Source organism: Bos indicus x Bos taurus, chromosome 26, assembly GCF_003369695.1.
Source record: "Bos indicus x Bos taurus breed Angus x Brahman F1 hybrid chromosome 26, Bos_hybrid_MaternalHap_v2.0, whole genome shotgun sequence".
NCBI classification, from domain to species: domain Eukaryota; kingdom Metazoa; phylum Chordata; class Mammalia; order Artiodactyla; family Bovidae; genus Bos; species Bos indicus x Bos taurus.
Window position 1 is genome coordinate 167,989 of NC_040101.1, and position 137,597 is coordinate 305,585.

Consider the following 137,597-nt stretch of genomic DNA (forward strand, 5'->3'; position numbering starts at 1 on the left):
ACTCACCGGGGAGCAGAGAGAGGGAGACCCCCCCCCCAGCCCTCAGTATAGAAGAAAGCACAGCACTCCCACCACCCGCCAGGCCTCATCCACCGCGCCCACCCATCCCCAAAGCCCCTCACGCCCACCCCTTCTCCTCTGGACATTCGCGGGCACAGCGTGTGCCTTTTTAACACCAACCAGCGCCCCTCCCGCAAGCCGACCTCACTGCGCTTCAGAGCCCAGCTCCCTGCTTCATGCGCTCCAGCATCACCACCCAGATCCCAGCCCACCCAGCATGCCCCTCTGTCCAGCTTTCTGTCACCTCCTGCTGGACCCTGGATCAACCTGCCCAGTGACCTTTCCTCCCATCAGCCCCCAGGGCACCGCACAGGGCCACCCTCATCCCCTCCCCAGCCCCAAGACACACTCACACACGTCCGCACACAGCTGCCCAGCCTTCTCTCACATGCATCCCTGCCTGTACTCTGCATTCACTCTCTGCGGTGCCTACACGCAGACCGCACAGCACACTCTCACCCCAGCCTCTCTGTGCTGTCTCCCGCAGGACACCTGCCCACAGCTCCTGCCGTGACTTAGCCTCTTGGCTTCTGGACACAGCAGCCCCCACCCCACCCCCACCCTGATGTGGCATCTCTCCGGGGCTGGCTCTCCTCCATGGCCCAGCACCAGACCATGCTTACCATCATGGCCGGGAGCCCCCAGCTTCCCTACACCCACCCACCACCGCCTGCCCCGACGGAAGGAGACTGGGCAGCTCCTTGCAGAACCCATCAGCGTCCCCTGTCTGTCTGGGTCACTGGGGCCAGACACCAGCCATGCCCCTCACTCCGTCTGGACTCTGGCCAGCCTTGCAGCCTGGACTCCGAGTGGCAGGGCGGGGGGCTCTGGGCTTACCCCAAGTGGAACCTGCTCAGTCCGCGCAGGGACCAGAGTCTCTGGGTGTCTGCACTTTGGAGCCCACGTGTCTTCTGCCCTAGGATGTGCCCCCACTGGGGCTGAGCAAGAACCCAGCAGACAGCTGATCACAACAGGGGACCCTCACACCCCAGGGCCTCAGCATCCATGGAGCAAAGCCTACAGAAGGTTCCATGGACGGAGAAAGGAAACTCTTACCAGTGGGGGCGGCCCTGGCCCTGAGGAGGAGGACGCCGAGTCCCAAGGCCCAGAGAGCCACCCTCATGGCCCCGCAGCTGCGAGCCTCAGTCAGCTCCCGCGGCTCAGCCTGCGCAAAGGCGGGGATCTCAATCCAGGGCAACACACAGAAGCAGAGCCGTCAGCGGCCCCTCAGGACCAATGCCACCGTGCGGGCCTTTCCAGAGCATATCAGTGGCTCCGTCTCTCCATCTGTGGGCAGAACAGCCAATGGCCTGGCGGCCCTGAGCTTCACCAGACCGAGCGGGGGGCCCGGCCCTTGGGTTTCCTCATCTGCTGATAGCGCTGACAGGGCAGCTGCACTCAGACCCCACAGACAGGCAGGTGGTCCAATGGGCTCACAGCCAGAGCAGCAGCCAAGCCCTGCCCTCCACCCAGGCTTCAGCTCCCCATCGTGGGTGGTGAGACAGTGACCCCGATGTCATGGGGACTAGCAGGGACACAGCAGGAGCCCCAAAGCACAGAAGAACAAAACAGGGCATGACGGCTTTGCAAGGGCTCTGAGACCTAAACTGTCACTGGAACTGAGGCCACAAAAGAAGTCTGGAACCCACACATTGAGTCTAAACAGAACGGCCGCCTGCTGAAATAGAAGACTTAAACAGAAGCAGAGTGTCTGACATCACAACCAGCGTGCCTGGGGTACAACTGAAAACCACTCGCCATGAGAAGAACCAGGGGAACCACAGCTGATGGTAAAAGACAATCAGCTGCCAATCCGCGTCAAAATTATCTGATGAGGACTTTCGGTCACCATAAATGTGCTTCTATTATAAATTGCAAATTCTTTTTAAATAAATGAAAAAAACTCCAGCAAAGAAATAGAAGTTACAAAAATGAAACTGGAACACTCACACTTTGCAGTCAGAATGGTCAAACGCTGCAACCACTTTGGGCAACCACCTGGCAGTTCTTCCGAATGTTAACACAGAGGTTCCCTGGGGCTTCTCAGTGGCTCAGACGGTAAAGAGTCTGCCGGCAACGTGGGAGACCTGGGTACGATCCCTGGGTTGGGAAGATCACCTGGAGGAGGGCATGATAACCCACTCCAGTATTGTTGCCTGGAGAACCCCATGGACAGAGGAGCCTGGTGGGCTGCAGTCCGTGGGGTCGCAAGGAGTTGGACGTGACTGAGCGGCCAAGCACAGCACACAGTCTTCCCTATGACCCAGAAATCCTGTGAATCAAAGAGAAGTGAAGTTATGTCCAAGATAGGCAGCAGGCTATATGGTGCAAATCGGGGAATTACAGACATTACTTTACAAAGTAGTAATCATTTAAATAGAGTATAATCTGTAAAAATACTGAAACTCTGCTGTACAACTGAAGGCTCAGAAGATAAAGAATCTGCCTGCAATGCAGGAGACCTGGGTTCGATCCCTGGGTTGGGAATATCCCCTGGACAAGGAAATGGCTACCCACGCCAGTACTCTTGCCTGGAGAATTCCATGACAGAGGAGCCTGGCAGGCTACAGTCTGTGGGGTCACAAAGAGTCAGACATCATTGAGTGACTAACAGATACACCTGAAACTCATATAAAACTGCAAATCAGCTATCCTGGAATATTTCAAAGATATGTTCACATTAAAGACTGTGCATAAATGTTCATAGTAGCATTATTCGCAATAGAAAAAATAGAAACAACCTAACGCACTCCAGTCAACGAGCAGATAAACTGCCACATGTCTACACCACGAAACATTCAGCTCAGTTCAGTTGCTCACTCATGTCCGACACTTTGTGACCCCATGGACTGCAGCACGCCAGGCTTCCCTGTCCATCACCAACTCCCAGAGCTTGCTCAAACTCAAGTCCATCGAGTCAGTGATGCCATCCAACCCTCTCATCCTCTGTCGTCCCCTTCTCCACCTGCCTTCAATCTTGCCCAGCAGCAGGGTCTTAACCAATGAGTCAGCTCTTCACATCAGGTGAGCAAGGATTAGAGTTTCAGCTTCAGTATCAGTGCTTCCAAAGACTGATTTCCTTTATCTCCTTGCAGTCCAAGGGACTCTCAAAAGTCTTCTCCCATACCACAGTTCAAAAGCATCAATTCTTCAGCTCAGCTTTCTTTATGGTACAATTCTCACATCCAAACATGACTACTGTAAAAACCATAGCTTTGACTAGATGGACCTTTATCAGCAAAGTAATGTTTCTGCTTTTTAATACGCTAATTTTGTCATAGCTTTTCTTCCAAGGAGCAAGCGTCTTTTAATTTCATGGCTACAGTCACCATCTGCAGTGATTTTGGAGCCCAAGAAAATTAAGTCTCTCACAGTTTCCATTGTGTCTCCATCTATCTTCCATAAGTGATGGGACCAGATGCCATGATCTTAGCTTTTTGAAGGTTGAGTTTTAAGCCAGCTTTTAAACTCTCCTCTTTCACTTTCATCAAGAGGCTCTTTAGTTCTTTTTCATTTTCAGCCATAAGGGTGGTGTCATCTGCATGTCTAAGGTAATTGATATTTATCCCGGCAATATTGATTCCACCTTGTGCTTCATCCAGCCTGGCATTTCCCATCATGTACTCTGCATATAAGTTAAATAAGCAGGGTGACAATATACAGCCTTGATGCACTCCTTTCCTGATTTGGAACAAATCTGTGGTTCCATGTCCAGTTCTAACTGTTGCTTCTTGTCCTGCATACAAATTTCTCAGGAGGCAGGTAAGGTGGTCTGGTATTCCCATCTCTTGAAGAATTTTCCACAGTTGTGATCCACACAGTCAAAAGCTTTGGCATAGTCAATAAAGCAGAAGTAGATGTTTTCCTGGAACTCTCTTGCATTTTCTATGATTCAATGGATGTTGGCAATTTGATCCCTGGTTCCTCTGCCTTTTCTAAAACCAGCTTGAATATCTGGAAGTTTACGGTGTATGTACTGCTGAAGCCTGGCTTGGAGAATTTTGAGCATTACTTTTCTAGCATGTGAGATGAGTACAGTTGTGTTGTAGTTTGAACATTCTTTGTCATTGCCTTTCTTTGGGATTGGAATGAACACTGACCTTTTCCAGTCCTGTGGCCACTGCTGAGTTTTCCAGATTTGCTGGAATATTAACTGCAGTACTTTCACAGCATCATCTTTTAGGATTTGAAATAGCTCAACTGGAATTCCATCATCTCCACTAGCTTTGTTTGAGTGGGCTTCCTAAGGCCCATTTGACTTCACATTCCAGGATATCTGGCTCTAGGTGAGTGATCACACTATCTTGGTTATCTGGGTCATGAAAATCTTTATATACTTCCGTGTATTCTTGCCATCTCTTCTTAATATCTTCTGCTTCTGTTAAGTCCATACCATTTCTGTTCTTTATTGCGTCCATCTTTGCATGAAGTGTTCCCTTGGTATCTATAATTTTCTGGAAGAGATCTCTAGTCTTTCCCATTCTATTGTTTTCCTCTATCTCTTTGCATTGATCACTGAGGAAGGCTTTCTTATAGCTCCTTGCTATTCTTTGGAACTCTGCATTCAAATGAGTGTATCTTTCCTTTTCTCCTTTGCCTTTAGCTTCTCTTCTTTTCTCAGTTATTTGTAATGGCCTTCTTTTTCTTGAGGATGGTCTTGATCACTGCCTCCTGTACAATATCATGAACCTCCATCCATAGTTCATCAGGCACTCTGTCTGTCAGATCTAATCCCTTGAATCTGTTTGTCACTTCCACTATATAATCATAAGGGATTTGATTTAGGTCATACCTGAATGGTCTAGTGGTTTTCCCCACTTTCTTCAATTTAAGTCTGACTTTGGCAATAAGGAGTTCATGATCTGAGCCACAGTCAGCTCCCGGTCTTGTTTTTGCTGACTGTATAGAGCTTCTCCATCTTTGGCTGCAAAGAATATAATCAATCTGATTTTGGTATTGACCCTCTGGTGATGTCCATGTGTAGAGTCTTCTCTTGTGTTGTTGGAAGAGGGTGTTTGCTAGGACCAGTGCGTTCTCTGGCAAAACTCTTGTTAGCCTTTGCCCTGCTTCATTTTGTACCCCAAGGCCAAACTTGCCTATTACTCCAGGCATCTCTTGACTTCCTACTTTTGCATTCCAGTCCTCTATAATGAAAAGGACATCTTTTGGGGGTGTTAGTTCTAGAAGGTCCTCATAGAACCATTTAACTTCAGCTTCTTCAGCATTACTGGTTGGGGCATAGACTTGGATTACTGTGATATTGAATGGCTTGCCTTGGAAATGAACAGAGATCATTCTGTTGTTTTTGAGATTGCACCCAAATACTGCATTCCAGACTCTTTTGTTGACTATGAGAGCTATTCCATTTCTTCTAAAGGATTCTTACCCACAGTAGTAGATAAAATGGTCATCTGAGTTAAATTCGTCCATTCCAGCCCATTTTAGCTCACTGATTCCTAAAACATCGACGTTCACTCTTGTTATCTCCTGTTTGACCACTTCCAATTTGCCTTGATTCATGGACCTAACATTCCAGGTTCCTATGCAATATTGTTCTTTAGAGCATCAAACTTTGCTTCCATCACCCGTCACATCCACAACTGGGTGTTGTTTTTGCTTTGGCTCCATCCCTTCATTCTTTCTGGAGTTATTTCTCCATTCTTCTCCAACAGCATATTGGGCACCTACCAACCTGGGGAGTTCATCTGTCATGTCCTATCTTTTTGCCTTTCATACTGTTCATGGGGTTCTCAAGGCAAGAATATTGAAGTGGTTTGCCATTGCCTTCTCCAGTGGACCACGTTTTGTCAGAACTCTCCACCATGACCCGTCTTGGGTGGCCCTACACGGCATGGCTCATAGTTTCATTGAGTCAGACAAGGCTGTGGTCCATGTGATCAGTTTGATTAGTTTTCTGTGATTGTGGTTTTCATTCTGTCTGCCCTCTGAGGGATAAGGATAGGAGGCTTATGGAAGCTTCCTGATGGGAGGGCCTGACTGTGGGGGAAACTGGGTCTTATTCTAATGGAACAAGATATTCCCATGAAATATGCGTCAGCCACTAAAAGGCACGAGGTGCTGACAAATACCACAGTGCGGTGAGCCTTGAAAGCATCGTGCTGAGTGAAGGCGTCAGCCACAAAAGCCTGCATGCACGGCTTCATTTGTACGAAGTGTCCAAACAGGCAGGTCCCTAACACGGAAAACGGGTTGGTGGTTGCCAGGGGCTAGAAGAAGGAGGAGATGGAAAATGACCGCTGAGGGGGACAGGACCTCCTCCGGGGCAATCATGGGATTACTCTGAAGTTAGCCAGTGCTGACTGTGGAATGCATCCACTGAAAACCACTGGACGACACACTTTTAAAGGATGCATTTGTGCTGTGTGCGTTGTATCTCAATAAAGCTCTTAGGTTTTTTAAAGAACCAAATGGAAATTATAGAACTGAAAATACAATAAGTGAATTTTTTTTTTAAACTGTTTTAGTGACTCAATAGTAGAATGGACAGGACAAATGATGGCATCATGAACCTGAAGAAAAAAATAGCGTTTTCTCTGTGTAAACAACAGAAAAAATAGGAAAAAGTTAACAGAGCCTCAGAGACCTCTGGGACAATAACTAAAGATCTAACATTGCTATCATTGGAGATCTGGGGAGGAGAGAAAAGAATGTCAAACTGAAAAAGAATTTGAAGATATAATGGCTGAAAACTTCCCAAATTTCATAGAAGATGTAAAGTTACAGATTCAAGACACTGAGTAAACCTCAAGGAGAGTAAACTCAAAGAAATTCACATGAAAACCCATAATAATTAAACATTTGAAAACCAAGGACAAAGAAAAAAAAATCCTAAAAGGATTGCAGAACTACCCTTAAATAATGGCTAAATAAAAGCCTCCAAACAGAAAGAAAATGATAGTAGTAAGATGGGCCTTTCTGGAAGCAAAGAACAATGAAATAGGTAAAAGTAGAAATGAACATAATAGACTTTCACTTTGTGAGTTTCTTTAATCACATTTTATGACTGAAGCAAAAGTTGTAACATCTGAAGTGGCGCTCAGTGTATACAGAAGCCCATATAGACAGCATGACATTTTACCACTTCAAGTGAAACACAGAATCTTTACTTACGTTTAGGTTCCCTTACCCTCCCAGTGTACCCTCCCTGGGCTTCCCTTGTGGCTCAGCTGGTAAAGAATCCTCCTGAAATTCGGGAGACCTGGATTCGATCCCTGAAGGGAAAGGCTACCCACTCCAGTATTCTGGCCTGGAGAATTCCATGGACAGTCCATGGGGTCACAAAGAGTCGGACACCACTGAGCGACTTTCACTTTCACCCTCCCAATTTAAAAATACAGTTTCCTAAGTATTTGATCTGAATGTATGTGCTTCCCCTGTAAGTGGTGATAAGTTACTTATGTGTATAATAGCTAGAGCAACTAATAAGAAAATTATACAAACCTCGGGGGATCGGTCAAGATGGTGAAGTGAGAGGAGGGGGAGCTCAGCTGCTCCCAGGGACACACCAAAAATACATCTCCGTAACTTCCAGCAGTTACCACTGGAAGCTGGATGGAAACTGGCAGAAGGGCTCCTGTACAACCAGAGCTGTAAGAAAGATGCATGTTATTCATGCCTTTTTTCTGATCGCAGCTGTATGAAACCAGAAATCAATTACAGGAACAAAAAGAAGAAGAAAAACATGTGGAGACTAAACAACATGCTACTAAAATAAAAACCAAACAAAAATGGGTCAACGAAGAAGCCAAAAAGGAAATCAGAAAACACCCAGAGACAGATGAAAATAGAAGCTCAACTCTGCAGCAAAGGCAGTTCCGAGAACTGCTTCTAGTAACGCAGCAGCACAGGCTTTCCTCAGGAAAGAAGGAAAGTCTCAAAGAAGCTAACCTGCCCCCCGGAAGAATTAGAACAAATGAGCCCCAGAGTCCTCAGAAGGACAGCAATCAAGAAGACAGGCGTGACAAAGGAGAAAAGGCCTGTGGAACCAGCTGTCTTCTGAGAAAAACAAAACTGACAGCCCTGTAGCCAGACTCACCAAGAAAGAAAATGAGAGGAGCCGAAGAAACAAATGAAAAATGAAAGGAGAAATAACCACCATGCTGCTGCTGCTGCTAAGTCGCTTCAGTCGTGTCCGACTCTGTGCGACCCCACAGACGGCAGCCCGCCAGGCTCCCTGTCCCTGGGATTCTCCACCATGCACAGTGACACAAAAACTCAGAACAGAACCCCACAAACAGTTACATGCCAATAAAGTGGACAGACTAGAAGAAAGGGACAGATTTCCAGAGACATATAACCTGCAAGACAGAGTCAAGAAAACGAAATTTGGGACTTCCCTTGCAGGCCAGTGGTTAGGCCTCCACACTTCCACTTCAGGGGCATGGGGTCAATCCCTGGTCAGGGAGCTAAGATCCCGCAATCTGGGTTGCATGGCCAAAAAACCCCCACAGAAAACAGATAATTTAAAGAGACTGATCATTAGTAGTGAAATTGAATTTGTGATTTTAAGAAGAACCCAGAAAATAAAAGTCCAGGACTGGATGGCTTCACAGGGGAATTCAATAAAACATATAAAAAAGAAGTAATACCTATCCTTCTCAAATTATTCCAAAAATGTAAGAGGCTGAGACTCTCCCAAATTCACGTTACAAGTCTACCATTACCCTGATACAAAAAAATAGACACAGACACTACAAAAAAATACAATTACAGGTCAATATCCTTGATGAACATAGATGCAAAAATGTTCAACAAAATATTGGCAATGGAATCCAACAACATGTAAAAGGGATCATGTACCATGACCAAGTTGGATTTATTCTGCAGGGACACAAGAATGGTTCAATGTTCTCAAATCAATCAACGTGGCACACATTAACAAAAGGAAAGATACAAATCACACGACCATCTCAATAGACACAGAAATGCAAGTCAAACCAGGAGCTATCACTTCACACCTGTCAGAATGGCTATCAAAAACTCTACAAGTAACAAATGTTGGAGCAGAGGTGGAGAAAAGGGAACCCTCATACACTGTTGATAGGAATGTAAATTGGGGCAGCCTCTATGGAAATAGTACAGAGGCTTCTCAGAAAAGTAAAAAGTGAACCACCATAGGGTCCAGCAGTCCCACTCTTGGGCATATATCCAGAAAAAATTAAAATGCTAATTTGAAGAGATACATGCAGTCCAATGTTAATACAACAGCCAAGGTATGGGGGCGACGCAGTGCCATCGACAGAGTGACGGGAAGGGGGTGCGGCTCAGGCACACGGTGGCGTGTTACGCAACCACTAAAAAGAATGAATCGCCATTTACAGAGGACAGACCGAGGCTTCCCAGGTGGCTCAGTGGGAAACAGTCCACCTGCCAATGCAGGAGACGTGGGTTCAGTCCCTGGGTTGGGAAGGTCCCCTGAAGAAGGAAATGTCAACCTGCTCTAGTATTCTGGCCTGGAAAATCCCATGGACAGCAGAGGCTGGTGGGCTACAGTCCACGGGGTTGCAAAGAGTCAGTCAACTGAGCATGCACACACAGATAGACCTAGAGGACATTATGCTTAGTGAAACAAGCCAGAGAAAGATGAACACTGCATGATAACCACTTACATGTGAAACCCAAAAGATAATACACATAAAGGTGTATACAAGCCAGAGACAGACTCACAAATGTAAGGGAAAAAGAAAAACAATGGTTACCAAAGGAGACAGGGAAGGGAGAGGGGGAAATTGGGGTTACAGAATTAAGAGATTCAAAATACTACGTAGACATAAAATAGACAAGCAACAAGTATAGCTGTATAGCACAGGGAATCATTATCTCATAATATCTTTTAATTTAGTGTAATCTGTGGAAGTACGGAATCACTGTACACCTGAAGCTAATAAAGAATTGATCAAAAACAACAATAAAAAAAAAAGGAAGGAAGAAAGTACGCCAAAGGTACACGGGGGCAAACTGAAAGAGCTCCCAGAGGCCAAATACAGAACAATGTGAGCAACTGCATGAATAAAGCAACGTCAGATTACAGCCCAAAGTTGCTGTTGTTCAGTTACTAAGGCCCGTCCAACTCTGCAGCCCCATGCACACCAGGCCTCCCTGTCCTTCACCATCTCCCAGAGTTCACTCAAACTCATGTCCATTGAGTCAGCGATGCCATCCAACCATCTCATCCTCTGTCGTCCCCTTCTGCTCCTGCCTTCAATCTTTCCCAGCATCAGGGTTCTTTCCGATGAGTCGGCTCCTCGCATCACGGGGCCAAAGTACTGGAGTTTCAGCTTCAGTCTCAGCTTCAGTCCTTCCAATGAACGTTCAGGGTGGATCTCCTTGAGGACTGACTGGCTGGATCTCCTTGCAGTCCAAGGGACTCTCAAGAGTCTTGTTCAACACCAGAGTTTGAAAGATCAATTCTTTGGAGCTCAGCCTGCTTTATGGTCCAACTCTTGTAACTACTGGCAAAACCATAGCTTGGACTTTACTCAGCAAAGTGACGTCTCTGTTTTTTAGTATGTCTAGATTTGTCATAGCTCTCCTTCCAAGGAGCAAGCATCTTTTAATTTCATGTCTGCAGTCATCATCAGCAATGATTTGGGAGCCCAAAAAAAGAAAATCTGTCACTGTTTCCATTTTTTCCCCATCTATTTACCATGAAGTGTTGGGACCAGATGCCATGATCTTAGTTTTTGAACATTGAGTTTTAAGCCAGCTTTTTCACTCTCCTCTTTCACCTTCAAGAGGCTCTTTAGTTCCTTGTCACTTTCTGCCATTTGAGTCATACCTTCTGCATATCTGAGGTTGTTGATATTTCTCCTGGCAATCTTGATTTCCAACCTGTGCTTCATCCAGCCCAGCATTTTATATGATGCTCTCTGCATGTCAGTTAAAGAAACAGGGTGGCAATATACAGCCTTGTCACACTCCTTTCGCAATTGTGAACTACTCACTTGTTCCACTTCCAGCTCAAACTGTTGCTTCTTGACCTGCATACAGGCTCCTCAAGAGACATGTAAGGTCGTCTGGTAGTCACATCTCTTTAAGAATTTTCCAGTTAGTTTTGATCCATACAGTCAAAAGCTTTAATGTAGTCAATGAAGCTGAAGTAGATGTTTTTCTGGAATTCCCTTGCTTTCTCTATGATCCAATGAATGTTTGACTCACACCATATGCAAAAATTAACACAAAATATATTATAAACTTCAATGTAAAAATCTAACATTATCAGGAAAACATAGGAGAAAATCTTTCTGGCCTGAGATTATGCCAATATTTCTTAGATATGACCCCAAAATATAAAATATAAAATAACCATAGATAAATGGACTACATCAAAATTAAAAAGCTTTCTTTGAAATAGGACAAAAAGACAAAAAGACAAACTACAGATAAGGAGGAAGTATCTGAAAATTACACATCTAATAAAGGACTTCTATTCAAAAGACAGTAAGTTCTCATACTCCAGGATAGGAAAACCACCCAATGATATAATCAGCAAACTATTTGAACTTCACCAAAGAATAAACATAGATGTCCAGTGACTCCCTGGGGAATTGCAAATTAAAAGGGCAAAACAACCTTACAGGCCTGGCAGGATGACTGAGGAGCTGTGGGGCAGCTGGAGCTCAGTCCACAACCACCCTGGGAAGGTGGGGCATTTCACAGTGAGTTATACACACCCCAACACATGATCCTGCCATCTAACTCCTAGATGGTTACCCAGGAGAAATTAAAACCTGTGTGTGTGAAAGTCTTACAGGGGAATGTTCATAACTGCATTATTCACAATAGATAAAATCTCAAGCAACCAAAATGATTGCAACAGGCATACACGGCAAATCCATGTGTGTTAGCCACTCGGTCGTGTCCGACTCTTTGCGACCCCATGGACTTTAGCCCACCAGACTCCTCCGTCCATGGGATTCTCCAGGCAAGAACACTGGAGTGGGTTGCCATTTCTGTCTCCAGGGGATCTTCCCAACCCAGGGATCCAACCCAGGTCTCCTGCATTGGCAGGCAGATTCTTTACCATCTGAGCCACCAGGGGAGCCCCATAAATAAGGTAAGTCTTTGCAAATGAGAAGTTGGAGGGAATTTTCTTAATCTGATGAAAACTGTCAGCAGAACACAGCTCGCAGCCAGTGCCCTACTTTCTGAGACAGAAACAGGCTACTCCCACTTCTCTGTCTGACTTTGCTCTGGGGTCTTGACCAGTGTGGTGAGTTTCGGGAAGAAAACTTGTAAGGGTTGGAAATGAGTGCAAAGTTGTCATTCTCACAGACAAGGTCCTGGGGATAGAAAAACCCAAAAGCTATAGATAGGTTAGTAGAATTCAGAAGAAGGTTAGCAAGATAACTGGATAACTTGTGTTGACTAAAAAAGATGCAGAATGTGAGAGTCGCAAGTTAGCTTTATTGGGGGCAAAAGGAGAACTGCAGCCTGGGGACAGCACCTCAGACAGCGCCGAGACCACTCCAGAGAGGCGGTGGGAAGTCAGTATACGAGATCTTGGTGAAGGGGGGAGTTCGAGGCCATCAGGTGCTTATTTACAAAAGTTTCTCTGCTAGTCACGAGGAGTTGATGTCACCATTAAGGAATTAGTGATTTTCTAGATACAAAGAGATGGAAGGATTGGGATCATGAAATCAGTTCCTGAAAATATCTAACTCTCTAAAGACCTATCCCACCAGATTCCCTGGAACACAGCGCCCCACTTTCCATCCGGAACCCCCCTCAGCGGGTGTTGACGTCCTGCAGCTGCAGCAGCACAGGGCTCCATCTCCCCAGAGGCGGGTGGCAAACGGCCTTCTTGTTTTTCTTCAGTTGCTGGCAAACGCTCTCAGCAAGTGCCAATTTGCAGTTGATACTTGTCAATAAACAAGTCACTTGTTTTTCTACATGTAAGAATAAACAGAAAAATAATTATTTTAAATAGTGATGCTTTATAAAAGCAACGAAAGTATTAGCTATTTAGGAATAACTCTACTGAATGAAAAGCTGCCTTAAAACTCAACATTCAAAAAACTAAGATCAAGGCATCTGGTCCCATAACTTCATGGCAAATAGATGGGGAAACAATGGAAACACCAACAGACTTTATTTTCTTGGGCTCCAAAATCACTGCAGTGACTGCAGCCATGAAATTAAGACGCTTGCTCCTTGGCAAACCTAGACAGCATATTAAAAGGCAGAGACATCAACTTTGCAGACAAAGGAAGGGGCTGAACTTGGCAAAACGATTCTAAATTTTACATGGGCCTCCCCGGTGGCCCTAGTGGTAAAGAACCCTCCTGCTGATTCTGGGGACCTAAGAGATGAGGTTCGATCCCTGGGTCAGGAAGATCCCCTGGAGAAGGGAATGGTTACTCACTCCAGTATTCCTACCTGGAGAAGCCCATGGACAGAGGGGCCTGGCGGCCTACATACAGTCCATGGGCTCACATAGAGTCGGACACGACTGAAGCGACTTAGCAGCAGGCACAAACAAGTAGAAACAGCCATCCCAGGCAATGCAAGCAGCTCCCAGCGGCCCTCTTTGGGTGAGTGGCCCGTGTGATTGGGGGTCTCCCACGTGAGTTGGCTAGGCAGCGTGGGGCAGAAGAGTAGAGCAGGGGCAGAGAGCGGGGTGCAGGACTGGGTTCCCTCCTCCTACAGACACAGCCAGTCACAGGCCCCCCCTGCCCAGCTGGCACTAGCGGGGTATGGAAGGGAGTATCTGATGACCAAGGGCAGAGGTGGGAGAGACCTGGGCTGGGAGCTTCCACACTGAGGCTGGTGGAGAAAGCACGTGGAGACCCAGGAGGGAAGCCGGGGAGGGTTCTTGGGGTGTGGGTGGGGTGCAGAGCTCAGCACAGTTGGGGGAAGCCAGCCCCACTTGCGGGCAGGAGGCCTCGGAAGTCCTGGGTACAGATAAGGTCTCCGTGCAGAGGCAGGAAGTCCAGCCCCTACCCTGTGGCTTGTTTTCTGAGAAGGTGGGGGTGTGGAGTTTAGGTGGCTCCTGGGGAGGCAGTTCCTGTGACAGAGACAGAGAAGGGGGCTCCACACGGGTGGGTGAGGCTGTGTATGGGCGGGGGGGTGCTGTGGGAGTGACCCAAGAAACAGGCAGGACAAGAGGTCTTGGACAGGGGGTGACGTGAAGCCGGGGTGTCGGTGAGAGGGTCTGACTCGGCATGGGGCACAGGGCCCTGGGAAGTGGAGGTTAGGGAACCCTCGACCATGAGCCAAGAGGCTGTCCACAGATGCCTGGGTTCCCAAGAAGAGAAGCTCCAACCACACGCCAAGGTCTTCAACAGACCGAATGACATCCCAGGCACTCCGCAGCCTGAGATACTGCAAGATACCGCGTGCTCACCAGGGCTCCGGGAGACACCCGACCTTGACTCAGGGAGGCGCGGTGGTGCCAGGTCCCGGAGGCTTGAGAGCAAGCCCTGAACATGCGGGAGTGGGGAGCTGCTCACAAGACCAGAGCCATACCCCCACGGAGGTTCCAGGGGCCTCCATGCAAGCAGAGCCACCGGGTCAGCAGACAGGTGCCCACAGGGTCAGCAGACGGGGGCCCACAGGGTCAGCAGACGGGGCCCACAGGGTCAGCAGATGGGAGCCCACAGGGTCAGCAGACAGGGGCCCACAGGGTCAGCAGACGGGGCCCACAGGGTCAGCAGACGGGGCCCACAGGGTCAGCAGACAGGGGCCCACAGGGTCAGCAGACGGGGCCCACAGGGTCAGCAGACGGGGCCCACAGGGTCAGCAGACGGGGGCCCATCGGGCAGGGCAGCCCAGCCCAGAGCCCACAGCTGCTCCTCTGCGGCCCGCCCAGCAGGAAAAGAGGTGTCAGACTAAAAGGCACGCCACCCACACCCACACCCACACCCACACCATCAGGGCTGGCCACACTCTGTCACTTAAATTACCCCCTGAATAGGTCAGTTTTAACATCTTCAGAACGAGGCGCGGTAAGGCCCTGGCCCACAGCAAGGGAAAACCGGCCTCACAGGCTGACACCCCCTCCCCGATATGCCCACCCCAGGCTTCGCTCCTGGGCGCTGCCCACCTCTGAGGGTTGGCCAGCTGTCCCTGCCGCCTGCGGGCCCTCCTCTGATCCAGCAGACACCGACGTGCTGGGGTGCCAATGCCCACTCGTGGGTCCCAGCACCTCCCCTCACCTCCCCCAGGCAGACGGTCCCAGCTCCAGCTCCTCTTCCTGCCTCACAGAGGAGTCTCCGTGCACCTCGTGTGACCCCTGCAGTGGGCCCCGGCGGGGCAGGTGACCGTGAGACTAGCAGGGGGCCCCAGCTCCAGCCCCTCTGGGGGGCATCATGGAGCTCGCCCAGGACAGCAGGTCTGGGCCCTTCCTGCAGCCCCAGGTCTGGCCAGTGCTGGGCAGGGGCTCCCGTCTGAGGTCCCCCTGCTGCACCAAGCAGCTGCTGGGTGAAGACAGTGTCCACTGGTCCACACACCCTACGCCCGTCACACCAGCTCTGGCCCCAGGAGGAGAGCGGGAAAGACAGGTTTCCTTCTGAGCTCTGCTTCCAGCTGCCGCGGCTGACAGAGTGGATCACAGGGGCGGAGGGCCCCTGGGCGGAGGCCTGGCCTCGCCGGGGGAGCCACGGCCGTGCGGTGTCGGGCGCTGGCCCCTGGGAGGAGGGCGGGGGGGCCCAGCCCTGTCCCCCCCACCTCCTCCTCCTCGTCTCGTGTGAGAAGGCAGGCAGTGGGGACCGAGCTCAGCCTCCCATTTAAGACTCGGCTACCCTGCAGAAACACTTGTGCCCAGGGAGGGGGCGGTGTGGGCTCCCGGGCACCTTCCCTTGGCCACTCTCCCCATGCAGAGAGGACCGGGGTCCCTGAGCTCCCCAAAAGGCCCAGCTCCTGCTCCTGTGATGCGGGGACCCTGAGGAGGCACCTGTTTCTGCCTTGGGCATCACCTGCCATTTCTGACTGGAGGGGTCTCTTTACTGCGAAGGGGCTCTCTGCCGCCAGGCTCACCCTTCCGCCTCCTCAGAGCTCTGTCCTGGTAGGGATGCACCCGGATGGTGGTGGGGAACCGGACCGCCCTGGGGTTGCGGGGGAATGTCTGCGGACCGGGCACCCAGAGCTGGGTCCAGCTGAGAGCAGGCCCAGCCTGTGGGAGCCCTGGCCGCCCCCACGCAACCTGACCTGACCTCACAGCCCCCCTGAACCCCCCTGAGCACCCAGGACCAGGCAGGGAGCCTCGCTGGCCGGGTCCCCGCCCCAGAGATCTTCAGTCCCCCCGACAGGTGAGCGGGGCCCTGGCAGGGCTGGAGCGAGCCCGGCTCCACCCCGGGGCCCTGCCATCTCGGAGCAGTCTCGGCATGGCCGCACACAGCAGCACACACCTGTGCCCACAGCGACCTGGGCTGCTGGCAGCCCGGCTGTGCCCCAACCGCGCTGGAGTGAAGTGGGGCGTGTCTGTGGCTTGGGGACACCCGTGTGTCACAGCCGCGTCTGGGCAGGCAGCGTGGGGCAGAGGACGTCTGTCTGTGTCCTTGTCTGCCTGGAAGCGTGGGGTCCGCGTGAACAGTGCTCTGCTGGGGTCTGCGGGCTGGGTGTGCAGGGAGTGGGCACCTGCGAGGGAATCTGAGTCTGGGGGCCTGTGGGCTCAGCGACCGTGTCAGGTGTGGGGAGAGCTCGTGTTCACGGTGAACCCCGTGCAGGAGAGCGACTGAGCAGTGTCTGTGCGGCGTGCTGTGCGCCTCTGTGACGTGTCGTATGTGTGACGTGCTGTGTCTGTGTGATCTGCTGTGTGTCTGTGTGATGTGTTGTGTGTCTCTGTGATGTGTGTGTGACGTGTTGTGCGTCTCTGTGACGTGTCATGTGTGTGACATGCTGTGTCTGTGTGATCTGCTGTGTGTCTGTGTGACATGTTGTGCGTCTCTGTGATGTGTCATGTGTGATGTGTTGTGTGTCTGTGTGACGTGTCGTGTCTGTGTGACGTGTTGTGCGTCTCTGTGATGTGTCCTGTGTGTGACGTGCTGTGTCTGTGTGATCTGCTGTGTGTCTGTGTGACGTGTTGTGCGTCTCTGTGATGTGTCATGTGTGTGACATGCTGTGTCTGTGTGACGTGTCGTGTCTGTGTGACGTGTTGTGCGTCTCTGTGATGTGTCGTGTGTGTGATGTGTTGTGTGTCCATGTGACGTGTCGTGTGTCTGTGTGATGTGTCGTGTGTGTGATGTGTCATGTGTGTGATGTGCTGTGTGTCTGTGTGACGTGTCGTGTCTGTGTGACGTGTTGTGCATCTCTGTGATGTGTCGTGTGTGTGATGTGCTGTGTCTGTGTGACGTGTCGTGTGTCTGTGTGACGTGTCGGGTGTGTGATGTGTTGTGTGTGTGATGTGTTGTGTGTCCGTGTGACGTGTCGTGCGTCTGTGTGACGTGTTGTGCGTCTCTGTGATGTGTCGTGTGTGTGATGTGCTGTGTGTCCGTGTGACGTGTTGTGCGTCTCTGTGACGTGTCGTGTGTCTCTGTGACGTGTCGTGTGTGTGACGTGCTGTGTGTCTGTGTGATGTGTCGTGCGTCTGTGTGACGTGTTGTGCATCTCTGGATGTGTCGTGTGTGTGATGTGCTGTGTGTCTGTGTGACATGTCGTGTGTCTGTGTGATGTGTCGGGTGGCGAGCACCAGGGCTCCCCCTCCCACGCCCCCGGGAAGCAGCCTCTTGCTCCATCTTTCAGAGAAACGGGGGCTGGGTGAAGACAGACTTTGTTTCAAGCCCCGCAGCCAGTCAGAGGCCGATCTGAGCAGACGTGGCTGTCAGACCACCGGGGGCCACGGCGGGGAGGGGGACCCGGGGCAGTCTGCCCAGGCCCGGTCACACAGGCCCAGCACCGCCCCCGCGGTCTAGCCAGGCGCCCTCTCTGCCTGCAGTCACTGCCACCCCCGTGGGCCTCAAGGTGCCCCAGGGTCGGTCGTGAGTGCGGGTCCTCAGAGCTTATCCCCATGAGCGGGGGCCATGCCACGACCCTGCAGGGCAGCTGAGTGGCCGGAGGTGAGGGGACGGCAGGTGAATGGAGGAGGGCAAGGTCTGACCCCGAGCCGACAGTCCTGGAGCCACACCCGGGGGCCCGGGGCTCCACTGCCCCTGAAGTCTGTGCAGGATGAAAACTGGGCGCTCCTGCCGCCTGGAGCACCCAGATACGGGGCAGAGATGAGAGGCTGGGGCTTCTGTTCCCCAGACACGCTCTCCACAGGTGACCAGCCTGCAACCAACAGGGTGTGAGTCCAGCGCCAAGCTTGGGCCCGCTTGGGTCCACGTTCTGAGGCTCTTTCAGTGGACACAAAGCTAAACCCAGCCACATCGCCAATGAGCTGGGTGGTCTGTATGGGTTTTGGAGGCCTGGAAGCTCACAGGGACACCCAGAGGGCCCAGGACAGAGGAACAGGCTAACATGGGGTGGGGGGTTTGGGGTAGGGCAGCAGGAGAAAAGAGACCCTGCTGCCCAGTGAGGTGGGGTCGGGGCTAACTCCGGCCTGAGGATCCAGCCCCTCCAAGCCTGTGAGAACGATTTCCTGTAACAGGGAGGAAGCCACCGCCAGCCCTGGCAGCCCCTTGACTGTCCCCCTGGGGTGGAGGGGCGGAGACCCACACAGAATGGTCCCGTCCCAGAGCACACCGGCAGGGCCAGGCTCAGACAGAAGTGAAGTCAGGCGGCTGAGGGCTGGACCCTGAAGGCCACGGAGGGAACTCAGGCCGGGGTCACAGCTCACGCGTCCAGAGCTACGAGGGGACCCAGGGTGGGGGGATTGGTCCCTGGGTGCTGCTAACCCTCGGGGCCTGCTTCTCCTCGGGCACATGTGCCCCGCTCCTGAGGCCTGCCAAGCATTGCGCTTACACCGTGGGTGAGCTTGGTGGGGCTGTGACCGCAGACACAGGGTGCCCTCACGCGGGGAGACAGAGAGCCTGGCTCCAGGCCTGGCCCCTCCCAACTGCCCCACTCACTTGCCCACTGTCCCTGACTGCAGGCCCTGGACCGTGGCCCCCCACCCATCTCCCCAAAACCGGCCGCAGGTCCCCAGGTCGGCCTCTGAGGTGTCCTGTAGGCAACCCACTCCTCCTCCCCACAATAACCGTGTCTGTCTGCCTGTGGCCAGGCAGGCTGGCAGCCCCAGAGCAGACATCTGCCCAGTGCCCACCAAGTGCCTGGCAGGAAACTCACGCTGCCGTGGACCAGGCGTGGCCAGCAGCGGGGATGTGGACAGTCAGGACCCCTCCTCACGGGAAGCTGGGCACCACATAGGAGGCGCCATGCCTAATCCGCCACCTCTGCCTCAGGCAGGGCCATGCAGGCCCCGTCTGCGGGGGCCAACCGCTCGGAGGTGACCGAGTTCATCCTGGTGGGCTTCCCGGGCTCGCTGGGGCTCCACGCGTGCCTGCTGGCGCTGTTCCTGCTGGCCTACCTGCTGACCGTCACCGAGAACCTGCTCATCATCGCCGTGGTCCGCGCCAGCCCCGCGCTGCACAAGCCCATGTACGTCTTCCTCAGCAACCTGTCCTTCCTGGAGGTGTGGTACGTCTCCGTCACGGTGCCCAAGATGCTGGTCAGCCTGGTGGTCCCCGGGTCCCGCCGCATCTCCTTTGCGGGCTGCATGGCTCAGCTGTACTTCTTCCTGGCGCTGGCCTGCACCGAGTGCGCCCTCCTGGGCGTCATGGCCTACGACCGTTACGTGGCCATCTGCAGCCCCCTGCGCTACCCGGCCATCATGAGTCCCGGCCTGTGCAGCCTCCTGGCCGCCGGCTCCTGGCTCTCGGGCTTCACCATCTCTGTGGGGAAGGTCTTCTTCATCGCGCGGCTGGGCTACTGCGGCCCCAACGTCATGAACCACTTCTTCTGCGACGTGTCACCCCTGCTGAACCTGGCGTGCTCCGACGTGGCCCTGGCCGAGCTGATGGACTTCCTCCTGGCACTGCTCATCCTGCTTGGGCCCCTGCTGCTCACCGTCTCCTCCTACACGGCCATCATCGGCGCCGTGCTGCGTGTCCCTTCCGCCGCCGGCCGGCACAAGGCCTTCTCCACCTGCGCCGCACACCTGGCCGTCGTGGTCATCTTCTACTCCGCCTCCCTCTTCACCTACGCCCGGCCTCGTGCCATCTACTCCTCTGACCCCCACAAGGTGGTGTCCGTGGTCTACACGGTGCTCATGCCCCTGCTCAACCCCATCATCTACTGTTTGCGGAACCGGGAGGTCAAGGAGGCCCTGCACAAGGTGGTGCAGCGGGCAGCCCAGGCCCGGGGCGCCACCTCCTAGGGCACGCTCCCCACACGCCCCGGGACCCCCTCAGACAGACAGGCCCGCCTGCTGCGCCGGGAGGCAGTGCTGGGCGGCCCACGGCTCTGAGAGGGAGGCGCTCTGCAGCATCTACAGGGAGAGATGAGGGGAACAGCGCGCCAGCACTGCGGGGGGGGGCCACGTCCATGCTTTGCCCCTTTAGCCAGCACTGTGGGTAGAGCCCACCAAGGGGCCTCGGCCTGGGAGAGCTGGCGCTGACCACCCCATCGCTGCGCCAGGTCCAGGCTCCGAAAGTCCGGCCGCTCAGCTATCGTGGCAGCCACTGTGATGGAACAGATGTCCCCTGAGAGGTGCCTAACGTCAGAAATTATGGGTACGGCCCTCTTTCAAAATGGGCGTACTTTCAAATCAAATGCCTGTGAAGCGATCACTTAAAAGGCAGAGTGAAAACGCTGGGCCACTGATCTGTCGTCTCACTAATAAAGCTGGGCCACTGATCTGTCGTCTCACTAATAAAGCGAGCATCGCACGCCGGCCTGTTGCCGGGCGCTACGAGGTGCTGCTGAGGCGGGGGTCAGGGAGTCACGCCTGGCTGACACAGTGGAGCAGCAGGTACGGTCAGTCAGGGCCACACAGCAGGGCCCCCAAGGTGCCAGGGCCCCAGGCCCCACCCTGAGCCAGCCAGCGGGGCGTGGAGGCTCCGGGGGAGGAGGCAGGGTCAGGCCCTGCAGGACGGAGGCGGAGGCGGGAGGCGGGGCCGGGGGAGGGCAGGCCCCAGGCCAGGCTGAGCTCACATCTGGAAACGCCCCCAGGAAGTGCACGGCCTGGATCTGGGGTCCAGACGGAAGGCGCAGAATAAAGCCTCAGTGTCACCAGGATACAGCGGGAACCGAACTCAGGACCGTGCCCAAGGGCAGGATGCAGACCCGGGAGGGGAGAGGCCAGACACCACCCTCACCCTCGGAGAAAGCCTGAAGGATGCAGGCGGCTACCTGGACGAGAGGACCAGGCGAGACAGGCGTTTCCACTGGATTTATCGCAGCGGGTCGGACGCCAGCTGGGGACAGCAGGGTCTGGGGCTCGGGGAAGGGGCACAGAGGGACGGCAGACCCACTCAGCACAGGAGGAGCGTGGGGACAGGCGGGCGGCCAAGGCTGGGAAGGAGGGCGCCTCCCAGTCAGCGGCCTCAGCCCTCAGCCGGCCCTTTTTTTTTTTTTAATTTATTTATTTATTTTAGTTGGAGGCTAATCACTTTACAACACTGTTGTGGCTCTTGCCATACACTGACATGAATCAGTGGGGGTGCACATGCGTCCCCACCACGAACCCCCCACCTCCCTCCCATCCCATCCCTCAGGGTCGTCCCAGTGCACCAGCCCTGAGCACCCTGCCTCATGCATCGAACCTGGGCTGGCGATCTGTGTCACACATGGTGATACACGTTTCAATGCTATCTCTCAAATCATCCCACCCCCGCCTTCTCCCACAGAGTCCAAAAGTCTGTTCTTTACATCTGTGTCTCTTTTGCTGTCTCACATATAGGGTCATTACCATCTTTCTAAATTCCATATATATGCGTTAATATACTGTATTGGTGTTTTTCTTTCCGACTTACTTTACTCTGTATTATAGGTTCCAGTTTCATCCACCTCATTAGAACTGATTCAAATGCATCCTTTTTAATAGCTGAGCAATATTCCATTGTGTATATGTAGCACAGCTTTCTTATCCATTCATCTGCCAGTGGACATCCAGGTTGCTTCCATGTCCTGGCTATTATAAACAGTGCTCAGCTGCCTCTTCTTTAGGCCACGACACTGCACAGTTCTGAGCCCCAAGACCCTGGTGGGGCGCTCCCTCCCAGACTCTGCAGAGCTGTGGGAGCACCTCCCAGGCCTCCTTGTGTGGGCCCCTCGGCTCCGGGCCACACGCTGGGCCCTGGCCGCTGCGCAGGACCTTTCTCATCCACTCCCAGAGGAGGGTCCTCTAGGCCCACCGCCGCCCTCAATGCCCTCACTCCATGCGGCGTAGCTGCTGGCCCCTCCTCCTCCAGAGACAGAGCCAGCCCCCCCGCCCCTCGGCCCAGCCCCGGCACCCTCTTCTGCTCCTTCCACATCACCAGCCTGCGGGCTCTGCGACCACCCTCCTGCACCTCCTCCCACGGAGACCCCTGCAGGCCCGTCCCGGCCCCCGCCCCTCCCCACCATCCTCCTCAAAGCCCCATTACCCATCGGACAAAGTCCTAAAGCTGTACCAGGACCCTGAGATCCAGCACTCACCCACCTCCCAGCCTGGTCCCCTGGGGCACCCCGCCTCTCCCCCAACTTCTTTCTTACAGACCAGCAGGACTTGCACACAGAGGCCCCTCAAACCGCCCCAGCTCACAGGGGTGTCCACACGTGTGGAAGGGCAAAGGAAGGCACCCTGAGGGCTCCACTGTGGGTGGGGCGGGCGGACCTTGGGCAGCAGGTGGGGGTGGGCGGGGACAAGGCGGGGAACTGGCTGAGCCCGCGCTGCCCCACCCTCCGCCTCGGCTGACGCCCGTTCCTATTTCCTCGGACTCTGGAAACTTGTGTATTCCCAGTGGCTACGCCTTTCTTTCTGCACCATAAAGACGCGGCCGCTGCAGCAAAGGAGGCCTGTGTGCCTGGCTCTCCCACTTGCTTGTCAGAGCAGCGGCCAGAAACCAGGGGGACTGCCCAGTGCACCCCGCTCCACCCATCAGCGGTGGGGAGGCTAGCTGCCTCGGGCCAGCGCTCCGCCACGATGCCCCCAGCTCAGGTCAAGACCACACCCCTCCCCGGCCCAGCTGACCGCGCCCCCTCCCCACCCCACCCTCAGGTCTCCTGTGTCCTTTCTTCCTCCCACGACCCCCAGTGGAGACCAGCCTTCAGGCAAAGTGGACTGGGCACCACGTGCTCTCAGCTTTAATTCCCCCCAGACAGTGGTAGAGGGACCCTCTCCACCAAGGGGACAACAGCAGCATTTCAGAAATGGGACAGAGTGTGCTGGCTAGGAGGAGCAGGGACCAGAGAGAAGCCTCCCTGGGGAAGCAGGGAGCAATGTGTCCACCAGCTCCAGGCTCACATCTTGTTGTTCAGCCGCTCAGTCGTGTCCAACTCTTTGTGGCCCCACGGACTGCAGCACGCCAGGCTTCCCTGTCCTTAACCATCTCCCAGAGCTTGCTCAAACTCATGTCCATTGAGTCAGTGATGCCATCCAGCCATCTCATCCTCTGTCGTCCCCTTCTTTTCCCGCCTTCAATCTTTCCCAGCATCAGGGTCTTTTCCAATGAGTCGGTTCTTCGCATCAGGTGACCAAAGAATTGGAGGTCAGCTTCAGCATCAGATCTCCCAATGAATAGTCACGACTAACTTCCTTTAGGATGGACTGGTTGGATCTCTTTGCAGGCCAAGGGACTCTCAAGAGTCCTCCAACACTGGAGTTCAAAAGCATCAATTTTTCAGAGCTCAGCCTTTTTTATGGTCCAACTCTCACATCCATACATGACCACTGGAAAACACATACTTTGACCAAACAGACCTTTGTCTGCAAAATTATAGACTTTCTCTGCCTTTTAATACACTATCTAGGTTTGTCATAGCTTTTGTCCAAGGAGCAAGCGCCTTTTAATTTCATGGCTACAATCGCCATCCAGTGACTTTGGAGCCTAAGAAAATAAAGTCTATCACCATTTGCATTGTTTTCCCATCTATTTGCCATTAAGTGATGGGACCAGATGCCATGATGTTAGTTTTTGAATATTGAGCTTTAAGCAAACTTTTTCACTCTCCTCTTTCACCTTCATCAAGACATTCTTTAGTTCCTCTTTGCTTTCTGCCACAAGGGTGGTGTCATCTGCATATCTGAGGTTATTGATGTTTCTCCCAGCAATATTGATTCCAGCTGTGCTTCATCCAGCCCAGGCATTTCGAATGATATTCTCTGCATATGTTAATAAACAGGGTGATAATATATAGCCTTGACATACTCCTTCCCCAATTTGGAACAAGTCTGTTCTTCCATGTCCTGTTCTGACTGTTGCTTCTTGACCTACATACAGATTTCTCAGCAGGCAGGTAAGGTGGTCTGGTATTCCCATCTCTTTAAGAATTTTCCACAGTTTGTTACGATCCACACAGCTGAAGGCCTTAATGTAGCTCACTAGGGGCTGAAAATGGGGGGTTAGGGAAGGCAGCAAAGCCCAGTGTGACCCTTCAGAGCTCCAGAGACAGAGGCCCAGGGAAGACACATCCGGACATCTGAGGGAAAGAGGCCCCAGCTCTGGCCCTGGTCCTCCAGACGGGAGCTTGGGCAGAACTTCTCTGAGGAACTATCCTACACATGCCCAGAACCAAGGACACTCATGTGGGGTGTGCCAGCCCAGAGACGCTTCCTGAGCATGGATCGAGGACTCGGCCGGGAGATCTGATGTCTAAACAAGAGGACCAGAGACTCAGAGGTGGACCAATCAGGCTGGACAATCAAGCACTTCAAATCAGTGCTTTCCTGGAGGACAACCAGATACGGGGAGTGAACCACGTTTTAATCTCAAAAGCACCAAAGAGACAAGGCTCAGTGAGGAACTGCCAGGCTGGGGGTCGCGGACCACTGGTGTCTGGCGGGGGAGCCCTGGACTCAGCCCCCAGGCAACTGAGGCCCCACAGGCCCCACTGACACGGTGACCCTGCAAACCCACGACCTGCCTGGGAAGCGGCAGCACGCAGGGTATGAGGGTGATGCAGACGAGACCCAGCTCCCTGGGGCCCCGGACAATCAGAACACGAAGTGCAGACTCTGACCTTGGCAGGATCGTAGACAACCAGCACCACCACGTGTCTGGAAGAAGTAAAAACCAACAAAAGTCCCTCCTGGAGGAAGATAACGTCAGAGTGAGCACCAAGCATTCCTTCAAATTTTGCTTCAACTGTAATCATCAGCACAAAATCAAAGACGATCAGGCGCACGAAGAGGCGAGAGACCACAGGCAACAGCCAGTGCCAGACCGAGGGGGCCTGAAACCAGCTGGCTTATGAGACCAGGCAGGCGCGGCAGGAGACGGAGCAGCCGTGGGCGTGACCCGACGGACACGAGAGGGTGCTTCACGGACACAGACGGGGGCGTGCTCTTCCAGGGCACGAGGAACGCAGCCCCGCACTCCCCACCGCACTGAGCACGACAGAAGTAAAACGAAACTAACAAAAGAGTGAGACGTCTGGGAAGTCTCCAGCTATTTGGAAACAGCACATTTCTAAATAACCCGTTAGTTACACAAGAAATCAGAAGAGTAATAAGAAAATGTTTTTAAATCAATATAAAAACACAACATATCAAAAATTGTGGGATTCCCCTAAAGCAATACTTAAGAGAGAAATTCATAGCCTCAAACACCTACGTTAGGAAAGAAGGCCGGCCTTAAATCAATGAGATGAGCTTCCATATGAAGAAACCAGAAATATAATAATAAACTAAGCACAAAATAAACAGAATAAAGGAAATGATAAAGATCAGAACAGAAATCAGTGAAATAAAACATGGGAGGGAAGGGAGAGAGAAAGAAAGTCAATGAAACCAAAAGCTGCTTCTTTGAGGGCATCGATAAAACTGATATATCTCTACTCAAGCTGATCAGGAAAAATAAGACACGAATTAAAAATATCAAGATTGAGAGTGGTGACATCACTACATAGTCTTCAAAGTGTAAGAAAACATTATAAACAACTTTGTGCCAATAAATTTAACAGCTTAGATTAAATAAATAGCTTGAAAAACACAAAGTACCAATGCACTAAGAAGAAACAGGGAACCTAAGTAGCCCATTATCAGTTAAATTTGCAAATAAAAACTTCTCCATACCCCCAAAAAACTTCAGGAGAGATGGCTTCACTGGTGAATTCCCCAAAGCATTTAAAGAAAAAAAATGCACAAAATTCTCCAGAAAATTGAAGAGAAGGGAATACTTCCCAGCTCATTCTATAAGGCCAATGTTACCTTGATTCAGAGGCAAAAGAGATATTACCCAAAAAAAACAAAAGCTACGGGACATATTTCTCCTGAATATACACACAGCCTTTCTAAACAAACTTAACCCATAGAATCCAACCATGTACACAAGGCATAATACATCAGGCCCAAGTGTGGTTGGTCTTAACATTTGAAAATCAATTAATGTGACTGATTACAGATCTTAAAATAACAACAGACTTTAAAACATCAACAATATAACGACAGATTTTAAAAGACAAACCATATAATCATCTCAACAGATGCAGAAAGACGTGACAAAATTCATTCCTGAAAACCTTCATCCCTGGAAAAAACTCTCAGCAAACTACTGATGGCTTATGATGAACGTGATCAGTGCTGCCAGATTCGTGGTTCCGAAGGAGAAGATTTAACTCCGGGACCAAAGCCAGTCTCAGTCACTCAGAACTTTGTGTCAACTTTATTTAAAGTGGAAGTGACAGAAAGCGCTTCTGACACAGACCTCAGAAGAGGGCAGGAGAGTACCTGCCTCACCTAGTGTAAGCGGGGTTTTGTATACTTCTCAACCAGCCGCTGAGAATAGATAGAAATACCTCAAGGCTGGAGCATTTTGCCCAGACCGCTTCCCATAACATACATCCCGGGATGACATCAGCACAAGAAGGAAGGTTAACCCAGAGCTCAAGGCTGTGGGCGTTTTACCGAGGCCTTCTTCCATAACATTCATCCAAAGTTCAAAAAGAGACATGTCCTTGAACGAGAGATACTGGTGCCTGCAAGGCCTACATGTCTAAGGCAAAAGAATGAAATAGAAAGAATGTTTAGGGCCTCCTTAAAGGGGCCTTAGGCTTGGACTCCTTATCAACCTGCCTAAGTTAGCTCTCTCACCACCAACACAAGAACCTCTCCAGTCTGACAAGGCACATCTGCAGAGCACCTGCCCCAGCACCAAGAACAAGACGGGCGTCTGCGCTCACTGCCCCAGTCCACACTACTGGAGGGTCTCGCCAACCCAGCACTGTAGGAGAGAAATACAAGGAGTCCAGGCAGAAAAGGAACAAGCTGTTCACAGCTGACACATCCAGCAGAAGGGACAAGGTAATGGAATCCATAAAAAAGTGAGTAATAAGGTTGCAGATACAAGATCAATATTCAAAATCAACTCTATTTCTATATACTAGTAACAAGCAATAGGAAACTGAAATACTTTTCAAATATTTCAAAATAGGTAAGTGTGAATCTTACCAAAGATGAGAGCCATGCACTGAAAACCACAAAATGATATGGAGAAGATTAAAAACCCATAGTGATGGAGATGTAAACCACATTGTCTCTCTGAAAGACTCAATATTGTTAAGACAACAACCCCCTCAAACTCTTCTGTGGATTCAGTGTTATGTCAGCCAAAATGTAAGCAGGCTTCTCTAGACACTACCAAGCTGATTCTAAAATTTAAAGCAAAGGCCCTAGGATAGTCAAAATAACTTTGCAAAAGAGCAACAAAGTTGGAAAAATACAGCCAGATTTCAGATCTTATTATAAGGTCACAGAGAGCAAGACAGTGTGGTGTCAGCATCGAGACAGAATAGCAGGTCGTGGAACCGAGCAGAAAGAGGGTGCGTGTGTGCGACCCCTGGCTGTACCCGCCAGGCTCCTCTGTGCACGGGGTTCTCCAGGCAAGAATCCTGGAGCAGGGTGCCATTTCCTACTCCCGAGGATCTTCCTGACCCAGGCAGCAAGCCCACTACATTGGCAGGTGGATTCTTTACCACTGCCCTACCTGGGGAGCCTGTCTGTTACAGGAGAGAGAGGCTAGAAACAGACAAATGATTTTTGGCAAAGACGCAAAGGAGAAAGAAGAGTCTTTACAATAAATATTGCTGGATTCCTCAAAATGGGCTTTAATGACTCACACAATATAAAAATAAACTGAAATAGATCATAGACTTAAATATAAAACCTGAAACTTCTAGAAAAATAACTTGAAGAAAAATCTTGTTTACTCTGGGTTAAGCAAAAATTTCTTTGCTAAAAAGTAAAACCAAAATCCATTTTTTAAAAAATGTATCATTGGATTTCATCAAAATTAAAATCTGCTGTTCAAGAGGCACAGTTAAAAGCCAGCCTGACAGAGAAAATGGTTTACAACCTCAGACCCTTTACCTCAGCAACTTGTATCTGAAGCCCAAGAATAACACAAAGACCTCAGCCGTTAACGGGCAAACGGTCTGATCAGACTCCTTAGGAAGAGCAGACAGGCAGACCAGAAGGCGCCGGGAAGACGGCGGCCCCCGCTCTTGGCGGAACTCGTCTCTGCTCGACCGTGGGGCTGAGGCCCATCTCCCTCCCGGCTGCTCCAGGAGGCCCCCACACGAGCCCCTCAGACGGCAGCAGGTTGGCCCAGAAAGCGTCCGTCGCTCTGCGTGGCTGAGGCTGGGACAGCCCCCGTCGCTGCTCTCAGGGCCTCCCGTCGTCCTCCCAACGTCAGCAAAGATGAGCTGGAGAGGAGCCAGGCGCTGGGCAGCCCGCAGCTCCTCCGCCCAGACGGCGCTGGCCGACGGCGCACCCTACCCCTCCACTCTGACCTTGTAAAATGTGCTTTTAAAAGGACCTTTATTCAAATTACAGAAGAAGGGACTGTAAGGTGAATTCTAACAAAAGTAAACCTTGTTTACTGATAATAATGAAACCAGTGTTATCAGGAAGAAATTCCATGTCAGTGCAAGGTACAATGTTTTGCTTTAAAACACTGTCTTTAGAGAGAGTTTCTTGTAATACTGGCAACTGAGCCCAGCTTTTACTTGTGACCGTGCAGCAACTCCTGAGAAATGCCCGCACTGCGCGCTTCAGGCGGACAGGGGCTGTGTCTCCCACTCCCGTGTCAGCACCTAGCACGGCGTGCCTAGGACAGAGCCAGGTGCACTCGCCCAGGACCTGGCCGGGGACCTGGCCCTGGGTGCGCGGGGCGCGGGGAGGTTCCTGCCCTCCCTCAGGAAGCGCGCGGTTTGGGAGCAGGGGCCAGCCCAGGCCACATCACCACCTCGTTCTCCCCTTCTTTTTTTTTTTTTGAACAACAACAAGATGCCTTTTTATATAAATTTGGATATTAACTGATCTGTATAAGTTCTCCCCTCGTTCTCCCCTTCTTGAAAAGGCAGGTGCAGTGTTGCTGACCATGAGCACGGTGTGTACGCGGGGCTCCAGCATCACTCACTTGCACAACAGAACTTTACAGCCGTTGACACAGATGCCTCTTCGCTCCCCAGCTCCTGGCACCTCCACTCTGCTCTGCTGCTGTGAGTTAGCCTCCTGCTGACGCCTCACGTGAGCGCAACCAGGCACCATCTGTCCTCTGCGTCCAGCTTATTTCACTGAGCACGATGTCCTCCAGGTTCATCCGTGTTGTCACATACAGCAGGATTTAGTTCTTTTTTAAGGATGAATAATAGTCTATTGAATGCACAGCAAAGAAAACCATCAAGTAAATGGAAAGACAACCTACAGGAATATTCTGCTAAATGACATCCACTGGGGAAAAAGTATTGCATTTCCTCAAAAAATTAAAAATAAAACTACCATGTGATCCAGAAACTCCACTCCTGAGCACATATCCAAAACAAAACCAGATACACGCACCCCATGTCCACACCAGCACTCTTCACAGTAGCCGAGACACGGAGACAACCCAGAGGCCCACTGACGAGACTGGGTAAGGACGACGTGGCTCGTGCACACAGTGGATACTGCTGGCCACAAAGACGAAGAACGCCATTTGCAGCAACACGGATGGCCCCGGGGACCATCACACTAAGTGAGGCAAGTCACACAGAGACAGACGGTGTCACATGATGTAACCTACATGTGGAGTCTAAAACACGATACAAAGAATGTATTTAGAAAACAGAAACAGCCCCACAGACACGGAGGGGAAGCAGGGCTGAGAGATAAGTGAAGTTTGGGGTAACGTACACCCCTTCTATAAATGAAACAAACAAGGTGGGCCTGCTGTGTGGCAGGGAACCACGTCTGATGTCTCGTGATGACCTGTGATGGGAAGCACCTGAGGAAGAGCGCGCGTGTGCGCACACACACACACGCACACACGCGCGCGCACACACACACGCACGTATAACTGAGCCCCTTTATTGTCCACCTGAAGTGTGAATCAACTATACTTGAATTAAAAATTAACTAATTTTTAAAAAGGAAAAAACAACACGTGTCTACCCGTTGCGCTGCCCCTTCCCGCCAGGCTGCCTCCGCGTGGCGGGACCGCGTCCTCTCATTCCCGAGCGAGGAAGCGGTGGACAGAGGCTCAGACTGGGCTCGGTGCTGTGCTCGTGATGCAGCCGCGAGCCTCTCCTGCAGAGGCTCTACCCCTGCTTCATCCTGCAAGACGTCAGCACGCCAAGCGCACTCTGCTGCGGGGCGGCCTGGTCACGCCCACATCGGGACTGAGCGCAGGGTCACGGGGCGTGTGGGAGGCGGAGCAAGACCCCGCCCCAGCTCCTGGCAACGGCGGTGTTGCCTCAGGTGGTCCCGCGAGCAGTGACTGCGTAAGCCATCACCTGCTCACGGCAACACTATGGCCGCACAGACGCATCTGTTTTGAAGCGAGCTTGTTAGCCAAGCACATGCATTTCAGATGGAGAGGCTGGGGCGCATATTGAGGACATGGCTGGTCCACGGTCTCCAAGGCGACCCTCAGACCAGGTCAATGCTGAACATCAGCAGGACCACCCCAGTTCCATCCTTTGGGCCACTGGAATGAACAGAAAGCTGCATTCTGCTCTCCTGAACCCAAGATCAAGGGAGGTCTGACTTATATCCTAATGGCAAACAAGCAAGAAGACAGACCCACTTCCTTAGTCATCAGTTCAGTTCAGTTCAGTTGCTTAGTCGTGTCCGACTTTTTGCGACACCATGAATCGCAGCACGCCAGGCCTCCCTGTCAATCACCAACTCCCGGAGTTCACTCAGACTCATGTCCATCGAGTCAGTGATGCCATCCAGCCATCTCATCCTCTTTCGTCCCCTTCTCCTCTTGCCCCCAGTCCCTCCCAGCATCAAACTCTTTTCCAATGAGTCAACTCTTCCCATGAGGTGGCCAAAGGACTGGAGTTTCAGCTTTATCATCATTCCTTCCAAAGAAATCCCAGGGCTGATCTCCTTCAGAATGGACTGGTTGGATCTCCTTCAAGTCCAAGGGACTCTCAAGAGTCTTCTCCAACACCACAGTTCAAAAGCATCGATTCTTCAGCGCTCAGCCTTCTTCACAGTCCAACTCTCATATCCCATACATGACCACAGGAAAAACCATAGCCTTGACTAGAGGAACCTTTGTTGGCAAAGTAATGTCTCTGCTTTTGAATATGCTATCTAGGTTGGTCATAACTCCTTCCAAGGAGTAAGCACCTTTTAATTTCAGGGCTGCAATCACCATCTGCAGTGATTTTGGAGCCCCCAAAAATAAAGTTTGACACTGTTTCCACCGTTTTCCCATCTATTTGCCATGAAGTGATGGGACCAGATGCCATGATCTTAGTTTTCTGAATGTTGAGCTTTAAGCCAACTTTTTCACTCTCCTCTTTCACTTTGATCAAGAGGCTTTTGAGTTCCTCTTCACTTTCTGCCATAAGGGTGGTGTCACCTGCATATCTGAAGTTATTGATTTTCTCCCGGCAATCTTGATTCCAGCTTGTGCTTCTTCCAGCCCAGCGTTTCTCATAATGTACTCAGCGTATAAGTTAAATAAGCACAGTATGATACACACACTCCACGATGGTCAAAATGAAGACAGACGGTACTACGTGTCAGCGAGGATGCGGGACACGACTGCAGCCCTGAAGGGACTGGAAAGTGCAGCACTCGCCGGGGAAGACAGTGATCTGTAAAGGCAGACACACACTGACCTGGGACCCAGCAGCTTCAGTCCTGCATATACACCCAACAGAACTGCACGAGTGTTCTCCCCAAAGACATTATTATCAAAGCAACATACTTTATAATAACCTAAAGACAGAGACAACCTCAACGACGGAGCAGGTGAACTGTGGTCTGTGCGGTGGAGGACAACCAGCAGTGAGGACTAGCGAACAACAGCCACACACACGTGACATCAAGCGAAAACGGCACAAAAGACCACATTCTGTGTGATCCCACTTATATAAAAATGAAAAAAAAAAAGGCAAAATGAATCTGCTAGGTGGTTGAGATTGTGGCTGCCCTTGGGGACCCCCAGGGGAAGGAGGCGCTGGGATCGGGGGCTCCAGCCCCATCAGGTTCTCGGTCCGGTGTATGCAGGCGGAAGAAGGGTGACCTGCACACACTGAGGCCGGCTGGTCTTCCTCCCGGGTGTGCCCCGGGGCCGCCAGCAGACCCGCCAGAAGGACTCCACAGGGAGACTCCACGGGGACCGGGAGAGCAGGCGGCCGCCAAGGCCTGGACACTCTCCACGCCCCAGCCCTGTGGCCTGGGAAGTGGGAGGAGGAGACGGTCTAGGTCTCACTCACCTTCCCCTCCCACGGCCCTGCCTCCCAGCAGACACCCCCCGCTCTCAGGAGGGGCATTGCCTGCCTGGGAGAAATTGCTTGTTTAAAATTAATTGTCTCCTCCGAGCTGAACCCCAGAAGGATGCGATGTCATTGTTAATTGGGAAGGTCCTCACCGTCCTCAGCGTGACATCCTGGCATGTCGCTCGGGCCTAATGAGCCAGAACACCCCTCACCTGCTGACCTTGGGCCTTCACCTGCCTTCTTTTTAATTATGCCCCAGGGCAGGCAGCCCCTCAGCGCGCAGCTCCAAAAACTTCTCCCATTATTCTAGACCAGAATGCTCATCAACTGTGAGTTGATTGGGCACCAAGGGGATTCTGAAGGATTCCCCAGCTGCCTGAGGAACACAAACTTTTCTCAGAAACAGAACTCAGCAGACATTCCCTCGGGTGCAGCAGGTCAGGGAAGAGGCAACTGATGAGCAGCCGCCCCAGACTCCACTGTACAGGCTGCTGAGATGGGCGGGGACAGCCTGCCCTCAGCTCTTGGCCCTTGAGCAGGACACCTGCTGCCCAGAGAAGCCTGTGGGGCCAGACACCCTGGACACACGTCTGTCTGCAGGAAGATGGGAAACAAGGCCTGAAAACCCAACACAGGCAAAAACCCAGACACCGTCAGGGCCTGCTGCCAGCAAGGAGCTGGCACCTCCTGGCCCAGCAGGTGTCCCCCAGCAGGTGTCTCCTGGCTCAGCAGACGTGTCCTGGCCAGTACCTACCTGGGAGAAAGCTGCAGCTGAGCTCAAGTGTGTGCGCTTGAAGCTGCTCATTCCAAGTCCCTCTGAGGGTGGGCACAGGAATTCCATGTCTGTAGGTTTTTCCTAGGCCCTGGGGGAATTACTGCAATTGTCCAGAACTCTCACACATCTCTCTCAGCCTGGTGCAGGGACTCCCACTCTCCTTCTCACAAGCCCCAGCCCCAGCACCTCACCAAACCACTCTGTCTCAGCCATGTGAGCCCCACCGCCTCAGCCAGGCTGAGCAGAGGCAGAGCTGTTGCAGGGAGCACCTCCCCTCTCAGCCCTGTCCAACCCCTCCCTGGGACCACTCCTCCCAAGCTGCTATTGCCTCACAGTCCCAACCTCTTAGCATCAGGGGCCCAGGCCACTCATCCAAGGTCTCTCTCCTCCGTACCCTTCTGTGGGGTCTCAGTCAGTCCTGTGGTTTTCTCTGTGACGTTCTCCAATGCCCATGAAGACCAGAACCGTGTCCAGCTGCTCCATCACCATCTCCACTTGGATTATTCGGACATCTGCTGACCTCATGGACCTGATGTGTCCATGTGTGTGCTCAGTCGTGTCTGACTCTTGTGACCCCATAGACTGCAGCCCACCAGGCTCCTCTGTCCACGGGATTCTCTAGGCAAGAATACTGGAGTGGATAGCCATTTCCTTCTCCAGGGGATCTTCCTGACCCAGGAATCAAACCTGGGTCTCCTGCATTGCAGGCAGATTCTTTAGCGACTGAGCTATGAGGGCATGGAACTCCTGAAATGCCCCAAACTTGCTCTATCCCCAGCTGTCTCCTCCTCTATAAATGGAGTCCATCCCTCTAGCTGCTCAGAATCCACATCACCCTTGGCTCTTGGTTCTGTCTCATATCCCACCGTCAGCCAGCAGCAGTCCCGGCGGGTCTACTTTCGGAGCATTCGGCGCCCTGCGGCTTCTCCCCCGTCACTGTTATCCTGCCCCATCATCATTGCTGCTTATTTGAATTTTCACCACGGCTGCCGCCATTCAAGTGTCTTCTCAGTGTAGCTGCCAGAGGGAGCCTTACCAGCACAGATAGATCGCATCACCCCTCCACTCACTTTGGAAGCCACCAAAGTCTCCCAGCCCAGTCAGAGCACAGCTAAGGCCTCATCACAGCCTGCAAGATCCCACATAACCTGAGTCCCCTCTGACTTCATCTCCTCCTGCTGGACCCCTGAGTCACCTCGTTTCAGACAGAGACTTCACAGCTACTGCTGTTCCTCACACATTCTGGAAATACTCCTGCCCTGTGTGGAGGGGAAAGGGGAGAGGGTAAGGCATGGGAAATAAATAGAAAGAAGAGGAGGAGGGAATGAATGCCTGGGTGGACGGATGGACAGATGGATGAACAGTGGATGGTGGATGGATGGATGGACGGTAGATGGATGGACAGATAGATTAGAGGATGGATGGAGGGATGGATAAATGGTAGATGGACAAAGAGACAGATTAGTGGATGGATGGATGGATGGTAGATGGATGGACAGATACATTAGTGGAAGGATGGATGGATGGATGGATGGGTGAATGGTGGATGGGTGGACACACAGAACAGTGGATGCATGGATGGATGGACGATAAAGAGTGGACAGGTGGACGGATGGATGGACGGGTGGATGACTGGGCCCGTGGGGGGTGGACGACAGTGCTGAGTGTGGGACATGGATGAATGCCACTGACTCCTGCCCTCAAGAGACTCACAGTCTGGGGAAATTGACACTTGCCAGGAAGACCCTGTGTGTTGCTTCCCATCCCATAGGTGACCTAGGATAGAGTCAGGAGTCACCCAACACAGCTTAGGGGATGGAGGGCCCTATTCACAGTCTCAGAGACACCCTCAGACCAGATGGTCCAAACAGAAACCAAGGCCAGACACAGCCACGTCCACAAAAGCCACAGAGCCCAAGTGAAGACCTGGGGCACCGACCTGCACTCAGGGGAGAGTGTCAGGCAGGCGTGTCCAGCTCTCTGTGACCCCATGGACTGTAGCCTGCCAGGCCCCTCTGTCCACGGAATTCTCCAGACAGGAATACTGGAGTGGGTTGCTATTCCCTTCTGCAGGGGATCTTTCCAACCCAGGGATCAAACCCTGGTCTCCTGAATTGCAGGCAGATTCTTTACTGTTTAAGAAACCAGGGAAGCCCATTTTAGGACGAAGGTGTGCCTCAAAGGCCAGTGGAGTCCTTCAGTCACAGGCTATCCACTGGGGAGGCAGTGGGCAGGTCATGAGCATGACTGACCCTGTGGCTCTGCAGGGGCTTCAGTTGCCCCAAGAATGGATGTGGGGCCCCTGGGAGCACAGGGTGGAGGAGGAAAGCCAAGAACTGAGGTTTAAGAATGTGCAAGAAAAAAAAAAGAGAAAATGTGCAAGAAAAAAAAATGTGCAAGAGATCTGAATGACACCCCACCAAAGATGTTATGTAGAAGGCAAATAAGCATGTGAAAAGATGCTTATTAAGGACTATCGATTAAAGCAACCAGGAGATACCACTAAACACTCAGCAGAATGTCTAAAATCCAAAACATTGCCAATGTGGTGTGACCACCACCCCACATGCAGGCAGGAGGGGCTGGAGAGGGAGGCAGTTCCCAGAGAGGCCAGCCCAGGGCCCCGCTCCCTGGTCCCCAGACCACACTCCCCAGGGAGGGGAATCTCTAAAGTGTCTCCCACTTCCAGACTTTGTGACAGCAAAGGCGTGGCTCTCAGCATGCCTTTAGGCTTTCAAATACCACCTAATTCCCAAGCCTGAGAAGGCGCCTAGGACGGCGCCTCCAGGACGCGCAGTCCTCCCCAGGGACTCACGGCCCTCGGGACAAAAGCAGCCAAGGGCTTCGCCTGGCCCCTCCCCTCCTCTGCCCAGGAACGGCCTCAGGGCCTGGGAGCATCTGGAGGCTGGCTCAGATCGGGCCTTCATAGGCAAGGACTTCTGCCTTCCCCCAGGCGGGAAGATAGAGGCAGCAGTCCACGTCCTGACCTGCACCAGGAGGGCCGGAGCCCACGGCCCTGAGCACAGAAATCCTCCACGACTGGCTGAGAATGAGGGCCAAAGGGCAGGGACGGGGCAGAGGGCGGGGCTGTGGGCTGGAGACGAGGAGGGCGGGAGCAGAACGGATCTCGCAGGGAAGGGTGCCAATCTAACTTGGGGTGTTCCGAACTTATCCCATCAGCTTAACAAACATGGGAACCGATTACATTACAGTTCAGTCGCTCAGTCGTGTCCGACTCTTTGCAACCCCATGAATCGCGGCACACTTTAATTCATTATTTGTAAAATAACTTCACAAAGCACAAAGACTACAGAAGCATCATTACCCACAGATGACAGACAAATGTGTCCTTCTGCTCTGGCCTCCGGGGAAGGGGCCTCCAGGAACCCTGACTTCTCTTCTGCAGTGAGAGAGGGTCTTCAGCTGGGCAGACGCCACCCACTCCTGCAGGGACCCTCCTGCTGTGGGCCTGGGTCACAGCAAGGAGAAGCCATCGGAGCCCTCCCCCCCACCGCCTGCACTTCCTTCTAGGGGGAGACCAGATGGTGAACAAGTAAAGAGGGGCAGGGGCACCGATCGGCACCCTCAGGTGAGGTGGGTGGCCAGGAGCAGTTTTAAGTGGGTGGAGGGTCTTCAATGAGCTCCAGAGGTCATGCTCCAGCGGAGGCTGAGGGGTCAGAAGACCCACCAGAAAGCCCAGGCCCGATGCGCTCCAGCTGCGGGGGCTCCAGCACCCCCAGAGGCCCCCGAGCACACCAGCAGCACCAGGCAGGCCTGGGGTGCCCTGCACAGTGGCCCTGGGCCCATGCCCATCCCTGAGAGACAGCTGTGCAGCCCTTGGCCCTGGGCAGCTCAGGGCTGGGGCTCCCTCACTCTCCACCCAGCTGGCAGGAATCCAGCCCTCTCAGGGGCCCTGAGGCTGGACGACCAGGGTGGACACTGGTGGAGGGCACCAGTGCATCATGCGTGTGTGTGTGTGAGTGTGTGTGTAAGTGTGTGTGTGTGAGAGAGTGTGTGTGTGTCTGTGTGTGAGTTTGAGTTTGTGAGAGTGTGTGTGTGTGAGTGTGTGTTGTCACTTCAGTTGTGTCCAACTCTGTGACCCCATGGGCTGCAGCCCACCAGGCTCCTCTGCCCATAGGATTTCCCAGGCATGAATACTGGAGTGGGTTGCCATTTTCTTCTGCAGGGGATCTTCCCAACCCAGGGATCTAACCCGCATCTCTTACGTCTCCCGCATTGCCAGCCAGGTCCTTTACCGCTAGAGCCACCTGGGGAGCCCAGTCCATCACGCTGCCTGAATGAAAAGAAACAATAGCCTCCCTGTCAGGCCCTATTTTCAGCACTGGAGACACACCAACTCCTTTAGTACTCAAAGGGCTCCGTGGGATCACACTCTCACAATCCCCACATAGTGATGAAGACACAGAGGTTCAGAGTGGCCACATGACCTGCATAAGTCACGCTGACAGACAGTTGCATCCAGACTCCCAGCTTCAGAGTCAGCTTTAATTCCACGCATGCTCCCAGGATACATCCTGATGAGCTGCCAGGCCAGACCAGGCCCCTCACTGAGCCTCTGGGCCCCGGAGGATCTTGTGCAGCTTATCCACTCAGAGGCCTCACCAAGCCCCCTCCGTCTGAGGCCCGCGGTTTCCACCACCTGGCCCCCAGGAGGGTGTGAGACCTGGTGGTGCGCTCTGAGGCTCCCCAAAGTGAGGCACACCCGCACACTGACCCAAACAGCCCCCACAGGCTGCCAGGCTTCCGCAGAGATTTGCACCCTGTTTCTCTGGGTTCTCCCCTTCCTGGACAACCTTCCCAGCCTCCACTGAGGGACAGCTCACCGGCTGCAGGCATTAGCAGCAGAGAGAAATCCAAAGTGCGAGACGGCCCGCTCCTTCCTGACAAGGGCCGTCAGCCCCAAGGCCCAGACCAAGCAGGGGCTCAAGCCCCAGAGGAGCTCCTGAGGCCGGGGTGGGCGCTGCCTCCCTGGCATGCCCAAGGGCCCTACACACGGTGAGATCAGGGTGCCATTTCCAGGATAGAGAGGCCCCAGGGCCTCATGTCCGCCACACCCCCTTCCGCAGAGCCTCCTTGACATCCTCGTTCCTCAAGGCGTAGATGAAGGGGTTCAGCACCGGGGTGACGGTGGTGCTGAGCACGGCGACAGCCTTGGTCAGGTCCAGCGAGCTCTCCACCAAGGTCCTCACGTGCAGGAAGACAGTTGGGCCATACCAGATGAGGACCACCGCGAGGTGGGAGGAGCAGGCGGAGAAGGCCCGGGGCCGGCCCTGCAGCGAGGGCGTCCTGACGACGGTGACCACGATGTGGGCGTAGGAGACCAGCGTGATGACGCCCAGCGTGATGACATGACAGACCAGCGTGATGACGCCCAGCGTGGTGACGTCGTAGACCAGCGTGATGACGCGAAAGCCCAGGATGACGCAGAAGGCAGCACGATCCAGGGCGGGATGTCCCAGAAGTGGTTGAGGACCCGTGAGCCACAGAAGAAAAGGCGGCTGATGAGGGCCGTGGGCACGATGATGGCCGAGAAGCCGCAGAGCCAGGAGCCCAGGGCCAGGTGGCCAGAGAACCCGGGCGTCATGAAGCTGCCGTAGCGCAGCGGCAGGCAGACGGCTAGGTAGCAGTCGTAGGCCATGGCGGCCAGCAGGAAGTCCTCGGTGCAGCCCAGAGAGAAGACGAAGTGCATCTGCACAGCGCAGCCTGAGAAGGAGATGGCTCCGCTGCGTGAGGTAAAGACGGCCAGCGTCTTGGGCATGCAGGCCGTGGTGAACCAGATCTCCAGGAAGGAGAGGTTGCAGAGGAAAAAGTACATGGGCGTCTGCAGGCGCCGGTGTGCCCCGACCAGCGAGAGGATGGCCAGGTTCCCGGCCACCGTGAGCACGTACGTGAGCAGGAAGAGCTCCACGTGGAGGCCCCGGGCCCCGGGAAGCCCAGCAAGATGAACGGGCCCCCAGCGGACAGGTTCTGGCTGCGGCCCCAGGCCATGACACCCATCAGGACACAGGCCCCGTGAGGCCAGCAAGAGGGACCGGCAGCCAGAAGCCCTCCGGGGGGCTTTGGAGAAGAGGCCCCCTCCCCGCTCTCTGGCTCTACTCACGTTGCCCTCTAACCCCAGGGCCCCAGACCGGCCTGGGACAGTGGACGGGAAGCACCCGCTGCAGCGGAGCGGCCCAGAGCGCTGCGTGGACTCGGGTCCGGCCGTTTGTCACCTGCTGGCCGAGGAGGATCTTGGTCTAGATCCCTTCCTTGGGGCTGTCCTTATTCTAGACTCCTCGTGGGGGTGGGGGGCATTTCCTTATTCTAGAGCTTTTCACAAATGAAATTACGTATGGCCCAATTTGGGACGTTTTTATCCAACAAAGCGGATTGATTCCTAGTAAAGCATTCCTATCGCGATGTGCCATGAAACCGCCCCGTCCCCGAGGATGACCACCTCAGAGGCACCCCGGGGGAGCTGCTCTACCCACCAGAGGGGGAAAGCCAGGAGGCAGATGGCTGCCACCAGCGCTGCTCTGGCCGCAGCCGAGGTCGCTGGGTGGGGCAGGAGACCCACTGGAGAAGCTCTCAGTCCCTCGGTGCCGCCCACCGCTTCTCGGAACCCTTCGTGGGCTTCGACCGCACCGACAAGAACCCAGAGTCCAGAACCGGCGGCCTCCGCACGGCAGGCAGGGCGGGGCAGGTTGCGGTCCACGCGTCCACGTGCTGGACCCCTGGGCACGGGGCTCCCGAGGTGGTGCCCACCGTCCTTGCCCCTGCGCGTCACACACTTGCCCCGCACACACGTGGGCACCGCGTACTCTCAGAAGCCTGGTCCTGGACCAGCTTTCTGCTCCTGGAGCACTGGAGTTCCTGGAGCACTAGTCTCGTTCCTGATGGACTTGGGGTCCCTTGGTGTTTCACAGTGACTGCCCTGCTCACACCAGAGTCTGGGCATAGATCAGGAACCGGTCTAGGAGTCCTGCCCAAGTCCCCTTTTAATAACCTTTAAATAACCCCTTGGAGTTGAGCAGGGAAAGGGCGTCCACCCCAGCCACCTTATAAATAGCAGGTTCTGGCTCCCTGCTCTCTGTCTACTGTCACTGGTGACCTGGGCAGGAAGGCGCTCACTGCCTCTGTTCTGGGATCTGAGAGCAAGAAACCCTGTGCCACAGCCCTGACACGCTTGGCTGTGACCCGCTCCCAGCCCCACAGTGAAGCCAGGGCAGCTGACCTTAATCAGAGCCCAGCAAGATGGCCCACATTCCAGACACATCCAGAGATATGCCCTAGAGCCCTGTGGTGGTGTCCAGACAAAAGCAAACCTCAGAGGCTCTGCATCTGTGTGGACGAGGCCGGCACACCCACCAGGTCCCAGGAGGGGACCCCTTGGGCCATGTCCTGGCAAGACAGTGACCCCATCCCAGACGCCAACTCCTGGGGGCCAGAGCGCTCCTTGCGGCTGTCTGCTGGACCCCTGGGTGGGCACAGACCCCTGTGGGCTGCAGCGGGGCCTGTACCCCCTGCACTGCTCACAAGCCCAGGCCCCGCAACCCGCAGGGAGCACAGAACTGCACAGAATTGGCAAGCCTGCCCTGCCTGGAGCTCTAAGAATCCTCCAGCCTGAATTTCTGAATGTCCCATGACTTGTGGGTGGCTACTGCTGTGCCCTGGAGGTGAAGACACAGGGCTGCTCTCCCGTGTGTGCACATGCGCACATGCGTGTGTGTGTGTGCCTGGGAGTGTGCGTGCACACAGTGAGGACACCCAGAGCCTTCAGAGTCCGCCTCGTTTCAAGGGTCTCCTGAAGCTGAGAAGGTGGGACTAAGTGCGAGTCTCACTCTGAGTGCACCACGGGGGAGGGGGACTAAATGGGGGCCGCACTATGAGCCCACCATGGGGAAGGGGGGCGTCTCCCTGCAGATCAGCTCATGGGGACATGGCATGATGAGGGGTCACTCACCTGGGGTCTGAGCAGGCTCCAGGACACATCCCCCTGAAGCCACCTGGAGACCAGAAGGCTGAGCATGGGCCCCCGAGAACTTTCCAGGTGGGGCCATGCCCGTGGGGGCTGCCTCTTGCTGGCTGAAGACCCCCTGCTGGCTGAGCCACCTGCCTCTGCTGCCCACCTCCTCTGTAGATGTGGCCAGAGGAATGGGGTCACAGGCTACTCTGGGCCCCCAGGGAGCAGCCAAACCATTCATGCTGCCCCAGTAGGTTCACGGCAGTGGCCAGAAGGAGATCTCAGGTGCTAGGGAAGGTGCCCTGGCCTGCCACCCACACTGGACGCTCACACCCCTGACTCTGGTCACTCAGGGTGGCCAGCACTGGCTCAGCCTTGGGGGAAGGAAGCAGAGGCGCCCCTGCCATCGTGCTGCTCCTCAGGCTGCCGGACTCGACTCATCGCAGCCGCAGGCACCTGCCGCCCCAGCTCTTCCAGGGCAGCATCTCCCCTGCACCCCGCTGGGCATCAGCAGGGCCGCTGGTACTCTGGCACACGGCCCAGGAAGCAGAGGCACCCGGGTGAGAAGGGTGTCCTCCTGCCACCACCAGCAGGGAGAGCCAAGCCCAGAGGCAGCCCTCTAGCTCTCAGATGCTTCTGCCCTCCCTCTGGCCTCCCTGGGGCTCAGGCCTGCAAGGACCCTCTTGCCAATTACTCAGGAGCAAGATCCTGGCCCCGGGCGCTGGGGCGGCCTGGGAGTGGTCCGCGGGGCTCTGGGAGGGCCTGGGGGTGGTCCCCGGTGGCACCCAGCGTCCTGAGGGGCCTCCTGCCCTTGGGGTCCTCCTGGGAGCCGCTTCCTGCCTGGAGCCCCACCGTGTCTGCTGCAGGGCCAGCACCCTGAGGGGCACAGTAGACCCTGGTGCTCTTGGCAGATGCTCGGTATCTCAGTTTCCTCTCTGGAAATGGGTGAGGACACCCCACAGTTTGATAGGCAACCCACAGGCAGCCCCACCTCCACCACTGCCCAAGCCTTCCAGGAAGAGCCGCTCCAACAAGACCCCAGCTGGAGACTGCTTCATGCTCCCCAAGGCAGGGACCCCAGCCCAGCGAGGACAGGAGGAAGCTGTGGCTGGAAGGAGGAGCCGCCGGGGACCAGGCGGGAGAGCCCACCCTGGGGCTCTGCGAGCACGTGCGGGGTGCACCTGGGGTGTGTGGGGTCGGCCACAGGCAGGCTGTGTGCTGTTAGTCACCAGGGGCCTGAGCCCCAGAGGCGGGGACACCGCTTCCAGGGGCAGTGTGCTCCCACCCCCAGTATGCCCCCCTGCCGTCGGCACCTGGCAGGTGGGCAGCAGCCAGAGGGGCTCTGATGGGACCACTGACCTCAGCCACCCATGCTCAGCCTCAAGTGTCATCCGCCCTGGGGACTCCAGCAGCACCGTGTCTGTCACACAGATGTCTGTCTGTCCCTAATTGGAAGCTCATTAAAAGCTGGCAGCAGGCTCCCCGGGTGGGAGCGTGGCCTCGTCAACTGGCACCATGCAGGGCTGCCACCTTGTCTAACAGAACAAGAGGGCCACTTTCTGTTTGCTTCAATAAACCAAACTTTCCCCAAGCCTACCCAACTCGAGGAGTTTGGAAGGTGCAGAAGAAAGGCTTCTCAAAGCACAGGTGAGTGTGAAGATGAGGTGTGTCACGCGTGCCCACCCTTGTGTTCTTGTTTTCCCCCGTCCACTTTCAGGGCTCATGTTAGAGAAACACTGCTGAATTCTCATTCTTTCTTTTTTTTTTTTTTTAAATTGAGGTATATGGTTGACAAACAAAGCAGCCGTACATGTGTGACGGACACATCTTGATGAGTCTGGAGATGACCGTCCACCTGTGAAACATTCCCCATTGCCTCTAAAAGTCCCCGCACTGTTTGTGTGACGAAACATTCGACATAAGATGCACCTCCTGCGTCACAACTTACACCACACACGGCCCACGTTTCGCGAGCTCACTGCCCTCTCTTCCCTCAACTACTCCAGGTCCGAAGATCGGACTTCCCATTCCTCTTATTGTAACTAAAGCCCTTGGAAACACACGTCGACCAGAAGTATTTGCCTATATTTCTGCATAACTTCCTTATGATGAAGAAGTGTACTTCAAATCCATAATCTGCACTGACAAGGCCACTCAAGAGGTGACAAGGCCCAGCAGGGTTATCTCCAGAAAGGCCGCCCCTGACTCTGGGCTGGGTGCCCCCAGGTCCTCTGCAGGTCTGGCCCCCACTGTGGTCTGGTGAGCAGCGCCGCCTTCTCCATGATGGGGCCCTGGTGTGTCCCAGCGGCCCCTGCACTGGGAGTGAATGTGAGGCGGTGCGGAAGAAGCTGAGGGCCCGTGAGCGTGTCTCATCCTAGTGGCCTGTAATAATGCAGCATGTCCTGCAGCAGCGTGTTTAGAAGAAGAAAAGTGAGAGTGCTGACTGAGGGTTAGAATGGGGCTTGTCCTGACCGCGTTCCGCTGCGTCGCTGACGTGACGGCAATCGGACGCCACGCGGGCACCGGGAGACACACGGCCTCTCACGGTGTCAGAGCCCGGTCTGGGGTCTGGACCTCTCACCCAGTGAGGGTAGAGGGGGTGGCCATGGTTAGTAAGGAGCCGAGAGAGGAGGAGTTTGTGCAGACACTCTGCTTTTGTGGGGGGAGGGGTCTGCCAGTCTGGTTGGAACCCTGGAGTGGGGGGCAGGGAGAGCCTTGGAGCAGGGAGCTGGGGGGAGGAGTGGCCTCAAGTTCACCAGGGAAGGGAGGTGGCAGCTCTTCTGGGCTGATGTACCCCCGGGGGGCACCAGAACCCCCAAGAAGACACCCCAGGACATCCTGGGGACGCATCAGGGTCCATAGAGGAGCCTGGGAAGACCAGGAAGGGGCCCAAGGGCCCCAACCCACTGCCAGACCCAAAAGCAGCACAAAGCTGGCTCCCAGGTGCCCCCGCAACATGTCCCCACCCCTCACTGCACCCTGAACTGAGGAAGAAGAAATCAGGTCATGCGTGAGGTTCCTGTGGCTGCTGCAAAAAACTGCCACTGAGCGTGGTCTAGAGGCGGAGCAGCGGCAAAGAGACCGCCTGCCCGTGCGGGAGGTGCAGGAGACGTGCGCTCCATCCCCGGGTCCGGAAGAGCCCTGCAGGAGGGCATGGCGACCCATGCCAGTATTCTTGCCTGGAGAGTCCCATGGACAGAGGAGCCTGGAGGGCTACAGTCCATGGGGTCGCAAAGAGTCAGACACGCTGAAGTGACTTAGCACACGTATACCCGCAAGTGGACGAGAACAACACAAATTTGTTTTCTTACGCTCTACACCTTAGACGTTCCAGGCAGGTCTCTCTGGGCTAAATTCCAGGGACCAGAATATCTGGTTCCTTCTGGAGGCTCTGGGGGAGAGTGCTTTCCTCACCTCTTCCCTGAAGGCCGCTGCATTCCTGGGCTTGTGGCCCCTCCTCCTTTCCAAAGCCAGTCCGTCAGCATCTCACTGACACTCTCCTATGGTCGTGTCTCCCCCAGCCCCCTTCCACCTTTAAGGGCCCTGTGATGACACAGAGCCCACTCGGGCCGTCCAGGGACTCCCGGCTCCAGCTGCCCTCGTCCGAGTGCCGCAGCACTCTCACAGGTTCCGGGAGGACGATGTGGACGCTGTCGGGGAGGGGGTGCGCTTCTGTGCTGACCACAGAACGCCCACCTGCCCCACACCCCCCGTGGCTGTCCTGTCCAGACAGTCTGCCTCCCAGGACAGTCTGCTCTGCAGCCCAAAGTGACAGGAGGCCGCCCCTTACCTGACAGTCGTCTGCAAAGTCAGCGATTTGGAAACGTCTCCGTCTGAATGCATTTTAAGGAACAGTTGGAGACAAAGGACAGCCATGTTTTACTTGTGACAGGCAGTTGTAATGAAAATCTTTATCTTTCAGCAGTCATCCAAAAAATAATTCTGCATCATAATTGCTATTACGTGTTTCCACATTACTGTATGATCATTGGTTTTATTTTTCAAAGTGATACATAAATTTATGCTTTTTAGGGAATTTTAACTGCAAAGAAGTATATGCAAAAAAAAAAAAAAGAAGTATATACAGAGTCTAAGTCCCACTGTACCCCCAGACGTCACTGCTTAAGATAGTCTCGTGAGGAACTCGCCTGACATTCTTCATGGATGTTTTGTTTTATCACGATGTGCTCACACCGCCTAGGACATGCTTCCAGGCCCTGCTCGTGACTTGCCTCTGTCTGCATCCCTGCCCAGGCAAGCGCCCTCCACCTGGATCCCATCATCGGGTGTGGGGGCTGCTTCCAATTTGTCTGATTGCAAACGTGAAGTCCTGTGTGTGTCTCCTTGTAAAGTCATGTAAGACATGGACTCCCGGGTCAAAAATAATGATGCCACCACCTGCCCTTTTAAAGATTCTGCAGCACAGCATTTCTTTCCAATGCTGACATCCTGGTAAAGCTGATGGATAAACCACATTTCAGTCAAGCCCCTGTTCTGTCAGACTCATTCTCCTTCTCTAAGAGGAGTCACTGCTGAGTGCGCAGTGTGAGAGCAAAGCGCGACTCAGCGGGAGGGGCAACAGGGGCGGGGGAGGTGGCAGTCGCCTGTGACAGGTGTGCCCACCCCTGGAGGTGCTGGAAAGTAGATAAAACTGGAAAGTGGCTGTTAAAAAGATGCCAGAAATAATGTCACTCACCAGACACATGAACTTTAGATAGAACTTCCTCCATGGAAATGGAAAGTCCCTGAATGTGCCCTGAAGAGGCAAAATGTGAAAACACACAATAGAAGTTTTAAACTCAAAGGTGCTGAAACCATATGTAACTTGTGATAATATTGCTTTTAGCTGTGTCTTTTAGGTTATTAATCATTGGGAATATTGATCACTAGAGTAACTGGTATGAATCTAGTGTGGGCAGATATCATCCACGTGAGTATGTTTATGTATGTGCTTCAGCTTTAGTTTAGTTTGGGGGAAATTCATTTTAAGTGAAGTAATCTATGGTGCATTGGGGCAGACCTGCACGTGTGTGAGACGGTCCATCCGTAACCGTGTCTGGTCCAACCCACCCCGACTGCAGATGGTGTGCGTGTGTCGTGACTGCCCCCACACGGCGCTTGAGTCACAGGTGTGAGTGTCTGTGTGTGGCAGTGCGTGTGCACATCTCACAGCATCAGTCGTCGGGATCTGCCCTCTCCCTGGCCACTCAGGGCCCCGCCAGGAAAACCCTCTCAGCAGGCAGAGTGACGCTGTCCGTGGTGCTGGCCACTCTGCTAACCAGCGCTGACCGAGCACCTCCCAGCCACCTTCGAGGCCCCATGGCCCCCTCAGGGCCCAGGACAACCAGGCTTCCATCTCGCCTCAGGGTACACCTGGGCTCCTGTGGGTTGGCTCACACCTGGGAACCCACATATGGTTGTCCCACACCCAGATTCCTCCTCAGTTTCTGAGCCTGGTTCTGACAGAACCAAACTCTGGTCCAGCCCCATCTTACTCTGCTGATCTTCTGCCTGAAAACCTCAAAAAATATGAACCTCATTCTGTGACCTCCAGCTGCCTAAAGCCAGACGTCTCCCTCAAGATGCTGTGTGGCTTAGCAAGCAATGGCCAGAGGTGAGGAGGCTGGGTTTCTTCCAGACTGGGTGGTCCTGGGCCTCCCCTCCCTGAGCCCAGCCTCTCCCCTGGGACTTCCAGGTAGGGATGGGGAGGAAGGGACAGAGGGAGAAGGACAGGAGGGAGGCCCATTGCCTTTATGGACAGCAGTGTATTAAAGACAAAATCTGGGGTCAGGCAGGCTCCAGCTGTGGAGAAGATGGAGCCTGGAAACTGCAAGTTTTACAAAGAAGTGAAAGACTCGAAACAGAAACTGACTAGACTCAGCACAAAAGATGTGCCCGGGCATAGAGGGTGTCCACGCCTTAACTACTTGGGCATGGAGGGCATCACACCTCAGCTACCTGGGCATGGAGGGCGTCCGCGCCTCAGCTACCTGGGCATGGAGGGCGTCCGCGCCTCAGCTACCTGGGCATGGAGGGCGTCCGCGCCTTAACTACTCATTCACAAGTATGATTCAAACACAGAACCTGAGAAACACAGTCAGGCATTCAGAGAATGTTACGCAGAACAGAGGCAGCTGCGCAGATAACAGAGAACAGAAAGCACTCTTCAAATACTAGAAAACTGATGTGGGATGAGTGCCTACCTCCAACCATGCTCAACGATAAAGTCCAGATACAAAATTTTGTGAAAGATGGAAATCTTTGAAAATGAAAACACAGCATGCCAGTTTATGGGACGTACGGAAGCAGTGTGACTAAAGGGAAGTACACAGGAGTGAACACCTACATTTTTAACAGAAGAAAAATCTCAAACCAATAAAATTAAAACACTAAGGAACCAGAAAAAGAAGAGCAAACCTAACTCAAAGTCAGTGGAAAGGAGAAAATAAGGAACCTCAAGGTGGTAAGTGAAACAGAGAGCAGAGAACAACAGAGAGAATCGATAAAACCAGAAGTCAGTTCTCAAAATCAGCAAAGTCAACAAACCTTTAAACCTTTCCCTAAGGGGACAGCAGATGCCGCCAACTCAATAAGAAATGGGTGTGGCGACATCACTGCTGACTCCACAGAGCAAACAGGAAGCAGGGGGCACTGTGAGCAGTGCTGTGCCAGGGGGCAGAGGACCTAGAAGACAGGGGCAGGTTCCTGGACACACAGATGCCAACCCCGACTCAAAAAGAAATACAAAAGTTGAACAGACCTACATTAGGTACAGAAATTGAATCGGTAACTCCTCCTCCCAACAGAGGAAAGCCCAGGACTAGGTAGATGGCTTCACCAAGTCTGCCAGACGGCTACCGAGGAATCAACACCAGCCCTTCTCAAAATTCTCCAAAAAACAGAAAGGGGGGACACTTCCTAATGTGTTCTGGGAGGCCAGCATGACCATGATAAGACGGTCAGACAAAAACACCACAAGAAAACTCCACACCAATACCTACAAATACAGATGCAAAATCCTCAACTCAATACAAGAAAACCAAATCCAATGGCATATTAAAAGGTTACGCACTGTGACCAGCGGGATTTGACCTTGCATCCCAGGAATGCAAGGATGATTCAATATAAAAATCAATATTTATACCACATTAATAGAATGAAGGGGTGAGGACACATAATCAACTCAATGCAGGAAAATATTTGACAAGATTCAACATCTTTTCATGATAAAAATACTCAGAAAACTAGTGATGGAAAAGACCTTCATCAACATGATAAAGGACACTTACACCCACAGCTGACATCAGCAGGAGACGCTGCGAGGGCCAAGGGGGTGAGACAGCAGCGCTCCCCCCAGAGCAACGGGGCAAGTAAACAGAGAGAGGCGCCCGACCCGGAAGGAGGAGCTGACAGTACCCTTGTCTCCAGACAGCCAGACTCGTTATCAGAAAATCCCAGAGTCTATACCCCAACACTTACCACGATTAATAAAGAAATTCAGCAAAGTTTCAGAGTGAAAAATCAACGTGCAGAATCGGCTGTGTTCCTGAAACAGCAATGACCAATTCAAAGTGGAAATTAGGAAAACAATTCCATTTGTAACAGCATCCAAAAGAATAAAATATCTAGAAATAAATTTAACCAGGGAGGGAAAGGCTCACTGAAGACTGCAAAACACTGTGGGAAAACTAACGGAAACCTGAATAAATGGAAAAAACAGCCTATGTTCACGGGTTAAGTGACTTAATATTGTTAACATAGCAACACTGCATCAGGTGAGCTATAGACTCAGTGAAACACCTATCAAAATCTTAACAGCCTTTCTTTCAAAATTGGAAAAACTGATTCTAAATTAATATGGAATAGCAAGGGGCCCCAAAAGCCAAGACAACCTTGAAAAAGAACAAAATTATATGACTCACTTTCTGATTTCAAAACTTACAAAGCTATTACCCAAAACTCTGGGATTCACATAAGACAGACTATAGACCAACAGAATAGGCTTGATAGTTGAGAAGTAGACCCACACATCTATGGTCAATTGGTTTTTGACAAGGGTACCAAGACCACTCAATGAGGAAAGAGTAGCCTCTCAACAAATCTCCATCTGCAGGAGAATGCAGTCCAACTCCCACCTCTCACAAGATACAAAAATGAACTCAAAATGGATCAAGAATGAAAATAGGAGAGTTAAAACTATAAAACCCTCAAAAGAAAACATACAAGTAAATCTTTAGGACCTTGGATTTGGCAAAGGATTCTTAGATAAAACACGAAAAGCAAGAACAACAAAAGAAAAGACAGATGAACTGGAATTCACAAAGATCAAGAGCTTTGTGCACCAAAGAACACTATCAAGAAAGCAAAACATACAAAACGGGATAAACATTGCAAATCATATGTCTAATAGGGGCCTTGTATGTAAACTACATAAAAAACTCTTACAACTCAAAAACTAAAAGACAAACAATCCAATCCAAAATGAGCCAGGACTTGAATAGACATTTCTCCAAAGAAGATGTACAGAGCGCCAATGTGGAAAGATGCTTCGTGTCATCAGTCACCAAGGAAATGCACATAAAAACCACAATGAGGTACCACTTCACACCCACTAGGGTAGCTATATATTTTTAAAAAACAGAAAATACCAAGTGTTGGTGAGAACGTAGAGAAATTGGAAGGCCTGTACCTCTCTGATAAGAACATAAAATGGCGCAGCCTCTATGGACAATAATTCGGCGTTTCTCAAAAAGTTAAACATAGAATTCTCACGTGACCCAGCCATCCCACTCGTGGATATATGTCCAAGAGAGCTGAAGACTGGTACTCAAGCAAGTGTTTGTCCACAGGCGTCCACAGCAGCCTGTTTACAACAGCCGGAAGGTACAAATAACCCTAAGAGGTGGACCGAGAAGGAGAAGGCGGCACACACTTACAACAGCATATGATCCAGCCACAAAAAGGAGTGAAGCACTGATTTGGGCCACAGTGTGGATGACCCTGAGAACATCAGGCTAGACGAAAGAAGCCAGACTCAAAACGCTACCTATCATATTTCAAGCAACAGATAATCAGAATAGTATCAGAGTATAAACCAAAATATGAAACAAATGCCCGTGAGTCTATACTGATATAAATGAATGATTGGATAAAGAAAGAAAAGGGTAGAAAAGACAAATTTTCCATGCAGAAGAACTGCAAGTCATTTACCTCTGTATCTGTCTCAAGGAGGGAGAGTATGACCCTTAAATGTGGGCTGATGTGACGGCCTCCTTCCAGAGAGGACACTGTGCATGCAGGAGGGCGCCGTGGCAGGAAAGGACTCGCGGCCTGAGCCCCGTGCTCAGGGTCAACAGCAGTGACGGCCCTGCTGATGCTGTGGGTCTAGACACAACATGATGAGAAGGGCACTTTATCTCCACAGTCTTCCTCCCAAAGACCCATAACCTCGGTTTAATCATGGGAACAACATGAGACAAGCCCCAGTTTGCGGACATCCTATCAAATAGATTACCAAACTCCTCAAAATTGTCAAAAAAAAAAAAAGTATGCGAAGCCCACAGCCAAGCGGAACTAAGGGAACATGACAACCGAATGCGATGCCATCCTGGACGGGAGCCGGGCACGGAAAGAAAGACATGGGCGCAAACTCAGGAGAGCCGAGTAAGGTGCGCACTGTAGGTGACAATAATGTGTCACATTGGTTCGTAAATTGTAACAAACACACCCCCACACTAATGTAAGACCTCAGCGTCAGGAGAAGCTCTGCGTGGGATGTATGGGAACTGTCTTACTATCTTTGCAACTTTTCTATAAATCTAAACTGTTCTAAAATAATTTTGAAAAACCAAGGACTTCTGTTCATCAAAAGTCATCTTAAAGAAACGAGAAAAGACATAAACTGGGAAAAATATGTTTGCAAAACATCATAAAAATGATAACATACTGATGAAAGGAATCAAAGATGAACCAAGAAATGAAGAGATAGACCACATTCATGGATTGGAAGACTCGATATTGTAAAGATGTTAATTCTCCCCAAACTGATCTAGATTATGGTCAACTCCAATAAAAATCACAACAGAACACTGCATAAAATCAACCAGCTGAATCTAAAATTTACGGAAAGGCTAAGGAACTGAAAGAGGAAAAATTATTTTGAAAAGCAAGAGTAGTCCGAGCATCCACACCAGCTGGTTTCAAACCTACAAAGCTGTCGCAATTGAGGCAGTGCAGAATCAGAGAGACGACAAACCCAGAGACAAACGGAGCGGAGCAGAACCCAGAAACAGACCCGTGAACCCAGGTCCCTCACCAACACAGGCCCATGTTCTCGAGTGTAACAGGAATCTCACACTCACAGGGTTCAGATTCATGCCAAGTGTGCTCTCGTTAAAGTAAATCAATAACAAAAATACGTCCAGAAAATCTCCAAACATTTGAAAATATTAAAACACTCTTCCAGATAACCATGTTCTACCCGTATACTGGAACACACATCCTCAAAACATGCTGACAGAAGCCAGACAGAGAGGGGGTACTGGATGGTTCCGTTCTGTCACAGTCTAGAAAATAAGTAATCCACGAAGAAAAGACTCAGAGCAGCGTTGCCTCGAAGTGGGGGGTGAAGGGTTGACTGGGAAGGAGCGTGCAGGGTGCTTCTAAGCTGAAGGAAGTTTGTATCTTGATGAGGTGCAGGTTCACACATCTGTGCATTCATCAAAATTCACCAAACTTAGCATCTAAGATCTGTGCACTTCACTGTGTAAATTAAACCTCAATAAAGAAATTTAGAAAAGAGTGTATAAAGAACTCCTGCAAATCAATAAGTAAAATGTGGAGAGAAATGGGCAAAAGACACACACTCACAGGCATCTCACAGAAGCAGAAACCCTCATTGACACTAACCATGCCAAGTGCAGCAGAGAGAGGCAATTCATAGTGCAACACCATTTTTACCCTCTACATTGGCAGAGATTAGGAAATCCACCACACCATCTGTCGGAAAGGATGTGGTTCAATTGTAGGAGTGTAAGTCACACAGCCACTCTGAGGAGAGAACTTGGCATTTTCTTGTCACGTTGCATGTGAAGTTCACCCCCAGCGCTCCCGCTCGTCCGTGTAGCTCCAAGAGAAATCCTGGTGCGTGGCGCTCAGGGGCTGTGCCCAAAGGTCGAGGTCACCAACTGTGACGCAGGCGGACATGGCAGAACGTTACTGCTCAGGTGTCAGAACGAATGCAGAACAGCTACCAAGAAGAGAAAGGCTCTTCGTACAAAAAAGCAAGACCCAGAAGACAGCAGGCAGCATGAGACCCTTTGTCATAGGGTTTGCACACAAGCAAAACTAAGCGATATCTATAATTAAAATGCTTCAGGCAGCAGGGGAACCCCACGAGTGGTCCCTGGAGAGTGGGGGGAAGCTGGGGCCACTTAGTAGCCACTTCCTAGGTCTCGAGTTGAGAATAGGTTTACAAGAGTTCCATTATTTTACAACTAAATGAATAGATAAATGCCAAGTGTGGGAAGGAAATAAAATGAATGCTACTGGGTAGCATCCACTCCCCTTTGAACCTCAGGAAAGGGCCTTGAGGCTGAGAGTCTCAGGATGGGCCTCACCAGGGCCAGGGCACCTGGAAGGCAGGCAGCAGGCCAGATTGTTTGTCCCGAGGGGAAGGCGGGAAGCCCCCACCCTTTACTTCATATTCCCTTCTTACATTCCCCCTGGGGACCCTGCAGATTGCTCTGAGAGTCCCACAGGGGTGAGAAATCTCAATTAAAGTCCTCCAGGAAGCCAGGGGGGTGGCAAGGCCACTAATGAGCACCATAAAAGCCACCTGGCCACAAGGCAAGCGGGGGAGACTCGGCATGCTTCTCCAGGCCCTGGCTGGAGACCTGCAGAGACGTGGAGGTGCACCTTCAGCAAGGAGAGGGGAAGGGAGGCTGGTCTCAAAGCAAAGGGCTTGGGGGTGCTAGAGGGGCAGGCTTTCCGAGTTCCCCTGACACACACCACCAAACCGCTCGGCCCAGAGAGGAGGCCTCCTGGAGCCCCAGCTCTGATGCCCTGGGTCCAGACTGGCACCAACCCAGGTTCTGCAGACCCTTTGCAGGCTCAGCCTCTTCTGCCACGTCGCTGATGGTCTCATATCCCCAGAGACTGGGGCACCCTCCATTCTCTCTGCTCCCCCCTGCGCCCCCAGGGCCTTCCTACAGCCCCTCCCCACAGGGCTGAGCACCACTGCTGTCAGTGGGGGTCCCCGAGCCCCTTCGAGGTGAGACAGGAGCACCACGGTTCAGCCTCTGTGCAGGACAGGTAAACATAGGAGGAAGAGGCTGAGCGTCGCCCAAGAATTCCACTTGCCCCGGGAATCCCCTCCACCTCCCACGGGGCTCCCTGGTCCTGCCGGTGAGGGGAGGGGCTGAGGAGGTGTGGAAGCCCCGGAGGCCGGGCCTGCTGGCCGGGAACCAGCTCTGCCCCAGCCTGCCGCCTCCCTGCTGCCTATCCATCCTTCAGACACCCAGCTCCTGGGTGTCCTGGCCTAAAAGTCCCAAACCACCCGGCCCCTGAAAGGCTCTGAGTGGACCGCTTCCACCGTCTCCCAAAGGCCACTTTCAAGCTCAGAAAACACAGGATACAGACCTCAGGCCAGCTCAAGACAGGTCCACGTGGGGAAACCAAATGTGGGGATGAACCCTCCCCCCACCCCCAGCCCCAGGCCCACAAATCTGAGGCCCAGATTTTGCTCAGACCTGGAGATCCCACTGGCCTTCTGATGGAAGTGGTGTCCTTCCTGAGGATGAGCAGCCCTGGCCAGAGAACAGTGAGGAGAAGCGGTGCTCTGGGGCCCACATGGAGAAGGCCAGGGAGCGTGGGGACACACAGCTAGGACAGCACTCCAAGCACACAGAGCGGGCCTCCTCCCTGCAGTGTGCACACGCGGGCCTGTGTGTGTGCATGTACATGGGTGTGTGTGTGAACCTGAATGTGTGCGTGTGCATGCGCCTGGGGGTGTGTGCAGGAGTGCACCTGGGTGTGTGCATGTGTGCGTTGTGCCTGGGTGTGTGTGCACCGGCATGCACTTAGGTGTGTGTGTGTGCACGTGGGCATGCACACTCCCACATGTGGCTGTGTGCACAGTGCTGGGACAGGCAGCAGTGCACACCTGAGAGCTTCCACGTGAGAGTGGACGTGAGAGGTATGCTTGTGCTCACTTGTGTGCAGGTGGGGCCCCCCTGCCAGGGGTTTGCTCAGGGTGAAGTGTGTGTTGGGTTAAGGATGGGGGGTGGTCAGTGCTGCAGCAACTTTGAGAAGGGGTTATGGTGCCCCCACCCAGCTCCCAGGACCCAGTCCCCTGCCCAGCACACATCACACCTGCCTCTCTCCACTGTTCCAAGGCGCTCAGAAGTGACCTCCCTGCCAAGAAGGCTATGAGCAATTCCACGGAGACGTCAGTGACAGAGTTCATCCTGCTGGGCTTCCCAGAGCTGTGCCACGTGCGGGGGCTGCTGTTCGGGTCATTCCTCACCATCTACATGGTGACCATCCTGGAGAACCTGGTCGTTATGGTGACCATCAGAGCCAGCCGTCGACTGCACACACCCATGTACTTCTTCCTGGCCAATCTGTCAGTGCTGGAGACCCTCTACACCTCAGTCACCATCCCCAAGCTGCTGGCTGGCCTCTCGGCCTCAGCAAGGACGATCTCCTTCTCAGGCTGCCTCACCCAACTCTTCCTCTTCCTCTCCCTTGGCTCCTCCGAGTGCTTCCTCCTGGCCACCATGGCCTGTGACCGGTACCTGGCCATCTGTCACCCCCTGCACTACCCAGCCATCATGGACTCGAGGCTCTGCCTGCACCTGGCCCTCGGCGCCTGGCTGGGTGGCTTCCTAGCCTCCTGCATGTCCACGGCTCTCATCTCCCGCCTCAGGTTCTGCGGCCCCAACGTCCTCAACCACTTTTTCTGTGACATCTCACCCCTGCTGCAGCTCTCCTGCTCTGACACCGCCACCATCGAGGTGCTGGACTTCGTGGCAGCCCTCGCTGTGCTCGCCACCTCCCTGCTGGCGACTGTGATCTCCTACACCCACATCGTGGCCACGGTGCTGAGGACCCCAGGAGCAGCTGGCCGCCAGAAGGCCTTCTCCACCTGCGCTTCCCACCTGATGCTGGTGGCCCTCTTCTGCACCACCACCATCTTCATGTACGCCCGGCCTCACGCCATCAGCTCCTTTGACCTCAACAAACTGGTGTCTGTGGTCTACTCCATTGTGACCCCACTGCTCAACCCCATCATCTACTGCCTCCAGAACCATGACATCCACGAGGCCCTGGCCAAACTCCACTGGGCTCCCGGCCCCTCCTAGCACCAGCGGCAGGAGGAGGAACTTCAAACCCTCCCACCCTGTCATCTGCTCACCGCCACCAGCCCACGCACCAGGTGGGCCACAGCTCTCTCCCACCAGCACAGCCAGCGAGCTCCTCTCCTCCTCCCTCATCCTGAGACACAGTAGCAGCAGCCAAACTTCAAAGGTGCCAGCTGCCACTTTCAGGGAACTTCAGCACCAGAGCAGGGGACAGCTCCTCAGCCCGGGATGAGCCGGGCTCGGCTCTCTGATGTACTTTAGTTTTAGAATTTCTATCTGGTTCTTCTCACAGTCTCCCTTTTCTCTATCAAATTCCCAGTCTTGTTTCTTTCCTGTGCACATGTACAAGCTCCTGCGTTCTGTCCCTGACAACCTGCTTTCTGTACTGGTCTGTCTTCTGTCTAGATTGCTTTGTCACCATGGTGTCTGCAAGTTCTTAATATCTGACATGGTGAATCCCTCTTCTTTGAACTGCTTTTTCAAAATTTGTTTAAATTTGACTTTTATCTTTTTGTATGAGCCCCTGAGTTCCTTAGTTTGCTTGGGCTGCCATAACAGAGTACCACAGGGACGTCTCTGGCAGTACAGTGGTTAGGTTCTGTGCTTCAGTCCTTGGCTGGGGATCTAAGATCCCACAAGCTATAAGGCACAGGGAAAAAACAGTACCACGGACAGGCTGGCTTATACACCAGAAATTCATTTTCTCACAATTCTGGAGCCTGGAATCTGAGATAAGGTATCAGCAGCACTGGTTTCGGAGAAGGCAATGGCACCCCACTCCAGTACTCTTGCCTGGAAAATCCCATGGACGGAGGAGCCTGGTAGGCTGCAGTCCGTGGGGTTGCAAAGAGTCGGACACAACTGAGCGAATCCACTTTCACTTTCATGGACTGGAGAAGGAAATGGCAACCCGCTCCAGTGTTCTTGCCTGGAGAATCCCAGGGACGGGGGAGCCTGGTGGGCTGCCGTCCATGGGGTCGCAGAGTCGGACACGACTGAAGCGACTTAGCAGCAGCAGCGTTGGTTTCCTCTGAGGCCCGTACCCATGGCTTGTAACCAGCCACCCTCATGTGGTCATCCCTGGGTGCGTGTCTGTGACCCAATCTCCTCTTATCCCCTCTTATAAGGACACTAGTCATATTGGGTCAGGACCACGCTGATGACTTCAACTTTTTTAACCTCTGTAAAGACCCATCTCCAAATATAATCACATTCTTAGGTGCTGGGGACAGGATTTCAAAATATGAATGGTGAGGCCACAATTCAGTCAACAGTAGGTTCCTTTAAGAACTCTGCTGAGATTCTTACTGGAATCACACACTCACCTAGGGCTGAGTCTGAAGGAGGCCCAGGCGGGCACCCAGCTGCGCTGCCTCTGTTTCTCCCATTTATGCGGGTCTTCCTTTATGTTCCTTAATGGTCTGTTTATTTTTGCCATAAAGATCCTTTGCATTCTGGGAGGTTTTTTATAGAGTCCATTGTTACTGTGAATGGCATTTTATCTTCTACTATTTCTTGTTTTGGTAGAGACTTTCTACCATAAGTTTTATCTGCCATAAGACACTCATGCAGCTGCAGTCACAAAATATGCAGGTAGCAATCTCTTGCACCAACGGGGACAAGCAGTCAGGCTGTGGGCAGTGCACGGCAAGCAGAGCAGCCCCACTGAGCACCTTGGACCCAGAACGCCCCTCCCCACCTTCCACCCACCCTCTGGCCTATGTGTCCAGCCTACAGTCCTCAGAGGGCGGCAGCAGCTCCCAGCACCGAGGCCGCAGTCCTCAGCGGAGGAAGGGGAGGGGAGATGTGCGGGCTCTGCGGCCCCTCCTTGGGGAACAGAGCCCTGCCCAGCACCCTCAGAGCACACTCTGCTTCCCCCGCTCTGCAGAGGCGAGGGCTCCCCAGTTCCGGGCGTTGGGGGTGAGTGGTCGACCACAGAGTCCACAGCTTCTCCAGGGCACGGCTGTCTCCTGGGCTCAGGCCTGTGATCAACAGAAGTGGTGAAAGTAGGAAGCGTTCCTTGCTCATAATTTTTGACAAAACATATTTAAAGGCTCTCCACTAAATATGATATCTGCTGAGGGTTTATCTGAAACATAGCTTTAATCAAGTTTAAAAAGTCATTTCTATGACTAGCTTTCTTGGCATTTTCCCCCACAAATGAATGTTGATGGAAATCAAATCACATAACAATATGTAAGTGTATCAGATCAACATGGTGGACATCTTAAATTTACAAAATGTTATGTGTCAGTTCAGTTCAGTTCAGCCACTCAGTCATGTCCAACTCTTTGCGACCCCATGAATTGCAGCACGCCAGGCCTCCCTGTCCATCACCAACTGCCCGAGTCTACCCAAACTGATGTCCATTGAGTCAGTGATGACATCCAACCATCTCATCCTCTGTCGTCCCCTTCTCCTCCTGCCCTCAATCTTTCCCAGCATCAGGGTCTTTTCAAATGGGTTAGTTCTTCGCATAAGGTGGCCAAAGTATTGGAGCTTCAGCTTCAACATCAGTCCTTCCAATGAACACCCAGGACTGGTCTCTTTTTGGATGGACTGCTTGGATCTCCTTGCAGTCCAAGGGACTCTCAAGAGTCTTCTCCAACACCACAGTTCAAAAGCATCAATTCTTCAGCACTCAGCTTTCTTTATAGTCTAACACTCACATCCATACATGACTACTGGAAAAACCATAGCCTTGACTAGACGGACCTTTGTTGGCAAAGTAATGTCTCTGCTTTTTAATATGCTGTCTAAGTTGATCATAACTTTCCTTCCAAGGAGTAAGCGTCTTTTAATTTCATGGCTGCAGTCACCATCTGCAGTGATTTTGGAGCCCCCCAAAATAAAGTCTGCCACTGTTTCCACTGTTCCCCCATCTATTTCCCATGAAGTGATGGGACCAGATGCCATGGTCTTCATGGTTTTCTGAATGTTGAGCTTTAAGCCAACGTTTCCCCTCTCCCCTCTCACTCTCACCAGGAGGCTCTTTAAGCCGTTTCCCCTCTCCCCTCTCACTCTCACCAGGAGGCTCTTTAGGCCGTTTCCCCTCTCCCCTCTCACTCTCACCAGGAGGCTCTTTAGGCCGTTTCCCCTCCCCTCTCACTCTCACCAGGAGGCTCTTTAAGCCGTTTCCCCTCCCCTCTCACTCTCACCAGGAGGCTCTTTAGTTCCTCTTCAATTTTTTACGTGTCAAATATATTTCAATTAAAAAAAAACTTAAAAAAAAGACATTTAAAAATTAAGAAATGGCTCGTTTTTGCTCAGGCCTGTGGACTGTGGCACATCTTCATCCTGCCGGGAAGCTCCATGGCCACCAATGAGACCAGTAGATGCAAAGAACTGACTCATTGGAAAAGACCATGATGCTGGGAAAGACTGACGGCAGGAGGAGAAGGGGGCGACAGAGGATGAGATGGCTGGATAGCACCACTGACTCAGTGGACATGGGTTTGAACGAGTTCTGGTGATGGTGAAGGCCAGGGAGGCCTGGAGTGCTGCGGCCCGTGGCGGGGCAGTCAGACACGACCAAGCAACTGAGCAGCAAACATGAAGGGAAGAAGGAGGACCAGGGTCGTGTGTTGGGAGTGAAGGCACAACAGGAATACATTTTCATAATCAAAAAAACTGAAAAACAAACAAAAAAAGAAATGAAATGTGCCGTCTTCTTTTTCTGAGAAAATCATGAGTGTTTTTCTCCCTTTGTGCAGCAATGAGTGAAGTGTGTCCACAGACTTGAAACCACCTGGACCTGAGAGTGACGACCTGCTTTTAATGTACTGTTGGGCTCAATGGCTAATATTTGTTTTTATGTTTTGGTTTTCTGGGCATGAGGCATGTGGGATCCCAGGTCCCCAACTAAGGGTCGAAACTTCACCCCTGCATTGAAATGCAACGTCTTCCCACTAGGGAAGTCCCAGTGGCTAGTATTTCATTTGAATTTTTCATGTTAATATTTAAACATAAAATAGTCTAAATTGTTTCCTATGCTTCCCTCACATTTCAACAGATAAGGCTTAGCTCCTCATGAAAGGGATCATTAGCCTCCCTCCATGGCTCCTCTCGCGGAGTGCCCTTGACCCTCTGCCTCTGAAGGGGGACTCCATCAGACTCAGAGTCCAAAACCACGCCCTTTCTCTTATATCTGCCGTCTTGTTTCTGTTCACCTAAAAAAATGTCCTTCACTTTGTAATTCAGTTCTGTTGGCTTTTTGCCACCTTGTTTTCAGAAGTTCTTACTTAGTCTGGACCTCTGTCCTAGCCTCCTGTTCTTATACAAACACAGTATCTCCCCCAGTCTTTCTGAGCCTATGGATTATTTTTGCTTTTTTAGGTTTTTCTCTAATTCCTCAAACTTCTTGAGCCTTTTTCCCCTTTTCTTTGCTGTGGTCTTTATTGTGCTGCAGACTTTCCTCAAACGTCTGATAAATGCTGGCTGCTATTGACACTTTAACAGGAAGCCTGTCTGGGAGCTGTCAGGCAGGACCCTTGAGAACAAGGGAGCAGGGATGTCCCTGGGCTGGGGGCCCTCTGAGCGCAGGTGACAGGGAAGGTGCCCGGTGTCAGCTGTGGCACTGCCCGACCGGGAGGCCGAGGGGGCACGCCCCTCACTGCCCCTGGCCCGCCCGCCCGCTCCGGCTCTGGGCTCTGCAGTGGAGCCACATGCGAGACTGTTCCCGACTCTCGGTGCCCCAGGAGAGGGCCCAGGCCCGGCCCTGCCCTGGGAAGCAGGTCCGTGCGGCCAGGAAGGCGTGCCACATCCCCTCCCAGGGCCAGGGAGGGGGCAGTCACAGTCAGACCCCATGGGCAAAAATAAGAGAAGGTGGGCTCCCAGGGGACACACTGGAGCAGGGGAACGGTGCTGAGAGGCCACAGTGGTGACCTCCCTGCAGGCCCCACGTGGCATCCTGATCTCCTCAGAGAAGTGCCCTTGTTTCCTGGAGGTGAGCAACTCACTGGGGCTGTTCTGTGCGTGGGACCAGGGAGTCCACCAGAGGATGCAAGCCTTGGACGAGCCCCGCCTCTCCCATCGCGCATAGCCACAGCAGCCCGAGGCCCCTGGCCCAGGACAGCGTGGGACGACGCGGCGGCGCTGAGCCTTCAGGGACCACAGGATCGAACAGACTCGGAGAGAGACGGTGTCACAGAGGCCTCTGCGGCACCGTGCACTCCTGACACCGTGAGAGCCGGTGTCCCCAGGGGGAGCGGCTCAGGCGAGGCCTAGAGTCTGGGGTTGGGAGGGGGCCGGGAGGAGACTCGAGGACAGACAAACCTTGGAAAGCAAGACAGAGCCAGGCCCAGGGGTCCAATCCAGCGGGGACCTGGAGGCCCGCTAGCTGGAGCAGTCGGGTCACAGATGGTGGGGCCGCCTGCCTGGCCCTGGAGGAACCTGAGCGGCAGCCCTGGAGGTGGGAAGAGGGGTCCCGGCTCCCCTTTCCCAGGCCTGGAAGGGGGCCTGCTAGGGCTGGTGCTGCTCTGGGTCTGGGACGCCCTGGAGAGCCATCCTCTCCTCTCTGGGCCCTGCGGTCAGGCGCCCGTGTGGACACACCCCCAGGAAATGGAGGGAAAGAGGAACTGGAGAGGATGTGAGGGAGATAGGGCTTGGGGTCAGGCCGGAGGGTGGGGGGGTGAGGGGACGGAGTGTGCGAAGTTGGGGTGAGGACGGATGCGGTGGAGCGGGGGGTGCGAGGTGCTGAAGACCGTGGGGCTGACTGGTATCGGGGGACCAGTCAGGGTTGGGGTGCGCAAGGGATGGAGGACCGGGCGGCGAGTGGGGGGGTGCTGGGCAGAGGGGGGCTGCGCCTGCGAAGGCCCGCCCCTGTCCCCTCCCTCCCGTCCCGGGGATGAGCCTCCGCGTCTGCCCGCCCCACGCCAAGGGCGGAGGCCGCACGCACATCCCCGCTCCGCTCGGCGGCGCCGGCCAGGTCTCCGCCACAGCCCCCCTTCCGCTCGGGCCGCGGTCCTCGGAGCCGCCGCGGTTCTGCCCGAGGCCCGCGGCTGGTAAGACCGGGCGGTGGGGGGGCGCGTCTGGGGCCGGGAGGCGGGTGGAGCCGCCGCCCAGGGGTCGCCTCTGGTCCCCGGCCCAGCTGCGAGCCAGGCGGTAGCGGGAGGGGCGGAGCGCGAGGCGGAGCGCGCGGGAGGGGGCGCCAGGCTGGACCCTGCCCGGGGTGGGGCTGCGGCCCCGGAGCCCGGGGAGGGGCCTGGGAAAGCGACCGAGGCTCCCTGCTGGCCCCTCTTCCAGACCCTCACCCGCTTCCTTTGGGCCCTCGGACCTGGAGACGCAGCCTCACCCCACGGTGGCCGGTGGGCCTGCAAGCCCTGGAGCGGCCCACACATGGAGCCCCCTCCGCAGGCCTGAGCGCCCTCAACCGCAGGGGGCTCGCAAGCCCCTTCCTCTGCCCGCACTCCACGCTCCACACAGAATAACCCCACTGCAGAACCCTCACCCCCACCAGCCCCTTCCCGGCTACTGAACAAGACCCCCCATCCCCGCCCAAGGCCCCAGGCCCTAATCCTCAGGCAGGCCTGCCCCCAGCCCGCCCCAGCCCACTCCCCACTCCTCCAGCAGGCGAGGCCCCGCGTACCACCCAATGCCCAGCCCGCCCCTGACCGCTGAGCTCCCTGTGCCCGGGCCCCGAGCACCTCCCTACCTCCCCAAGTCCTCTGTTCCCAGCTCCTGAGTGCCCCGTCCTCACAGAAGCTGAGATCTCCTTCTCCGTCCTGCAGGTTCTGCTCCAGGAACATGAATTGGGCGGCCGCCGTGTGCTGGGCTCTGCTGCTAGCGGCCACCTTCCTCTGCGACGGCAGTGCAGCCAAGGGTGGCCGCGGTGGGGCCCGTGGCAGCGCCCGTGGCGGGCGCGGCGCCGCGAGGGTGCGTGTGAGGCCAGCGCCCCGCTACGCCGGCTCCTCAATGCGCGTGGCCGCGGGGGCGGCGGCGGGGGCCGCGGCGGGGGCAGCCGCAGGCCTGGCTGCGGGCTCGAGCTGGAGGAGGGCCGCGGGGCCGGCGGAGCTTGGCCCGGAGGATGCAGAGGACGGAGCGCCCGGCAGCAACGGAACGGGGAGAGGCGTCTACAGCTACTGGGCGTGGACCTCAGGCACGGGGCCCACAGGCCACAGGCACCTCTGCCCACTGCTGGGCGGGGCCCTGGGCGCCCTGCGGCTGCTGCGGCCCTAGGCTGGGCCGGGCGCATCAGGGCCAGAGCCGCCCCCAGCCTGTGCCCTCCTCCCAGGCCCCGCGGCCCCGATCGCCCCTCCCCTCCCCTGCCCACAGCCAGGAGCCTAGAGCAGTGTGGGCAGCTCTGGCCCCTCGGCCTGAAGCTGTGACACCTCCCGTCGGAGCCCCTCCCCATCTCACATCCTCCCAGGGGGCCAGCGGCCCAGCAGCCCCAGGATACCCTGCCTCCTGCTGGGGTTAGTCCCCCCAAGCCAGAACGGCAGGGGTCCTGCGGTTCCCGCACCGGTCCACGCTGGCCGGGCGCCTACCACTCCACAGGTTGTTCAGGCCACCCCAGCTCCTCTGAGCCCACCCTGGACACTTGAGTGCTGAGGACGGTGCTGACCACCTGGCAGGGAGGCGGGCCCTCAGGCTGGGCTGGTTCTGCCACAGCCCAGAGGACATGGTGCCCCCCGCCCCCCACAGAGGCAGCCCCAGGGACTGAAGGACTCGAGGAAAAGCGCTGGTCACCCATCCAGCAAGAAGGGGGGTGCGTCTGTGGATCTGTGAGCCCAGCATGGCCCCATGCTCTCTGGACACTCCCAGAACACCCTCACCCAGGGCCTGCCCGGAGCCTTGCCCTGCCTGTGGACCCAGGGCCACAGCCCTCTCTGGGCAGATGCTGTGAGGCCCACTGCTGGGGGAACCAGGGGACACAGCCCAGAGCAGCCCCCAAAGACTCAAGGTTTGCCCCTGGCTCCCGACGCCCAGAGTGAGGCAGCCCTGCCTCTCAGGTGCTTTTCCCTCCAGCTGCCGACCTGCCCCACCGGCGTGAGCCAGCCTGGGCCCAGGCTCGCCGGCGCGCCCTCTGGCTGGAGGAGCCCCAGGACCCTGCAGGACAGCTGCGGCCCGGCTCCTGGTCGGCCGGACTCTGCCTCCAGAACCCGCCCTTGCCTGCCCCGCGCCGCAAGGCCTGTGGACTTAGCTGACAGATTCGTGTCCAGACCAGCATCTCCAGGAGCCCTGCCGACTCTGCATTCCCAGCTGGCCCTCGGCTCTGGTTGCAGTCAGGGTCTCAAATTATCCACGGGGCCTGGACCAAGCATTTCTGTCCAAAGGCCCAGGCGCCAAACTGCAGGCCACAGCTCCCTGGAGCCTCCTGTGTCCACACTGCCAGATGCCCTCCATCCTCCCAGACTGAGCTCCGGGCTCCACAAGACCAGCGGGAGGTGGCCAAGCCCAAGCCAGGGCCTCAGAAGTAACATCTGAAAGTCTTAAACAGGAGGTCCCATCAGGGCAGCTCCTTGGCGACTCAGCCCTCCCTGATGGGCCTGGCCGAGCTGTGCTCAGCCTCAGACGCCCACGAGGACACGGACCATGGCTGGTCCAGACCCTCGCGCGCCTCTGCGGCGTGCAGCGCCAGCACACCGCTCGTGCGGGCAACACCGCTCCTGTCAGGTGACTCCACTCAACAACCCGGCTTCAGGAGACCTTGGCGTCTGCAGCCACACATCCCTGAACGCTTCCCACCCCACGGGGCAGGGTTCCGGTAGGAAGCAGGCGGCGCTCAGGGTGGGCAGCCTCAGGCGAACTGGTGAGTGTGCTGGGCGGGGGGGCGCAGCAGGACCTAGAGGGCCGCCTACAGGAAGAGGGGCCCTGGCGGAGTGCCCGGGAAGGTCGCAACACCACTGGCCACAGAAGAGCCGGAGCTGTAACCAAATGCAGCGCCCAGGCCCAGCACCCTTCCCTCCCCGCCCGCTTCCAGAATGTGCAGGCTGTGGTGGTGACCTTCCTGCCCCTCAGGTGTGAGCCCAGCAACGCTGGGCGCCGTCTCATTAGCTGGAAGGTGCTCGCAGGCGGCAGGAAGGCCTGGGGTCTCCACTGACCGCCCTGGCTTGTGCACAAGCCGGGCTGTGAGCAGAGCGGCCCTGGGCACCAAGGGGACGGGGCCGCTGGATTCTGCCGCGGCTCCTCGGGACCTCCTGTGTGTGTGTGTGTGTGCACGCTTCAGTGGTGAAATAAACTCTGCTGCCAACCAGACCGCTCCTTATTGCAGGACCAGGACACTCAGGAACCTGACACACGAGCCCTGGGTGCTGAGCGTTCGTGTTGTTTTTCTTGGCAAGGGGCCCGCGGGGCTGCACAGTGAGAGGGCCAACCCCGGAGCCTCTTGTGTCCACACTGCCAGCTTTCTTGGGTACGGCGCCCAGATGCCCTCATCCTCCCAGACTGAGCTCCGGGCTCCGCAAGACCAGAGCGAGGTGGCCGAGCCCGAGCCAGGGCCGCAGAGGCAACGTGGCCGTTTGAAAGTCTTAAACAGGAGGTCCCAGCGGGGCAGCTCCTTGGCGGCTCAGTTCTCCCTGATGGGCCCAGCCGAGCTGTGCTCAGAGATAGGCCTTTTAATTTAAAATTTTAAAATTACAGATGATGGTTTCAACTCCTGAGAAAATGCCAGCTTCTCCTTAGGAAAGGAGCTGAGAGACACTGAACACCAGAGAGTGTCCCCCCACCCCGGGCCTGGCACACGGGATGCCCACCGCCCTGACGCTCACACCCAGGCCTGTCCGCTGGGACCAGGGGCCAGCTGTGGGGCAGGACGACTCGGCCTCCTTCCTGGAACAGAGACCCAGTGCGGTGAGCAGCGTGGGGACTCTGGGAATCCAACCCCAGCTGCAGAGCTGAGGGCAGGGGCCAGGCCCTCCCGCCAGACCAGCTCACGACTCCTCTGCAGAGCGGCCCTGCAGGAGGTCTCGGTCCAGCATCACGGGGCCCAGCAGCCCGCTGCGGAAGGCCCGCAGGAAGTCTCGGGCGGCTGCAGGGTAGTCGGGCTGGATGACGTTCACGTTCCCTGGGAAGGCAGGAGGCTCAGGTGAGGAGGGAGCCGCACGCGGGGCCCAGTCCAACCCCCTCAGGCCCACGCAGGTGGGCGTCTGCACAGCACATTCGGGAAAAACACCCGAATTCACAAGAGTGAGGGCATCATGGCCTGGAGCTTCCAGAGGAGGTGTGGCCCACCCTGCAGGCCCGGCCCCTCCCCTGCAGCCAAGGCAGACACCCCTCCCCCGACTGCCCTGGGCCCAACCCCCGCCCAGCCCCGGGGCTGCCCATCTCACCCGTGCCCGTCAGCACCTTCACCTTCTGGGTCTTCCTCAGCTTCACGGCCACCCGCTTCAGCACGCTGGCGATGTCGTCACAGGCCTCACCCAGGCCGTAGTGCTGCACGTACCTGTGGGAGGGCGGCAGTCACCGGCTCTCCAGTGACCCCTTCGTGGGTGCCAGTGACCTCCTTGCAGAGCTGAGGACCTCACCGACACCCACCTTCCACGTGGCCACAGGCAGCTGCCCCGAGACCCAGCCCCACACCGGGACCCTGGGTACAGCTGCCAGGACAGCTGACCGTTCGAGGGGGTCTCCCTGCAGACCCTAAGCAAAAGGACCGGAGTGTTCCCGATGACAGTCCCAGGGCAGGAATACCAAGACACCTGCCACCCGAAGGTCAGGGGCAAGAGCTGCCAGGCACACGCAGCGGGAAAACAGACCCGTCGGGGGAGAAAACCGGTCAGCTGGAACCGCCCCAGACACTGGAATCCACAGAGACCCTGAATCAGTTATTAGAACTGCATTCCCTGTGATTACAAAGCAAAGAACCCACACAGAAGACAATAAAAAGAAATAATCCGAATCTAACATCTGGAAGAAAACACTATGAAACACACGCTGAGGGAATTAGAGCAGCTCGAACTCTGCAGGGGAGAGGGCGAGGGAGCTGGGGACCCAGCGGCGCTGAGCCAGCGCTCCTGGAGCCAGAGCGGGGGATGGAGCCCTGCACCCACCGTCAGAGCCTGGTGACAGCCCTGCGTGGACGAGGACAGTGGCCGGGGTCACCCACACGTGCGTGACGCAGGCTGCACAGTCTGGGGGTGAGAGCCAAGGGCTGGGGACAAGCACAAGAAACAAGGGAACCGTGCCGGCGCGCAGTGTCATAAACTGCCCGAACGCTTGACGAGGAGAAACCGTCACAGCAGCCAGAGCGCCGTACGTACGGAACAGAGGAACAGAGGGCAGACTCTCATCAGAAACCGCTCCTCTGCGGACAGTCCGTCCACCGAGAACTCTGCCCACGGGGCAAACTCCCTTCAAAACGGAAGGTGAAATGAACACATCCTCCAACAGCAGCTGCACGGCCACTGGCGTCACAGGGAATCCTGGGCAGGGAGACGGCCCCACAGGGTGGGGCCCAGAGCAGACGGGGCGAGTCTTCACTTTACATCCATGTTTCAAGAAAGCGCAGCAGCATGTCTGCCGCAGAGAGCAACACGTGTCACAACACTGCCCAGAGGCGAGCTCCGCAGACGGGAGAGGCCCGGGCCTCACGGCACTCAGGCCACTGCGATGCCTTGCGAACCCCAGAGCCACCTCCGCCCAGGTTCTAGGTAACAAGCTGACAAAAGGGAATCGTGAAAAGCGTCTGAGGGACTTCCCTGGGGGTCCAGGGGCTGAGACGCCGCGCTCCCAGTGCAGGGGGCCGGGGTCAGTCCCTGAGCAGGGACCAGATCCCACAAGAGTCCGCGTGCTGTGACTAAAGATCCTGCAAGCTGCAACTGAGACGCGGTGCAGCCAAGCGAGCTAAAGAGAAGGCATCTGACTGATCTAGAAGGTCAAAGAGAGAGAAAAGAAAAGGTGCACAGAACAGCTGTGACAAAGGCAAGATTGAAGATGTAACCCTAACGTCAGTGACCAGTCAGACATGAGTGGCCTAAACACCTAAACTAAAAGCAGAAACGGCCAGATGGGTGAAAAGCAAGGGCCAACTACATGCAGCAACAAACATTTTAAATGTAAAGACACGCCAGCTCAAAGTAAAGAGACAGGGGACAGGGACACACGAGGGAGATTTCAGAGCAGAGACTATCCTGTCCAGGATACAGGAGGTCACGTCCTCAAGTCACCAGAACACCACGACCTCCCCACGACACGGAGGCTGGAGACGTGAGCAGGACCGGCGGTGAGGGGCGAGCCCACCTCCTGCCCACAGCAGTAACAGGAAGACAGTCAGCAACGCGGAAACAAGGGAGGAACGCGGACCGGACAGCAACCACCAGAACAAAAACCAGAGGTCAGAAAGTGGGGACCAGAAGCTGGTTCTGTGGGGAAAACCAAATGCCTGACCTGACGTCCTCAGGGTCCTCAGGGACATCTCTGGGGGCCTGCAGGACACAGGCACTCTCACCATCCTCACTGGTGAGGGCAAACCGACTGGACCTCTGCACAGCGACCGCCTGCACTGCCCAGTGTGAGAACACGGATGAACCCAGGGATGAACGCCCGGCCAGGCGGGCACTGCCAGCAGGGAGGCTGCACACAGGGCTCCCCCTGTGAGGCTCCAGAAGGTGCAGGAAGCAGGTGGGCAGGGAGGGGGCCACATGGCAGCACAAGAAACGGGGTTTCCTGGACGTGTAACGGCGTCACATGACTTTGCCAACAAAGGTCCATCTAGTCAAGGCTGTGGTTTTTCCAATGGTCATGTATGGATGTGAGCTGGACTATAAAGAAAGCTGAGCACCAAAGAACTGATGCTTTTGAACTGTGATGTTGGAGAAGACTCTTGAGAGTCCCTTGGACTGCAAGGAGATCCAACCAGTCCATCCTAAAGGAGATCAGTCCTGAATGTTCATTGCAAGGACTGACACTGAAGCTGAAGCTCCAGTACTTTGTCCACCTGATTCGAAGAACTGGCTCATTTGAAAAGACCCTGATTCTGGGAAAGATTGAAGGTGGGAGGAGAAGGGGACGACAGAGGATGAGATGGCTGGATGGCATCACTGACTCGATGGACGTGAGTCTGGGTGGACTCCGGCAGTGGGTGATGGACAGGGAGGCCTGGCGTGCTGCGGTTCATGGGGTCGAGAAGAGTCGGACACGACTGAGCGACTGAACTGAACGGCTTCACGGGTGCACCCACATGTCACAACCTGTCAGACTGTACATTGATGACCACAGACTGTCCACGGCACCTCACGGTGCTGGTTTCAGTTATGCTTAGTGAGGCCGGGGGAGAGGGCCTGCCCCCTGCACTCACCCCGAGAGCTGGTGCCTGTTGAGGGTGTAGAGAAGGAAGTCAGCCAGGGTCTCCTCGCCCACGAGGTGGTCCAGCACGGTTCCTGGGAACAGGCGCGGAGGGGAAGGGCTTCAGCTCGCGCCCTGCCCTCCCCACCCCCGCAGTCGAGGGGGAGGAGGGCGCCCCCTCCAGGGTGGGCCAGGATGCCCGACGGGCTGAGGGTGCCAGGGGTGTCAGCTGTGAGCAGCCAGGCCAAGCACAGGCCACCCAGCCTGGGAGCCTGGGGGCCTGGGAGCCTGCTGTGGGTGGTGGGGGTCGGGCTCACCGCACAGGGCCAGTTTCAGGCCCGTCTCCACGCTTGGAATCCGAGGAGCCAGCACCCCAGGGGTGTCGAGCAGAAACATCAGCGGCCGCTCACACACCTGGGGGCAGAGCGTGGTCAGCTGGCCTTCTGCCTGAGGCTAGAGAAGACCCTGGAACCTGCCCCCCAGAGTCACTGCCACCAAGCTCTCAGCATCCCCACAGGATGCCACTGCTGGGTGACGTGGAGAAGGAATAAGGGCAGGAACCCAGCAGCCACCTTGCCCCAGGAGGACAGGCTCTGCCCTGACCCTGCATGCCCCTGGGATGGAAGACACCTGAGCCCTGGCCCAGGTATGGTATGAGGACAAGGCCCCACCTGAATCCTGGACATCACAGCTCTGGTGATCCCAGGCTCGCCGCCCACCCTGGTGGCTTTTCCTGCAGGATGAAAGGGAGACGTCAGTCTGTCAAGCGCCCAGGCAGATACGCTGGATGAGCAGCGATGCACATGGGAGCCTAGCGGGGCCCAGCGAGGGCTCTGCAGGGAGAGGACCGCCTCCCAGGCGCCACGACCCGCTGAGGCACAGCCGTGACAGCTGGCCAGGGCTGCCTGTTGGCATCGCCTTCCTCCCTGCAAGGCCGGCACCGCCCCAGGACCGCCCACAATGGCCCACCCGTGGGGCGGCTCCTGACACTGGCCGTAGGGTCCCAGCTCAGGGCGTGTCCCAGGCAGACCCTCCCCCTGTGCTGGAGCAACACTCGCATCCATCAGCGCACGGACAGGTAAACAAAACGTGCTTCGCCCACACAAAGGAGTGTTATCAGCCTCAGAAGGAGGGAGATCATGGCGCACGCAGCAGCGCGGGTGGACCCTGGGGACTCGGGCTCCGTGAAGCGGGCCCCGCGCAGCGCAGACCCTGTGAGCCAGGATGAGGCGCCCGAGGACCCAATTCACACGACAGAACGCACACCAGAGGCTCCAGGGCTCCGGAGGGCAGGCCCACTTGCGTCTGGAGGCTGACAGTGTGAGGCTTGCACAGCACTTAATGTACTAACACCAATGATGTCTTTAAAGCCACAATTACAGGAAAGTAAGCAACAGCTGACTGTAACAGTGCTCCAGCTGGCAGCAGAAACAGCCTGAGGTGACGGTCCGGCACAGGTCTGTCTCAGGGAGGTTCCCAAAGGACACACTCATGCAGAACACGAGTCAACACGGACTTGGCGTCAAACGCCAGCAGGCATGAGACACAGGCCCGGAGAGCCCTCTCCGGGTCCCGGCCTGACGTCTCACCCACGTTTCCCACACGCCCTGAGCAAGCGGGACAAAGAGACAGAGTAACGGAAGCACAAAATCGCCCACGTATAGAAACTGCACATATTAAACATTTAAAGACAGAAAGCGGATGAAGTATAAAATGTATTAGGGAATGACTGTCTCACCAGCTGACTGCACACCAAGCTGTCAGCTGGGCCTCCTGGTGCCAACAGCCCCCTCAGTGAGCTGGGGTCTCAGGCTCTGGAGGGTCGTCCCAGCACGAGAACCAGTGCCTGCCCCCCCAACTGCAGAAGTACCTTTCCTGAGGTGCTGCCTCCGCAGGGAGTTGATAAGCGAGGACTTGCCCACGTTGGGGACCCCGATCACCATGATGCAGTACTCCACGTGCTGGAAGCGCAAGGGCAGGGGGTGGGCACCACCCAGCCCCGCACCCCCATACCCCCGGGGCACCAGCGTGCCCACCTGGGGCCGCCCCACCCCACCTGCCAAGACCCGAGGGGGGTCCCCAGGCTGGGCTCAGCAGTGGGCCCGGGTTTCCCAGCAGAAGGGGCAGGCCCTCGGCCGGTCCTGGCCCACCAACCTCTCCTCGGTGATAGCGGTAGCTGCTCCCAACCAGCTCCGTGACCGTTGGGATGACCTGCAACCAACAACCACCAGGCACCTTCCGGGGGGAGCCCGGCTGCCCTCGGCCCCTGGAGGCGGCACTCCCACCGGCATCCCACCACCGGCCAGCGTGGTTCCACACACGTCAGACGCAGTCTGTGCTCTGCGAAGGGGTGGGGGTGGCCGGGGCCCTGCCCTGTCCTTCCGCAGGAAAGAGGAGAGCCCGAGGGGGACAGCGGGCACTGCCACGCCTTCCAAAGACGCATGACAGCCGCAGAATTCTCCAACTTGACCAGGAAAACAGGCACAGACCGTCCATGGCCTCCACTTGGGACTAAAGGCATCTCTCGGCCCGACCCTGCTGTTCCCACCCCCAGTCTGCCCGACCCAGGAGGTGACTGTGCCCCAAACCCAACAACATTCTGCTTCCTGCAGAAGCACAGTAATCTGTGGTGTTTCTTTAACATTTTAAGCAGAAGCCTCAGAGCACAAAACAGAAGAGACCCACCTGCTTGACATTTTCATCCTTCACACAGTTGGTAAAAACAACATGTTTTATGCCTTCTCTTTCTAAGTGTTGGATAATTTTCTAAAAGAGACAAGACGTTTCCAACTCAAACACCAAAGGAAGACATGGGCGGCGTCATAAGCTAGAGTCTGAGGATCTGCTCAAGGGCTGGGGACTCGAAAGGAGGCTGGGCCACCGGGGCAGGTGGCCTGAGGGCACGTCAGGGGAGGGCAGGCCAGCCCCGGGGCGCCCCTGCCACGGGCTCTGTGGGAGGACACAGGACGGGGCCACACCAGGTCATCCGAAACCACCTGCAGCCCCGGAGACACTTGGCGCTGGTCTCCACTCAGTCACATCATCGCTCCCCGCCTCCCAACCAGCTTCCACAAAACAAGCCCCACTTACACTAAGGTTTGAACCCAGCTACAGAATACGTGGAACACTTTAAAAGCCCCAAAGTAAACTGACACTAACATGAACTTACTGGCCTAAATGTGAAGCGAAATCACCGTATGACTCTTATTTTTACAACCAGTACTGCACTGTTTGAGAACCCCTTGGACTGCAAGGAGATCCAACCTGGCCATCCTAAAGGAGATCAGTCCTGAATATTCACTGGAAGGACTGATGCTGAAGCTGAAGCTCCAACACTTTGTCCACCTGATTCGAAGCCCTGACTCATTGGAAAAGACCCTGATGCTGGGGAAGATTGAAGGTAGGAGGAGAAGGGGACAGCAGAGGATGAGATGGTTGGATGGCATCACCAACTCAATGGGCATGAGTTTGAGTAAGCTCCGGGAGTTGGTGATGGGCAGGGAGGCCTGGCGTGCGGCAGTCCATGGGGTCGCAGAGTCAGATACGATTGAGCGACTGAATTGAACTGAACTGAACTACATTGTTTGATCAGCTACTGATTTACTTAAAGGAATAAAAAAGCCATTCATTGATTCAGTTAGTTTTGCTGATTTATTGTTTGCTATGATGATGCAGATGAAGGTCAGGCCCACAAAGACTTCGTGAAGTCACACTGCAGGCTGCGTACAAATCTGCATGGGACTCCCCCTCCCAACCTGCATAGGCAGACACGGGGGTGGAGTTTAAAGAACTCAGTGTACCACAGCCAACTAAGAAACCAGAACGCGTTCCTGCTGCTGCAAAAGGAAAAGCTACACACACACAAAAGCTGGCTCGATTTCAAGATTCTGACACCTACTCTCTCTGTTTCTCTTACTCAGGGACAATAGGAGACATCACCCCTGGACACTGTGTCCCCATCCAGCAGGGCTCGGGGACAGCCCCAGTTGCTTTGGGTCTCACACCTTCCAGATCACTCAGGGGGCAGCAGGCAGCCCAGAGCTCAGACCAGAGGTCTGGGAGGACACAGGAAGCCAACGCTGCTGCACCAAGAGGCCTCTGGGTCGGAGAGCAGGGTGATGGCCACTCGCCCCAGGAGGCAACTGAAACGCGAGTGAGTGAAAGTTAAACAAGAGACAGGCATCCGTACCACAGCTGCAGCCACATGCCGCGTGCTCACAGCCTCGAGGGCCCTGCAGCCACTCTGTGGGAGCACGGCTCCTCCCCTCGCCCATGGCTGGACCCCCGCTGAAGGATACAAACTCTTTGGTCACCTGAATGACAGGTTAGTCTAAGGCTAGTTTGCTAAAGCACGCAGGCCTGGGCAGACCAGACCAGAGATCCGGTCAGACTTGAGCCGTACCTGCTGCTCCTTCAGATCTGCCAGGTCCATTTTGTTGAGGATGAGCAAGTGAGGCTTAAGCCCAAGGGTTTCCTGAAACAGAGGGTTTCGGCCCGACAGTGGGATGTGGCAAAATTAAGGCAAGATTCCATCAATTTGACCACCAATTGACATACTTTCCCTTGTCTTGTTACGCAGACTGGACCGCCTACAACAGGACACCCTCGGAAGGAAAGGACAGTGCAGAAGCCTGTCTGGAAGCAGGCGCGCTCCAGCCAGCCCATCCACGAGACCGAGCCGACCCCAAGTCCTGCACTCACCGCCTGAGGGCCACCGAGCCTCTGCAGGCCCCCGGCGCCTCCTGCGGACAAGAGGCAGGGCAGCGCCCTCTCGTGGTTCCTCAAACAGGAATGATGGCGGCAAAAACAAACAGAGCTCAACGGAAGGTTTTGTGACTAGACCACTGTTTAGCTGCCAAAAGATCTGGTCACTCAGGACAAGTGCCTCCCACGAGTCCTGATCAATGTATCTCATGCCACCGCCGCCACCCCTGGGCGTCTGCATGGAGACCTCCAGCGAGCCCACCTCCTCAACGCCAGGGGCAGCCCCTTCCTATCTCCGCCAGGGGCCCCCGGCGCTCACTGTGACACCAGCACATCAGGAGGGGAGGTCTGTGTCTGCATGTTGGGGGTGCTCAGCCCTTCCCTGGTGCCTGTCCCCAGGAGTCCCGAAGCCTCAGCATGCCCAGGTTCCAGGCCCCCAGTTAAGCCGCTGTGTCCCCACCACACCACACAGGGACAACAAAAACAACAACTTACTTTCTCCATAAGCAGCGCTCTGCCCTCAGAGGTTAACCAAGCCTGAGCTCCCTCAAGGGCCGTCCTGGAGAAGTCAGGACACCCAGCGAGCAGAGGAGGGCGGGGCGGAGGCGGCCCCCCTCAGCACACGGGCAGCAACGGCAGGCTTCCTCGTCCAGAAATCAGACATGCAACCGCCACCACACCCTTCTGACTGGCATGAGATATTGTACGAACTGAAACATTTAACCTACGGTAGAGAAACTGGAGAGTTTTCTCAGAAATTCCAAGTACAGATGGTGATGACTTTCAAACCAACACCTGTGTCTTCTAGAGAGCCTCTAAACACAGCTCAGGTAAATACAGCAAAAACAGGGTGTGCAAAGCACGCTCATTACTGAGGGAGATCGTTCCCTCTTCTGGTGCATCCTTTAGTACAGGAAGGAAGCCTGGTTGGCAGCTACTTTCTAATGGAGGTGTCATATCCCACCTGGAGCCTGCTACTGCTGCAGTGAGTTGGAAGGCACGGGTGTGCCAGGCGGAAACCTGAGACGAACGAGCTACCCTGTGTCAGAGGGAGCTTCTGGGCCCCGCACCAGGGATCCTGACTCACTGGCCTGGAAAGTGGCCTGCTGCTGCTGCTGCTAAGTCGCTTCAGTTGTGTCCAACTGTGCGACCCCATAGATGGCAGCCCACCAGGCTCCGATGTCCCTGGGATTTTCCAGGCAAGAGTACTGGAGTGGGGTGCCACTGCCTTCTCCAGGAAAGTGGCCTAGATATTAGTATTTTCAAGAGCCTCCCGGGGGAATTCTAATATGTAGCAAGGATTGAGAACCACTGCTTTAAATGTCAGTAATTTGGGGTCGCAAAGAGTCGGACACGACGGAGTGACTGAACTGAACTAGGACAGGTGACCCTGTTGGCCACTGAGGTGCCGACTGGACCAGAGCAGGGACCAGAGAAGGCAGATGGGAACAAGGTAACAGTCAGGAACACTTCTCCAGTCGTGTGCACTGCCTGACTCTGGAAGGTCTCCCCTGCACTACAGCTCCGCACCCAATCCCAGTGGGGTTGGGGGAGGGCTCCCCTCACCAAGAAGTTCTCACCACCAGCTGGGGTCCTTCTGTTCAGCACAACTCTGACTCCATGAACCTGGAGATGGCATCAGACCCCATGGTCTGGGCTCAGGAATGCCACCGCCCCTCACGTCAAAGAGCAACTGCAGTTGAGGTCTGACAGAAAACAGCAAGATTCTGTAAAGCAATTATCCTTCAATAAAAAATAAATTAATTAAAAAAAAATAGCAACTCCAAGTCCAGGTTGTCACCTGTCACTTCTGACCAACAGGCCTGAATCAGGGGTTCCCAAGACCCTTCCCTGGGTTCTAGCAAAACCAGTCTGGACAGTGGCTCAAGAAATTGAGAGAAACATTTTATTTATTGGATTAGACTTATGATCTGGCTTCCCTAGGGGCTCAGAGGTAAAAAAAAAAAAAAAAAATCGGCCTGCAATGTAGGAGATGTGTGCAGGACACACAGGTTCAGTCTCTAGGTGGGGAAGATCCCTTGGAGAAGGAAATGGCAGCCACTCCAGTGTTCTTGCCTGGAAAATCCCATGGACAGAAGCCTGGCGGGCTACCGTCCATGAGGTCACAAAGAGTCGGACACAACTTAATGACTAAACAACAAAAAGGACACAACTCTGGAGCAGCCAGGTGGAAGACATGTCCAGGGCGAAGGCTGGGAAAAGACGTGGAGCCTCCCCCTCTGCGGGTGCCTCTGCCTGCATCTCCACCCTCTCAGCAACCAGGAAGCTCTCCCCACCCCACCCCCCAATAGTCTGGGGTTTTCTAGCAGCTTCATTACACAGGCGGACAGAGTGAAACGCTGGCCTTTGGTGAGTGAACTCAACCTCCAGGGCCTAAGGCGGGGGTGGCAGGGGTAGGACTGAAAGCTCTAACCCTCCCATAGCAAGGCTGGCGCCCCCAGCAAGCAGCTCCCCCGTAAGGGACCAAGGTCTTTTCCAAAACCACCTCATTAACAAGAGACACCTTATCACACCCCTCACGATGGAAACTCCAAGACTTTCAGGAGCTCTGTGCCAGAACCAGGACAAAGACCAAATAGGTACTGCTTATTCTAAGCGACCACTTCACCACCACTGAAGGATATCCGGGCGTCATGGACCTCGATGATGCAGTCCACCAGCCTCAGGCTGCTCTGCATCTTCTTCAGCCCTGGAAAACAGGAGAGGGACGCCTCAGGGGAGGACGGGTTCCGAGCTTTTAATAAAGTAATACTGAAGCACAGTTAGTTGCTTTACGGCGTTGTGTTCAGTTTCTCGGGTACATTAAAGTGAAACGGCTATACAGAAACACTGCTCCTCAGCGTCCCCTCACTCAGCCAAGCCCAGTCTTTCGGGCACACCCACAAACATTCCTTGTGGCTGGATCCCTTGCGGTTCAGACAGTAAAGAGTCTGCCCGCAATGCGGGAGACCCAGGTTCGATCCCTGGGTCGGGAAGATCCCCTGGAGAAGGGAATGGCAACCCCCTCCATTCTCATCTGGAGAATTTCATGGACAGAGGAGCCTGGCGGGCTCCAGTGCATAGAGTTTCAAAGAGTCGGACAGGACTGAGCGACTTCATTTTCTTTCTTTTCAAACATCTCGCCTCCACCGCCTGCTTCTCGCCCGCGGTCGCCCCGTCCCACTGATGGAGGGGCGGCGCGGGCCGAGGGCCGCCACCCTCACACCGGGCGGCGCTGGGTCTGCAGGCGCTCTCGGAGCCAAACTCTGAGAAAAGTAAGAACCTCAGAGGGTGCAGGCGAGAGACCGCCAGCTCGATCTACGCCTCAAGGTGCTCAGGTAATTAAACAGCCGACTTCAACCTGGAAAGTGCTTTCCTAGCCCTGCCTCATTCCGTCCCCAAATAACGTCCAGGAAATTGTGTCCTTTTCCAAGCAGGTGGGCACACGGGCTTCGAGCCGAGGAACAGGGCCTGCCGGGGTCAGCTCACGAGCCCGCCCCGCGGTGGACCCGCGAGGAGCCGGGGAAGCAGCGCGCCCCGCCGCGCCTCACCCTTGGCCATGTGGCCCGGAAACCAGCGCGCCACGTCGCGACCTTCCAGAGGGAAGCTCTCCCGCCAGGCCGCCCGCACGGCGGCGCAGAGACTCCGCGGAGACAGCCTCATGGGTCCGCGTCCCAGGCTCCGCGCAGCACTACGGACCGCTCCACCCACGGACCTGTCCGCCGGGCCCGTGCGACCCCGCACAAAGGTTCCGGGGCTCCAGCGGCCGGCGCGGCCCGCGCATGCGCACGACGCTGCCTCGGCCCGCAGGAGGCGCTTAGCGGCCAGTGCTGGGGCTGGGCCGGGGACCGGGGGTGGGGACGGGGCTGGGGACCAGGGACGGAGCAGGGGACGCGGCTGGGGGCCGGGCTGGGTCCCTCGGGCGGGCTTCAGGGAGGGCTACGAGCCAGGGCCGCACCCGCGCAGTTCCGGGAGTTCTCAGGGGTCCAGTCTTCATTAAATTAAAAAATCCTGGTTCTTCCTTAACCATATTCTGAGTGACAAAATTTAGTAGTCCGCTGTCAATTTGGTCCTTTTTACAAACTTGGTTATATTTTTTCAGATATTTTAAATTTAACTGACAAGTATAAGATCCTCTTTTTCAAGTACTCTGGGTTTAATGTACAAACTCTTTGCAAACGCTGCAGTTCTGCTAAATTAAATCCTGAATGCAATAAGCCTGAAATTCTTTATTGCAGCAATACTCAGTGTAAGTACAGTCGGATTTTAACTTTTTTTCTTTCTTTCTTTTTTCCGCTGTGCCGCAGGGCTTGCAGGAGCTATTTCGTAACCAGGGATTGAACCCAGACCATGGCGGTGAAAACCCAGAATCTTAACCACTAGGCCACAGGGAAGTCCCCAGATTTTAACTTTAAATCAGAAGCCTGGGCTACTGCTCACTGCACTTTGTTGTAAGAGTATGAAGCTAATGGAATTTTTTAAACAAGCTCCTAAAACTCCAAATATGCTCAGATTCTCAGCTCAAAGATACCACTACTGTCATCTTGATGGCCCTAAGCCTAATACTCGGGGCGAGCTGTTCCTAGGGCTGAGACAGGCCCTCCCATGGCTGAGTGAGACCACCTGGGCCCCCTGCACAAGCTCCCAGATCTTCCTCACTGAGCTGCCCTCTGCACCCAGACAGCCTCAGTCCTGCACACGGACTCAAAAAACCTGAGACAACAACAGAGAGCTGTGTGCCTGACAGACACTGCCCTTCCACAGCCCTAGGACCAAAGAACCAAAATAAAATCCTGCCAAATCCCAGATTTCTCTTCAGCTGTCTTACTGGCAGGTGCCCCAAGCAAAGCAACTCCAGGGACACAAGGGAGCGGATACACAGACAGACCTTTGTGGGCAGAGATCCCCGGAGGGCGATTTGACCTAAGATGAGAAGGTGATGAGAAGGTGCTGGGCTGAGGGCATGGCCAGCACCACGGCTGACAGTCTGGCCACTTGGAGCTGGAAAGGAGCCGGTGGCAATTCTTTAGGCATGCACACACTCCTCCAGGGCCCACACGCGAAGCAGGACACACCATGCAGCCCGAGGTCCGAGGAGGATCAGGAGCCACTGACCTCGAGGTGGGCACCAGGCCAGGGGGCCCCATGCCTGCTGTGTGGAGTCCCAGCCTCTGCAGCTCCCTGCTTCCCTCTGCAGGCCAGCCTTCAGCTGTACTGCCTCCGGGGACAGTCCTGGAAAGATGCCCACACTCTGCCGTGGCAGCTGTGAGACTGGCCATTGCCAACCCCACCTGAGGCCTCTGACCTTTCCTTGGCTGTGAGATGGGGGCCATGCAGCCGCTTCCCTGGGACACTTCAAGGAGGCAGTGAAATGAGATGGGGACAGCTGAGCACAGCACCAGGCCCCCCAAGGGCTCCCCACATTTATGCCAACACTTCCCAGGGCACCCTGTTCCTCTGTACCCTTCAGGCCTCACTGTTCACTTCCTCCAGAAAACCCTGAGCCCGCAGATCAGAACAGGGTGCCCCGTGCCCTGTGAACTCCCGTCTCCCACCTGCTGACCCTCACCCGGCCCACAGGGCAGCCAGTACCTGGTGAAGGGCCCGTGGACTCACACCAGGGGCGCCTACCAGCTCTGCTGCCACTGCGGTGAGAACTCCGGGGCCCGGGAACACACCCAGGGTCCCGGGTATCCGAGGGAGGTAGGCCGCGTGCTGGGGGCACAGAGCCCTGCAGTGACCAGGGCTGGGGCAAGACGAGAACAGAGCGGCCCAGGCTGCAGCTCGGAGGCATAAGTATGACTCGACACAGACTGTTTTACACACTTTATGTGCCATCAATGGCGGCGGCAGCAGCATCCCATGTCTCCGTCCTCCAGGAAGACTGCACTGAGCTCAAGCTCAGCCCTGACCGGAATCCAGCAACCTGAGACATGAGGGAGCTGACCCCCGGTGACAACATCCCAAGCCCGCCTGAACCTCATCCATCACAGGACAGGACAGGGCCAGCCTCCTCAACCCTAGCACTGGGAGCGCAGAGCCAGGCTCAAAGCCTGGGCTCGGGCCACTGGGCCTGGGGGTCCCACAGCGTCATGAGCCGGTCAGCCTCCCTCCAGCCAGACAGCAGAGCCCCGTGTGTGGTGGAATAAAACGTCCGGTGTGTGGCTTCCCCTGCGAACAGTACCTGGAGCTGGAAAGAAGGGGGTGGTCAGCTGGGTGCCAGGCCTCGGCCACCAGCCCCACACCTGTTGCCTGGGCTGCAGAAGTGATGGCAAATGTGGTGCTTTGCTGCTGCCTTAACCCAGCACCCTGATGCAGTTGGGCAACAAGGACCGGCACCCAGCCACTGCCACGGGAAGGAGCAGCAACAGTGAGGACCCCTCAGAGCCAGCACACCCGGAACCGAGCACAATCACAGGGTGGAAGACCCGTCAGGCAGCTCTGGAGAAAATCTGAACATCGCCCAAAACACAGAGCAAAACACCAGAGAGGGAAATTAGCAGGGAAAAGATAAGAAAATTCTAGGGCCAGCTCAGAAGTACACCATCGAACTAGAAATCCGGAAAAAGGGGAAGAAAAAAAACCATGATGAGATAGTTCAGGAGAATCCCAGATGACTGAATACACGCCGGAGGGCAGTGCAGCTAGGCTCTGAGGCCCTGAGTGCGGGACCTCTTCTCCTTCCAGCTTCACTGGAGCGAGGCAGCTGCCCTCACAGAAGACCCTCACGAGCGCCCCAGGCAACCACAGGGCAGCGTGACCATGCCAAGGCCACCACACTGTGAGGAAGCCCAAGCCGCTCAGAGAGGCCTCAGGCAGGCGCTCCGGCCAACGTGCCAGCTGTGCTCAAGGCAGACGTGTGAGAGAAGCAGCCTCGCATGACCCAGCCCGGCCCTGAGTCACCCCCAGCTGAGGCCCTGGACATCATGGGCAGAAACAGCTGTCCCATGGTGCCCACCCTCAGAATTCAGCAGCCCAAGGAGGTGGCTGCTTCCACCACGAAAAAGAAGGCGCCTCGAAGCTCAGGTGTGGACAGTGCCCACAGCAAACAAGGTGTGTGCAGACAGCCCTCTTAACAAACTACTTCATCAGGGGCCTGGGAGGGCGGGGAGAGGCCTGAGGGCTGGGCGCACAGAGGCAGAAGAAAGCTAAAACTTTATGTGCTGTGGTCAGAATCCCATCAGCAATTCCTGAAAGAGAAGCATCAAGAAGCAACGTTAGCAAAACGCACTTAGAAGGAATTCCCTGGTGGCAGAGTGGTTAACACTGTGCTTCCAGTGCAGGGGGCCCGGGTTCCATTCCTGGTCTGGGAACTAAGATCCCACGTGCTGTGAGGCATGGGAGGGAGTCAGTTCAGTCGCTCAGTCGTGTCTGACTCTGCGACCCCATGAACCACAGCAGCCAGGCCTCCCTGTCCATCACCAACTCCTGGAGTTACTTGTGATGCCCTCCAACCATCTCATCCTCTGTCGCCCCCTTCTCCTCCTGCCCTCAATCCTTCCCAGCATCAGGGTCTTTTCCAGTGAGTCAGCTCTCCGCGTGAGGTGGCCATGGGAGGGAGAGGCACATAGACAACTGAAGGGGGAATGCTGGATGACGTGTGAACTCTGAGGGTGGTAACAGTGCTGCAGTTACGCGTTTTAAGACATGACCTCGATCTTTTGCAGATGCACACTGAAACCTGCAAGTGAAACGTCACCTGTGGGGCGTGCTCACCAGCAGGTGAGTCAGGAGGGCAGGGAGACGCCAGGAGCAGACAGGAACCCAACGGCTCTGCCAACCTTTATAGGCCTCAAAGTTTTCCACATTCAGTGCTTTGTAAAAAGTGCAAGTGTCAGTCACTCAGTCGTGTCTGACTCTTTGTGACCCCACGGACTGTAATCCACCAGGCTCCTCTGTCCATGGGATTCTCCAGGCAAGAATACTGGAGTGCGTAGCTATTTCCTTCTCCAGGGGATCTTCCTGACCCAGGGACTGAGCCCGTGTCTCCTGCATTGCAGGCAGATTCTCTACCACTGAGCCACCAGGGAAGCCCCTCTGTAAACAGTAGTAGAACCATAATGAGAAAGAACCTGAGAAAGAACGCATACATACGCATACATGGCTGAATCGCCTCGCTGGACACTCGAAACTAACACAGCACTGTAAATCAACTAAACGTCGATTCCAGAAAGCACTTTTAACAAGGCGGCAGCTTAATGTGTTATTTGGCAATCAGAACCAGCCTGAAGTGCAGCTTGGGAAGGGTCAGCGGTGTGCCCCCCCACCAGAAGGCTATATTTTGTTTTTATTCTATTTTGTTAGCCATCACTATAGAATGCTCTGACACTTCAGGCTACAGGTATGTATAATTCTGATTAAAATAACACATTTCAAAAAGAAAGTGGACTCTGAGTCACAGGGTCCCAGCCCGTTGACTGCAGCGGCAGCCCCAGCCTTCGCGGGGCCTATCCTGTCCCCAGGCCCTCCGTGGGACTCCGGTGCCCTCGCCCGGCGGCTTCCTCCTACCTGTGCCCCCTTGCCGTCTGAAGGGAGGGGCTGGGCCAGCCAGTCCATGTCGTCCCCAGAGCTGCCCACGGCCACGTAGCTGTATGAGCCCCGGGTGTACGGGGCGCTGTGCCAGCAGGACCTCAGCATACTCCTGGGTGCGGGGAGCTGGGGGTTCCCTGGGCCAAGAGACGCACACGTTAGCCAGCAGCCCGCCCACCCATCCACAAGGAGCCTCCCACCGTAAAGACCGAGCAGTTAAAAGCGAGACCACTGCTGGGCAGCCAAGCCCAGGGGGTGTGAGCGCAGGGCTCCCCTCCGGAGGTCCCTGAAGCAGCGTCCCGACACACACTGCTGCCTTTCCTGAGCCTCGGCGTCCCGTCTGTAAAGCTCTGATTGCGGACATTCATATCCATCTTGGTGGCAGATTTTTAGGAAAGAGAAGTGGGAAGTGCTTGCAAAGCCATTTCAGTCCCCCAGAGAGGAGAACTCTTCGTGCCAGCTGACATGGGCAGGACTGTCCCGAGACTCAGGGCCGAACCCAGTTCCTCTCTGGGGGAGGTTTGGTTCCTGTCACAGACCAGCCGCTCGGGTGGGAGGCAGCAGCGTGGCCCCTGCGGTCAGTACCTGTCACCCTGCGGAGCACCTGCGTCAGAGACCTGAGCACGTCCTCATCCGACAGTGTCTCCATGAACTCGGACTCGAGCCCCGCGATAAAGCCACAGAGCACGTGGCTGGCCCTGCTGGAGAGAAGCAGAGCTGGACCAGGCCCGCCACACCCGGACCGGCTCTGCTGTGGCCAGTGGCTGCACCAGTGTGGGCTCAAAGCCCCGGGGTCCCTCGACACGGGGTCTGCAAGGTCAGAGCTCTCAGGGCACCAAGATGGTTCCTGCTGACTCCACTGTCAAAGGCTGGTGGGGACAGCTGTCCCTAGCACAGTCGGGGACTCTGTATCAAGTCCTGACCCTTCTACTCCTCTTTATAAAACCCTGCACGGAAAAAAAAAAAAAAAAAAAACCCACATGATGGGCCAGAGGGGACCAGGTGACCATGTGGACCCTGGCTTGGCTGCTGGGGTGAGTACCCCTGGGTCCTCGGCAAACACGTCTCAGAAGTGAGCAAAGTGTGTCTCTTACGAGGAAAGCAACTGCAAGTATTTACTGCACATTGCAGGTCCCGAGAGATGCTGACGAGCTGCACGCACTGGGCCTCTGTCTGCTCCTGCAGGGAGTGGGCTCGGGGGGTCTGTCTCACCACTTTAGGGTGCCCCTTGTGTCCCCCCTCGTGTAAACCCTCCAGAAACGCCTCGAGGAGAATCAACACAGTGCCGGACCCCCCAGACAGCTCACACCCAGGCCTCCTCGGAGAAACCTGGAAAGAACACATACTGGAAGGGAGGCAGGACCCAGAAGCCAATCAGCTTCTTGAACCAGGCATCCTGCAGCTCGGGGGCGGTATCCTCCAGGGGCGACATGTCCTCCCACACCACCTGGATGTGCTGGCAGTCTGGCTCCCAGAAGGGCTCCTCAAACTCCAAGAAGATTTTATTGTTCGTCCCAAAGCCTATTTTCCTGATCGCTTCCACCTTTTCAGTGGGCAGTGGTGGCTCAAAGAAGGTGTCCAGATGCTTCTTTAAAAAACCTGAAATTCAAAATTGGACGCCTTACTCCATGTCAGTCTCTTAATGGGAATCGACAGCCACAGGAATGGCCCTGAGCCCGTCAGAGGGTCGGAGAAAGGTCAGAGGGTCAGAGAAAGGCGTCTGGGAGCCACGCAGGCTCCCTGCAGGCCGGAGCCCCGACAGCCAGCATTCAGTGGAGGGACAGGCAGGCCCCGAGAACGCCTGCCACGTGGGATCAGGTGGCCCAGCCCCGGACCGCTCTGCGGGACAGGCCCGAGCCTGCTGCCTCTCGGGCTGCCCAGGGTTGGTTTGCAGGAACAATGAAACACACAGGCTTCACCCAGAAGCCACAGGAAAAGTGATCAGTGTTTAGCCCGAAGTCACACCACAAGGAGAGGAAACATTCACAGCACAAGCCAACCTCGCCAGTTCACGGGAGAAAGACCAACAGTCTGACAGGAAACAAGGCTTGGCCGTGAACACTGCAGAGGGGACCGTCTCCCCACAGCCACCCGCTCGCCGCAGAGCTTCAGCCCATCAGTTCCTGCAGGACTGGACTTGGTCCTACACACATGTATCCAAACACACACGCGTACAGCACTGTGCAACAGAACAGTGAAAAGTAACTTTGTGTCAGTATTCATTAGCCGCGCCTGCTGCTCCCGCTGCTGCTGCTGCTGCTGCTGCTGCTGCTGCTAAGTCGCTTCAGTCGTGTCCAACTCTGTGCGACCCCATAGACGGCAGCCCACCAGGCTCCTCCATCCCTGGGACTCTCCAGGCAAGAACACTGGAGCGGGTTGCCATTTCCTTCTCTAACGCAGGCGTGCATGCTAAGTCGTTTCAGTCATGTCTGATTCTATGCAATCCTATGGACAGCAGCCCACCAGGCCCCTCTGTCCACAGGATTCTCTAGGCAAGATCACTGGAGCAGGTTGCCATTTCCTTCTCCAAATTAATGGTACCTACACATGAGAAAACATGGTGTAGCTATCAAGAACAAACTGGGCAGGTGCCTGGCCCCCTGTGAGCCGTAATGATGCACCTGCTGGCTGCAGCAGCTCAGTGAGCCCACACAACAACTGTGCGTGAACCAGGCCATCCATGTAAAAGAACAAAGACTGTGACAACCTGTCTGTGCTGGTTTGGAAACGGAGGAGCAGCAGAACACTGTGCTAATAACGCGCAGCAGAGTCCACCATGGGAGAAGGAGCCGGCCCTGAGCAAGCCAATCCACACCCAGCCCTCCCCTAGGGGGCAGGAGAATCCGCGGCCACGGCCCATGGGTGGAGTCGGGGCAGGGGAGACTCCTGCCCTTCACCTTCCAGCCATGCTGGCACCTGTTAGCTTTGTGAACTTGGGCAGTTAAGTGACTTCTCTGTGTTATCATTTATCAAATAGGGGGTGGGGCAGAGATTTCCCAAGCTGCCAGAGAAGCAGGTGAGATAAACCCGGCACAAACTTGCTTTCAGTTATCTCCACCTTTTACCAGATTGCCAGCTCCTACTGCTAGATCTTCCCTGGTGGCTCAGAGGTTAAAGCATCTGCCTCCAATGCGGGAGACCTGGGTTCGATCCCTGGGTCGGGAAGATCCCCTGGAGAAGGAAATGGCAATCCACTCCAGTATTCTTGCCTGGAGAATCCCATGGACGGAGGAGCCCCGACACGACTGAGCGACTTCACCTTCACCTTCACTGCTAGATCTAAAGCATCAGATCTGGAATTAAATAGGATTATGCTCACAACTCCTTCCTCGATCACCACCAGGACCGAAACGTAAGACCTGGCTTTCCACCCCCTGAAAGCAGTGTGGTGAGCCTCAAGAGGCCGTCCCAACCTCCCAAAGGAGCAGCACACCTGCTGACCTGTGAAACCTTCTTTCAAAGCGAACAATTGCTACAAAGCACAGTAGAGTAGCTCTATCCCAAACTCAGAATGAAAACGTGAGCTCAGCAGCCAACGAGTGCCCCGGAGTGAATGAGGCTGGAGAGAACCAGAGGCCAGGGCACCTGAACGAGAACTGGAGGAACCGACCAGAACAGAGGGCTTTACCTAAGGGCACGGTGACGACCACGTGATGGGCTGGGAAGCAGTCTCCATCCTCACATTCCACCAGCACGGGAAATGTCTCCCCAGGAGCAGAAGCTTCCCGGAAGGACCCATTCCAGTGAATGGTCTTCACGGGTTTGTCAAAAACCATCACGTCCTTGGGCAAGGAGGCCATGATGCAGTCTGTGAGTCCTTGGTAGCCCCTGGGGGAAACAGAGGTGTCCCTGGAGGCGAGGCTCTACAACAAGCCCTCCAAGCTCACGCCAGATCAGGGAGCTGCAGGGGGCTCTGGTCCCAGCTCAGCCAGGGAGGAGGGCAGGGAGGGAGGCGGCCTCACGGGAGGATTACAGGAGCAGAGCTCCCCAGGTTTTCGTGGCGAGCAGGTCCCTCCTCACCCGGCCCAGGGCTCCCATTCTGGGCATCTTCCCCATCATAGCACCCTCCCTGTGCAGGGCAGTCCTGGAGGGTCTCATGAGGGCCCCATGAGAGGACAGCTACCCCAACACAGAGCAGGCCTGTCTGCCCATCTCTGAGGTCCAACCCCCAACAGTGCTTACAGGCAGGAGGCCTCCTAAACCTGGCGGGGAGCAAGGCATTACAAGATGCATTTCCTTCTTTTAATCACTTTTTCTTGAGAAGAATTCTTTTCTTTTCATAAGTGGTCAAAACTATGGAAGTAAATGACCAATCTCCCTAACACAGGAAGACAAACAGCCCCTGTCCCTCTCACCCGTCCCCTGCCTCCCAAAGCTTGGCCTGAGGTACAGGTAGGGACCCCCGAGGGAGCATGAAGGGGGTCTGGGGAAGCACAGAGGGGTCTGTCTGGGTGGGTGGGGCAGGCACATACTCAGGAAAGGTGCAGTCCAGCCCTGGCAGCACAGTGTACTCCCCGAAAGGCGCGAGGGCAACCAGGTCCATGCTGTGGGTACCGCTCACACAGCACTCCACGTTGAACAAGTTCTTCAGGATGGCCAGTTTGAGCTTCTTGGTCTCCTCATCCTCTGTCCAGCCAGCCATGTGCTGACGGATCTTCTCCTTGAGGTACTCCCCGACACTGGGTGGGGTGGTCTCAGCCGCCTGCAGGAACTCCCTGGTCTGGTCTATGAGACTGTAGAACAGACTGGCCATCTCCGCCACGAGCTCAAGGCTCACACTTACCCCAGAGCTGGCGTAAGACACAGATGGCAGGCCCACGTGACCTCCGGTCTCGATCAGCTGGTTCTCCTCGGACAGGGCCTTCTCCCCAAGCAGCCCGTATTTGGCAGCCAGCTGGAAGACGGGGTTGCCCTGGGAGGGCCCATGGATCCAGTGAGCACCTACCTCCACCACGCCACCTGGGAGCGGTAGGAGAGGCCGCCTTGAGGCTCCCTGCCCTGAGTCCCTCCCCTTGCCACACTCAGCCCTGCCCTTCCAGAGGCCCACATCATTCCAGAGGCCCACAGGCTCGGGCGCCAGGGCCCGTCAGACCTGATTTAGGGGAACACCCCCTGAGGGGTGCTGGCCTGCGCGTGCCTGGGAAGGATACTTGGAGGCAGGCCTGGGGGCAGAGGAGGCACCAAGGAGCAAGGAGGCTGAAGGTAGTGGTGTGGGGGCTCCCTGCGGCGGTCAGAACCAGGGCCACTGTGTGGTCAAGGGTTCCCCTCCTCCGCAGCGGCCGACCCTGCTCACTGCGGGCAGCTGAGTTTCGGGGAGCAGTGAACTTCGGTAATTATGTGGGGCGGAGCGGGGATTCGCTCAAGGGGCCAGATAAGGGTTCCAGGACGCCTAACCCTGGACGTAGGCCGAGCCAGGAGCAGGGCTCCAGAGGCACCGGCTGGGCTCCGGGAAGGGGTTCCGGGAAAGGCTGTTACCGAAGCTGTGCTCCGAGCGGATGCGGCCACCGGCGCGGGCCGTGGCCTCCAGAACCCGAAGGTGTGAGAAGGCCGGGTGGCGGCAGAGCCTCTGCGCCGCCCCCAGCCCCGCGATGCCGCCGCCCACGACCAGCACCCGCGGGCCGCGGCCCGGGGCTTCCGCCTGACGACCACCCGACTGCATCGCCGTCGTCCCGGGCGGTTCCGGAGAGTCCCCCGCCGCTAGGAGGTTCGCGGAGCCGGGAAGAGACCAGAGCAGGGGCGGGGATTCGGGGCGGGACAAGGGGCGGGGCAGGGCCGGAGGAGGAAGGGCGAGGGGCGGGGCCGGAGGAAGAAGGGGGCGAGGGGCGGGGCCAGAGGAAAGGGGCGAGGGGGCGGGGCCAGAGGTGAAAGGGGCGAGGGGCGGGGTGAGGGCGAGGAGTTCCGTTCCGGCCCGGCCCGCCCCCGATGTGGGCCTGGCTCAGCTGCGCGCGCGCCTGGTGGCTTGGGACGAGAGGTCTGGCCTACCGCGCGGGAAGGTGGCGGAGGGTCGCTCGGAAGTGCGAGGGCCAGCGCGGAGGGGTCGGTGTATTATCCATCGGTGCCGGCGTTGTAGGCGACCGTCCCCACCGAGGGAGAGTGCGGGCGGCCGACTGGCCTGTTCGGGTCGTGTCCTGGTCCTCAGGAGACGTGGGAACGGGGCCAGGAGGCGGAGGAGGAGCCTCTTTTCTGCCTCCGATGCGCGAGCGAGCGCCTTCACTTCCAGAGCCCGTGGACCGCGGTGCCGAGGTGTCAGAAGGTCGGATGGGGAGAGACGACGACCCTGGTGTGAGTGTGTCCACAGTTACGTGTCTACATGCACAGGGTACAACACACGTGAAGTACAAAGTGCAAGATAAACTGAGTGGAGAACGAGTCCCACCCCCTCCCCGCCCCCGCCCACATCTCTGACCCCAGGAGCGGGAAACAAGTTCTAGCCTGCAGGCATTTCTGGAGACTTATTCTGGTTCGGGCTAGTCTCCCTTACAGCCTTGCAGCGATTAGAAAGCTCCTGCTTTCTGCTAAAAGGGCCATCGGGCTGCTCTGTAAGCACATCATCCTTCCACCCCTGGTCATGCGGCTCCCACCGCTGCCCGCGGTGCCGCCGTGAGTGGGGGTGGGCCGGGAGGGAACTTAGCTCCAGTCTGGGCAGGTGGTCCTTCTGTCTGGCGTCTTCCTGCATCTCCAAGGACCCCCCTCTCTCTCCCTGTGTTGCCCTCCTCAGTCATATGGTCTTGTTCTTCTTGCATTCACTCTCTTGTTTTGGTGAAGCCCAGAAGAGGTGTCTGGAAGATCATTCTTTAAAGGACATTGCAAAGCTGAAAATATCTTCACTTTGCCCTCACACTTGATCTGTAGTTTGCTTGGGCATAGAATTCTAGGTCTGAAGCCTCTTCCTTCGGACTCTGAAGGCACTGCTCCCTTTCTCCTCCCTCCTAGGAGTGCTGTGAAGAAAGCCATGCCATTCTAATTTCTAATCTTTTACAAGCAACGGGGGTGTTTTCCTCCCTGGAAGTTTTTAAGATGTTAGGAAAGTTATGACCAACCTAGATAGCATATTCAAAAGCAGAGACATTACTTTGCCAACAAAGGTCTGTCTAGTCAAGGCTATGGTTTTTCCAGTAGTCATGTATGGATGTGAGAATTGGACTGTGAAGAAAGCTGAGCACGAAAAAATTGATGCTTTTGAACTGTGGTGTTGGAGAAGACTCTTGAGAGTCCCTTGGACTGCAAGGAGATCCAACCAGTCCATTCTGAAGGAGATCAGCCCTGGGATTTCTTTGGAAGGAATGATGCTAAAGCTGAAACTCCAGTACTTTGGCCACTTCATGCGAAGAGTTGACTCATTGGAAAAGACTCTGATGCTGGGAGGGATTGGGGGCAAGAGGAGAAGGGGACGGCAGAGGATGAGATGGCTGGATGGCATCACTGACTCAATGGACGTGAGTCTGAGTTAACTCCAGGAGTTGGTGATGGACAGGGAGGCCTGACATGCTGCAATTCATGGGGTCGCAAAGAGTCGGACACGACTGAGCGACTGATCTGATCTGATCTGATCTGGGGACATCCCTGGTGGTCCAGTGGTGAAGAATCCGCCTGCCAATGCAGGGGACACAGGTTTGATCGCTGGTCCGGGAAGATCTCACGTGCCATGGAGCAACAAAGCTCGTGGGCCACTACTGAGCCCTAGTGCTACAGCTACTGAAGCCCAGGCACCCTAGAGCTGTTCTCAACAGCAAGAGAACCCACCACACTGAAAATCCCACACACCGTAACAAAGAGTAGACCCTGTTGGCTGCAACTAGGAAAAGCCCGTGTGCAGCAACGAAGACCCAGCACAGTCAAAAATAATTAACTAAACAAAAAAGACTCCAAAACAGTGTCCATTGCCGGGTGCACGGGCTCAGTCCCTGGTTGGGGAACTAAGATTCCAGATGCTGTGCTTCGTGGCCAAAAAAGTTAAAAACTTTAATAAAAATTAAGATCTGAAGTTTCACAATGTGGTGCTTCCATGTTCCTTGGTTTTTATTGATTGTGTGTATTGTGTCCCACACTCAGAAGGCCCTCAATCTGGAAATTCCTGTACTTCAGTCCTAGCAAAAGATGTCATTATTTCACCAGTCGTTTCTGCTGATGACTTGTCCCTGAGCAAACTCCCTACTGGTTTGCTCTTGCTGCTGCTGCTGCTAAGTCACTTCAGTCATGTCCGACTCTGTGCAACCCCATAGACACCAGCCCACCAGGCTCCCCCGTCCCTGGGATTCTCCAGGCAAGAACACTGGAGTGGGTTGCCATTTCCTTCTCCAATGCATGAAAAGTGAAAATGAAGTCGCTCAGGCGTGTCCGACTCTTAGCGACCCCATGGACTGCAGCCTACCAGGCTCCTCCATCCATGGGATTTTCCAGGCAAGAGTACTGGAGTGGGGTGCCATTGCCTTCTCTTGGCTCTTTCTAAAGTCCTTAATTTAGGCTGTCAGAGGTTGAGCCTGGCCCTTGAATGCTTACATGTCCTCTTTCCCATCTTCACTGCTCTGCTTCTGTGGTATTTGAGGCTTTCATTTCTGCTACCATAGTGCTCGTTTCTAGGAGCACTTTCTTCTTGTACAGATGTTTCTTTCTAGAGAACAGAAGGGTCTCCTCATGCTTCATCTTCTTGGGAGACTGGGGATGTGAGTGCTGTGTCCTGCTCAGTCGCTGTGCTTTGGGTCCTTCTTCCTGTTTCTTTTGGCTTTCTGAGATGTCAGGTGATGTTTGTCTGTCTCCTGGAGACAGAAACGATAGACCAGATGGCTGTTTGTGAGTAGGGCTTGTCAAACTTGAGCTTGACTCTGGGGTTCCTTGGGAGGGGCTTTAGTTGGGGAACCCCATCATCCATTTCTCTAAGTCCTTCCTTTTGGGTTGGTCAGACTCCCTGGGAAGGGTCTTCCAGTCTCCTGCCTGGAGCATATAAGCCTTGCTGCCAGTATTATAGGAGCCAAAGAGTAAAATTTTCCAAACCAGGCTTCAGCAATACATGAACCATGAACTTCTAAATGTTCAAGCTGCTTTTAAAAAAGGCAGAGGAACCAGAGATCAAATTGCCAACATCCGCTGGATCATCGAAAAAGCAAGAGAGTTCCAGAAAAACATCTATTTCTGCTTTATTCACTATGCCAAAGCCTTTGACTGTGTGGATCACAACAAACTGTGGAAAATTCTGAAAGAGATGGGAATACCAGACCACCTGACCTGCCTCTTGAGAAACCTGTGTGCAGGTCAGGAAGCAACAGTTAGAACTGGACATGGAACAACAGACTGGTTCCAAATAGGGAAAGGAGTACGTCAAGGCTGTATATTGTCACCATGCTTATTTAACTTATATGCAGAGTACATCATGAGAAACGCTGGGCTGGAGGAAGCACAAGCTGGAATCAAGATTGCCGGGAGAAATATCAATAACCTCAGATATGCAGATGACACCACCTTATGGAAGAAAGTAAAGAAGAACTAAAGAGCCTCTTGATGAAAGTGAAAGAAGAGAGTAAAAAAGTTGGCTTAAAGCTCAACATTCAGAAAACTAAGATCATGGAATCTGGTCCCATCAGTTCAGTTCAGTTCAGTTCATTCGCTCAGTCATGTCCAACTCTTTGTGACCCCATGAACCGCAGCACACCAGGCCTCCCTGTCCATCACCAATTCCCGGAGTCCACCCAAACCTATGTCCATTGAGTCAGTTACGCCATCCAACCATTTCATCCTCTGTCATCCCCTTCTCCTCCTGCCCTCAATCTTTCCCAGCATCAGGGTCTTTCCAAATGAGTCAGTTCTTTGCATCAGGTGGCCAAAGTATTAGAGTTTCTGCTTCAACATCAGTCCTTCCAATGAACACCCAGGACTGATCTCCCTTAGGATGGACTGATTGGATCTCCTTGCAGTCCAAGGGACTCTCAACAGTCTTCTCCAACACCACAGTTCAAAAGCATCAGTTCTTCGGCACTCAGCATTCTTTATAGTCCAACTCTCACATCCATACACGACCACTGGAAAAACCATAGCCTTGACTAGACAGACCTTGTTGGCAAAGTAATGTCTCTGCTTTTCAATATGCTGTCTAGGTTGGTCATAACTTTCCTTCCCAGGAGTAAGTGTCTTTTAATTTCATGGCTGCAATCACCATCTGCAGTGATTTTGGAGTCCAGAAAAATAAAGTCTGACACTGTTTCCACTGTTTCCCCATCTATTTGCCATGAAATGATGGGACCAGATGCCATGATCTTAGTTTTCTGAATATTGAGCTATAAGCCAACTCTCCTCTTTCACTTTCATCAAGAGGCTCTTTAGTTCTTCTTCACTTTCTACTATAAGGGTGGTGTCATCTGCATATCTGAGGTTATTGATATTTCTCCTGGCAATCTGGATTCCAGCTTGTGCTTCCTCCAGCCCAGCGTTTCTCATGATGTACTCTGCATATAAGTTAAATAAGCATGGTGACAATATACAGCGTTGATGTACTCCTTTTCCTATTTGGAACCAGTCTGTTGTTCCATGTCCAGTTCTAACTGTTGCTTCCTGACCTGCATACAGGTTTCTCAAGAGGCAGGTCAGGTGGTCTAGTATTCCCATCTCTTTCAGAATTTTCCACAGTTTGTTGTGATCCACACAGTCAAAGGCTTTGGCATAGTGAATAAAGCAGAAATAGATGTTTTTCTGGAACTCTCTTGCTTTTTCGATGATCCAGCGGATGTTGGCAATTTGATCTCTGGTTCCTCTGCCTTTTCTAAAACCAACTTGAACATCTGGAAGTTCACGGTTCACATATTGCTGAAGCCTGGCTTGGAGAATTTTAAGCATTACTTTACTAGTGTGTGAGATGAGTACAATTGTGCAGTAGTTTGAGCATTTTTTGGCATTGCCTTTCTTTGGGATTGGAATGAAAACTGACTTCTTCCAGTCCTGTGGCCACTGCTGAGTTTTCCATAGTTGCTGGCATATTGAGTGCAGCACTTTCACAGCATCGTCTTTCAGGATTTGAAATAGCTCAACTGGAATTCCGTCACCTCCACTAGCTTTTTTCATAGTGATGCTTCCTAAGGCCCACTTTACATTCCAGGATGTCTGGCTCTAGGTGAGTGATCACACCATCATGATTATCTGGGTCATGAAGCTCTTTTTTGTACAGTTCTTCTGTTTATTCTTGCCACCTCTTCTTAATATCTTCTGCTTCTGTTAGTTCCCTACCATTTCTGTCCTTTATTGTGCCCATCTTTGCATGAAATGTCCCCTTGGTATCTCTAATTTTCTTGAGGAGATCTCTAGTCTTTCCCATTCGATTGTTTTCCCCTATTTCTTTGCATTGATTGCTGAGGAAGGCTTTCTTATCTCTCCTTGCTATTCTTTGGCACTCTGCATTCAAACGGGTATATCTTTCCTTTTCTCCTTTGCTGTTCGCTTCTCTTCTTTTCACAGCTATTTGTAAGGCCTCCTCAGACAGCCATTTTGCTTTTTTGCATTTCTTTTTCTTGGGGATGGTCTTGATTACTGTCTCCTGTACAGTGTCACGAACCTCCATCCATAGTTCATCAGGCACTCTGTCTATCAGATCTAGTCCCTTAAATCTATTTCTCACTTCCACTATATAGTCGTACGGGATTTGATTTAGGTCATGCCTGAATGGTCTAGAGGTTTTCCCTACTTTCTTCAATTTAAGTCTGAATTTGGCAATAAGGAGTTCATGGTCCGAGCCACAGTCAGCTCCCAGTCTTGTTTTTGCTGACTGTATAGCTTCTCCGTCTTTGGCTGCAAAGAATATAATCAATCTGATTTCGGTGTTGCCCATCTGGTGATGTCCACGTGTAGAGTCTTCTCTTGTGTTGTTGGAAGAGGGTGTTTGCTGTGACCAGTGCGTTCTCTTGGCACAGCTCTATTAGCCTTTGCCCTGCTTCATTCTATATTCCAAGGCCAAATCTGCCTGTTACTCCAGGTGTTTCTTGACTTCCTACTTTTGCATTCCAGTCCCCTATAATGAAAAGGACATCTTTTTTGGTGTTAGTTCTAGAAGGCCTTGTAGGTCTTCATAGAACTGTTCAGCTTCTTCAGCACTTCATGGCAAATAGATGGGGAAACAGTGGAAACAGTGTCAGACTTTATTTTTCTGGGCTCCAAAATCACTGCAGATGGTGATTGCAGCCATGAAATTAAAAGACACTTACTCCTGGGAAGGAAAGTTATGACCAACCTAGACAGCATATTAAAAATCAGAGACATTACTTTGCCAACAAAAGTCCGTCTAGTCAAGGCTATGGTTTTTCCAGTGGTCGTGTATGGATGTGAGAGTTGGACTATAAAGAAAGCTGAGTGCCAAAGAATTGAAGCTTTTGAACTTCCAATTGGTGGTGTTGGAGAAGACTGTTGAGAGTCCCTTGGACTGCAAGGAGATCCAATCAGTCCATCCTAAGGGAGATCAGTCCTGGGTGTTCATTGGAAGGACTGATGTTGAAGCAGAAACTCCAATACTTTGGTCACCTGATGCGAAGAACTGACTCATTTGGAAAGACCCTGATGCTGGGAAAGATTGAGGGCAGGAGGAGAAGGGGACGACAGAGGATGAGATGGTTGGATGACATAACCAACTCAATGGACATGGGTTTGGGTGGACTCCAGTAGTTGGTGATGGACAGGGAGGCCTGATGTGCTGCAGTTCATGGGGTCACAAAGAGTCAGAGATGACTGAGCAACTGAACTGAACTGAATGTGGTCCTTTCCTCCAGTGAGATGTGCATACAAGGGATGCGGCTACTGCTATCTAATTGATAAGCCATGTCATGTCCTACTCTTTGCAACACTATGGACTATAGCCTGACAGTCTCCTCTGTCCATAGGATTGGGTTGCCATTTACCTGCCTTTTAAAAGAACTATCTAGGAGAGGTATGAAGCTGAAGTTCCAGTACTTTGGCCACCCGATGTGAAGAGCCAACTCATTGGAAAAGCCCCTCATGCTGGGAAAGATTGAGGGCAGGAGGAGAAGGGGATGACAGAGGATGAAATGGTTGGATGGCAGCACCGACTCAATGCACATGAGTTTGCAAGCTCGGGAGTTGGTGATGAACAGAGAAACCTGCCATGCTGCAGTCCATGGGGTCGCAAAGAATGGGACACGACTGAGCAGCTAGACTGAACTGAGGAGAGGTGTCGCTATGGACTGGTAGCAAGCTCTGAACTGTCCCCCTGTGTGCAGACTACAGGCTGACGGGCTCCTGATACTGAACAGTTTCTGTGGCTGGTCTTACAGGCTGCCAAGCAGATCAAGGCGTGACTGCCAGTAACAGCCCGCTGCCCGCGGGATGGCAGGGGCAGAGGGCGGCTCTGGCTAGGCTTGATAACTTGTCTGCTGTGAGTTTGCTGCATGTGTGCCGTCCTGGGCTCTTCACTCAACACTCTCCACACCCCACCCTGCCAAGCACCCCCTGCCCTTCCTTCCTCTCTTAAGTCCTGCCTCTCCGAGCCGCTCTGCATCCCCGCGCCCGTCCCCTACGGGGGACCACCTGCCTCTCCGAGCCGCTCTGCATCCCCGCGCCCGTCCCCTACGGGGGACCGCGAGAGCCGGGTGGGGCCCTCCAGGCACGCGTCATGCTTGTCCCTCAGGGAAAGCGCCCGGTTGAAGTGCCCCGCTTGTGGCGAGTGCGGGGGACCACCTTCGTGCTGGTCCTGGGCAGGGGCTCACCTCTTTTGTCCCTGCAGTGCAGGCGCAGCACGAAGCCTGCAAGGGAGCCGAGCTTGGAGCCTTTAGAGGTGGCAGTGACCTCGGGAACCCAGAGGTGGCCCGGGCTCAGCGGTGCCACCTCCTGGCTAAAGCACTGGGCCTGAGCCCAGCCCATAATGCTGCTCGCACCTCTGGCCTGGTCGCCCAGCCTGACATCCTGTGACTAAGGAGGAAAGGGCCAGGTGACCCTGCAAGTCCAGTGAAGCAGCCCATCTGGGGTGACCCCACCCTGGCCCTGGTGTCCCTGTCTGCAGGGGGAACTTTACCCCCAATCCTGCCGCCTGACGAGAGAGCTCCCTCCTGAGATGTTCCCCCAAGGGTCAGCTAAGCTGAAGCCCAGCAGGATGAATGGTCCCAGACCCAGGGATGGTCAGAGCAGAATCTTTCCACGCTGCCCATCTCACCTCCTCTGTCTTCTCTGCCAGTCGCCTTTCTCTAGTAAAGGTCAGGATGCCAAGGGCTTACTTAGGCCTATTTAGAAAATTTGAGATTCGGCCCTGACCATCCCTGGGTGGGAACAGCCAGAAGGTGTCTGGGGGGCTCGAACTTAATTCTGGCTCAGCCTCTTGGAGCCTTTTGTTGATTGGCAGGGACTATGTGGCTGAGTACCCCCATGGCGGCCAAGGTGTAAAAATGCCCTCATCCCACTCACACCTGACCGCATCTGGACTGAAGGCCTGGTGATAGGAGGAAAGGCAGTTACAAAACTGTGACACTGACTTTATGGCCAGGGAGCGAGGGCAGCACTCTGACTCCCCGGAAGGGAGCATTTTGGACCCCGGGAGATGTAGGGGTGCAGCGGGAGGCACAGCGTTCATGCTTTCTGTCCCCTCGGTGTAGTGCTACCACTCGAATACTGCAGTGATGCAGCCAACCTCTGACCTGCGGCTGGCCTGTCATCGCGGCCCCCTGCCCATGTGGCCGTGGCCAGGTGCTGGACTATTCTGCTGGGTCTCGGGTCACCAGCAGCAGCTCTGACACACACACCTCATTTCAGTCTGCCTAGTACACAGCCATGGCTTCTCATGCCCCAGGGCCCCCGTACCAGTAGTCTGCCTAGTACACAGTCATGGCTTCTCATGCCCCGGGGCCCCCGTACCAGTAGAGGCTGTAAGTACCCAATGACACCTGTGGTTTAACTAAATCAGGCTGTTCATTTCTATAAACAGATTTTATGATTATAATTCACATGCCATACACTTCACCCATTTACAGTGAACGATTCACTGGTTTACAAGACGTTTACAGAGTTGTGCAAGCATCACCACGTCAAGTTTAAAACACTGTCATCACTGCATAAAAAAAGCCCTGCCCTTTAGCAGTGCCCACCGCCCCCTTCTGCAGCTGCTGGCAACCACCACTCTACTTTCTGCCTCCATGGCTTTGCCCGCTCTGGACATTTACTGTACATAGAATCGTGCCCATTCATAGAGCACAGCTGTGTCATGGTGAAGGGGCTTGCATAACTCAATAAAGCTGTGAGCCATGCCATGCCAACCCAACATGGATGGTCATAGTGGAGAGTTCTGACAAAACATGATTCACTGGAGGAGGAAATGGCAAACCACTCCACTATTTTTGCTGTGAGAACCTCATGAACAGTATGAAAAGGGCAAAAAGATATGACACTGGAAGATGAGCCCCTCAGGTCAGAAGTTGTCCAATATGCTACTGGGAAAGAATGGAGGACAATTACTAACAGCTCCAGAAAGAATGAAGCAGCTGGGCCAACGCAAAACAACACTCAGTTGTGGATGTGTCTGGGGATGAAAGTAAAATTCGATGCTGCGAAGAACAGTATTGTATAGGAACCTAGAATATTCGATCCATGAATCAAGGTAAGTGGGACGTGGTCAAGCAGGAGATGGCAAGAATGAACATCGACATCTTAGGAATCAGTGAACTACAAGGGACAGGAATGGATGAATTTAGTTCAGTTCCCCATTGTATCTACTACTGTGGGCAAGAATCCTCCAAAAGAAAAGGAGTAGCCTTCATTGTCAACAAAAGACTCCGAAATACAGTACTTTGGTGCAATCTCAAAAATGACAGAATGATCTTAGTCTGTTCCCAAGGCAAACAATTCGATATCACAGTAATCCAAGTCTGTGCCCCAACCAATGATGCCAAAGAAGCTGAAGTTGACCAGTTCTATGAAGACCTACAAGACCTTCTAACACCACACCAAAAAAAAAAAAAAGATGTCCTTTTCATCATAGGGGGTTGGAATGCAAAAGTAGGAAGACAAGAGATACCTGGAGTCACAGGCAAGTTTGGCCTTGGAATACAAGATGAAGCAGGGCAAAGGGCAAAAGAGTTTTGCCAAGAGAACACACTGGTCATAGCAAACAATCTCTTCCAACAACACAAGACAACTCTACACATGGACATCACCAAATGGACAATACTGAAATCACACTGATTATTTTCTTTGCAGCCGAAGATTGGAACAGCTCTATACAGTCATGGAAAGCAAGACCTGGAGCTGACTGGCTCAGATCAGGAGCTCCTTATTGCAAAATTCAGGTTTAAATTGAAGAAAGTAGAGAAAACCACTAGGCCATTCAGGTATGACCTAAATCAAATCCCTTATGATTATATAGTGGAGGTGATGAATACATTCAAGGAACTAGATCTGGTAGACAGAGTGCCTGAAGAACTATAGACAGAGGTTCATAACACTGTACAGGAGGCAGTGACCAAAACCATCTCAAAGAAGAAGAAATGCAAGAAGGCAAAATGGTTGTCTGAGGAGGTCTTACAAATAGCTGAGGAAAGAAGAGAAGCAAAAAGCAAGGGAGAAATGGAAAGATATACCCAACTGAATGCAGAGTTCCAGAGAATAGCAAAGAGAAATAAGAAGGCCTTCTTAAAAGGACAATGAAAACAAGTTAGAGGAAAACAAGAATGGGAAAGACGAGAGATCTCTTCAAGAAAATTGGAGAGATCAAGATAAAGGACAGAAACAATAAGGACCTAACGGAAGCAGAAGAGATTCAGAAGAACTATTTTTCTTTAAAGTCTTAATTTCTGAGATAACTATGATGGTGTAGTTACTCACCTAGAGCCAGACAGACTAGAGTGTGAAGTCAAGTGTGCCTTAGGAAGCATTACTGTGAACAAAGCTAGTGGAGGTGATGGAATTCCAGCTGAGCTATTTAAATTCTTAAAAGATGACGCTGTTAAAGTGCTGCACTCAATATGTCAACAAATTTGAAAAATTCAATACTGGAATTGGCCACAGGACTGGAAAAGGTCAGTTTTCATTCCAATCCCAAAGAAAGGCAATGCCAAAGAATGCTCAAACTACCACACAATTGCATTCATCTCACATGCTAGAAAAGTAATGCTCAAAATTCTCCAAGTTAAGCTTCAGCAGTACATGAACCAAGAACTTCCAGATGTACCAGCTGGGTTTTGAAGAGGCAGAGGAACCAGAGATCAAATTGCCAACACTGGCTGGATCATACGCTAAGCAAGGGAATTCCAGAAAAACATCTACTTCTGCTTCATTAGCTATGCTAAAGCCTTTGACTGTGTGGATCACAACAAACTGTGAAAAATTCTTCAAGAGATGGAGTACCAGACCACCTTACCTGTTTCCTGAGAAACATGTATGCAGGTCAAGAAGAAATAGTTAGAACCGGACATGGAACAACAGACTGGTTCAAAATTGGGAAAGGAGTAAGACAAGGCTGTATATTGTCACTCTGATTATTTAACTTATATGCAGAGTAAATCATGTAAAATGCCAGGCTGGATGAATCACAGGCTAGAATCAGGATTGCCAGGAGAAATAACATCAGATATGCAGATGACACCACACTTATGGCAGAAAGCAAAGAGGAACCAAAAAGCCTCTTGATGAAGGTGAAAGAGGAGAGTGAAAAAGCTGGCGTAAAACTCAACATTCAAAAAATTAAGATCATGGCATCCAGTCCCCTCACGCCATGGCAAATAGAAGGGGGAAAAGTGGAAGCAGTGACAAACTTCATTTTCTTGGGCTCCAAAATTACTGTGGACAGTGACTGCAGCCATGAAATTAAAAGATGCTTGGTTCTTGGAAGGAAAGTTATGAGAAACCTAGACAGTGTATTCAAGAACAGAGACATCACTGTGCTGACAAAGATGTGTACAGTCAAACCTATGGGTTTTCAGTAGTCATGTACAGATGTGAGAGTTGGACTATAAAAAAAGGCTGAGTGCAAAAGAACTGATGCTTTTGAACTGTGGTGCTGGAGAAGGCTCTTGAGAGTCCCTTGGACAGTGAGGAGATGAAACCAGTCAATCCTAAAGGAAATCAACCCTGAAAATATCCATTGGAAGAACTGATGGTGAAGCTGAAGCTCTAATACTTTGGCCACCTGATGCGGAAAGCCACAACACTGGAAAAGACACTGATGCTGAGAAAGACTGAAGGCCAAAGGGGAAGAGGGCAGCAGAGGATGAGATGGTTAGATAGCATCACCAACTCAATGGACATGAATTTAAACAAACTCCAGGAGATAGTGAAAGACAGGGAAGCCTGGCGTTCATGAGGTCAGATAGTAGGACACAACTTAACTGAGCCGCATCCTAACAGATGTCTCATGGCACCACTGAGCTGCGTTTCCCTGGTGATAGGCTCCCCACTCCAGTATTCTTGGGCTTCCCTGGTGGCTCAGCTGGTGAAGAATCCGCCTGCAGTGTGGGAGACCTGCGTTTGATCCCTGGGTTGGAAAGATCCCCTGGAGAAGGGAAAGGCTACCCACTCCAGTATTCTGACCTGGAGAATTCCATGGGGTCGCAAAGAGTCGGACACGACTGAACGACTTTCAGTGACTAATAATGTTGAACATTTTTTGTGTGTTCATCGGCCATCTGTATATTTTTGTTGTAGAAATGTCTGTTCAATCCTTTGCTCTTTGTTAACTGTCTTTGTATCACTGAGTTTGTGAACATTAGTAAAGGGAAACCATTTAAAACAGAGTTGGAAGGCCAGAAGAGGGAGCTCTCAGACACTTGACTGTCAATTACAGACCTAGAGAGAAGGATCACCACCAACAGGAAAAAATCCTCCATGACAAGTCCCAACAGGAAAGACGCTCCCTGCATCTCTTACAGGAAATAAGGACTCCAGCTACTAGGCCAAGGAGAGCCTGTCATCACCCTGAACTCTCATTTGCCTCCAATTGACTTTTCTTCAGAACTCCTCCCAACTTCCTCTTTTTCTCTGTAAAATAGAGAAAAATGGTGAGTTCACTTCAGTTCAGTCACTCAGTCGTGTCCGACTCTTTGCAACACCATGAACCGCAGCACGCCAGGCTTCCCTGTCCATCACCAACTCCCAGAGTTCACTCAAACTCATGTCCATTGAGTCATGAGTCTCATAAAATAGACAAAAATGGTAAGATGACTGTTATTTTGGTTAGCAAGTAGAAAGTATTCTTTATATCTTCTAGACACAAGACCCTTTTCAAATGTATGACTTGTGAGACTTTTTCTCTTATTCTGTGAGATAGCTTTTCACTCTCTTTAGGTTTTCCTCTGAAACATAAAAGCTTTTAATTTGGGTGAAGTCTATATTTTTTTTTTCTTTTGTCCATAAATTATTTCATGAAGGATAGCAGCCACCTACTTCAACACTAGCCCTGGAGTGTTAGAAAAAAATTCTTTCATGTTGGAGCCGTTCCCATTTGGATGCCTGTCACAGCACCGTAGCCCACACTAAGACAGAGTCTACTGTGGTAAAATCTCTTCTTATCTCTTTGTAGGAAAATGTCTTTATTCTATCCTTCAGTTCAGTTCAGTTCAGTCACTCAGTCGTGTCCGACTCTTTGCGACCCCATGAATCGCAGCACGCCAGGCCTCCCTGTCCATCACCAACTCCCGGAGTTCACTCAGACTCACGTCCATCAAATCAGTGATGCCATCCAGCCATCTCATCCTCTGTCGTCCCCTTCTCCTCCTGCCCCCAATCCCTCCCAGTATCAGAGTCTTTTCCAGTGAGTCAACTCTTCGCATGAGGTGGCCAAAGTACTGGAGTTTCAGCTTTAGCATCATTCCTTCCAAAGAACACCCAGGACTGATCGATCTCCTTGCAGTCCAAGGGACTCTCAACAGTCTTCTCCAACACCAGAGTTCAAAAGCATCAATTTTTTCGTGCTCAGCTTTCTTCACAGTCCAATTCTCACATCCATACATGACTACTGGAAAAACCATAGCCTTGACTAGACAGACCTTTGTTGGCAAAGTAATGTCTCTGCTTTTCAATATGCTATCTAGGTTGGTCATAACTTTGCTTCCAAGGAGTAAACGTCTTTTAATTTCATGGCTGCAGTCACCATCTGCAGTGATTTTGGAGCCCCAAAAAATAAAGTCTGACACTGTTTCCACTGTTTCCCCATCTATTTCCCATGAAGTGATGGGACCAGATGCCATGATCTTAGTTTTCTGAATGTTGAGCTATAAGCCAACTTTTTCACTCTCCACTTTCACTTTCATCAAGAGGCTTTTTAGTTCCTCTTCACTTTCTGCCATAAGGGTGGTGTCATCTGCATATATGAGGTTATTGATATTTCTCCCAGCAATCTTGATTCCAGCTTGTGCTTCTTCCAGCCCAGCGTTTCTCATGATGTACTCTGCATATAAGTTAAATAAGCAGGGTGACAATATATAGCCTTGACGTACTCCTTTTCCTATTTGGAACCAGTCTGTTGTTCCATGTCCAGTTCTAACTGTTGCTTCCTGACCTGCATATAGGTTTCTCAAGAGGCAGGTGAGGTGGTCTGGTATTCCCATCTCTTTCAGAATTTTCCACAGTTTATTGTGATCTACACAGCCAAAGGCTTCGGCATATGCCGGGAGCCGGTGAGGCATTCCACTCGTGACAAAGGTCATGAGGAAGGAGGCTTGGCATACGCAAAGGCAGGATCGAGCCTCAGGGGTCCCCCCGGATATTCTCGAACATCTACCCCCAAAAAAACCAGAGTCTGCCTACTTTATTGCTTTGTGCTCTCACCTCTGACTTTACTGGGGGCTGTCCCCCACCACCATCTCGCTCTCTCTGTCAAAGAGTTAACTTACAGCTGCAACTAATAAAGTTCCTGGGCAATTAGGAGTGTTTAAATCCAAACCCCTCAGATGGCTCTCTAATTCGCCTGACAAGATTACCCGGACTCCTACAGCTATGCAAACGATTGTTTACAGTCTCCCAGCCTGGAGAGGCACGGGAAGCTTAAGATATTCAAATAGTTTAGTACCTGTCAGAGAGTTAGAAACTGTCAGAATAAACTAGTAAAGGATTTCATTGATGAGCCAATGCTTGTTGCCAAGTTTTCACATCCCCTAAATTGTATCCTTGAATATGTATTAATTAATAGTTGGTATGTAGAAAAAATAAGTAGTGGCCTTGGTGTTAGTAACTTTAGACCCTTAAGGTAATAAATTCTTTCCTTTGTTGTAAACCCATTACACATCCGCCCTATAGGAATGCAATTTTATCTTTGGAAGATGGCGCCAAACCTTAAAATAATTACTCTTAGAGAAAATAAGTCTTTGTTGATAAGTCCTTGTCAAGAGTCAGAAAATGTTAATAGGCCTTCTGGCCAGAAGATGATGTAAATCACCTAAACCATTTGTATACGATAAATTTGCAGGAAAGAAACCCTGGTTTTTGATAAGGATCAAAAACTGCTGACTTTGCATCCCCTATTGTCCTCTATGTGTAACTTAGGGTATAAAAGCCCCTGTTGAAAATAAAGCTACGGGCCTTGCTCACCAGCGCTTGGTCTCCCCATGTCATTCTTCCCTTTAACTTCCAGCTGAGTCTCCATCTGGAGCGCGGAACCCACCATGCTTACTAATTATGCCTGGGCTTCTAAGATCCGACCGGGGAGGCCTCAGCGTCTCCTCTCCTTCAGGAGAACAGAAGGACGCCTGTGGCCTACATAAGTGGTGCAAACTTCTTGTCTTGAAGTTTTATTGGTCTCCCGCGTAAAGCAAGCTACTCAGCCTCTTTTCTCCACTGAATTTTCCTACTGAGCTATCCTCATTCTATTACTCTTTGTATCTTTGATAAATATGTAAATAGTCGCCGACTCCATCTCCCCTTCGAATACCCTGGATCAGCCGGGGCTGGACCTCGGCAGGCATAGTAAATAAAGCAGAAATAGATGTTTTTCTGGAACTCTCTTGCTTTTTCCATTAGCCTGGAAATGAAGTTTTGCTGAGTATTAAATTCTAATTTGGATTTTATTATTTACTTGAAAACATCCATTTTGCTTTTCATTTGTAGGTGATTTCTTTTCTTTTTGGCTGCCCCATGCAACTTGCGGGGTCATAGTTCTCCTGGTCATGGACAAGGAATGAAGCCCAAGCCCCAGCAGTGAGAGGTCTGAGCCCTAACCACTGGGCAACCAGGTAGTCCCATGTAGGCTATCTTCTTATCTTCACCCTCAAATTTGCAGAATTTGCGCAAGAATACAAATGGAGGCTAATAATAGGTTTCCAAACATTTGAAATTTATAAATCAAAGTAAGGAAATCCTTTCATTGTTAGAATTTGCATGTGCTCGTGCCAAGTTTCCTCAGTTGTGCCCAGCTCTTTGTGGCCCCGTGGAAGGCGGCCTGCCAGGCTCCTCTGTCCATGGCATTCTCCAGGCAAGAGTACTGGAGTGGGTGGCCATACTCTCCTCCAGGGGAGCTTCCTAATCCAGGGATCAAACTCACATTTCTTATGTCTCCAGCATTGGCAGGCAGATTCTTTACCACTAGCACCAATTACATCTTGTTTTATAAAAATAAAACTATTCACATCTAGTATTCAATGGATATCTAGTTACCAACGTAAAGAGTCAGTATTATGCTTCACTTGTTATATCTAGACCTATAAATACATAAACTTGAGTGACAGGAACTGTTCCTAATTGTTGCGAAACCGCCCTCAGCCACTTAGTGCAGCTGCTGTGACTGATGCTGCAGGGCTTCATGAGCACCTCTGGCCGTGAAATGGGAGGAAGGGAAACAGAAAGCATTAATAGATGTTTGTCACAGTGCTCAGCAGGGGGAAACTCAGTTACTTGATGCCTCTAAAAGGAAGCATTTTGTTAATAAATTATCTTTCCCTTGTCTAAGCACATCTGCCTCTCAACTCCTCCACACTGCAAAACAGTATTAACTCTGAATTCTCCGTGACATTTAAATCAAGTCCCCCTAAAACCAAATGCTCTTACTGAGTTGATGATTAATCTCTCCACCCCAAACTTCCCTTTCTTGTGCCCTCTGACCTCAGTACTGTGCTAACTGAACACTAACCAAGTAAGTCAGATGACTAAGATGGATGCTGTTGATAAAGGGGTTAATGTACTAAAACTGCTGCTGTAGACATCATTAATGTACAAACTCAGGTTATTTCTCCAGGGTAAGATGAGCTCACAGACCCCTGAACCATGGACCATCTGGCCTGAGAACGTAAACCAGAGACATCCTGACTCCTAAAACTAGATCCAGAAATGTCACAAAATGAATCTCAACCTTTCTTTTTTAAAAAAATCTTTTTTTTTTTACTCCCCTAACTCAAAAACCAAGTTGGTCAGTGGCTTATCAGAGTTGGTCTGAGTGGATCTGTGATTGTCTCTAACTCCTTTGCTGAAGTGAAGTGAAGTTGCTCAGTCGTGTCCAACTCTTTGCGACCCCGTGGGACTGTTAGCCTGCCAGGCTCCTCTGTCCATGGGATTGTCCAGGCAAGAATACTGGAGTGGGTTACCATTTCCTTCTCCAGGGGATCTTCCCAACCCAGGGATCGAACCCGGGTCTCCCGCATTGGAGGCAGATGCTTTAACCTCTGAGCCACCAGGGAAGCCCAAACTCCTTTGCTCGGTGTCCTGCAAACACCCTGTCAGGGAGTTTGGCTTTCTCTGGTTACACCTGAACATTGCCCTGAGCTCTGACTTCAGGTCACAGGGAGTCCACAGGCAGTTTTGGCTAGAAAGCCACTGCCTCCAGCTCAGAGTCCAGGACCCAGCTGTGGCTCGAGGTCCTGTCACTCAGGAGTGGGCACACCCTGCCTGTCCCGCAGCCTGAGACACAGCAGGAAGGGCCAAAGGTCAAGGGCACACCTGCGCCTAGAGTAGAGAAGACCAAGGTAGTGTAGGCCGGTGGACAGCTCCGCCAAGAGCCCTGCGGGCCAGCACCGTGGACGGGTGGGCCAGTGCACTCGCACAAGCCCTTGGCGGTCCCTCTTGGCATTCGGGTGTCCCAACCAGCTGTAAGTCGTCAGGCCCCGGGCTTGGGGGGCAGAGGAGAGCAGGCCACGCAAGTTCCCACCCGCATGGCTCAGCTAGCCCCGGAGCAACTGCTCTCAGATATTCCGGGCTACTTCTGTCAACTACCAATGGGCACTTACCAAGAGCATTTGCCAGCGACTGAACAAGGGCATTTGCCATCTGCGTCTGCGGAGTTCCAACCCTGTGCTACTGCAGCTGCCGACCTTCATTCAGGGTGGAGAGTGAGGCACTGTGTGCTCCAGGGAAACTGGTGTAACAGGTCTTTACACAGATATTTTCAGAAACTGATTTCATGACCCCAGTCCTTCCATCTCTTCAAATCTAGAAAAGCACCAAATCCCTTCACCCTGACATTAGCTCCTCATGACTAACAGAAAAACTTTTGTAAAGTGAGCACTTGATTGCAGTGACCTCCCCGTTCACCAAAATCTTATATATTGACCTTCCCCCACTGCCTCTTTGGAACAATTTCTCAGAGCTATCTGAGGTAGTCTCCCCCAGCCGCAGTCTTCATTTTGCCCCAAATAAAACTTAACTTGAAACTTTCACATCGTGCATCTTTTTAGTCAACAATTCCTACAGGTTGAGGCGGCACAGGCGGGAAAAGGATCAGGACCTGCATTCCAAACCCTTCTCCCAGCCCTGTGCCGCCTCCGCCTATCCTCCGGAACCCTTCTTCCGCCCCCTCCTCCCTAAACCGCAGGCCCGTCGCCCCGCCCACTTCCGCCGCCTGGCGTGGTCTCGCGATACCTGCGTGGTCTCGCGACCCGGGCCGGTGGGCGGGGCGGGCCCTGACTGGCGCTGCCGGGGGCGGCTCCGCGGGGCGGGCCGTCCGCGCGAGCGGGCGGAGGGCACAGTTGTCCACGCGAGCGCCATGGCCGCCTTACGTGCCCTGCTGCCCCGCGTCCGCGCCCCGCTGGGGCCCTGGCTCTTCTGCCCGGTGCAGCGCTCCTTCGCCTCGAGTGAGTGCGGGGCCGCGGGGGCGGGCCGTGGTTGGAGTCCCCGGGCCGGGACCCCTGGGCCGCACCGCGCCCCTGCCGAGAAGCGTCCAGCCTGACTCCCCCGCCCAGCACCTCCTTCCTGAGCGCGCGGAGCCCTGGGATCACTAGCATCTCGACCCCGGGGACTGGGGACTGAGTGCCAAGACCTCTGGCCACTTCAGCACTTGGTGTGAAAGCCCTCAGACTTGAGAGGCCGCGCGCTCCGCGCATCTGCAATTGGAAGGGGTCGCGCGTGCTGTCCTGTGGTGGCTCCTGCCCAGCCTCCCAGGTCCACTGCTTCTCCCTCAGGTTCTGCCTGCCCCCGCCCCCCGCCCCTCCACCACCCCGTATTTCCCAGGAAGTCTTGGCCATGTCTCTGGGAACGAGTCTCTGCAGCCTCTTCCTTCACCTGTGTGTCCACTTAACCTAGCTGTTAACTGGTGTTGATGTTCCCTGAGTTCCTTTTGACCACCTGCTTCTGCATCCTGGCCTGTACCCAGCAGTCTTTTTTGGTCTTGTATGTGGGGTGTGGGGGATGCTGCCTACACATGGGTGATTTCAGACACTCCCCAGCAAGCCCACCGGGTAGGTACCCCGTTCAAGGAAGCAGCTGTCTTGGTTAAGCTTCCCCCTACCAAGGTCATTCTGGCTCCCAGGATTGAGCAGGCTGCCCCTCCTGGTCTGGCAGTTGCCCTTTGCCTGTGTGCCCTTCACCCAGTTGGCATGTTTAAAGAGGGAGTTTCCTCGTTTCTTGTTTCTACAGGATCCCAGGCGTCTCCAGCACAGGTTCGGGGAGATGCCAACCAAGACATTCAGAAGGAAGGCTGCTGGTCATTGCTGGGGCTGTTGGGCTGTCTTAACTTAAGGAAACATTCCAACATCTGTGAAAGCAGAGAGCCCTGCAGAAGGCCCCCATGCAGTGCGAGCTGCAGCACCAGGGACTGGGCAGGGCCCTCAGGTGTCGGGTTCACCCTGTCCAGTGGCGGAATACATCCCCCAGTTTGATGCCTGTTAGTGGAAATGCCGGTTTCCCGTTTCTTCCCAGGCGCAGCCTTTGAGTACATCATCACAGCAAAGAAGGGAAGGAACAGCAACGTGGGGTTGATCCAGCTGAACCGCCCCAAGGCCCTCAATGCGCTCTGCAACGGCCTGATTGTGGAGCTCAACCAGGCACTGCAGGCCTTCGAGGAAGACCCAGCCGTGGGGGCCATTGTCCTCACAGGCGGGGAGAAGGTATTTGCAGGTGAGCTGCTCAGCATGGTGGCAGACCACCAGATATGTGATCACACCTGTGGTGTGGCAGGCAGCCTTATACCTCCATGAAGGCATCAGGCAAGTTCTGCAACTTGGGGATTTATTTACATAAGGTAGACCAAACCCTGAGCTGCTTGAAGGGGCCTCTCTGGTGTTGAATGTTGAGCCTGCTCAGAGGCAGGCAGGTCCCGGGTGAGGGACTAGAGAGTGAGCCCTGCTTTCCCTGCCCCCGGGTCTGTTTCCTGTCCACGTCCCTCTGCGCTACTCCGCCACCTCGTATTGCCCGGCGTGGCACTGGGCCCCCGGCCCAGCTGTGCATCCATGTGGCCTTTCCCCAAAGCCCCGGTGCTCCCCTTGGAACACTCAGCAGTTGCCTCTTGTAACTGGAACGTCATTTCCCACCACCCAGCTGGAGCCGACATCAAGGAAATGCAGAGCTTCACGTTCCAGAACTGTTACTCTGGCGGGTTTTTGAGCCACTGGGACCAGCTCACACGTGTCAAGAAGCCAGTCATAGCTGCTGTCAATGGCTATGCCGTGAGTGTTCCCCCGACGCCACCTCCTTGCACTCAGAGCACCCGAAGGAACTGTATTTGTACAGTAGCACCGGTTTTTATTTGGAGGAGGCTGTGTCTCGTTCAGTGATACAAAAGAGCCAAGACCTGTAAAGGGCGTTTAGCATCTGCTCTGTGGGAGGGGGTTCAGCTGTTGGCCTTTGGATTCCCCTGTTAGTAAAGCCCCCTAGTCTTCAGCATGGTCCCTAAGACTCCCCAGGAGCCGTCTCCCCCTCCGCAAGGCTAAGGGCACGTATGTTGGCTTTCTGTGCAGTTTTGATGACTTTCCAACCTGCACTGCCTTATGAATTAACTCCTGCTACCGTTGAAAGCTCTGGGTGCCCCATTTGGTGCGTCGGGGTCTCCTGCAGGCACCTGGATGACTCAGGGGCTCTGGGACTGGCTTTGGCCTTTACAGAAGTGAGAAGGACCTTTCAACTCATGGTTCCTTAGTAAAGCTTCCTTCGGGTGAGCGGGTCAGCGGGCAGAGTGTGTTGGAACACAGCGGCCTCTCAGTCCTCCCCTCTCTTGGCTGCCTTTTAGCTTCCTCAGCCGAGTGGAGTGGCCACGATAGATAATGTAGGACACACAAGGCCAGAAGCATTTGCTGTCTGGCCCTTGCCAGAAGCCTGGCAGAATTAACTGTGTATATAATTTATGGAAACAGTTACCTGACTTGCTATCTCTGTGTTGACATCTGCTGTACCCCAGACCGTGTTCCTTTTTAATAGAAAATTTAAATGAGCAAATGGAGTGATTTTTAACTGGGGTCCTCTTGCGGTGCCTCTTGTTTTGCAGCTTGGTGGTGGCTGTGAACTTGCTATGATGTGTGACATCATTTATGCTGGAGAGAAAGCCCAGTTTGGGCAGCCGGAGATTCTAATAGGAACCATCCCAGGTAAAGGCTCTGGAGTCAGCTCTTCAAGTCATCGGCCCAAATCTGCCCTCTGCCAGGCATCTGGGCTGTCTCAGCGTCAGACAGAAACAGTGGGACTGTCGTGTGAGCCTGGCTGCACTACCTTCCGAGCGGGGCGGGGCGAAGCCTGGGGCCTGGAGCCCTGCCGGCTCCTCTGGGCTGGCCACACACTGGCTTCTGACCGCAGTGACTCTTGCTGCTGAGCATCCGTGGTGGGTCCTTGTAGGTCAGCATCTCAGAGAAGAAAACACGGTGACCACGGGCCAGCACTGAGGGCTCCTGTTTCAGTGGCCAGAGCGAGACCCGTGGCCTCAGCAGGTTCAGAGCAGGGGATCATATCCCCCACGGGAGGGCGACGGGGGCAGTAGGCCAGCAGTGATGCCTCTGCCCCTCGGCCCACCTGACGAGAGCTACAGGCTGTGTCCCCACAAAGTCTCTACCCCGGGTGTGGAGCCTGGAGCCCAGGGTCTCTCTCAGGCCAGTGGGCCAGGCGGTGAGCAGGGTGGGGTCCGCTGAGGGTGACCACCAGGCTCTTCCCGTCCCAGTGCCCAAGGTCCCCACCGTGTTGAGGTAGCGCCCGAGTCTGCTGGACCGTGGGTGCCTCCCTCAGGTGGCCGCTTGCCTCGCCCTGGCAGCCCTGGGGTTCACTGTGGGCAGGTGAATGGGCAGACCAGTCTTTCCAGTCAGAGGCCGTTGAGTGGGCGGGAGGGGGAGCAGGGCCCGTGGAGGCGAAGTCCACGTAGGGCTAGACGCGAAGAGCCTGAGAGGAGCACATCCCCAGGCCCATGAGGCAGGAGCCTTGTCCCCGTCCCACTCTGGGAGCAGAGCCGGTTGTGAGCGGAGGCCGCCCCTAGCTGCCCCCCAGGGTGGGTCAGGTCAGGGTCTGCGAGCTCCACGCATCCATCCAGAGCCTGACTCCTGCACAAGAGGCGCTGGTACAAGGGGCCCAGGGCATGAGGCAGGGGCCTGAGTGTGGGAAGGAGGTTCCTTGTGATGTCTGGGTCTCCCCCAGTTCTGCCCACCCCCTAACCGAGTGCTGTAGGTCTTCCGGCCCTAGACACTTGCCAGCAGCATGTCTGTGGCTTCTTGGCCACAGAGAGGCATGCCCAGCAGCCCTCTGCCCCTGCAGGTGCCGGCGGCACCCAGAGACTGACCCGTGCCGTCGGAAAGTCACTGGCCATGGAGATGGTCCTCACTGGTGACCGGATCTCAGCCCAGGATGCCAAGCAAGCAGGTACAGGGTGGGGCCGCCCCGTGGAGTTGCCCCCTTGACAGCTGGGTGGAGAGGGGAGGGCCTCACCCAGGGACTCCCACAGTGATCAGCACAGAGCTTTCTGGTGTCCTGCGAGTCCAGGATACTCACTGCCTGTGTCTCTTTGAAATAGTACCACGCACAGCAGAGTGACGCAGGTGTCCACGTGGATTAAAGACTAACAGTGAAAGCATTCCACTTCTCAGAACCAACTTGAACAGTGGGGGTCTCCAAGGCAGGCAGGCCCTCCCCTGGCCCCTCAGCGACCTTTGACTGTACGGGCCCCGTAACCTCGACAGCCAAGGGTGGCAGCCGCACCAGGGGACGCTGAGGACCTCTCCTGTGTCTGTTGGAGGCCTGCGCTGTGGCAGAACTAGAACCGGCTGCTTCCACACGCTTACCTTTTGTGTTGCAGGTCTCGTAAGCAAAATTTTTCCTGTCGAGACAGTGGTTGAAGAAGCCATCCAATGTGCAGAAAAAATTGCCAGCAACTCTAAAATTGTAACAGCCATGGCCAAAGAATCAGTGAACGCAGGTAGGGAGGAGGGTGGAGAGGCCGCACAGGAGTAGTTGCGACGCTTGACAATTTGGTGTCTGAATTGTGCATCTTAACTGATGTGGACAAAAATTGTTAGGACTTTCAGTATTTTGATTTTGGCTCTTTGTAGCATTCTAGTTTCTAGTTGCTCGCTCACAAATTCTGCTGAACTGGTCTGAGCTCCCCTTGGAAGCAGGACCGGAGAACTGGGCCAGGCTGGGGGCCAGTGCCAGCGAGCAGAGGCAGCCCGGGAGGGTCCCCTGCAGGACCTGGGAGAAAGGTTCCTCTCTACCACAGCCGCGCCTGACCGTCCAGGGGTGAGGCGGGGGCAGCTGCGCCCTCCCGGCTGAGGGTCTGGGCTCAGCAGCCACTCTTGGCCAGCAGAGCAGCTCTGACCACCCCTCTTGAGAATTGTTTGCTTGTTAGCACAGCGATTTCATCTCAGCGTTGTAGTGAGGCTGTTCCTTCGCTTGTGCCGCCTGTGAGGGCAGTGAGTGTCCTTGGAGGGCTGCGCTGCCCCGACCCTGTCTCTGCTCCCTGGGCTCAGCCTTAAGTGCTTGAAGTGTGCGGTGAGGCCCGGGGCGCCTGTCACTGCCTGGCACGGGTCACGGGGCCTGGCTGCAGGTGCTGCCGCAAAAGCTTCCACGAGCCTCGCACCCCCTTGCCTCTGCTGCGGACGTACCTGGGCCTCGCTTCGTTCTGCCCACAGCTCCGTTTTCGGTGTCATCCGTAAACTTATTTGTCGTGCTTTTAGAGTCCACATTCCTGGGCTTCCTCAGCCCCCTCCTGACTGGACAGAGTTTTCCATCCCACCTTCCACTCCAGTCCCCACACAGGACACAGGGGGCCCGGGAGCAGCTGTTCACTTGGCTGCAGCCGGGGCGACACCCTGGAGAGGGAGGCTGCACTTTAATCCCCCGACATCAAAGTGCACGTCGGTCCCCAGGCTGGTTCCCACCTCTAGAAAAAGTTCTGCACTCCCAAGTCTGTGTCTCAGGTCCTCACTGCAGGGTTTTCTTTTTCAGCTTTTGAAATGACATTAGCTGAGGGCGTTAAATTGGAGAAGAAGCTCTTCTACTCAACTTTTGCCACCGTGAGTAGCCTCGTTCACGTGGGGAATCACATGGTCTAGCCGTGAAAGTTCTGGAATTTGCTTGTAGATTTTATCACCATTTCTCTCTGGTCAGAACTCATAGCCTCCCTGTAGCTGGGCAGTGATGTTTGCAAATAAATGGGGCTTCCCTGGTGGCTCAGACCATAAAGAATCCACCTGCAGTGCGGGAGACCTGGGTTCAGTCCCTGGGTCGGTAATATCCCCTAGAGAAGGGAATGGCAACCCACTCCAGTATTCTTATCTGGAGAATCCCAAGGACAGAGGAGCCTGGCAGGCTACAGTCCACAGGGTCACACAGAGCCGGACACGACTGAGCAAATAAACAGCACAGTGTGTGGAAGTTCAAAGGACAAAAACTTCTACAGTTACTTCTTATTACAAAATGTTGAGGTCCTTTAATGGACCGGAACCTGGTGGTCTGGAGTCGACGATAAGAAAGTAAAGGAGAGAAAGAGGCTGATGTTCCTTGGTTTACACAGAAAGCCAATAAAGCCCCTGCACGGGGCTTGCTCTGTTCACGGAGGCCTCAGGCGCCCTCTCGATGGGGTGAAGGCGCAGAGCACCTTCTCAAGAGGGTCTTAGAAGCCCGGGCTGGAAAGTGAACTCAGAGGGAGAAAGAGAGAGAGAGAGAGAGAACAACACGGGGACCAGGGCGTTGATGGAGCACAGGCGTTTTCACCGCATGGTATGGGCGTGTGTACTGTCTTACAAGGTAGTTACTCTCAGCAAAGATAAAGACTAAAATTCCAGTCAACAAAACAGGCGATCCATATTAAAGAGAGACACAGTTGTAAACAATCACTTTTACCGTGTGGTTCACAAGAAGGAAGAGGGTACTTATCACCATATAGAAACGCTAATGAAGGAAATACCTGGATTCCTCAGCCCCTGGGAAAGGCTTGCCTCTCCTCTTAATTCCTGAGTATTCAGGAATTAATAAGGAACAGAGAATTCCTGACAGATGCAAAACAGCACATAGGAAGCCTCCTGTTAAATGCTTCCTGACAACAAAAGATCTTAGGAATTGCACACTTAAATAGCAGTTCGTGTATTTGAAAGGCAGTCTATTTACCCATAATTTTCCTAGATTGTTCCAGTTACTTGGAATGGGGATTGAATATATTTTAACTTGAAACCTTGGCACATTATTTTCTAGGGTATCTGCCAGTAACTTGAAGGAAGTCAGTCTTTTAATAGTCACTAAAATTCATCTCTTACTATCAGGAAGTCATAAATAGGTGTTTCATAAAAGAAAGATTAAAATGATTTTGGTTCTTGAGGAGGTGCAGATATGTGTGTGTACATGTGTATGCGCACATGTGAGTGCATATGTGTGGTGTGAGCGCATGCATATACTGTGTGTGTGTGCACTTGTGTGTGAGTGCATGTTGTGGTCTGAGTACATGCATGTGTGAGTACGTGTGTGTGCACACGTGTGGGTGCATGCATGTGGTATGAGTGCCTGTGTACATGTGCGAGTACGTGCCTGTGTGCACTTATCTGTGAGTGCATGCATGTGGTGTGAGTATTCATGTGTTGTGAGTGCATGTGTGTACTGTGAGTGCATTGTGTGCACGTGTGTGTGTGTGCACTTCTGGGTACGTGTGTGGCGTGAGTACATGTGTGTGCACTTGTGTGTGAGTGCATGCATGTGGTGTGAGTGTATTGTGTTGTGAGTGCATGTGTGTGCACATGTCAGTGTATTCGTGTGTTGTGGGTGCCTGCGTGTGGTATGAATGTGTGTGTGCATGTGTGTGAGTGTTGCATGTGTACACTTGTGTGTGAGTACATGCATGTATGTGAGTACTCATGTGTTGAGAGTACGTGTGTGTGTGTGTGTGAGGAAGGAGGGCCAAGGTAGAGCCTTTCCTCGTGTCCTGCTTCCTAACCCTCAGGACACCACCTGCCACAGACCATGACTAGACCCAGGTCATGGCCTGGTGAATGGCCAAGTACACGCACCTGTGGTTCTCTGTAGATGAGGGTGTACTCCACTCGAAGGTTAGTGGCCCCCGAAGGACGGTCACCACGGCAGGGCAGGGCTGTTTCCTGTGAAAATACCCATTCCCAGGCCCGCCCTCGCTGGTCAGGGACTTGGGTCATTCACCCTTGAGGTGATCCCACCACAGAACCTGTGGGTGAGGACGCTGAGGGCGGGAGGAGCCGGCAGGCAGTGAGCAGGCCCGGCCCCGGGAAAAGTCATCATCCACCCCTGCCTCTCCTCCCCACAGGAAGACCGGAAGGAAGGCATGGCCGCGTTTGTGGAGAAGAGAAAGGCCAACTTCAAAGACCAGTGACAGCCAGCGGCCTCTGCCTCAGCCGCCCTTCCGGGAGGACGAGCAGCTTCAGAAGCTGACGAATCCTTCTGTCTTGTGTGCAGTGTCGGCGACACACGGCTTCTCTCCAGCTCTGCGGGGTGGTGTGGGCTCACAGCCTGCCGGGGACGGGTGGCCTTCACCCAGGGCTCACGGGACCCCGGCTTGGTCACTGTGCCGTTTGCAGCGGTGGGCGTAGCCGCTCAGAGTGAAGGCCTTGTTGCTGGGTCTCTAAAGAGACATGCTCTTGACCGACAGACTTCAGGTCACATTAGGCCTTGTTTTGGTCATTTCTGTTCTTTAGTGTTCCATCACTTTTTAAACACTTTTGTCTGTCATTCTAAGCAACAACATTCAAACAGAACAAGGTCCGCGAAGGGCTCCCATCCTAGTCCGAGGGTGACTGCATGGCTCTTAGGATTTTCTGTGCCCGCACGCTCACGTGTGAAACTCGGTTTTCTTTGTATGAAAATGGTTCTCCACATTTCTGCTTCTTTCGCACAAACGCGCCCTGTTCTTTCATGACTGTGATTCGTTTTCATTCTAAAATAGATAACAAAAAACTTGCTGTTTTATCCATCCTTAAATGTACACCTCGCAGCGGTGCGCTCACAGTGTTTTCATGTGTCTCCATGCGGTTTCATCGCCCCAAACAGAAACTAAGCCTCAACACTAACTCCCTACCTGGCCCCCGCCCGCCCCCCGGATCCTGGGGACCTTTATTCCACTTTCTTTCTGTTGCCAAATTGAATATAATATTTCCAAAGTCCACCCAGGTTATAACAGTAACAGTTCCATTTCTTTTCATGGCTGAATATGATTCCTACTCGCGTTCTTTTAAGTGGCCCTGAAGTCTTTCATGACGTGGGTACGTTGTGATCTGCTTGCTCCAGTGGCGTCGGATGTTGAGACCATGCCCCGGTTCCTGTGTCAGCGCCGTCGTGACGACAGTGCAGCACATATTCTCTGCGTGAACCCTTGCACTTCAGCTCAAGCGTGTCTGTGAGGGTCTTGTCATGTAACAGAACCGCTGCCTCCTCTACAGCCCCTCCTCACAGTACACGCAGCAGGCAGGCCGGGGTGCAGCCTCGTCCCCTCTGGCAGAGGGTCGCGGAGCGGCTCTCATGGGGCCCTCGCCCCCAGCTGTGCAGATAGGCCAGAACGCCAGGGCGAGTCGTTGAAGGTCCTGGATGATGGGGTCGCCCTCGCAGTGAGAGCGAGGAAGCAGGCGCAAAGGGACGGTGAGATCAGGCTCCCCTGGGCTCGGAAGGCGAGGCCTGGCCGGGCAGTCCTCACTGTGACAGACGTGGGGACACGCGTGCTAAAGCTGTGTAACCAGGGTTTGTGCAAGTCATACGCCATCTAGAATGAACCAACAGAGGTGTCTGCAGGGGTAACCTTCACGTTGAGAAAGTAAATGCGTTAGTTTAATTCTCCACGTGCGTCGGGCCTGGCTTCGTAATTGATTCCGAGTGGGACTGTGCTGGTGGTCCGGTGACCAAGACTGAGCTCCCAGTGCAGGGGTCTGAGTTCAGCCCCCGATCGGACACGAGATGCCACATGCTGCAACTAAAAAAAGCTGCAGAGAAGTCCTGCAAGCCACAGCTAAGACCCAGCACAGCCAAATACATAATAAATTGATTGTGACTAGCGGAGCCCCAAGTGCTGGGGCCCAGGTGGAGGGAGCCCTTCTGAGGCCCTAGGCACCCTCGTCCTAGTGGCTCAGCTGGAAGCTGAGGAGGGGCTGGACGTGGGGCCCACACGTGAGTGTGTGCGTCTCAAAGGTCTGCACCCACAGGGTCGTTTGGGTTTCAGAATGTGCAGGGATGGGTCCTACCCTCAGGCCCAGGGAACAGAACCTCTTTGGGCTGTGTGCTGGCCCTGGGCTTGGGAGAGACGGGACTGTCCACGTGTGAGCACGTCCTTTGCTGCGGGTGAGAGGGCAGCAGGCAAGCCCTAGGTGGATGGCAGGGACCACAGGCCCAGAGAGCCCTCCACTCCCTCTTGAGTTAATTGACCTCTCGCCCCATACTGGTTTTGGGTTGTGATTGGTTTTTGAAACAGAACTTTCCTTCTCATTTATCCATAAACTTGGTTTTTCCCTTCTATATTTCTACTAAAAAAATAAGCTTCAGGGAATGTTAACTACGAGTCTCTCCACTCGGGCTTTGGAGTAGACACTGCTCACGCTGGGTGCAGTCGGCCGCTGTGGGTGGCTGGTGTGCAGGCCCTGCCGGCCACCTCCCTGGGCAGCTTTGACCACCAAGGCGCCCCAGGGACGAGCAGTGGGTGTGGGGTGTCTCTTGTCTTCAGGTCTTCTGCCTCTTTCATGTACGGTACTTCCCTGGAAACTGCCAGGCCTCTGGGCACGTCACCACATGCAGGGCTGAGGTCCACTGAGGGACGAGGTGGAAGGGGCAGGGCCCAAGGGTAGAGACAGGCTCAGTTGGGCTTTCCTGCAGGGCCAGCAGCAGTAAGTCCTCAGGTGAGCAAGGCAGCCAGCCCTGTAAGGAGGGGCCCGAGCATGGAAGGCTGAGAGCTGGCTGGCCTGAGCAAAAGCTGGTCTGCAGGCTGGGCAGTGAGGTTAGTTGCTGGGTTCCAAAGCAGGGGTATGACCCAGCTGGTGCAGGCATGGGCATCTGAACTGGGGTCTGCCCTCTATCCTGAGTGTGTGGATTGGAGGCGGGGGATGGCGGGGGGAGGGGGAGGGATGGAGCAGACAGGGTGGAAGGCCAAAGGTGGTGTAGCAGGATTTTTGTTGACATCTTGGCACAGGAGCCACCTGCATTAGTCAGCTACTGCTGCGTAACAAATTATTGCCAAATTTATTTGATTTTAACACCAAAGCAAGTGTTCTGAAGGGAGAAACCATATTGCCTTTTATGACATGCCCCCAGAAGCCAGGCAGCAGCTTGTAGAGCATGTTCTATTGGAGGCAGTGACAGGTCCACCTGGTTCAAGAACGGAGACAGACCCGCTTCTCGGGAGGCACGTCACGTGCGGCATGGTGGAGCTGCCGTTTGGAGAAGACAGTCACACCTGTCCACTGAGAAGAATGCACAGCCTGGAAGCTGAGAACTGTGCTTTACTCAGCAGACTTGCTGAAGACTGCAGCCCTGGACACAGCCTCAGAGAGCTGTGAGGGGCCTGTTCCACAGAGCTGAGGGAGCGTAAGCAGATAGGGCAGGGGGTCCCCAGAGAGAGAAGCAGGAATGGCTTTCTTGACTGATACCATGTTCAGTTCAGTCGCTCAGTCGTGTCCGACTCTTTGTGACCCCATGGCCTACAGCACACCATGCTTCCCTGTCCACCACCAAACCGAGTTTTCTCAAACTTGTCCATCGAGTCAGTGCTGCCATCCAACCATCTCATCCTCTGTCGTCCCCTTCTCCTGCCTTCAGTCTTTCCTAGCATCAGGGGCTTTTCCAGTAAGTCAGTTCACACCAGGTGGCCAAAGGATTGGAGCTTCAGCATCAGGCCTTCCAATGAATGAATATTCAGGACTCATTTCCTTTAGGGTTGACTGATCTGATCTCCTTGCAGTCCAAGGAACTCTCAAGAGTCTTCTCTAACACCACGGTTCAAAAGCATCAATTCTTCGGCGCTCAGCTTTCTTTATGGTCCAATTCTCACATCCATACATGACCACTGAAAAAACCACAGCTTTGTCTATACAGACCTTTGTCAGTAAAGTAACGTCTCTGCTTTTGATTATGCTCTCTAGGTTTGTCAGGTTTTATTCCAAGGAGCAAGCATCTTTTAATTTCATGGCTGCAGTCAAATCCACAGTGATTTTGGAGCCCAAGGATATAAAGTCTCTAAGTATTTCCATTGTTTCCCCATCAATTTGCCATGAAGTGATGGGACCGGATGCCATGATCTTAGTTTTCTAAGATCTATTCTAAGATCTATTCCAAGGATATAAAGTCTCTAACTATTTCCATTGTTTCCCCATCAATTTGCCATGAAGTGATGGGACCGGATGCCATGATCTTAGTTTTCTGAATGTTGAGTTTTAAGCCAGCTTTTTCACTCGCCTCTTTCACCTTTACCAAGAGGCTCTTTAGCTCCCCTTTCTGTCATAAGAGTGGTGTCATCTGCCTATCTGAGGTTATTGATATATCTCCCGGCAGTCTTGATTCCAGCTTGTGCTTCATCCAGCCCTGCATTTCTCATGATGTACGCTGCATATAAGTTAAATAACCTAAGTGACAATATACAGCCTTGACGGTCGCAATTTGGAACCAGTCTGTTGTTCCATGTCCAGTTCTAACTGTTGCTTCTTGACCTTCATACAGATTTCTCAGGGGGCAGGTAAGGTGGTCTGGTATTTCCATCTCTTGAAGAATTTTCCAGTTTGTTGTGATCCACACAGTCAAAGGCTTTGGCTTAGTCAATAAAGCAGAAGTAGATGTTTTTCTGGAACTCTCTTGCTTTTTCTAAGATCCAACGGACGTTGACACTTAGATCTCTGGTTCCTCTGCCTTTTCTAAATCTAGCTTGTACATCTAGAAGTTCTCGATTCACATAATGTTGAAGCCTAGCTTGGAGGATTTTGAGCATGACCTTGCTAGCATGTAAAATGAGTGCAATTGTGCGGTAGTTTGAACATTCTTTGGCATTGCCTTTCTTTGAGATGGGAATGAAAACTGACCTTTTCCAGTCCTGTGGCCACTGCTGAGTTTTCCAAACTTGTTGGCATATTGAGTGCAGCACTTTCACAGCATAAGAAGCATTCTTGACGTAAGACAGCCCGTTTTGGTCTAAGCCATCTTGTGATCTAGACCTGGTCATGGTGCTGGTCCTTGAATAGGTCTCAGTCAGTCATCAGTGACCTTAAAGGCACAGAGGAACGCAGGGACAGAGAAAATGCAGTGACAAAGCAGAGTCCTAGTTCCTTCTCAAGGGATAAATATAATAATACACTTTGAATTCTGCAGAACTAAGGCTCCCACCCAGGTGGAGGGTGGGCTGATGATGTTGACCCTCCTGACTTAAGACAACAAAGACTTGGACTCTGTTGACCTGACCTTCGCTCCAGTTCTATGTTGAATTCTCTGCTCAAGCCCCTCTGGTGGTGCCCTGAGCTTAAAACTTCCCCAGTTTTGCTAGTGGGAAAAATCCCTCGTGTTTTCCTTACTTGCTGTGAGTGATAAATTCTTTCTTTTCATCATCTTTGCCAGCTTGGTGTGGTCTTTTTGACACTCACTGAGAGGTGAACCCAGTTCTCAGATAACAAGAGGAGCCAATATATATAAGAGATTTTGCAAACAAAACAGAAAACCAGTTAGTTGGAACAGCAAAAGATTATTGCCAACTAAAGAAAACCAGACATCTTAATGAATTTAGTGCCTATGTATGGGCCGATGCCAGCATTTGGGCTCCTTGGAATTATGCCTTTGATATGCATCTCAGCTATCTAGTGGCTTCCCTAGTGGCTCAGACAGTAAAGCATCTGCCTGCAATGCAGGAGACCTGGATTCGATCCCTGGTCTGGGAAGATCCCCTGGAGAAGGAAATGGCAACCCACTCCAGTACTCTTGCCTGGAAAATTCCATGGACAGAGGAGCCTTGTAGGCTACAATCCATGGGGTTGCAAAGAGTCGGACACGACTGAGCGACTTCACTCACTTCACTTCAGCTATCTAGGGCCAGGATCATTTCTTCTTCTCTGTAGTAAACCCCCTCAGGGTGCAACTCAGGTGCAGCTGCAGTGGCTGAAGGCTTGGTGGCCTCAGTATCCTTTGTTTAATGACATGGTGTGCATGCGTGCTAAGTCATTTCAGTCTTGTCTGACTGTTTGCGACCCTATGGACTGTACCTCGCCAGCCTCCTCTATCCATGGTATTCTCCAGACAAGAATACTGGAGTGGGTTGCCATGCGCTCCTCCAGGGGATCTTCCCGACCCAGGGATTGAACCCGCGTCTCTTATGTCTTCTGCATTGGCAATAGGGCCACCTGGGAACATGGCAGGGACATTCTTTGTCCACACACAACAGCCAAGATTAGGTCTAAGGACCACAATCCTAACTCAGCCCTGGAGGCTGAGGCTACGGCCTCCCCTTTGGGGTGATGGGTGTCTTCTCCCAGCCTCCGAGCATGGTGCACAGGAGGCGGTGTGGTAGGCAGTCCCAGCGCTGAAGGACTGAACCCAAAGGGGTTAACCCAGAGCTGGCATCAGGATTCCGGGCCAAAGAGTGGAGTCAGAGAACTACTGTCCAGAGCAGGCGTGCTGGCCCAAAGCTAGACCCTGAGCGGTCTCAGCAGGCTGACCTGGAAGACGGGAGGGGTGCTCTCTGCACTGCCGCTTGGGAGGAGGTCGCCTCCACCTCCCCTCAAGGTCTTTGCAGTGTGAAGGCGTTGGCTGAAGAAGTCAGCCCTGTGCCACCACCCACTCCTCCCCACCCCAGGGCATCACAGACCCTGTGGGCTGGAAGGGGTGGGGAGCAAGTCAGCAAGGCCTGGGGGCAAAACGGAGGCCTGGAGCAAGGAAGGCACTGGGAGCTCCAACCACAAACACGTGGGATTCCAGGTCCTGGACCCAGTGGGGTCCCGAAGCCCCAAAAACCGGTGGCTGCTGGTGAAGAGGAAAAGTTAAAATTTTACATAACCTCCTGCTCATTCTGCCTCTGTAACTCAGCTTGTTCCTTGCAAAGTCTGGATCATGTAGTCTCAGAAAGTAGGGACTTACTAGGAACTGGAGCTTATCTCACTCACCCTTGTCCTGCTCTTTGCAATTGCCCAGCCCCTGCAAACCTACTTAATCATGCCTGTCAGTGTAAAGGTCAGGCATCTCCCTCCCTGTCTTGACTGATGTTCCCTTAGTTTAAACCAGCGTTTAACAGCTAGTGTTGCCCACTATCAAGTGAAAAAAAAAAAAAGTGAATGTCGCTCAGTCGTGTCTGACTCTGCGACTATACAATCCATGGAATTCTCCAGCCCAGAACACTGGAGTGGGTAGCTTTTCCCTTTCTCCAGGGGATCTTCACAACCCAGGGATCAAACCCAGGTCTCCCACACTGCAGGGGGATTGTTCACCAGCTGAGCCACAAGGGAAGCCCAAGAATACTGGAGTGGGGAGCCTATCCCTTCTCCAGGGAATCTTTCCGACCCAGGAACCAAACGGGGTCTCCTGCATTGCAGGTGGGTTCTTTACCAACTGAGCTATGAGGGAAGCCCACTGTAGGGAAGTGAAGTCTCTCAGTCTTTGAGATCCCATGGACTGTAGCCTACCAGGTTCCTCTGTCCATGGGATTTTCCAGCCAATAGTACTAGTACTGGAGTGGATTGCCATTTCCTTCTCCAGGGGATCTTCTCGACCCAGGGATCGAACCCAGGTCTCCCGCATTGTAGACAGACGCTTTACCGTCTGAGCCACCAGAAAGCCCACTGTAGTCTGTCTCTAAAAACTCTATAACCCCTTTTTTCGGGGCTTAGAGCTTGGAGTGTTAACTCCTCTGGGCCCCCTGACATAATAAATCTGAGTTCTTCAACTCTCCGAGTGTGGTGATTAGTTTCTCTAGTACTGGTTCCGGCAACAATGGGATGGGCTGATGTCCACCGCTCCCCAAACGACCCCCTAGTCCGCAGCGCCTGGCTGGGGAACCCTCCGTCCAGACCCCGCCCATTCCCAGGTCCCGCCCCTCGCTCGCCCCGCCCTCCCCTCGCGCAGCCCCGCCTATCCCCGCCCCGCGAAGCCCCGCCCCTCCGCCCGCGACCATGGTGGTGCTCAAGGGCGTCCCCGCTCTCCTGTCCCCGGAGCTGCTCTTCGCCCTGGCGCGGATGGGGCACGGAGATGAGATCGGTGAGCGCTGGGTCCGAGCCTCCGGGAGAGCCGGCCCCGCGAGCCGCAGGCGGGCAGGGCGCCGGGCCTAGGCGGGGGCGGGCAGGTCAGGTTCCTTCTCCAGCCCCGCGGCCGGGCCGAGCGGCCCCGCGCACGCTCCGCCGGCGCCCGGGCTGGTCTGGGACGTGTGCGTCGGTCTCTCTTCCTGAGACCGCGGCCGCGCGCCCGGAGCCCGCCCAGCCTTCGGCTACCCCGCAAGTCCTCGGGCGTGCAGGCTCCGGTCCCTCGCGACGGCAGACCCGGGCGGGGCGGGGCGAGTCCTCAGGCGTCGGCCCTGTGGCTCCGGGTCTGTGCCCCCAACGCGGCGCGAGGGACGTGGGCCGACCCACTGTTAATCTATGTCCGGCCGTGCTGGCCTTCCAGTTCTTGCAGACGTGAACTTCCCCAGCAGCTCCATCTGTAGAGGCGGCCCGGAGGAGATCCGCGCCGACGGTGAGCTCCGCCTGCCGCAGGGTGGGTGGGAGGGTGCACTGGGCTCTGGGCCGCCGGGTGCGGCGGCTCTGCCCCGCCCCCACCAAGCCCGCAGGCACTGCCCCAGGGACCCAGGAGGTCTCAGCGCCAGAATCTCCCCGCAGCCCCCGCCCCCAGACGGGAGCCTGGGTCTCCTGTCCCGTCTCACGCAGCACTTGGTGGCCTCTTACAAATGGGAAAACAGGCCTGACCGCTGAGCAGCGGTGCCAGCCCAGTCCATGAGCTCAGCCTGTACTCTTCTGTAGAATCCTAGCACTGGTGACCTGACCCCAAATATTCCAGGTGTCCGCACACTCACACGCCTCTAAAGACCTTCTCACCTCATGGGGCGGGGGGTGAGGGGTGGGGGTGGGGGGCAGGGCAGGTCGTGCAAGGGGACAGTGGGAGGTGAGACTGGGGGTGGGGACCAGGTCCTGGAGGGGACACGTAAGTTAGGGGTTAGCAGTCCTGACGGTAATAGAGGTGGGCTGGGCTCGGCTGTGCCTGGGCGCTTCCCACCCCCAGCGGTGTTCTGAGGTGGGACAGTCCTTTCTTTTCATGGCTTCTGTGTTTCCCAGTTTTGTACATGAGCACACATTAGCTTAACAATCAGAAACCAACTCTCGGGACAGCAGAGAGCCTTGGAGCCAAACCCGGCAGGTCTGAGGGCAGCCAAGAGAGGCCTCTTTCTAGACCCCACTACCATCTCAGGGGGTCATCTCCAGGGCCTCCTGGGATCAAGAAAGTGGCCTGGGTGCCCCTCCTGGTGGACACGTGTTTGGGGTCACCACCAACGGCCTGCGTGGAAGAGTGAAGGTGGGGTGGGCAGGGGCAGGCAGAGACGGGCCGTGGCCCCGGCGGGGAGACTCAGTGTGACCTCGGTAAGCGTCCCTGGGCGGGCAGCTCGTGCCCGGTGTCTGAGGCCGTCCTCTGCCCCCAGGCCTGGGCATCCCCCAGCTCCTAGAGGCCGTGCTGCAGCTGCTGCCCCTGGACACCTACGTGCAGAGCCCGGTAAGGCTGCTCCGGGCTTTGGCTTGCCCTCTGCCAGAACACAGGGGGACCACTTGCCCTGATGGGGGTGGGAAGGACGTGTGTTCCCGAGGCCCTGAACCAACCAGAGGAGCCCTGAGGGCGCCCAGGGCAGGGGGTTTGGCCACAGAGCCGAGCCCCTCCGTCTCTAGGCTATGGTCATGGAGCTGGTGCCCAGCGACAGGAAGAGCGGCCTGCTGACACCAGTGTGGACGAGCTACCAGTCCATCCTTTCCAGGGCTGGCTATGAGGTGAGCCTAAGATCCCCACTGGGAAAGGGCTCAGGGACCCTCTGTGCCTTGGAGGCCCAGGAGAAGTGAAAGACAGCCCTGGAACTCTGCACCATGGTTATGCGAGTTCCTGCCCTGGCCAATCCCCTCCCTCCCGGGACCCTCATCTATCTCTGCCTGGGGGTCCTCCCACACCCCATCCTGGGAACAGCAGGGTACTTCTGGCTCCCACTTGTGGCCAGAGGCCTGGCCCGATGCTGCCTGTCACCCCTTGTCCTGCAAAGGGCTGGGCAGGTCTTGGGTGGGACTTTCCTGAAAGGAGCCAGGGCTCCTGGTCTGGACAGTAGGCCCACCCACCACCCGGGGGGCAGCTCAGGTGATTCAGGGGCCCCAGTCAGGTGGCCACCACTGCCCCCTGTGTCCCTGCCTACCAAGTCCACACAGGTCAGAAGGCCAGTGTCCTTGGGACCCCAGCCTGCAGAGTTTCCCATTGCCCCCGGGCCTGAACCTCAACCCTCCCGCTCTGCCTTCCAGTTCTCCCTGGGGATGGTGGAGAGGTTTGCATTTTATGAGCGGGCGAAAAAGGCTTTTGCTGTTGTGGCAACTGGGTGAGTTCTGGCTGGATCCACTGGGTCGCGCTACATCTGCCAAGCAGGGTCCCTACCCCTCCCCACTCCAGAGCTCTCTCCACCCTCCATGCAGCCCCTGCGGCCTGGACTAAACGCCCCACAGGGAATGAGAGAGGCAAGGGGTTTGCTGGGCATGCCTGGGTGGGGGCCAGAGCGGTGGTCCGGGCACCGGGTCCTCTCCATCCCCGCCCAGCGCTTAGCCTGCTCCTTGTGCAGGGAGACAGCCCTCTACGGAAACCTCATCCTCAAGAAGGGGGTGCTGGCCCCTAAAGACCTGTGCTAAGCCACTGAAGACCACCCGCCCAGAGAGGAATCTACACGCCTGAGCCTGCTGAGGCCACCAGCAGACACGTCCATCCTGTGGCCAGATGAGCCAGCCTGGCCCTCCCCGGCAGCACCCAAAGCTCGCCCCACCAGGATCCTGCATGGGCCTCTGCTGACCAGGGCCGGGATCGTCCTGTTTATGAAAATGATGCAAAAGTGCGGTGGCCTGCCCAACGTTGGGTCCAAAGCTTTAAACAATAGCTCTTTGCTGACTCACAGAGGCCTGTTTGGTGCTGAGTGCAAGGGAGGCTGTTGGCTCCCCAGAGAGCAGACCCCCACCCGCTCTCAGTGAATCCTCGGGGGAGGTGAGGCCTTCCTCCTCCCAGTAGGTTTGGGTCACCTGACTTGGCAGGTCCCTGGATGCGGAAAAAGAGTACACGCAGGAAGAGAGACCCGTGAGTGGGGAGAGCATTCAGGGGGCCTGGGGGTCTGGGTGGGGATCCTTGGTGATGCAGCACAGGGCAGGGGGCCTGGAGGGGGTGCTAAGGTGGTCCTTGAAGAGGGGGCTGGGGCCGTTCCTTCAGCCCCAAAGCTGGAGGGAAGGTGTCAGGGGCTGGCCCGAAGCTCTGGGGACCGACCAGACCGTCAGCTGTAAGGGGGGCGGGGGGGGGGTGCAGTGCCGTGTTCCTGCTCCAGTGGTTAAGCACTTACTGACTGGGCACACACGAGCCTGAGTGCGTCTGGGAATGGCCAGGGTGGTGGTAGAGGACAGGAGGATTCCCACGCCCAGGGGAAGGGAGCCTCTGAGGCTGCGACGGCCTCCTGGCACGTTCTCAAACTGGGTCTCAAACTACGGTGGGCAGGGGTCCCACTGGCCACTGCACAGGGTCCCTCCCTGAGAGTTCCCTCCTTCCTCCTCCAGACTCTACAGGACTAGATGCGGGAGCTGGGGTGACCGGGGATCCCCAGGGCTTGGGGGAGGCTCCCGTGGTCTGGACCTGGGGCTGGTAGACCTGGAGAGCAGACAGGCACACTGGGCAGATCTGGGACTCAGCCTGGGGAAGGGACTGTGTCCTGGCCCGCCACCACTGGGGCTTAATCTCAGACCTCTGACCCCACAGCCGGCCACTTCAGCCGCAGAAGGAAGTGTTTCGCTTGAAACAGCTTTATTGAGGTTGAATTCTCATGCAGTAGCTGATCACATTTAACGTGTTCAGTTAGACTCGTTTGGGTGTTGAATCAGCACCTCCATCCCTACCCCCCAGGTTGGTGTGCACTTTGCAGAATTTCGTTCAAGTGGAAGGCCGTGTGTGCCCAGCATGCTCGTGTGGGATGCTTGCCGTGTGAGTCCATGATTCCCCTTTGCTGCTGAGCGGGGTTCCGCCACTCCCGGGCACCTCTTGGGGGGTTCTGGGTTGCTTCCAGCTCTTAGCTGTTACAGATAAGCTTGCTGTGAACATGAGTTGGGTAAGCACCTGGGTTTAAGGCTTGGCCGTAGGGCACGTGTGTGTGTGACTTTGTAAGAAGCCCCCAGGCTGTTTCAGGCCGCTGAGTGGGTTGGCCTCCGCAGCCCCAGAGAATGCGCGTTCCGGCCCGGGTCCTCGTCCGCTCTAGCGGGACTCTCCCGGTGTCGCCTCCATTCTCATTCTCCTTCCCTGATGGTTAATGATGTTGAGTATCCTTTCATGGGTGTGTGTGGCCTTCTGTCTGCTGTCTTTGCTGACACGAATGGTCAGTCTCTTGCCGGTTTTGGACCAGGCCTTTAACGATCTTGGTCCCCACTTCCCCTGGGGCCCCAGCGGCTGACCTCCTGTCCAGCTTGGTTCTGGCACCACCTGCCCAGGATGCGTCGGATCCCACAGGTTCAGGCTCAGGCCTGCCCTGATGACACCCTTCTCCAGATGTCAGTCCCAAATGCCTCTGATTGACTGGCTGTAGATTTGGGGTTCCTACAACCCCTCCCCGGGCTTGATTACTTTCCTCAAGCAGCTCACAGAACTCAGGGAAAAAGCCAGTCCCTGGATCACCATTTACCCTAAAAGGACAGGACTCGGGAACCGCCCGCTGGGTGGGTCCTGGGGATCGCGTCCCTGCCCTCCTGGGCACCACTCTCACCACCTCTTCACGTGCTCTGCAGCCCTAGGGCTCTCTAGACCCAGCCTTCTGATTTTCTCTGGAGGCTTCATGACATGCACTGGCCACTGGCCATTGATCCAACCCCAAGTCCCCTCCCCTCCCTCAGGACTGGGTGTGGGGCTGGAAGTTCCAACCCTCGATTCCTGGTGGGTCCCTGGCAACTGGCCCCATCCTTAGGGACCTTCCCAGAGTCACCTCATTCACACAGTGAAGGGTCACACTATCACAGGAAGTCCCAAGGGTTTTAGGACTTGCGCGCCAGGATCAGGGATGAAGATCAAATGTGTTTCTTATGACAAATCACAGTATCACAGTATTTTTCACTTAGTCCAAGCTCTTTCTGGGGATCCCCTGTGCCCACCAGAAGGGTCTTGTTCAATCGTTCAGTCGTGTCCAACTCTTTGCCACCCCTTGGACTGCAGGACGCCAGGCTTCCCTGTCCTACACCATCTGGAGCTTGCTCAAACTCACATCCATTGAGTTGGTGACGCCATCCAACCATCTCATCCTTGACTCGGCGGTTCCCGAGTCGTCCCCTTCTCCTCCTGCCATCCATCTTTCCCAGCATCAGGGTCTTTTCTAATGAGTCAGTTCTTTGCATCAGGTGGCCAAAGTATGGGAGCTTCAGCTTCAGCATCAGTCCTTTCAATGAATATTTAGGACTCATTTCCTTTAGGATTGACTGGCTTCATCTACTTGCAGTTAAAGGGACTCACAAGAGTCTTCTCCAACACCACAGTTCAAAAGCATCAATTCTTCAGTGCTCAGCCTTATGTTCCAACTCTCACATCCATACAGGACTACGGGAAAAACCATAGCTTTGACTAGACAGACTTCTGTTGGGAAAGCTATGTCTCTGCTTTTTAATATGTTGTCTAGGTTGGTCATATCTTTTCTTCCAAGGAGCAAGTGTCTTTTAATTTCATGGTTGCAGTTACCACCTGCAGTGATTTGGGAGCCCAAGAAAACAGTCTCTTACTGTTTCCACTGTTTCCCCATCTATTTCCCATGAAGTGATGGGACCGGATGTCATGATCTTAGTTTTCTGAATGTTGAGCTTTAAGCCACCTTTTCACTCTCCTCTTTCACGTTCATCAAGAGGCTCTTTAGTTCCTCTTCACTTTCTGCCATAACGGTGGTGTCATCTGCATATCTGAGGTTATTGATATTTCCTCCAGCAATCTTGCTTCCAGCTTGTGCTTCATCCAGCCTGGCATTTCGCATGATGTACTCTGCGTATAAGTTAAATAAGCAAGGTAACAATATACAGCCTTGATGTACTCCTTTCCCAATTTTGACCCAGTCTGTTGTTCCATGTCCAGTTCTAACTGTTGCTTCCTGACCTGTATACAGGTTTCTCAGGAGGCAGATAAGGTAGTCTGGTATTCACATCTCTTTAAGAATTTTCCACAGTGGTGATCCACAGTCAAAGACTTTAGCATAGTCAATGAAGCAGAAGTAGATGTTTTCCTGAAATTCTCTTGCTTTTTCTATGCTCCAACAGATGTTGGCAATTTGATCTCTGATTCCTCTGCCTTTTTCAAAATACAGCTTATACATTGGAAGCTCTTGATTCATGTTCTGTTGAAGAAGCCTGACTTGGAGAATTTTGAGCATTACTTTACTAGCATGTGAGATGAGTGCAATTGTGTGGTAGTTTGAGCATTCTTTGGCATTGCCTTTCTTCGGGATTGGAATGAAAACTGACCTTTTCCAGTTCTGTGGCCACTGCTGAGTTTTCCAAAGTGCTGGCATATTGAGTGAGCACTTTCACAGGATCGTCTTTTAGGATTTGAAATAGTTCAACTGGAATTCCATCACCTCCACTAGCTTTGTTCGTAGTGAGGCTTCCCTAAGGCCCACGTGACTTCACATTTCACTATGTCTGGTTCTAGGTGAGTGATCACACCATCGTGATTATCTGGGTCGTGAAGATCTTTTTTGTACAGTTCTTCTGTGTATTCTTGCCACCTCTTCTTAATATCTTCTGCTTCTGTTAGGTCCATACCGTTTCTGTCCTTTATTGAGCCCATCTTTGCATGCAATGTTCCCTTGGTATCTCTAATTTTCTTGAAGAGATCTCTAGTCTTTCCCATTCTGTTGTTTTGCTCTATTTCTTTGCATTGACCACTGAGGAAAGCTTTCTTGTCTCTCCTTGATATTCTTTGGAATTCTGCATTCAGACGTTCCTTTTCTCCTTTGTCTTTAGCTTCTTTTCTCAGCTATTTGTAAGGCCTCCTCAGACAACTGTTTTGCCTTTTTGCATTTCTTTTTCTTGGGGATGGTCTTGGTCACCGCCTCCTGTACAACGTCTCGAACCTCTGTCCATAGCTCTTCAGGCGCTCTGTCTATCAGATCTAGTCCCTTGAATCTGTTTGTCGCTTCCACTCTTGGGTTCAACCAAACGCTCAGACTCAGGGAAGAGCACAGCCGCTGGAGGAACAACATCCCGTGACACCGCGGGTCACAGCCACTCCACTTGGGGCAGCTCAGATGTGTGGAGGTGAGGGTCTGTGGGCACCGCCTGGCTAAGAGCCTGTGTCCCTAGATGGGGGTGCTGTGCCCAGGGCCACTGCATCAGGGCAGAAGGCAGTGGCTCCCGGGAGGGCTGGCCTCAGTTGTCCCCTCCATGTCTGGGCGCCTCCCCAACCAGCGGTCACTGCAGAAGTGTTGCCTAGTGGCTGGGGGCAGAGGGAGGTGGCCATGCTCAGAGTCAAGGACTTGGCACCCTCAGGTGGTTGAGCAGTGTGAGTGCCCCTGGGAGTTTAGGGGGTTGCAGGGGGAGCCAGCCAGGTGGGGCTCCCCTGACGCCCTCCACCCCGACTGCCATGAAGGAGAAGGGGCCACGCCATTTCAGGTGACAGACATCCCCAGGATCTCAGTCAGGGGGCTGAGTGGCCCGTGGTCCCCACCAGTGTCCCCTGCTCACCCCGAGGCCCCCAGCGCCCACTGCCTCTCCGCCTGGGCCTTTGCTGCAGGAAGGGCCCAAGGTGACCAGGCTCCAGCAGGGCTGGAGGCAGCTTTGGCCACAAACACCCCCCTGGGCTGCCCAAGGCCATGCTCAGCGTGGACCCGGGTCTGCCCTCCTTGGGACAGTGGTACCCGATCGCCTGTACTCTCGCTGGAGATGGCTGCCCCCTCGCTGACAGGGTGATCTGGAGGGGCCGTGTGAGGTTCGGGGCCACCTGAGGCCTGGGTGATGCTGGGGCAGGAGCAGGGCGCTGAGTCAGCACCGCCCGTGTACCCAGCCGGAGCGCGGCGAGGCGCCTGCTGGGGACCGGCACCACTCCGCCCCAGTTAGGACCGGACCTTGAGCAGGTCTTCCCTGATAGCTCAGTTGGTAAAGAATCCACCTGTAATACAGGAGACCTGGGTTTGATCCCTGGGTTGGGAAGATCCCCTGGAGAAGGGAAAGGCTACCCATTCCTGTATTCTGGCCTGGAGAATCCCACGGACTGTATAGTCAGTCCATGGGGTCGCAGAGTCGGACGTGACTGAACGACTTTCTCACTTGGAGCAGGTCACTGCCAGGCCTTGGTCTCCTCATTGGTGCTGTAGGTGCAACAGCTCCTGTCTGGGGTTGGGAGGCTTGTATGCTGCTGAGCAGTGCATCTTGGGGTGAGGCTACCATTTGAGTCCTTGAGGAACTCGGAATGGGGGAGAGACATACTGGCTCTAGGGCACGCGAGGTCCCCGCTGGGCCCCTTGTTGTGTCTTAGCCCCGAGCAGGCTCCGTCCAGGCACTAAGTGTGTCCCTCTACGCCCTGGAACGTGACTGCCACAGAGAAGCCCTCTGCACCTGCGCGTGGACGGCGAGCAGCGCTCCAGTGACCTGCGCCCACGACCGCAGCGAGCCTGCCGAGCCGCTGGGCACGGAGCCTGGGCCCATCTGCCCCACTCGCCCGTGCCCTGTCCCCTGAGCCAGCAGTGCCGGGTCCCCTCCTCCCAGTCCTCCTGCTTTCCAATGCCGCTCCATCCCCGCCCATCCCAGCGCCCAGGGAGGCCAGGGGAGCAGCTGGTGCCAGGCACGAGGGCACCGGGCGGGACCCAGGCTCATCTTGGACTGCAGAGACCCTGCATGTATGAGGCCAGCCTGCAGCCCCCTTCTCCCAGACAGCAGGCAGGCCGCAATCACTGTTCTTGAAGACACACAGCCACCTCTGCAGGCTTTATTTTTCTCCGGCCGGGGCAGAGTCAGGGCTCCCTGGGGTGATAGATGTGGTCTCGGTCCTCCTCAGGCCCATGAAGCACCTGGCGAGGGGGCAGCACCCGGGCCCAGGGCCTCGCCTCCTCCAGGACCTCCTCAGGCCCATCGTGGAACAGGCTGTCCCAGTCTGGCTCAGGACCCTCCCTCGGGCCCAGGACGTGGCCCAGGGCGTCCTCGGTCTCTGCTGGGGCTTTGGCACCTGGGGACAGACAGAGCGGCTGTGGCCTCCATCTCCCTCCCAAGGCACCATCCATCCAGGCCGACCCCATGCCCCCCAGCCCAGCGGGCAGTGCCTGCCCCCACCTTTCTGCTCCTTGCTGGTGGTCATGAGCTTGGGTGCCATGAGCAGCCAGATGAGCTGGTTGTCCTTCTCCGGAGACTCGACCGCGCGGGCGTCCCAGACCCTGTGAGCCAGAGCACGGATTCACAGCCCGTGCGCAGCAGGAGGCCTGTCCTGGGCCAGGGTCCCTGCCGCACCCCTCCTGTGGGTGGGCCCTGGAGGAGGCTCGGGGGCTTGGCCAGGGCAGAGGTCAGCAGAGCCCGGGGGCTTGCGGACGGGGCTGCTGCCATCTGCCTGCCGCCTTGGCCGCCCAGCAGGAGTCAGCTTAGCGGGTGCCAGGGAGCTGGGTGGGCTGAAGGGCCAGAACCCCTGGGTGGGGCGGCGGGGGGCCACTCAAACCCCCAGGCCTGCACTCTGCTCAGTCGGTCAGCTCTCAGGGGCTCCCGTAGCTCCCCTCCCCAAAGCTGGACACGACCCCCGCTTCCACCAAGGTCCCCGGGGGGACGGGAAGGACTGCCAGGGGCACTCACTCTGTGTCCTGCTCAGCCCCGACTTTGCCTTTGGTCTGGACGCGGACCTGGGAGAGTGAGGCCGCAGGTGAGACGCAGCACAGCGCTCTGAGGGGGCGGGGTGGGGTGGGGGTGGGGCGGCTGGGAGGGGCCGCACCGACGCCCTCGAGGCACTGCCGGATCCATCCTGCCCTGGGTCTGACACTTGGGGACAGCACAGGGGCTGCACCCCCTCCACCAACCCCCAGCTGGTGGCCTGAGCACGGGGGCCGGTTCCTCTGCCTGTCCTTCCTGCAGGGCCGACGGGGACGGGGGAGCAGGTGAAACGGTGACCCACTGCAGTGACGAGGCCCAGCAGCTGCGGGACAGCTGTGCCTGTCCTCCTGCATCTCCCCCTTGACCTGGGCACTCCCAGGCTGTAGGGAGGGGTATCCTGGACCTAGAGCTGCAGAAGGACACGGTCCCAGCAGTCGTGGCCCCCTGGACAACCCTGCACATGGAGGGGTCCCAGGCTTCACAGCACAGGGGAGCCTCACCAGGCCCCCTCCTCCACCCGGCTCACCTGGGGTCATGAGATTTGTCCAGCAGACCCTGCTGAGGCCCCCAGTGCTCACAGGCCCTGCGGTTGCATCCGCTGGTGCCTTTCTCCGGCCCCGGGGGCAGCTGGGTGAGGAGCCCACACATACCTGGGGGATCCGGGCTGAGCCTGCCTCCAGCAGCAACACAGCCGCCAGGCTGGCGAGCAGCAGGAGCCTGCGGGCAGAGGGGAGGGTGAGGGGCAGGCTGCTCCTGCCCCGCGGCCTCCAGGCAGGACTCCTGGCCTGGCGGGCAGTGGTCCAACCGGGGAAGCCAGGGGTGGGTCCTGCTCAGGTCCACAGCCAGCATCAGGCCAGACTCACGTCTGATCCCCACCCTGCAGGTCCCGGTGTCCTGCGGGCCCGGAACCTCTGTCGGCCGAGTGCTCGGGGCCGGGGGCCGAGGGACGGGTGAGGTGTGGGCTCAAGGCTCCTCTTTAGGGCCCACGGCACCCTGAGGCTACACCCTGTGGCTCCTCAGAGGCAGATGGCAATTCCCTCCACCCCGGAGACATGGGCAGGAAAGATGGGGTGCTCTGTGTGGACACCTGCAGCCTGACCTTGAGGAGCTCAAAGACCAAGCCCGAGCAGGGCTTCTGGGAAGCGTGGCCAAGGCCAGACGCGGAGGGACGCGGGGGAAGAGGTGACCTGAGGACTCGAGGGGGCTGGGCTGACAGCAGGGGCGTGAGGCGTGTGAGGGTGCACACGTGTGCAGGTGTGTGCTGTGCACGTGCCCTGGCGTCTCTCGCCTTATTAAACCACAGGACACCAGGTCCCTGTGGAGTTGCTGCCGCTGCGCGTGTGCTCGTGTTAAGCCACTTCAGTCGTGTCCGGCCCTGAACTGAGACCTCACTGCAGGCTGGACCCTCCCGGGACGTAATCTGAACCAGGCAGTCCAGGATCGCCTGGCACCGCGGGGGTTCCAGGCCTGGTGGAGAGCAGCCCGCCGCCGGCCGCCCGCAGCTGCTGCATGTCCCGGGCTCGGGTCGTTGCCCGGCACAGCCTCCACTCTGTGCTGCTCGAGCTCCTGTCTGCTGACTGAATGCCACCCAGTTTCCCAGACTGGAAACTCCAGTGGGGTTTCACTTAAATAAACAGACCATCTCACCCACCGAGCGCAGCTCAGCTGTCCGTGTGCAGGGAGCGTTCCACTCCTGGGGAGGGCCTGGGGGCCGTGGTTGGGGGAGGGACCCAAGGCTTCCTGCCCGATGCCCCAGCTTCCCTTCCAGCCCCACGGAGACCTTCGCCCCTCCGGGTGACTCAGCACATCGAGGTAGGGGTTTCCAGGCACATCATGGGGGCAGAGGGCAGGCACCTGCCCTGGACTGCAGGGCGCTGGCCTGATCTGGGCACCGAGCCCTAGGCAGAGGCTCTGAACACCAGAAGGTCCCCAAGTCACTGATGGGCCCACCTCGTGTCCAAGCTGGGGTTCCTGGAAGAGCCCCCAGAACAGGAGGGCAGGGGAGCTCTGACTTGAGGAGGGACCCGAAGGAGCGGGGTGCCCGGCAGGAGCCTCAGGACTTCCCGGGCTCAATCAACCCCAGCTTCCAGGGTGATGACCCCTTGGTTCCAGCTGCCCCGCCCCCAGGACCCCGAGGCCTCCAGCCCTGCCTCATCGTCTTGACCCCGTTTCCATTTTGTCGGTCATAGACCTGTCTCCTCTGACCCTGGAGTCTCCCACCTGCTTCCAGGGGCTCTCAGGTGCTTCTCAGGGCCAAGGGATCCCAAGGGACAGGGGCTCTCTCTCCCAAACCACAGGGGTGGCCTTTGGAGATGGAGCCCTGGGGACAACGACCATTCTGGTGACTCAGGAGGGAGAGCTCTGTCCCCAAGCCCGGAACACCCGGGAGGAGCCAGCACCTGGGGGGGCAGCCAGACAGAGCCTGGATCCCCGTCCAGCACCGAGCTGGGCTCTGGACACAGGTGCCCCGAGCCTGGTCCCTGTGCTGGGGCTCCAGACCCAAGGGACCGCCCAGCAAAGCTGTGGTTAGACGGGGTGTTGGGGGGACCCAGGTTTAAGGGCACTGGGCATTACCTTCTCATGTCAGGCCGCCTTTCTGGTGCAGAGGGTGCACTGGGGGCTATGGTTTCAGATCCAGGTAGCCGGCAGCCCGGGTGTTCAGACTCTTGGTCCTGCTCCTCCCACTCTCGCCGCTCCAGGTTTTATGGCCCCCATGTGGGCGTGTCTGGACACAGGTCAGGGGCCAGGGATCCTGGCTGTGCTGACAAGGTGACTGGGTCCCCCTCCACCCGTCGGTCACACCCATGACCCTCCCCAGGAGTGGCTCTCAGCCCGCTCCCGAGACCTGGCTCAGCCCTGCCGCCCCATCTCTCCACATGCTGGGATCCACACCGCCTTCACCCCACCTACCTGTGTTCTGATGCTGCAGGCCTTGTCACCAGGGTGGAGGGCGGGGGGGGGTTCCAACCCCAAGCTGGGCCAACTGTGGCTGGAAGCCAGAGGGTATCCCAGCCCACCCTGCCCACTGGGCCCTCAGCCACAGCTGCCAGACTCCTCTGAAATGTCAGTTCACCAAACCTTTTAATAATCCAATTCTGAACCCAAGCAATATCTGACTCTATCCAGTGTTGTCATACAGTTATCACACGTGAGAGCTTTTCTAGGAAAAGCGCTCCTCTACGGGTCACACCTCTGACTACGTGTAGACGTCCCCATGCAGGATCTATGGTTCCTGCAGCTGCAGCGCCCAGCTCTCAAGTCTTCAAGACGCAGAGCAGACCCAGGCCTTTCATTCTCCGAATGAAGAGTAGTCATAATAGCTCTGCCTGCTCATCACTGCTCCTCTGCGGGCCACACCGCACCTGAGCTGTCCTCACCCGGATGCTGTGATGGTGCAGACGGGCTTTGGCCCTTGGAGCTGCTCATGGCCTCGCCTCACATGGAAGGACTCTGTGTGCATGCTACATCGGGTCCGACTGCGACCCCGCAGACTGCAGCCCACCAGGCTCCTCTGTCCATGGGATTTCCCAGGCAAGAATACTGGAGTGGGTTGACATTTCCTCCTCCAGGGGATCTTCCTGACCCAGGCATTGAACCTGGGTCACCTGCACTGCAAGCAGGTTCTTTACTGTCTGGGCCACCAGGGAAAACCTGAACTACTCACAGCTGAACGATTTTAGCCCAGGACATAAACATTTCTTCCACTAAAGGCAACATGATGACTATCGTTATTGTTCACTCACCAAGTCATGTCTGACTCTTTGCGACCCCATGGGCTGCAGCATGCCAGGCCTCCCTATCCCTCACCATCTCCCAGAGTTTGCCCAAGCTCGTGTCCATGGCAAATGCCAAATGTCCTGGCATTTCACATGATGCACTCTGCATAGAAGTTAAATAAATCAGTGATGCCATCCCATCACTTCATCCTCTGCTGCCCAAGGAGGGAATGGCAAACCACTCTAGTATTCTTGCTGTGAGAATCCCATGAACTGTAAAAAAGGCAAAAAGATAGTCGACTTATTAGCAGTGCTTACAAAGCTAGCCCTGCCCCCAACAATCAACTTAATTAGAGAGTTATTCCTAGTAGTGACACTGAGTCCCCCTAAAGCTGAGTTCCCTGAGTTCATGATTAATCTCTCCACCCCAAACTTTATCCCTTTCTTGTTCCCTCTGACCTCAACCTGTGCTCCCTGAACGCCAATTAATCAGAAACAGGTGACTGACTGCTACTGTTGATAACAGTGTGAATGGATGTAAATTGCTGCAGAGATTAACCACCCACTCAGGTTGTTTGTCCAGGCACGGTGAGCTCACAGATCCTGGAGCTATGGGCCACCTGGCCTGAGAGTGTAAACCAGAGACACCATGACTCCTGAACCCAGATTCCAAAATGTCACAAAAGGATGATTAATCCCAGCCTCTTTATTTGTGCTCTTTTTTAATAAATCCCCTAACTCAAAGACCAAGTAAGTGGAAGGCTTATCTGAGTTGGTCGAGGGGATCTGCGGACTGTGTCCCCACCCTTTCTGAGTTGGTCGAGGGGATCTGAGGACTGTGTCCCCACCCTTTCTGAGTTGGTCGAGGGGATCTGAGGACTGTGTCCCCACCCTTTCTGAGTTGGTCGAGGGGATCTGCGGACTGTGTCCCCACCCTTTCTGAGTTGGTCTGAGGGGATCTGAGGACTGTGTCCCCGC

General features: G+C 54.5%; 10 protein-coding genes and 1 long non-coding RNA gene across 23 annotated transcripts in view; 5 read left to right on the top strand and 6 right to left on the bottom strand.

Moving 5' to 3' along the window:
* Positions 1-2,173, bottom strand: part of LOC113884501 (scavenger receptor cysteine-rich domain-containing protein SCART1-like) — a 10,879-nt gene extending 8,706 nt beyond the window's left edge. The window contains exon 1 of the mRNA XM_027529120.1: positions 1,117-2,173. Coding sequence (XP_027384921.1) covers positions 1,117-1,183 — 67 coding nt within the window. The 5' untranslated portion in view covers positions 1,184-2,173. The remainder of the gene's footprint in view (positions 1-1,116) is intronic.
* Positions 2,174-12,464: 10,291 nt separating this feature from the next.
* LOC113884444 lies at positions 12,465-54,530 on the bottom strand. Of its 3 annotated transcripts, none has more exons than XR_003508868.1 (2): positions 50,763-54,530; positions 12,465-12,968 (listed from the first exon to the last, which is right to left on the bottom strand). It is a non-coding gene; the product is annotated as an uncharacterized LOC113884444 (long non-coding RNA). The 3 variants fall into 3 exon arrangements; XR_003508867.1 differs by lacking the exon at positions 50,763-54,530 and adding an exon at positions 29,514-31,214; XR_003508866.1 differs by lacking the exon at positions 50,763-54,530 and adding an exon at positions 26,562-27,988.
* Positions 18,096-21,171, top strand: LOC113884441 (olfactory receptor 226-like). Its single transcript, XM_027529032.1, has one exon. It carries the CDS (start codon positions 19,367-19,369, stop codon positions 20,330-20,332), a length of 966 nt encoding a protein of 321 aa, XP_027384833.1. The 5' UTR covers positions 18,096-19,366; the 3' UTR covers positions 20,333-21,171.
* On the bottom strand, positions 37,852-39,598 carry LOC113884443 (olfactory receptor 287-like). The gene is given in 3 exon segments (XM_027529036.1): positions 37,852-38,981; positions 39,038-39,529; positions 39,532-39,598. Coding segments are annotated over 3 exon segments (891 nt in total). The 3' UTR covers positions 37,852-38,649.
* An 83-nt stretch (positions 54,531-54,613) lies between the features above and the next one.
* On the top strand, positions 54,614-55,915 carry LOC113884159 (olfactory receptor 226-like). Its single transcript, XM_027528386.1, has one exon. It carries the CDS (start codon positions 54,869-54,871, stop codon positions 55,913-55,915), a length of 1,047 nt encoding a protein of 348 aa, XP_027384187.1. The 5' UTR covers positions 54,614-54,868.
* A 4,898-nt stretch (positions 55,916-60,813) lies between these two features.
* On the top strand, positions 60,814-73,900 carry SPRN (shadow of prion protein). Of its 5 annotated transcripts, XR_003508863.1 has the most exons (4): positions 60,814-61,917; positions 62,644-64,664; positions 73,057-73,460; positions 73,716-73,900. XR_003508863.1 is itself a non-coding variant. In XM_027529034.1 (3 exons), the coding sequence occupies exon 3, from the start codon at positions 62,660-62,662 to the stop codon at positions 63,089-63,091; it is 432 nt and encodes a 143-aa protein (XP_027384835.1). In that variant the 5' UTR covers positions 61,831-61,917; positions 62,159-62,220; positions 62,644-62,659; the 3' UTR covers positions 63,092-65,110. The 5 variants fall into 5 exon arrangements, 2 of the variants coding, with proteins under 2 accessions (XP_027384834.1, XP_027384835.1); XR_003508865.1 differs by lacking the exon at positions 73,057-73,460; XR_003508864.1 differs by lacking the exons at positions 73,057-73,460; positions 73,716-73,900 and adding an exon at positions 65,127-65,213.
* MTG1 (mitochondrial ribosome associated GTPase 1) lies at positions 65,159-79,551 on the bottom strand. 2 transcript variants are annotated; one of them, XM_027529030.1, is made up of 11 exons: positions 77,392-77,585; positions 76,486-76,550; positions 73,539-73,643; positions 71,822-71,902; positions 71,291-71,347; positions 71,007-71,097; positions 69,808-69,869; positions 69,454-69,550; positions 69,150-69,231; positions 66,184-66,296; positions 65,159-65,918 (listed from the first exon to the last, which is right to left on the bottom strand). In XM_027529030.1, the coding sequence occupies exons 1-11, from the start codon at positions 77,501-77,503 to the stop codon at positions 65,785-65,787; spliced, it is 999 nt and encodes a 332-aa protein (XP_027384831.1). In that variant the 5' UTR covers positions 77,504-77,585; the 3' UTR covers positions 65,159-65,784. The 2 variants fall into 2 exon arrangements, with proteins under 2 accessions (XP_027384831.1, XP_027384832.1); XM_027529031.1 differs by lacking the exon at positions 77,392-77,585 and adding an exon at positions 78,956-79,551 and having other exon boundaries at positions 65,160-65,918.
* Positions 79,552-79,651: 100 nt separating this feature from the next.
* PAOX (polyamine oxidase) lies at positions 79,652-107,058 on the bottom strand. 6 transcript variants are annotated; one of them, XM_027529025.1, is made up of 9 exons: positions 106,486-107,054; positions 88,352-88,646; positions 87,845-88,066; positions 86,842-87,328; positions 85,998-86,197; positions 83,716-83,968; positions 82,955-83,070; positions 82,349-82,506; positions 79,652-80,030 (listed from the first exon to the last, which is right to left on the bottom strand). In XM_027529025.1, the coding sequence occupies exons 1-9, from the start codon at positions 106,573-106,575 to the stop codon at positions 79,887-79,889; spliced, it is 1,965 nt and encodes a 654-aa protein (XP_027384826.1). In that variant the 5' UTR covers positions 106,576-107,054; the 3' UTR covers positions 79,652-79,886. The 6 variants fall into 6 exon arrangements, with proteins under 6 accessions (XP_027384826.1, XP_027384827.1, XP_027384830.1 ...); XM_027529026.1 differs by having other exon boundaries at positions 82,955-83,067; positions 106,486-107,053; XM_027529023.1 differs by lacking the exon at positions 79,652-80,030 and adding an exon at positions 81,610-81,877 and having other exon boundaries at positions 106,486-107,058.
* A 59-nt stretch (positions 107,059-107,117) lies between these two features.
* ECHS1 (enoyl-CoA hydratase, short chain 1) lies at positions 107,118-116,060 on the top strand. The gene is made up of 8 exons (XM_027529572.1): positions 107,118-107,328; positions 108,392-108,589; positions 109,010-109,137; positions 109,953-110,052; positions 111,200-111,304; positions 111,738-111,857; positions 112,886-112,953; positions 115,206-116,060. Exons 1-8 carry the CDS (start codon positions 107,241-107,243, stop codon positions 115,269-115,271), a joined length of 873 nt encoding a protein of 290 aa, XP_027385373.1. The 5' UTR covers positions 107,118-107,240; the 3' UTR covers positions 115,272-116,060.
* A 6,918-nt stretch (positions 116,061-122,978) lies between these two features.
* Positions 122,979-126,013, top strand: FUOM (fucose mutarotase). The gene is made up of 6 exons (XM_027529573.1): positions 122,979-123,094; positions 123,497-123,565; positions 124,524-124,594; positions 124,765-124,863; positions 125,377-125,450; positions 125,688-126,013. The coding sequence occupies exons 1-6, from the start codon at positions 123,010-123,012 to the stop codon at positions 125,752-125,754; spliced, it is 465 nt and encodes a 154-aa protein (XP_027385374.1). The 5' UTR covers positions 122,979-123,009; the 3' UTR covers positions 125,755-126,013.
* Positions 126,014-132,024: 6,011 nt separating this feature from the next.
* PRAP1 (proline rich acidic protein 1) lies at positions 132,025-134,414 on the bottom strand. Its single transcript, XM_027528387.1, has 6 exons — positions 134,296-134,414; positions 133,767-133,877; positions 133,554-133,620; positions 132,889-132,935; positions 132,382-132,482; positions 132,025-132,277 (listed from the first exon to the last, which is right to left on the bottom strand). Exons 1-6 carry the CDS (start codon positions 134,412-134,414, stop codon positions 132,066-132,068), a joined length of 657 nt encoding a protein of 218 aa, XP_027384188.1. The 3' UTR covers positions 132,025-132,065.
* Positions 134,415-137,597: the final 3,183 nt, after the last annotated feature.

Bases quoted from the DNA above. Each gene is read 5' to 3' on its own strand.
- LOC113884441 (XM_027529032.1), top strand. From the start codon at position 19,367: ATGCAGGCCCCGTCTGCGGGGGCCAACCGCTCGGAGGTGACCGAGTTC.
- LOC113884159 (XM_027528386.1), top strand. From the start codon at position 54,869: ATGGTGCCCCCACCCAGCTCCCAGGACCCAGTCCCCTGCCCAGCACAC.
- SPRN (XM_027529033.1), top strand. From the start codon at position 61,583: ATGCGGTGGAGCGGGGGGTGCGAGGTGCTGAAGACCGTGGGGCTGACT. The intron at 61,918-62,643 runs GTAAGACCGGGC...TCCGTCCTGCAG, and splicing joins CTGCCCGAGGCCCGCGGCTG to GTTCTGCTCCAGGAACATGA.
- MTG1 (XM_027529030.1), bottom strand. From the start codon at position 77,503: ATGAGGCTGTCTCCGCGGAGTCTCTGCGCCGCCGTGCGGGCGGCCTGG. The intron at 69,232-69,453 runs GTGAGCCCGACC...GCCTGTTCCCAG, and splicing joins CCTGAAACTGGCCCTGTGCG to GAACCGTGCTGGACCACCTC. The intron at 66,297-69,149 runs GTGAGTGCAGGG...GCCCTCCCACAG, and splicing joins AACAGGCACCAGCTCTCGGG to GTACGTGCAGCACTACGGCC.
- PAOX (XM_027529023.1), bottom strand. From the start codon at position 106,575: ATGAAGGTCGGCAGCTGCAGTAGCACAGGGTTGGAACTCCGCAGACGC. The intron at 88,647-106,485 runs GTAAGTGCCCAT...CACTCACACCAG, and splicing joins GTCGCTGGCAAATGCTCTTG to GGTCGTCGTCTCTCCCCATC. The intron at 83,071-83,715 runs GTATGTGTTCTT...GCTTCTCTCCAG, and splicing joins TGGGTCCTGCCTCCCTTCCA to CAGGGCCAGCCACGTGCTCT.
- ECHS1 (XM_027529572.1), top strand. From the start codon at position 107,241: ATGGCCGCCTTACGTGCCCTGCTGCCCCGCGTCCGCGCCCCGCTGGGG. The intron at 108,590-109,009 runs GTGAGCTGCTCA...CCCACCACCCAG, and splicing joins CGGGGAGAAGGTATTTGCAG to CTGGAGCCGACATCAAGGAA. The intron at 112,954-115,205 runs GTGAGTAGCCTC...TCCTCCCCACAG, and splicing joins TCTACTCAACTTTTGCCACC to GAAGACCGGAAGGAAGGCAT.
- FUOM (XM_027529573.1), top strand. From the start codon at position 123,010: ATGGTGGTGCTCAAGGGCGTCCCCGCTCTCCTGTCCCCGGAGCTGCTC. The intron at 123,095-123,496 runs GTGAGCGCTGGG...CTGGCCTTCCAG, and splicing joins GGGGCACGGAGATGAGATCG to TTCTTGCAGACGTGAACTTC. The intron at 124,864-125,376 runs GTGAGCCTAAGA...TCTGCCTTCCAG, and splicing joins TTTCCAGGGCTGGCTATGAG to TTCTCCCTGGGGATGGTGGA.
- PRAP1 (XM_027528387.1), bottom strand. From the start codon at position 134,414: ATGCAGCAGCTGCGGGCGGCCGGCGGCGGGCTGCTCTCCACCAGGCCT. The intron at 133,621-133,766 runs GTGAGTCTGGCC...CTCTGCCCGCAG, and splicing joins CTGCAGGGTGGGGATCAGAC to GCTCCTGCTGCTCGCCAGCC. The intron at 132,936-133,553 runs GTATGTGTGGGC...TCACTCTCCCAG, and splicing joins GCTCAGCCCGGATCCCCCAG to GTCCGCGTCCAGACCAAAGG.